Source organism: Notolepis coatsorum (assembly GCF_963971535.1).
Source record: "Notolepis coatsorum genome assembly, contig: SCAFFOLD_224, whole genome shotgun sequence".
NCBI classification, from domain to species: domain Eukaryota; kingdom Metazoa; phylum Chordata; class Actinopteri; order Aulopiformes; family Paralepididae; genus Notolepis; species Notolepis coatsorum.
Window position 1 is genome coordinate 37057 of NW_028174698.1, and position 144179 is coordinate 181235.

The 144179-nt window shown below is 44.1% G+C and overlaps 2 protein-coding genes and 1 long non-coding RNA gene across 5 annotated transcripts; 1 reads left to right on the forward strand and 2 right to left on the reverse strand.

Moving 5' to 3' along the window:
- Window positions 1–40150: 40150 nt before the first annotated feature.
- On the reverse strand, window positions 40151–42744 carry LOC311247488. Its single transcript, XR_014620845.1, has 4 exons — window positions 42700–42744; window positions 42282–42364; window positions 40800–40893; window positions 40151–40282 (listed from the first exon to the last, which is right to left on the reverse strand). It is a non-coding gene; the product is annotated as an uncharacterized lncRNA (long non-coding RNA).
- A 7991-nt stretch (window positions 42745–50735) lies between these two features.
- LOC311247489 (GPI mannosyltransferase 1-like) lies at window positions 50736–73014 on the reverse strand. The gene is made up of 8 exons (XM_084338530.1): window positions 72657–73014; window positions 66891–67064; window positions 65575–65695; window positions 64796–65045; window positions 57726–57829; window positions 56105–56259; window positions 54273–54374; window positions 50736–51711 (listed from the first exon to the last, which is right to left on the reverse strand). Exons 1-8 carry the CDS (start codon window positions 72828–72830, stop codon window positions 51541–51543), a joined length of 1251 nt encoding a protein of 416 aa, XP_084194656.1. The 5' UTR covers window positions 72831–73014; the 3' UTR covers window positions 50736–51540.
- Window positions 73015–73612: 598 nt separating this feature from the next.
- On the forward strand, window positions 73613–113362 carry LOC311247494 (leukocyte elastase inhibitor-like). 3 transcript variants are annotated; one of them, XM_084338535.1, is made up of 10 exons: window positions 73613–73744; window positions 80977–81158; window positions 97856–97960; window positions 98895–99035; window positions 102736–102853; window positions 104756–104898; window positions 107510–107590; window positions 107927–108016; window positions 108307–108487; window positions 111717–113362. In XM_084338535.1, exons 1-10 carry the CDS (start codon window positions 73633–73635, stop codon window positions 111965–111967), a joined length of 1404 nt encoding a protein of 467 aa, XP_084194661.1. In that variant the 5' UTR covers window positions 73613–73632; the 3' UTR covers window positions 111968–113362. The 3 variants fall into 3 exon arrangements, with proteins under 3 accessions (XP_084194661.1, XP_084194662.1, XP_084194663.1); XM_084338537.1 differs by lacking the exon at window positions 73613–73744 and adding an exon at window positions 80796–80868; XM_084338536.1 differs by lacking the exon at window positions 97856–97960.
- Window positions 113363–144179: the final 30817 nt, after the last annotated feature.

Below are 144179 nucleotides of genomic sequence, written 5' to 3' on the forward strand. Positions count from 1 at the left end.
GCGTTCAACACCATAGTCCCCACCAGACTGGTGGACAAGCTGATCGAGCTAGGTCTGAGCTCCGCCCTGAGCGCCTGGGTACTGGACTTTCTGAGCGAAAGACCCCAGGCGGTCAGGGTGGGGGGTCAGACCTCCAACACCATCACCCTGAGCATCGGGTCCCCCCAGGGCTGTGTTCTGAGCCCCCTGCTGTACTCACTCTACACACACGACTGTGTGGCCAAGTTCAGCTCCAACTCCATAGTGAAGTTCGCAGATGACACGTGGTGGTGGGGCTGATCTCGGACAACGACGAGAAGGCCTACCGGGAGGAGGTGGAGGTACTGGAACGCTGGTGCCAGGACAACAGCCTGCTCCTGAACATTGGCAAAACCAAGGAACTGATCGTGGATTATAGGAGAGGACAGCAGGGGACACACACACCACTGATGATAAACGGGGCTACCGTGGACAGGGTGAGCAGCTTCAAGTACCTGGGGGTCCACATCTCAGAGGACCTGACATGGTCAACACACATAGGCACAGTAGTAAAGAAGGCGAAACAGCGTCTCTACCACCTGAGACAGTTAAGGAAGTTCAGAGTATCGGGGAAGATACTCCAGTCCTTCTACTCAGGAGCTGTAGAGAGCACCCTGACCGGAAACATCACTGCCTGGTATGGAAACAGCACGGCACAGGACAAGAAGGCCCTACAGAAAGTGGTGCGCTCAGCCGAGCGTACCACGGGTATTGCACTACCCCCCCTGCAGGTTCTATACAACAAGAGGTGCAAATCCAGAGCCTGCAGGATAATGAAAGACCCTCACCACCCCAATAACAGCCTGTTTAAGCTGCTGAGGTCAGGCAGACGCCTGCAAATCCCAGCTACTAGGACAGAGCGGCTTAGGCTCAGCTTCTTCCCCCAGGCCATCAGAGCCATGAACAATGTACATTGAGTGCTCAGAACATTGAACTGTCCACACACAAGCACACATGAACACACACACGACACGCACACTGTGCACGCTCACACACGAGCAGCCACTTAACACTTTAACATGAGCGGGCACACACTCATGTCGCACACACGCACACTTATGGCCAAAGGAAAGGACACTTTAAATTAGAATAACAGGAACAGTGTATTGCACTACCAAAGCTAACTAGCATGTCACACATGCGCTGTAAATAACTATGTACAGATACCGAGATGTCACTCCATGTTACCTGCTATCTGTTACTGCACAATGTTGTTTCTTCTTTTGATTCTATTATATGTACCACTGTATTGCACATCGTTGCGGGCAAGACCACCCGCATTTCATTGTATACCTGTATGCCGTGACAATTAAAACTCTTGACTTGACTTGACTTGAAAAGGAAAAAGAGGGTTATGGCTAAAGTGCAAGCAAAGCTAAACCTGACCCAGCCTGTTATCTCACATTTTATGTATATTCGGTCGAGAGCCAACGTGAACCTTGGCCCTAACATGACAACTATAATGGAAAAATTAGCCATTATTATATAATTACTCAACATCAACCCTGTAACCATCTACCTCGTAGTCTGCATATTAATGTCGCAACGTTATAGTATAAATGGATAAAGGAAAATTCAAAACAAAATCAAAGCATATCAGCAGTTAGTCTAAGGTAGGATCGAATCACAGTTAAATTGCTCATTCAAATGCCATTAAAACAGCGACAATAATAGGAAAAGGAAAAAGAGGGTTATGGCTAAAGTGCAAGCAAAGCTAAACCTGACCCAGCCTGTTATCACATATTTTATGTATATTCGGTCGAGAGCCAACGTGAGCCTTGGCCCTAACATGACAGCTATAATGGAAAAATTAGCCATTATTATATAATTACTCAACATCAACCCTGTAACCATCTACCTTGGAGTCTGCATATTAATGTCGCAACGTTATAGCATAAAAGGATCAAGGAAAATTCAAAACAAAATTAAGGCATATCAGCAGTTAGTCCAAGGTAGAATCGGATCACATTTAAATCGCGCATACAGATGACATAAAAACAGCGACAATAAGAAAAAAAGGAAAAGAGGGTTATGGCTAAAGTGCAAGCCATATAACCATATAGCCATAAAGTGCAAGCTATACCCGACCCAACCTGTTATCATATATTGTATATGCATATTCAACCGACCTTGGCTTCTACTATTGGATCCCAAAGCTCAAAACATCCTGGATATAAAAATAAAAGCATACAAGAAGTTAGTTAAGGACCCGATCACCCTTGAATTGTGCAAACCAATGTCACTTTGAACAGCAACAGCAACCAAAATACGTAACCATTAACGGGTCTCGAATGTCACGGCGCAGACGATAGACGCAGCCCGCTAGCCAGCCCGAGGCCAGCACGTAAGCTAGTGACGAATCCGGCTAGCACGCTAGAATCTGTCATGTACAATGTTCAGTTAGCTCGTTAGCCTCCATAGAGCTCGGATGGGCAGCTGGTAGTTAGCCTGTCTGGGCCTGATAACAAGCAATTGTGTGTAGTCCGCCCTAACAATGTATTTAGGTCCACAACGCTAAATTACTCACCCGACAAAGCTATCAGGCCACCGTCTCGGCCAACCCCCCGAGATATTCCTCCGCTTTGGCCAACGACCAAAATGAGCGACGGTCATCGCCCTTACAAAGCACAGACAATCTTGCGGGGGCGAATAGCGTAGGCCTCAAGCCCAGTTTCCAAAGCTTGGTCATGACCAGTTTGTATTCGCCCCTCTGTGCCTGAACCTCCGGCGTGAAGTCCTCGAAAATGGCCACTTTGTGATTGTCGAGACCCAGATCCCCCCTTCTGGCCCGGGCCGACCGCATGATGAGTTCTCTCTGTTGTAGCCTGTTTAGCTTGACAATGATGGGCCTCGGCTCCTTGCCCACACCAGGACTGGTCTTGCCCGCTCTGTAGGCCGACTCACACAAGGGCGGATCGGGAAAAACATCCTTCCCCAGTATCCTCTGCAGCAGCTCCGGCATGTTCTCCGAGAGACGTCCTCCCTCACCGCCCTCCGGTACACCGACAATCCTGATGTTGTATCGTCTCTCCCTGGACTGCAACTCCACAATTACCGACTGCAGTTTGGCGACGTCAGCTTGCGCAGCCAGCAGGGAGCTCTCCATACCCGCTACCCTCTCGCCCTGTTGAGAGGCCTCGGCCGTAAGCGAGGCTACCTCGATAGCGTTAGCCGTGGCGGCAGCGTGCAGTGACTCCATCTTTTCTTTCAACGGGCCCACCGCCAGCCCGATCTCCTCCGACATTGCCCGACGAAAGGCATCAAAAAGCTCCACCTGCGCTTTCAACTGCGCCTCGGCGAAGCGTATCTCAAAGTCCGCATGGAGTTTGGTCACGACCGAGAGAATTTCGCTTGTCTCAGGCGAAAGCGAGGACGGGCCCGGTGCCATTTTGTCGGCTGAAGCGTTGTTGGCTCTGGTTCCCGGCTTCGACATCGCAAAAAGTCGAAAAAGGTCGATGAAAGTGGTAGATGCTCCACCACTCAACAAAAGAGATCAATAAGAAATAAAAATAAAATAAAGACTAGTGGGGTGACAGTGTTTTCCGCACAATAATAGGGAGCTCCCGTGAAACACGTCTCACCCCATGAACGCCTGGCTCCGCCCGACACATTTTCTTTCTATAAGTTTGCTTACTTGCTCTGACCAAGCTTAACATGTCCACCCTGTCAGCATAAAATATGCTGGAAGTGATTAGAATACAATATTTTCAAAATATGTAAGTTTAACTATACCAAATTCTCTTCAACAACCAGACTAGCTAGTTAGCTAGTCACAGTTTGTTGTAAGCTAATATGCTAACTGAAGCTCAAAATGTCCACCCTATCGTTGTCCCAAAATGTCCACCCTGTCGACCACTTAGACCCGACAGGGTGGACATACACATGACAGGGTGGACATATAGTTAATTTGTAATTTGTAGATGGATGTTAATTTATCATCCCTTTGATAATGGACTCAACCACACACACACACACTAGGTCATATTAGTCTATATTATTGCTTATTCCTTGTTGGGTCAAGTTGTATATTAAGTGTAGCATCATTATGCATTAATAAAGCCTTAATAAACATGAAATAACTTTCTCTCTAACGCTCTAACTCTAATGTTATTAAGCATACTGTCATATATGGAAGTATATAAGATATACGTGGGTAGTTCTAAGGCCTGCGCATTGATCTGGAGTTATATTGTTACACTGAACGTGAATGAGTCAGTGGGTTACTGCATACGGAAGTTGTCAATAAATTAGCAGAGCTCGCACCAAGTCAAAGCCTCCAGACGATTAATCGACAATAAATGGTGTCAGAAGTAAAGTAGACAGAAATGGCAAAATTTCACCCACCGGCGAGTTTTCCTTTCGACAAACCAGGAGAATGGCCCGATTGGAAGCAATGTTTTGTGAGATTCAGAACGGCTACCAAGTTGGATAAGAAAGATGGTGCCGTGCAGGTTAGCAGTCTGATATATGCTATGGGAAGCGAGTCGGAGAATAAGTCTCCTGTAAGTTGCAGCTGACAAGGGACTTGACACTCGCGCTGACCATAGAGACGGTCAGGCAGTGTGAAGAGGTTGCTTCGCAGATCAGCATGCAAGGAGAGACAGCTGGAGGCCGGTCGATACACAAGGTCACTCACAACAAGCGCTACAAAGGCAATGGCAGCCAGGGTAAGCCACAAGGGGGCGACAGAGGACAATGTAGACAATGTGGGAAAGCGTGGCACAGTAGAGATGAGAACTGTCCAGCTAAAAAGTCCACATGTAATACCTGCGACAAAGTAGGGCACTGGAGCAAAGTGTGTAGGAATAGGAAAGCAGTACGTGAGGTCAGAGAACAAAAAGAAGTGCAGCAACAACAGCAGGACTCCGGGTCAGAAGATGGGTACTAAATGCGGGAAGTGAGTAAAGCAGGTGGGTCACCAAAGAAGTGGGCCGTCAAGGTGTTGATGGGTTCCACACCGGTCACTGGGGCGGATGTGAGCATCATTCGTGAGGAGACCTACCACTCACTCATGCCAAACAGACCGCTGGAGCCTGCGGAAATACCACTGGACAGCCCAGGTGGCGAGCTGCAGTGCATAGGACAGATCCAGAGCACTGTGACCTACAAGGGTAAGACACACCCACTTACAGCTTATGTCATCCGGGGGCCTACAGTAAACAACCTACTCAGCAGGCCAATATCAGTGAAAATGAATCTAGTGAGAAGAGTGGAGGAAATGGTGAGCAGCAGCGGGAAAAATTAACATTTGCAGGCAGGCATGGGACATTACAAACTGAACCAGTAAGAATACTGCTGAAAGGTGGCGCCCAGCCGTACGCTGTATACACAGCGCAACGTGTACCTCTCCCTATGCTGCAGAAGGTCATGGAGGAGCTCCAGAGGATGGAGGGGAACGACATCATCGAGAGGGTGACACAGCCTACCGATTGGTGTGCACCCATGGTGCCGGTCCTGAAGAGCACAGGCAAAGCCCGCATCTGTGTGGATCTCAAGAGGCTGAACGAGGCTGTTAAAAGAGAACAGTACACCCTGCCCACTACCGACAAGATCACAGCAAAGCTAAGCGGGGCCACAGTCTTCACGTCACTCGATGCCGCCAGTGGATTCTTCCAAATCCCGTTGCACCCAGACAGCTGTAAACTCACCACCTTCATCACGCCGTTTGGCAGGTTCAACTTCAAGCGACTGCCATTCGGGATCACAAGCGCGCCTGAAATCTTCCAGAGGAAGATGATGGAGACCCTGGACGGGTTAGAGGGCGTCGAGATCTTTATGGAAGACATTCTCATCTATGGGGCTACAGAAAAGGAGCATGACAGTCGCCTGGAGGTGATGCAGCGCATAGAGACGGCTGAAGCTGAATCGAGAAAAGTGCTCCATCAAGCAAAGTCAGCTACGGTTTCTCTGGCACATCATCGACCAGTCCGGGATCCGGCCTGACCCAGCGAAAGTGGAGGCTATCCGGCAGCTGGCGCAGCCAACAGATATGCAGGAGCTGAGGAGGGTGCTGGGAATGGTGAATTATCTCGGCAGGTACGTCCCAGACCTCTCAACAGTAGGACAGCCGCTGTATGAGCTCCTGAAGCACAAGAATGCATGGGCATGGAATTATGCCCAGCAAACAGCTTTTCAGAGGATTAAAGAGATGTTGACCACAGCACCAGTACTCGCCTTCTACGACGTGAGCAAGCCCACCGTCGTGTCTGCAGACGCAAGCAGTTACAGGTTAGGGGGCGTGCTACTTCAACTTCATGGCGAGCAGTGGAAACCTGTGGCGTACTGCTCAAGATGCCTCACTGAAGCAGAAACGCGCTACGCCCAGATTGAAAAAGAAGGTCTGGCGGGCGTGTGGGCGTGCAAGAGGTTCGACCGGTACCTCAGTAGCCTGGACCAGTTCAAGCTAATAACTGACCACAAGCCCCTTGTACCTCTCATTAACACTCGCAGCATGGACAATGTGCCTCTCCGATGCCAGCGACTCCTCATGAGGCTCATGAGGTTCAATGCGGTGGCAGAGTATGCTCCTGGAAAGACTCTGGTCGTCGCAGATACTCTGTCATGCAGCCCAATGGCCAACATAGGTGCAGACTTGGACACACAGCGTGAGGTGGCATGCTATGTGGTTAGTGTAATGGAGGGGATCCCAGCGTCCGCAAGCAAGATGGACGAGATCAGAGCGGCCACAGCAGCTGAGGCCGAACTGCTGTCAGTCGCCAGACTCATCAAAAAGGGATGGCCTGAACACCTAGCCGAGGTGCCTATCGAGGCGAGATCCTATGTCCCAGTGAAATCAGAGCTGTCAGAGCGAAATGGACTTGTCCTAAGAGGGAACAGGTTGTCATGCCGAGACCGATGAGAGGAGAGATCCTTCAGAGAGTGGTATATTCTATGGTATATTCTATGGTATGTTCTATGGTATGTGGTATGTTCTATGGTATGTGTGTGGTATATTCTATGGCATGTGGTATGTTCTATGGTATGTGGTATATTCTATGGTATGTGGTATGTTCTATGGTATGTGGTATATTCTATGGTATGTGGTATGTTCTATGGTATGTGGTATATTCTATGGTATGTGGTATGTTCTATGGTATGTGGTATGTTCTATGGTATGTGGTATATTCTATGGTATGTGGTATGTTCTATGGTATGTGGTATATTCTATGGTATGTGGTATGTTCTATGGTATGTGGTATGTTCTATGGTATGTGTGTGGTATATTCTATGGCATGTGGTATGTTCTATGGTATGTGGTATATTCTATGGTATGTGGTATGTTCTATGGTATGTGGTATATTCTATGGTATGTGGTATGTTCTATGGTATGTGGTATATTCTATGGTATGTGGTATGTTCTATGGTATGTGGTATGTTCTATGGTATGTGGTATATTCTATGGTATGTGGTATGTTCTATGGCAGGGGTGGCCAACCCGCGGCTCGCGAGCCGCATGCGGCTCTTTGCCCGTCAATGTGCGGCTCTTCCATCCATAAAAAAAAATAAATATAAAATATATTATGTCACTCATTCCACAAGGACGTAGAATAAACATTTAATTTCTTTTTTAAATGGTCCATTTGCATGTTCTTGGTATCTGAATCTAGGGAATTTCTCCACCATTTTTCATCATATTGCAACACCGTTTTTTGCAAGACGTTCACAGAAAGGTAGAGAAACTAACTGCGTTCTGTTTTATGGCAATAACGTTCAGGTTTGTGGGAGATAATCCCAAAAAATAAGAGAAATAAAAAAGTTAATCCAGAAGTCAGATGATTGATAGGGGCTGGTGTGAGCTGGGTAGGGTCGTTTTTCAAAATTTGAAAGCCCTGCGTCTCTTCCTTCAAAAGACTACACTCACTTTTGGATGTGCCACTTCCTCCTGTCAATATGCGCCGGTTTCCGACTCAATGCCCTGAGATTTCTATAATCTTATATTTCACTAATAACAGTTAAAATAATTGGTAAACAAACGTAATGCTGAAAATATACACTTTTACTGTATATCTCGGGCTTAAGAGGTTAACCCTGTGAGGCCCAAATTAAAAAGACATTAGCAACTTCAGAGGCCAGAAGGTGGGACATATAAACACATTTACTATCAAATAGCATTGTGAGGCCCAACAGGACCAGTTGACTATACATGTGCTTAAATGGGAACTATCTTATAAATGGCCTTTTCAGCGTTTAGCATTGTTTCCTAGCTATGTGGACTTATATTAATATGATCTATGTCTCTAATTCTCATATTGGCGCATTCTTCCAATTCTCCTCTCACAATATTCACCCTCACTGAACTGAGTCATCTGAAAATGTGCATATCTGTGATGTCAGAGATTTCTCAGCTGCATAATAATGTGGCAGTTGATGTGGCAGTTGGCACCAGGCCACACAGTGGTTGGAGCCCAGCCTGAGTCAAAACGGCTTAAGATCTTGAGATAGAAAAATGCGGTTTTTGAGTACTTAGAAATACAAACCGTACGTTAAATCTAGAGGAAGGAAGGACGTGGTACTTACCTCACCATTTGAAAAAAACCTAGGTGTTCCATAGACTCACAGGAATTGTGTAAAAGTGCCCAAATAGTGAAAGAAATAGTCAAATAGTTCCCCTTTAACATTTTTTTAATAAACATTCTTTTTTTAAATGGCTAAAAGTGATTTTGTAATTTTGCAACCGTGGGTCTCACAGGGTACTTTTAACCCCGTGAGGCCCAAATAAAAAAGACATTAGCAACTTCAGAGGCCAGAGGTGGCCATCGGCGTATTTAGACCACTATCAGTAGGGCACGTGCCCTACTGATGATCATCTGTGCCCCACTGATTAAAAAAAAAACATTTTTTTTTTTTTTTTTTTTTACAAATGTTTTTTATTTCCCCTTTTTTAACATGATCAAATGATCATTTAACATGATCAAATAATTATTATAATACTTTTTACTTCACTTTGAAATATTATAGTGAAATATTTTGCAATGTAGTCGCATTTATCTTGTTGAAATCCTCCAACAGGCTCTTTTTTGTAAGTTGACTGGTTAGCACACCAATAATACAGTGCAATAATAGAATAGTAGAATAGATAGTAAAATTATGCAATAGAATGGCCAGAGTAAAATAGTGCTACAGTACAATCAACAGCGGGGTGTATTAGAAGGCTATGGTGAAGAGGTACGTTTTTAGCTTATTTCTGAAAATATTAAGAGATCTAGCTTCCCTAATGTCCATAGGTAGTGTGTTCCATAACTTTGGTGCATAGTTAGCAAAGGCTGCATCCCCGATTTTCTTTAGACTGTGGCTTGGAACCTTCAATAGTAGATGATCGCAATGTTTATACTTTGTATATAAGGAGGAGGACCTTGAAATCAATTCTAAATGTTACCGGAAGCCAGTGTAGGTTATTTACTTGTAACTTTGGGTTTGATCCAAGGAGTAAGTTGCCCCATATTGCTCTGTAACATTTCTCTTTTTGTTATAGGACCGACTAGTAGGATTTCAGTTTTGCCCTCATTTAATTTTAGGAAGTTGTTCGTCATCCATTTGTTTATTGCTAAGAGACAGGCGGAAATGGAGTTTATAGCTGTGTGATAATTTGGTTCAGCGGAGATGTACAATTGTGTGTAATCTGCGTAACTATGGAAACATACATTGTGCTTTCTAATGATGTCTCCTCAATGTTCAATGTTCAATGCAATGTTCAATGCAAGTAAAGCACTTTAAAGTATGACTAAATGCTTTCTTGACTATATATATAGTAACTGTTCCAAAATGCATAGATTTCTATGTATTTTAGGGGTTTGGGGGGCTAGCTCTTTTTAATATAAATGTCAGATTGTTTTATTTATTTCATAGATTTCTATGCATTTCAGGAGTTTGGAGGGCTGTCTCCCCCAAATAATTAAATAACATAACCCTAACCTAACCCTAAAACCGAAATAAAGTTTAAAAAGAATAGTTACAAAATCCACCCATTTTCGCCCACAAACCGGCCAAAACCGGCCAAATTTTTCTCGCGGTCTCGCTACACGCGCCCACTTCATAGTTTTTGGTGCCCTTCTGTGCCCTACTGAAGTGCTGGGTCGCGATACGCCCCTCACCTATAAACACATGAAGGGTGCCGTGACTGAAAAAAAAGGTTGAGAAACGCTGGTATATGGTGTGGCTCTTTGTGGTACCACAGTAATTTTTGTGGCTCTTAGTCTCTGACTGGTTGGCCACCCCTGTTCTATGGTATGTGGTCTATGATGTGTGGTATATTCTATGGGATTTGGTATGTTCTATGGTATGTTCTATGGTGTGTGGTATATTCTATGGTGTGTGGTATGTTCTATGGTATGTGGTATGTTCTATGGTATGTGCTATGTTCTATGGTATGTGGTATGTTCTATGGTGTGTGGTATGTTCTATGGTATGTGATATGTTCTATGGTATGTTCTATGGTGTGTGGTATGTTCTATGGTAAATTATACAACGGCATGCAAATTTCTCGATTCTGATTGGCTGAAACAGTCATTTTACACGTCTTTATTGGCAACAATCCACGCTGCTGGCCCAGGACCCGCCCACAACCGACCCACATCACATCACTCCGCCGGATCACAAGAAGGTGGCCAATAATCTTTACAAATGGATATGTTAATGGCGACTAAACGACTAAATATCAAGCGATTCTGTCACAGCGAATGTCTTAGTCGTTTAAACAATGTTGGATGATGTAATTGATGGGTCTTGAATCATTCTGTAACAAAAGCACGGTGAACAAATAGTGCCACTCTCATTTCGGTAGCCGTATTCCTGCGCAGAGCCGGGGCTAGTAGGGACATGTCTCGTCTGTACCATTGAACTTGGCTCCAAGGGGCTGGTCCCCTGGCGCCAGGTCCTTGTCCAATAAGAGAATGAACTATTATGGGCTATAGTAGGCTAAAGGGATATTCCGTGTATATGTACAAGGAATATACAAGGGATATCAAACGATATACAAATACTATTCAATATATATCCATAAATAAATATATATATTCGGTTTAATCTGATCCTTCGTAACAGCCGCCCCCTAATTAGTCCCACCTAATTAGCTAAGCAGAGACAGATTAACCGCACTGTCCACTACTCAATGTCCGCTGTAAGGGTCAGTCAATTCACAAAGTCATGGGGTCATGGTCTTCATCGATAGTATCAGGGAGCCTTGGCAGTTCTATTAGCCTCGCCACGGGTCGGGTGTAGGTCCGCCCTTGGACGAGCACTTCAGCTGCTCGGACCTTTCCGTCGGCACCGGTGATCACTTTGCTTACGCGGCCAGCCGGCCACATAGCTCAGGGTAGTGACTGGTCGATAATCATGACGACTGTTCCTTCTGTCAAATTGTCTCTCTCTTTCACCCATTTCTGGCGGGTCTGTAGAGACGGTAGGTAGTGGAGTAGGAAGCTGTTCCAAAACTTGTCAGCCAGTACTTGACTGTACCTCCACATTCGTCGGCCGTTCGCTTATTCAGGCCTGTACATTGTCTGGGGTAGCCGCCCCATCAAGAGTGTGTTGGGGGTGACTGGGTCGACATCTGCTACATCACTTGAGACGTAACCGAGGGGCTTTGAGTTCAATACTCCCTCGATCTCCGTGAGGACTGTCATTAAGACTTCTTCCGCCACGGTCTGGGCCCCAAGCACGGCGTACAGGGCTGTCTTTATGGAACGTACTTCTCGTTCCCAGGTTCCACCGAAGTGAGGTGCGTTCGGGGGATTAAACTGGAAGTCAATCTGGGATGGAGCGAGGTGGGTCTTAAGGTCTGGGCCCATAGCTTGGAAGCTCTCTCTCAGCTCCCTTTCTCCGCCTTTGAAGTTTGTCCCGTGATCAGACAATAATGTAGACGGTTTTCCTTTCCGCGATGTGAATCTTCGGAAGGCCATAAGGAATGAGTCTGTGCTCATGGTTGGAAGGAGTTCGATATGTATCGCTCTGGTGGTCATGCATTTGAATACAATACCCCACCGCTTCTCGGTTCCTCTTCCTTTCTTTATATACAGCGGGCCGAAACAGTCCATACCGGTGGAGTGAAAAGGCTTGTCGCCGAGTCGGAGGCGACAGGGAGGTAGGTCAGCCATCCGGGGTATACTGGGCTGTGCGCGCCACTTACGACAGTCTAGACAGGTTCGCTGGAAGCGCCGCACTGCTTCTCTCCCTTGCAGTATCCAATAACGACGTCTGATCTCCGCGAAGACTCTCTCTGCTCCTGCGTGGTGCACATCCTCGTCGTATTTCTTTATGATCAGCTCTGTGACCTTGTGTCGGCTGTTCAAGACTATCGGGTACTTAACGTCATCCGGTAAGTCTGGAGCTCTCCGCAGACGACCACCCACTCTGATGAGACTATGGGCGTCGCTCTCGGGGGCTAGGTGGAGCAGTCTGCTGTCTGATGGGACGGGCTTTGCTCCCTGTAGACAGTCTAGCTCGTCGGGGAACGAGTCTCTCTGGGCTCGTTGTAGTAGAAGAAGTTCTGCTTCTTTGTAGTCAGCTGCTGAAATGTCAGTAGTGGGCTGAATCTCTGGGTGGTGCCACAGAAATGTCTTTAGCTGCGCACTCTGTAGGGTGAGGCAATCGTCTATGTCGGGGTCTGTGGAGGCGATTGTGTTCAATCCACAGAACATAGATTTCTTGTTTTCGGCCTCCTCTTTACTCGCCTCCCGTGGGGTGGGTGTAGGCCACTCTTCTTCCGGGAGCTTGAGAAACTCTGGTCCGTCACTGTAGAGGTTGTGACGGGTGAGGTCATCCAGGGACATTCCCCGGGTGATGACGTCAGCTGGGTTGTGTTTGGTGTCCACATACCTCCAGCTTGCTACTTCTGTTAACTCTTGAATCTCTGTGACTCTGACTCCCACGAAGACCTTGTATCTGCATGAATCAGACCGGATCCATGTGAGTACTGTCATGGAGTCTGACCACAAGATTGTTCTTTGCACCGGAATGGTGAGTTCACGTTGGATCAACGTGGCGAGCTGCGCTCCTGCTAGGGCCGCGCAGAGCTCTAGACGCGGGATAGATTGTTGCTTTCGTGGGGCTATTCTTGAGCGAGCCAGGATGAAAGCAGTATGTATCTCTCCTCCCTCCTCTTGGGCACGCAAGTAGGCCACCGAACCGTAGGCTACTTCGGAGGCGTCGCTGAATACGTGCAGGTCCATCTTGCATGTCTCTGGCCTCACTGTGGGTGGGAAGTAGCTGCGGCGTATATTAACACCTGGGAGTGAGCGGAGTTCCGTCTCCCACTCTCTCCATGTGGATGCAAGGTGTGCGGGTATGGGATCGTCCCAGCCCTGGTCCTTGTCCCATAGCGCTCTTACAATCATCTTTGCCCTGGTGGTGTAAGGTAGAATACATCCCAATGGGTCATATTGTCTGGCGAGTGTTCTGTATACACTCCGTCTGGTGGTCGGTATTGCCATCGACCTTCCCTGCTCCGTGGTCAGGGGTTTGTGTCTATAATGGAGCGAGTCTGTTTTGAAGCGCCAGACTAGTCCTAGTGTCATTTCTTGGGCTTCTCCTGGGATGGTCGCCATCCAGGTCTCGCTGCTCGCTGCCTTGTCCTCGGGGGAGAGGCTGCGCAATACTTGCGGGTCGCTGCTGGCCCACTGCCTGAGATCAAAGCCGCCTTTGATCAGGGAGGCGCGGAGCTTGAGTAGAAGAGCCTCGGCTTCTTCTGGTGTCGAGACGCTTTGTAAACAGTTGTCCACGTAGAAACTATTTGTCACACATTGTCGGACCTCTTCATCTGCTGCTGGGTCCTCTGCGACGTGTTTTTGTAGTGCAAACGTAGCACAGCATGGGCTGCATGTGGTTCCGAAAGGGAGGACTTCCCATTGATAGATGGCTGGTTGCTCATCTCCGATCCTCTCTCTCCATAGGAACCGCAGCAGGGGCTTGTCCTCCTCCACTAGTCTCACCTGCAGGAACATCCCTTTGATGTCGCCGCTGATAGCCACCTTGTCCTGGCGGAAGCGTAGTAGCACGCCTAGTAGAGAGGGGCCGAGTGTTGGTCCGGGCAAGAGCTCTTTATTCAGATTTTGTGATCCGATCTGGTAGCTGCAGTTAAACACAATGCGATCCTTGCCGTTGTGGTGGACCTTGTGGTGCGGCACGTACCATGATTCGGTCGTCTGATCGGCCTCTTTAATGTCAATTTTCTTTATGTGTCCCGCTGTGATTAGCTTGTTAATCTCAGCGCGGTACACAGTCTCTTGAGCGGGGTCTTTGGCTAGGCGCCGCTCTGTGTTCAATAGATACCGCTCCGTAGCTTCTTTTGTGGCGTGAAAGGTGGGCATTCCCTCTCGCCTCAGGAGTGGAGTTGCGTATCTCATCACTCCGTTGACTGTGACTCTCTTTGTCCCTTGCTCGAGGAGGGTTATAGCGTAAATGTCTTCTTTAGAACGAATGTCTTTCTTTTCGTTCTTAAAGGGCATTGTCTCTAGTGTCCATAGCCTCTCGACATGCTGTAGGAGGGTGGTGTCTTCCTCTGTCACTCTGGAGTGGAGGCAGCTAGTGGCTGCTGTTCGGTTAAGAGACTTAGCGAGGGGGCCTTGTAATGTCCATCCTAGGCGGGTCTCGACTGCTGCAGGACAACCTCTGGGTCCTGTATGGACCCGGTCTATCGGGACTATGAGGTCTGCATGGTCGGAGCCTATCAGCAGGGTCGGGGTGGCACCGTCTATGAGCGGGATAGGTAGTTGACGCAGGTGCACATATTTATCCATCAGCTTGGCGATGGGGTAGGTGTACTGCGATAGTCCTATTTCTTGGCTGGTGAAAGCATTAGTAATCCTATACCGTCTCTCTGGCTGCCCGCTTGCTGCGATAGTGAAGGAGACATTCTTGCCCTTTATCGTCTTTAGATCTCTTCTCATTGTCCGAATCGTCATCTGGTTTTCGCTCCCCCGCAGCCCCAGCTGGGCCGCAGCGGACGCGAGGAGAAGGGTCTTCTCTGACCCGTCGTCAAGGACAGCGTAAGTATCCATGACCTTATCTTGGTAACTCAGTGTTACGCGGACCACCTTTAAGAGCACCTGGGCGCCCCCGCTGCTAGCGGGGTCAATGTACATGACACTTGCCTTTGTGCTGCTCGATGGTGCAGGCTTTCTTCTGTTACTGTCGTGTAGGACATCTAGGTGGGCTCCGTCACACGGACTACACCTCTTCTTTAGGCGGCACTCGGCTGCCATGTGACTGCGCGCACATCGGTAACAGCGCCTGTTGGACTTTATCCAGTGACTCACTTCTTCAGCGGTCATCTTCTTGAACAGGTCACATTGTGACAACCAGTGTTCCTTTTCGCAGTACAGGCACACCATCTTCCACTTCTCTTTCATCGAGGGGGTACTGTGGTTCTTACTGCTCGGTACTGATTCTGATTGGTGCATGACAGTCACCAACCTTCGGCCATCGTTTGCTCTCCTAGGTCCCTCTCTGGAGCTTGGTGTGCTCCGCACGAACGTATCCAATCGTAGGCTGCTGACTTCTCTCGCCAGGAAGTCGGCTAGGTCTAGGAGGGATGGCTCGGGACCGTTAGGATCACGGTGGTCTCTTTGCCGCCTGAAGCGCTCCTGTCGGGCGGGCGGCAGCTTCTCTAAAATCCTCTCGACATTCGAGTTTGCGTATAGTTCGTGCATACCCTTTTCTCGTTGCGCCCCCAGCATCCCTACCAGGGATTGTACTTTGATAGACAGGTCGTCTAGTGAGCGATTGTCTGTTGCTGGGGGTAGGCGGTCAATATGCCTTATCTCTTGTATTACGTAATCCCATATACGTCCATATCTTTGGTCTAGTGCTGCTAGAGCCGCGGTGTATGGGGTCGTAGAGGTGGCATAGGCTAGCGCTATATTGTGCGCTCGGGGCACTTTGAGGTGCTTCAATAGGATAGCATACTTGTGGCGTTCATCAGCTACATCCACCATCATTGTCTCTAAGCACATCCGTAGCTCCGTGTACTGTGCTCGGTTCTCATGGGTGAAGTCTGGAAACGTCGGTGTGCCAATGTATGACGCCGTGGATGGCTGGCACATCGGTGAGCGTTGGAAGAGAGGCCTCCTAGGCGAGTCTCCTCTTACGCCTCTCGGTGGGCTGGTACCGGCAGGGTACCATGGCCCGCGTATCCAGGTGCTATTCCTCGGTGCTGGTCGTGCGTCATGCTCACCCGTGAATAGAGTCGGGGGTCTGTAGCGCAGCGCCGCGGGCTTGACTCTCCTCCTCTCCCTCTTCTTCTTCTGTCAGGTCCTCTAGATCCTGTAATCGTCTATTTAGCCTCTCCGCGGTGTACGCCGTTCCTTCCTTGTAGCTGGGTCTCACTGGGACCGGTCGGGGAAGGGGGTCGGAGGGGGGTATAGGCTCTCTCTGGTGGTCGAGTTCAGGGTCGCCTGATCGGTCAGGGGAGGGTGCCCTTGACACGTGTCTTGATGAGGCCCTGGAACCCCGTGCGGAGGGAGGGGGTGTTGCCTTGGCGATCAGCTGCTCCATTAGTTGCGCTTGTAATCTGTCGCGCTCGACTTCGCGCTTGGTGAGATCTGCTTCTCTTTGGGCACCGGCAGTGGCACGCTGGGTGTCGGCCCGGTCTCTTGCCATATTCTCTTCCGTCTGAAGGCGTCTCATCTCCAGACGTATGCGCTCTTCGTCGCTCCGTTGCTGCGCTTGAATGCGTTCTCTTTCCATAGTAGAATGTTCACGTTCACTAAGCGTCTGCGCTTGGAGTCGATCGCGCTCTGTTGAGGCTGCTAGGCTGGCGAGGAACGCCTTTGCCAGCATCTTGTCCGCCTCGCTGGGGGACGACGCTGGTTGAGGTGATCCGCTCCTGGCAGTACTCGTTGGAGATGCGTTCTCCTGCGGGGAGTCCTGGAGCTCTATCTCCTCGGCGCTCTCCTCATCTTGTACCGTGCAGAGTTCCATCTCTGGAGGGTTGTCTTCCTCCCGGAGCTCGCCGGGGACTACTTCTTCGGTGTTGGCGGGGGGTAAAGTCATGTCAGTTCCCTCCTGGTCCCCACCGTGAGCTTGGTCAGTTACATTAGAACCCACTAGGGCCTCTGTGGTCGGGGTATCCTGGTCGATAGGGTCGGACATAATTTTACTTTCTACTTTTACCGCGTTTACCGTCTGTAGAAGGCTAGGTAGTTTACTGACAGCGTAATCCTCTAAGTACTGAGGTGGCTGCCGTCTACGCTGCGGGCGTTCTACTTTAGGAGGACCGTTTCGTGGAGTGTTCATCATAGGCCATTTCAATATTAATACCACTATATTAATATTACACTAATTACCCTCCGGCTCGAAGGACCAATTGTAACTGAGGGGTACAATTCCCTGACTGTATTGATAAGTATGGTATCATTAAACCACTACCACTTTATGTACTTTAACTACTGGCCATACAGTACACAATATCTAAATATGATGAACACTTTCCACAATGAAACCGGTTCCAGACAAAGGTAATAATCAAATATTTAATGGAGCAAAAGGTACATAGAATATTTATCTCTTACATTTATCATTTGAATGCACTTGTAAGGCAAATGAGTATTCGTAGGCAAATCAACACTGAATGTCCAATCTCTGGTTACGCAGGAAGCAAGTATACAACCTGGCTCTTAGGGAATTATATCTATGGTACACTTAATGATATAGCGGGATACACTGAAGGGGTCCTCCCGGTTGTAAGCCGGTAGGGGGGGTAGGAGAGCTGTCGGTAGTAGACCGTCTGGCCAACGATGTCTAGGGAGACTTCAAGTACAGAAGACAGTGCGATAGACTCTTGGCTGTAGCTGTAGCTGTAGCTGTAGCTCCACAATGAAGAAGAAGCTAGGCGACCTCAGTCTCTCTGAGCGCCGACTCAACTTGACTCCTCTCGGGGGTAAATCCAACACTCACCGGCGTCGGCGATTATCCGCTCCACAAATCACAGTACCAAAGCAAATATATATTCCAGCCGCATAGGGCTCAGCCGTCGTCGGGTAGGTAATCCAGTGTACATGTCCATTCGGTCCTCGCCTAGATCTCCTCGGATGAAAGCGCCATGCGGTCGGCCCAGCCTGGATAAGACTCTAGATAACACGAGGAAGCGATGGGGATGCTGGTCACTTTAGAACTCTAACCGCACGATGCACCATACATAATAGACTATTATTAACTTAATAGAAATACGTCGCACTCGACGGTACAGTGCCAAACTCTGACAATTCAGTTATTAATTTGCACGAGGTCTCAATGCTATTCTGGGGCCAAATAGGCCATACTTCACCGCACGTCGTATCGTGGGTGAGGCTTCACGTTCTGTTACTAAGTTGGAGGGTAAGGGACTAAGGGACTTCTACATTCACTTGCGCCATATTTATATACACGGTGAACAAATAGTGCCACTCTCATTTCGGTAGCCGTATTCCTGCGCAGAGCCGGGGCTAGTAGGGACATGTCTCGTCGGTACCATTGAACTTGGCTCCAAGGGGCTGGTCCCCTGGCGCCAGGTCCTTGTCCAATAAGAGAATGAACTATTATGGGCTATAGTAGGCTAAAGGGATATTCCGTGTATATGTACAAGGAATATACAAGGGATATCAAACGATATACAAATACTATTCAATATATATCCATAAATAAATATATATATTCGGTTTAATCTGATCCTTCGTAACAGATACAGATATACAAATCGAATCTAATCATCTAATCTAATCATGACATTTATGACATACATGACATACAGATATACAGTACTGTTACATTTGTGGCATACACGATTTGCAAATGTTACACCCGCTAAGTTCCTAGCTTTAAGAAAGACACAAGAGTGTAGGTTAATTTAACCATAATATTTATTACATAAAAAGGGGTGGACAAAGTTACTATAATAAGCCCACTTCAACCTCATGCTCAGGAACCCCAATCAGTCTTGACCGGGCAGGGTTTTATTCACAGCAACCTGGTGATACTAAAAAACAAATTACAAACATCTCAAAACAAGCTAGTCAGACTACTGCTTGACCTGACTCCTAGAACCCACCTCACCCCTGCCCACTTTGACAACCTAGGATGGCTTAGAGTAGACGACAGAGTACAGAAACTTGCAATGGGCCTGGTCTACAAGATACACTACGCGACCAAGGTACCCATGTACATGTCAAAATACTTCCCAAAGGTCAGTGAATACCACGATCACAACACCAGAGGGAGCTCCACAAATCATGTAAAACCCAGATTCGGCTCAAACAAGGGACTAAACACGTTTCGCAATTATGCCACATCAATGTGGAACGCCCTACCTAAAGCTGTAAAGGAATGTGAATCACTACCCACTTTCAAAAACACTCTCAAAAAACACCTACGTGAGACTGCAATTCGAAACTGGCCCCTACAAGTGTCCTAACCTAGTTGTACAGTAAATGACCAAGTAAGGCTTTGTCAGTATTCCAATGTACAGTGTAAAATGTGTGTGTGTGTCCTACCCAACCCCCCCTCCCCCCCACCTCCAATGTACAGCCCTCACCCACCCACCCAACCCCACCCCACCCACCCAACCTCCTCCAATGTACAGTTTCTACGCCAAATGTATATACACTCTTTTTCTGGACACTTTTGTATCACAAACAGTACTGTATTTGCAAATCTGATATGTCATAAATATATAGATGTAGCAGTACTGTCTATCTGTATGTCATGTATGTCATATATGTTATGATGAATTGAAAATGGGGGACCCTGATGTAAACAAGACGAAAGTCTTTCTCTGGTCTGCATCCCCTTAACAATTGTATGTATTGAGCTGTACTGTACTGTACTCATTCTGCAATCTGTTAATAAACATTTCAATCAATCAATCAATCAATCATACTTCACACAATGAAGGAGAGTAATATCAATTGTCAATAAATAGCACTTCATACAATATCAATTGTCAATAAATAGCACTTCATACGATATCGATTGTCAATAAATAGCACTTCACACAATGAAGGAAACTTTATCACACATCAATAAATACCACTGCAAGAACTGTATAAAAAGAGATATCAAACTTCTCACAATGAAGTAAACGGATATCATACCACTCGGTGATTCAACTTGTGCAAACTGTGCATAACCACGGCATCCATATGATAATGGCACACTAAGCCTGCCCGTGTTCACGTCTGAGAGAGGTACCTTGTACATGGGTTGGTGTTATGGTGGAGGGGAAACGGACACACAAATAAACAAACATAGGTAAAGAAAACGAATCCGCCCCAAGGGCAAGACCCAATTCTTTTTTGCCCGTCTACCGGCCCACTGGCCCGGGCGGATTAGACATGATTATATAACTACCAAACGATCACTAAAAGTGTCTCACGACAAGAGCAGCTGGACCACTGGTGCTCTGCCGGGAAACAAACACAACAGTATTAAAACACTTTATTATTAAAACAATAACACACATAATTATTAGACAACATTACATGCTAAAACAAAGTACTACATTTAAAATACCTGGTCCGTCGGTGGTCCTATTATCCTACCGACTACTTTCAATCCCGCTGGGAACCAGGCAAATGATCTGGAACAAACACTCCATGTCACACATATTGCCGAGCACCTTAAAACCCGCTATTCCTATACCATAATGCTACCAATGCCTACCTTAGTGTGTAATGCTTGTTCCTGCATTCCTGAGTGAGGTGTGCACCTACCTCACTGCACCGGCCGCAACAAACAATTCCAACTAACGTTCCTCCCGCAGGTATCCCCCTATAACGGAACCTGGCTCATTGAGGCCCCTCCTCCTTTCTCATTAATGCCACCCGTCACATACACCCCCTCCAAATGTATCGGTGTCCCGACGATATACCAATACAATCTACTACTTGGGGAAAACCTTAAACTGCAGATTTAGGGAGTCTAAACGGATTATCGTGTTTGCCTGCAGTACTCCTATTAGACTTCCTGAGGCCTTCCACCACCACTGGGAAATCTGTCCAAGTCACCATCCCCTCCTTCCAACACATCATCCTCTGGACAAAGCTCGGATTCTGACATTGACCCCTCACTATACAACTCCAACGGCCGTCCTTCTGTCAATGTAACATCCGTGTCCTCCACCCCATTGTCTCCTCCATCCCCCTGCTCCTCCTGCTCTTCCCCCAAATCATGGCCTGTATCAGGCCTCAACCCACCTATGGGCATACCTCTCATCTCAGTCCGGTGGACATGCCGCACCGGACCATCCTGAACTGCAGGGGTGATGGAGTAGACTACACCACGTTCTGCGGGGCACTGTACCACCCGGTAAGGGGTCGGTTCCCAGACATCCTGAATCTTGTTACGACCCTTCACCCCATGGTTACGGACATATACAAGGTCTCCCTCCCCTATAAATGGATCTCTCACTTGCTCTTCCTGTTTCTTATCTCTGTGCTCCCTCCTTGTAGCCAGGCGCTGTCGTACATGGCTATATACGCTCCCTCCAGTGACTCCTGGTGCTCCTTTACCCAGTCCTCTAGACCCTGCTCCGCCTCCTCTAACCCCTCCCCTAGCAAAAAATCCACAGGGAGTCGGGCTCCCGGCCAAACATTAAAATAGGGAGTCATGCCAGTGGACTGATGCATGGTGGTGTTATAGGCATAGGTTAACTGAGGAAGGTGCCGCGGCCAATATCTCTTCTGATCTGGGGGCAGTGTGCGCAACAAATCATGTAATGTGCGATTATATCTCTCACACTGACCATTTCCCTGAGGATGGTAAGGGGTAGTACGAGACTTGCGAATCTTGTAGACCTTGCATAACTGCCTGACCAACCCACTCTCAAAGTTTCTTCCTTGATCTGAATGGATACGTTCAGGAGGACCAAACAAATTAAACCACTGTTTAACCAGAACATCAGCTACGGTACTGGCCCGCTGATCTTTAGTGGGAATGGCCTGGGTGTATTTGGAAAACACATCTGTTAAGACCAGCACATTTTCTCTTCCATTTGAAGCTAGTTCCAACATGGTGAAATCTATAGCCAGGATTTCATGTGGCCTAGAGGCCTGTAGACTGCCCATAACTGGTTTAATTTTTGGCTGTACAGCTTTAGCCAACACACATCTCCCACACTGTAGACACCATTTCTCGACATCCCTGTACATATTTGGCCAGTAACACCGCGAACGCGCAAGTTGCAACGTCCGCTCCACCCCCTGATGCCCATGATTATCATGCAGCTGAGTGAGCACATCTTTATGTAAACACTGTGGTAGTACAAGCTGATAGATCTCCTTACCACCATCAGGAGATTTACACTGTCGATACAGCACTGTCCCTTCCTCTCTCAGGCGCCCCCATTGGCATGCAAGCTCCTTGGTACCCTGGCCAAACCTCTCCCTCTCCTTTGCATCGGGTGGCCTGGCTTTTCTCCAACAGGCCAACAGTGGTCCAATAACTGGATCTTGTTCTTGCAACACGGCTCTCCTTGGAACAACCTGGAAGCACAGAAATGTCAGACTGGATGCCAAAGAGCCCTTCCTCCCAAACATCTTCCTCCTCCGAGGCCTCAGTCGTACTGGGCTCCCTGTACCGGCGAGACAAGGCATCCACATTACCATTCCTAGTCCCAGGACGATATTTTAAAGTAAGGTTAAATGGAGCCAGCTCGCCTGCCCATCGTTGCTCTACTGCACCAAGTTTAGCTGTGTCTAGGTGGGTAAGTGGGTTGTTTGTTACCTGTAGGGCTGTCTTAAATACTTCGAAGCTTCGAAGCTTCGTTCGATGGCACAAGCTTCGAACATTAAAAAAAAATCGAAGTAAAAAAAAAAAAAAAAAAATTAATTAATTAATTAATTAAAAAAGAAAAAAAAATCATTTTTATTTTTTATTTTTTTTATTTTTACTTCGGTCTGTGTGTGTGTGTGTGTGTGTGTGTGTGTGTGTGTGTGTGTGTGTGTGTGTGTGTGTGTGTGTGTGTGTGTGTGTGTGTGTGTGTGTGTGTGTGTGTGTGTGTGTGTGTGCATGGGGCCATTGGGTGGGGCCGGGGGACAAATACACTGGAGGAAAGTAACCCAGATCAGCACTGCCCAAATTATATCATCACTATTGCCTGTTTGAAGGATATCATCCTCAAACACATATACACCACCTACACGCCTATTCTCAGTCCTTGCCCCACAATGGTGGAATGAACTACCCACCCCAGTTAGGACAGCCGAATCCCATCCAATCTTTCGCCGTCGACTAAAGACGCACTTCTTCAACCATTATCTGAAATAAAATTTAAAAAATAAAATAAAAAATATCTAACCCTAACTAACTTGTCCTAATAAACTAACCTACACTGTAACACGCAACACTTTGATGAATATTGTTACTCAGCTGATAGAGTTGTATCCGTCCTGATGACCTGTCGTGCAGAACTTGTAAGTCGCTTTGGATAAAAGCGTCAGCTAAATGACTAAATGTAAATGTGAATGTAAATGCCTTGTAGAATTCCACACATAAGAAAGAAAGATACTGGGATGAATAAACAAAATAGGAAATAAAATGTAGAAATGCATGCAATACATAAATAAATATGAATCTCCATATATGAAATAGAACATTTAGATAAGGTGCTACTGAGATGTTTTGGTGAGTTCTTTGTTTTTTTGTGGAAGTAGCCCTTCTTAAAAATGCATGAACATTCACTGATAATTGGTCTGTAGTGGAGTCTACAAGGTCTACATTGCCGGACCATGTAGAATCCGGACCTTGTAGACTGACATAATTCTGTGCATAGTTTAGTCTACACAGGCCATATTTCAAATAATCAAAATCTTACTTCATTCATCTTAAACATTCTTGATTTGGGGGATTGGTAGTTCCCATGAAATCTGAAGTTGTTCAAACGACAACAGCGATCCACCTTGAATTAAATCACACTGTGTTGGCTGCGTCACAGTCACGAAAGGGGCTACTTAATTCATTAATCCAATCCACTTTATTTATAGAGCACATTTAAAAACAACAAAGTTTACCAAAGTGCTGTAAAAGTCCCACAACATAAGATAAAAAAAATAAAATTAAAAAAATTATATAAAAAAAAAAAAAAAAAAAAAAATTAATTCGAAGCTTCGAATTAAAATCGAAGCTCGGCCCCGAAGCTTCGATTGCCAAAAAAAATTCGAAGGTCAGCCCTACAGCTGCAGTTACAGATCCTATTAATATAAGTCCACATGGCTAGAAAATGCTAAACACTGGAAAAGGCCATTTATAAGATAGTTCCCCTTTAAGAGTCAAACAGTTCTTGAATTCTCCAGCCATTGGTTGGCCAAGTCAGTCCTCCCCCACAGTTGTGTAGCCTAGTTTGTCCAGTTCAACTCCCCCTACAGAGCTAGCCTTCCTGTTCCTCACCAACTTGTTCAGTTTGTTAGTGTCTCTTGAGAAGTGAGTGACTTGGTCATCAACTGCCTCTAGTCTTGTCTCAATAACGCAGTTGGCTTGGGTTAATTTTTTTCATTTAACATGGGAAACCGCCACGTCGTTGGACCCGTCGTTGTGATTCCAGGTACGTTTTGCAGTGTAGTGTGTGTTTATCTTCCAATTATGTATTGTAGCTGTTCACTAACGCTAATCTCCATAACAATGAAGTGATGCACACTTCCACAGAGACACACACGTTTTGCAGTTTAACATGTATTGATGTCGGTAGCCATGCCAATCTACGTCGACTCTAGAACATAACGTTAGGCCTGTGTAGTCTCAATAAGGAAAGTAAACGGGGTGAGAACTCCTAGGAATTAAACTTACCATGGCTACTCCCCTTTAATTTATTTGAAATACTGCATTATTACAAATGTTAGCTACTAATTTAGGCTATGTTAGTTATATTTACAGTAAAGGGACACAACTAGTATTGTGTGTTTTATTATTAATTGCTGCAGCACTGCTAGCTAGCTTTTTGCTTCGAGGGACTGGTTGCTGGCATACTCTATTGATAACCGCCATGCAGGGTTCTGTAGTTAAAGGGGAACTATTTTACAATTTCTTTCACTATTTGGGCAATTTTACACAATTCCTGTGAGTTTATGGAACACATCTGTAAGTTTTTTTTTTTTCAAAGAAATTCATTGTTTTGTATTTTTAATCAAGTACTCAAAAACAGCATTTTTCTACCTCAAAATGTTGAGCCGTTTTGAGGCTGGGCTCCGCCCATGCAATTTGAGAGAGAGAGAGACAAGCGGTCTCTCTTAATGAGTCATACAGGTGGCTGGCACGCGCCGGCCAGCCGTGTATAGGTGTAACAGACTGACAGCCAATGAAATGGGTGCATTTGTCACGCTGTCCAAGGAGCTGAACTGCTCGTGCAGCCGTGTTCGAATCCCGGTCGGGGCAAAAGCCTGTCATACATTATCAAAGATAAACAGCTATGTTGAATCAATAAACATGAATTTAGATTATAATAGTAAAGCTATTATAATAGTTCAATGGTTGTGATGGCAAAGTTTGTGTCAGGTTCCTTACTGTATATTTGCATATCGTATGTCACAAATGTAACAGTACTATATACCTGTATGTCATGTATGTCCCTGTCATAAATGTCATAAATGTCACTATGAATTGAAAATGGGGGACCCTGATGTAAACAAGACAAACGTCTTTCTCTGCATCCCCTTAAACATTTTGTGTGTATTGAGCCGTACTGTATTGTACCCATTCTGCAATCAGTTAAATAAAGTTTTCATTCATTCATTCTGTCCATCTGTCTCTCTCACTTGTTTAATCTTTGACTCCAACACTGGTTCTCTCGCAAAACCCCAAACATTACAATGCCCGCTACGATTGTGCAATAAAACAATAGTTTCGTTTGAGTTTACTCAGTTTATTTGATCAGGGACAGTGCATATCAATCAACAGTTTATACATTTATAAATTAATACAAATTACAGAAGAAAAAACATTATTATCAAACCAGATTGGAGGAGTGTAAAGGGGATAGTAAGAGACTATGGAAAACATTGAATGAAGCTATGGGTAGAAATGAAATGGGCAAAACGATATCATTTATTGAGTCAGATGGTATATTCATCACTAAACCATTTGACATTGCAACCCATTTCAACTACTACTTTGTTTCCAAGTTAAACACAATTATAAATCAAATGTTGCCAATGAGTGGTTAGCTGTCAGACTCTGTAATTAAAAAAACATATAATGTATGACAAGAAATGCAGATTTAAATTCAGGAGCACAAGTCCAAATGATATTGAAAAGCTCCTCCTAGTACTTAAACCAGATAAACCTTGCAGTGTTGATAATCTGAATGGAATACTGCTACAAATCTCTGCAAAATGTGTGGCTAAGCCACTATCACATATATTTAATTTTCTTTCCTCAGCCTTGGAAAATAGCCAAAGTAACTCCACTACCAAAGAACTGTAAAGAGACATTTACAGGTTCAAACAGTAGGCCCATTAGTATTTTACCAGTAATAGGTAAGTTATTGGAAGGAATTGTGTTCAAGCAGATTCAAAAGTATTTCAACGAAAACAACATTAATTCTGATTTCCAGCATGCATACAAAGTAGGATACTCTACAGGAACTGCTTTAACATCTCTTACAGATAGCTGGCCACAACTGATCGATAGGAAGTTAGTTGTGGGTACAGTGCTCTTGAATTTCAGTGCGGCTTTCGACATCATAGATCATGACCTATTATTATTGAAATTACACACATATGGGCTTGAAGACACTGCCATGGAATGGATGAGAAGCTACTTGTCTAATAGACAACAATGTGTTATATTTAATGGTTCCATGTCAAATATGGTAACACTCCAGTGTGGTATTCCCCAAGGAAGTTGTCTTGGACTTGGACCCCTCCTTTACTCTATATTTGTAAATAATAATAATAATAATAATCTTCATTTATATAGCACCTTTCATACACAGAGTGCAGCTCAAAGTGCTTAACAGAGACACGTCTTCTTTAAACAAGTCAAGAAGAAAAAAAATACATAGTAACACAGTAAGTCAAGAAAAAACAAGAATATCATAAGGTCCATAAGCTCAAAATAAATGCATGCATGCATGCAACACTCCCAGACGTACCCCACGCGAAGGTAAGGAAAAACTCACTAAAACCTAACAATAGGAAAAAATGCTCCACAGGCGATGTGGAGGAGAGAAACCTTAGAAGGGCCAATTCAAGGGGGGATCTCTCCCTTCTTAGATGTCGGTGATATTAGTGTTGCAAGTTGGAAAATGATATGCCTTATGTATTGGAAAGTGCAGGTACAGCGATTAATGCTGATGATACAACTATATATGCATCCGCTGAGAGCACAGAACAAGTGAATAAGATACTTCAGAGTGAATTATTTATGATTTCGAATTGGATAACTGAAAACAGACTAAAATGAAATGTAGCAAAAACAAGCACTACTTTGGTCTACCCAGATTAATAACATGGTTACCAGGATGAGTAGAAACATCTCCATAATAAGAATAAATGCCTACCTCCTAACGATTACAACAATTAAAATGGTAGTACAATCTTTAGTCTTGTCCCAACTCAATCTGCCCAGCAATTTGGTCTAGCGCGTCAAAGCAAGAGCTTAGTAAACTCCAGCTCACTCAAAATAGAGCTGCCCGACTCACTCTTCACTGCTCTATAAGGAATAGTGTGGAGGGAATGCATGCTAGACTGTCGTGGATGAGGGTGAAGGAGAGACTAGAATGCAGTTTGATTAGGTTTTTAAAGAACATTTGTACCTTGGGTAAACCCACACTATTCTATGCTTTTATCGACCAATGATAGACATGACCATAATACCAGACATGCTTCAAGTAGTCGCTTCACCCTACCTCTGCCTAGAACCAACGCTCTAAAGAAAACAGCAATGTATAGAGCCATAACATACCGGAATAGGATCCCATTACATATTATACGGACGGAAAACAAGGACAATCACAACAAGTTATTTTCTTAAAGTGCGTTTGTGTATGTGCGAGTGCAGAATGTTATCGCCCTATTTCCAGATTGTCTGTAATGGCCAAAGTCTTTGAATCTCTTGTAAACAAACTGAAAAAGTTTCTAGCTGACCATAATATTCTTAACGAGTCTCAGTCAGGCTTCAGATCCATAGTACTTCAGCGACTATGCTAGTCTCAAATGACATAATTGAAGCACTAGACAAGAAAAAACACTGTGCAGCATTGTTTGTTGATCTGTCTAAAGCGTTTGAATCTGTGGATCACGCATTATTGCTGATGTGATTATGCTTCTTGCCACTGCACAAATGGCCTTCTGTATTTGATTTGTATGTTTTTTGTTTAATGCCCTTGTTTTTATGTTGAAGCTTGTTGTGTGCCGTGTTTGTAAGGACTCCCTGGAAGAAGAGATCTTGTATCTCAATGGGACATTCCTGGATAAATAAAGGATAGATTTTTTTTTTTTTTAAATAGCTGACACTTTTATCCAAAGCGACATACAAGTTCTGTTGGACAAGTCATCAGGAAGGGCTCAACTCTATCAGCTGAGTAACAATGTTGACCAAAGTGTTGAGTGCTACAGTGTAGGTTAGTTTATTAGGAAAAGTGCATGACAGTAAGGTTAGTTAGTTATTTTTTTGTATTTCTTTTTTTAAATGAAAAACGAACTATACTATGCAACAATCACAACAAAGTTATTTTCTTAAAGTGTGTATGTGCGAGTGCAAAATGTTGTGTCGTGTGTGTGTATGTGTTATAATACACAATAATAATTGCTTCTTATAAGCCTGAGCCCGTCCCTTTTTCAGTAGACCACCTCTGTTTTTCTGCCTCATAAAAGGCAGACAACATGAACTCCTCCCAGCTCATTTCTCTCTCCATCCCCTGTGCCTGGTACAGACAGAGCACCTTGGCAGGACAGTAAACATATTTCCCTATCACCCCAGGGAAGCCAGTGTGGATGTGGGGGCTGTTGGGTCCCTGCTTCATGGGTTTGTGGCAGAACCTGCAGAGGGGACCTGAAGGCAGTTGCACCACAGGCGCTCTCTTCCTTCCCTCTGAAGGCAGTTGCACCACAGGCTCTCTCTTCCTTCCCTCTGAAGGCAGTTGCACCACATGCTCTCTCTTCCTTCCCTCCTCCAGCACTTTATTCACCACCCTCCGCCGCCGCTTCAAGGCCTCCAGGGCCCCGTTCCATGTACCGGGATAACCGAGTTAGCCGGATAACTTTAGCTGGATAACTGTGTTAGCCTGACTTTCCGATTTCATGTACGTGGATTTCCCAAATCACCATGACAACATATCCAAAAGTTTGAGCCTGCTCGAAAGCAGAGTTCAAGTTCAAGTTAGCCTGAACTATCGCCACGCCCCCGCAAAGAAGTGACAGCCCGTTTCCTGAAACTATTCCCACAGTCTACGATCTGCATTATACCATTCTGAATTACGTTTTTGTGCTCCATTCTTCCAGAGGGGGCTTTTGAAATGTAAAATAGACCCAAAATGCTGATATTAAATTCACTTTGTCCTAAATAATGCACGTTATATATACCGTGGCGACGGTGGCGCTCGCTCGTGCGATGTACACATGATGTGGTTATTTTAATTGTAACTGGGATTAAGATGTCTGATGAGATGCGCTGTTTGACGGATTTGAGAAATTGAATGAGCCGTTGACGTCACATTAATGAATGAGGATAAAGAGATAAACTTCATTCAAAACAACGGATATTCTAAACACGGGTCTCTCGTTCATTAATGTATAAACAATGAATTTATCCCATCTGGCCCAGTGGCCCAGCGGTAGTGCTCATGCCTGCCAATTCAGCGACCGGGGTTCAAATCCCCGTGTTTCCAATATGATTTTTTTGAATATAATATTAATGATTATACGCCAAAGTAGCCTGGTTTTAAGTTAAAATATTATAAATCTACATGCATTGAGGATGTCATTCTTTATATAGCTCTCAACGTGCACCAAATTGAATTATTCCTATATTGCAAAAAGAAGGAAAAGACTAGGGCCTTGAACCCCGGTCGTCCGTGTGAAAGTCAAAAGAAGAACCCGTTACACCACAGAGAAGATAAGTAAAAGATTGACTATACATCAATCAATGGGTAAGAGAGCCGTATCGTAATTCTGTATAACAGTTAACTAATAATTTTCGCTAGCAAGATCTCATTTGATTATTCAATCCAGCAGGCAAGTTTAAAGAAATATAATCTGATTGATTGAGGTAATGAGGGACTTAGAATTAGCCTATAGATAACGCATTTAACTTGTCGGCGAGGCGATTGAGCCTATTGCAATCTGTCAATAAAGTCTTAAATCAATTAATCAATCAATGCCGTTGAGAATCAGGGTCTCTGCCATCGATACGTGCTGGCTTTCCACCTAAAACGGGAGCGCGCATCTAGCCTGACTTGAGCCTGACTCTCAAGTCTGGCTTGAGTTAACGAGACTGAATCCTCCTTTGTGAAACAGGAAAATCCCGGCTTTGAACATCGGGTTAACTGAAGCTGGATAATGGACATGTTGATCGACTTAGTTGAACCACGTACATGGAACAGGGCCCAGCTCCCTCTGAAAAAACTCTGTTTCAACAAAGTCCTGAAATGGCATCCTGGGATTGGTGAGTCCTTCTGCTGCATAGGTCTGGAAGACCTTAGTGGAGCAGTAGAAGTAGCGCACCGCTCCCATCTGATAAAAAAAGTGGATGGTGGAGCCATCTCCGAGGAACCGGGACTTTGGCTGACCACAGGCGACGCAGTTGCGTGTTTTCTTGGGGAGCTGCTGCTGTTGTTGTTGTTGCTGCTGCTGCATGGCTCCCTGCTGCTTCTCCAGCATCTCACTGAATGAATGAATGAATGGAAACTTTATTTAACAGATAATGGGTACAATACAGTACGGCTCAATACACACAATTGTTAAGGGGATGCAGACCAGAGAAAGACGTTTGTCTTGTTTACATCAGGGTCCCCCATTTTCAATTCATAGTGACATTTATGACATACACAACATACATGACATAGGGACATACAGGTATATAGTACTGTTACATTTGTGACATATACGATATGCAAATATACAGTACTGTTACCCATAGATCCTAACAGGGATTATATACATATGATGGTGAGGAGACTGTACATTAGGAGGGGGTGGGTGGGCCGGAGAAAAAATATATACCTCACGATCTTCTCCACTGCAGCCTGGAACACAGGGGGCTCCTGGAGGCAGCCCTCAACCAATGGTGTGGCTGGAGCTGGTGGATTCACCAGAGCTGGCGGCAAAGTGGTGACAGGGACACTGACCGTTTGACTGCCTGCACAAACATAAACAAATTAAATAAAAATATTTTAAAAACCAATTGTTAGAGAGAAAGTAAACTGGTGAAAAATAGACAACAAGTGATGTCAAGAGTCACTTTATTGTCCCATCAGGTGGGAAATCTGTCTTGGGCTTACACCCACTACAGCCACAGACACATACAGACATGACACAACACAACTGACTCCAAACAATACACAATATAAAATATTCAGTAAAGTACCTGCACAGCTTTTACAGCAACAGGAAGAGGATTGATCCTCCTTGCCTCCTCAGAAGGGATCCTGCTGTAGATGGCCCGGTGGACCCTTCCTGAAAGAGACATCCATCGTTCCAGGGAAGAAGTTGAACTTCTTCATTATTTCCTGTACAAAGCAAAACACTATATGACATATCTTTATATTACACAGACAAGCTGCAGCGTTCTGGAACACCATCCCATCACACATCCGCGGTACTAATACACTCAGGTCCTTCACACACACTCTAAGCATGGCCATTAGCAAGTCACGTCTCAGTCCAGCTGCCCAACCCCTGTACACTAGCCTGACTGTCCTGATTATGTATATGTGTGCCTGCCTGCATATACAGTGCTTATACTGTACATGTATGGGCTTTGATTTGTCCCTGTACACCGTTTTTTTTTAATAGATGCATGAATGCCTAGTAGTGACTAGTGAGTACAGAATATGTTTTAAATTGTTTTTATATTAGCTTTAATGGCCTTCTATTTTTCTGTTTGTTGCTGGCTTAAACATCTAGCCCAGGGACTACAACTGAAAACTAGCAACCCTGCTAATGTTGGCATATTTACAGTTTTTAATTTGTATTAATTTATAAATGTATAACTGTTGATTGATATGCACTGTCCCTGATCAAATAAACGGAGTAAAAAAATAAAAGCATAGCAGATAGATAGTGAGATAGATAGATAGGACACAATGTATTATCGTTATTATAGATCTGCTGTGCAGAAACAAAACACGACTCAGTCAGCTTCACGGAGTACATCCAACTGTTGAAACTGCCAACACAAACCCAAAAACAGTTTAACCTATTGGTAAACAAACGTATTGTTGAAAATATACAGTATGACTGCTGTTGTGACATTGTTGGGATCTTATACTGTAGTTTACATTTGAAAAAAAGACGAACTCAGTCACTCGGTAAATCAATTCAATTGGAGTCTCTTTAAACAGCGGCAACACAAACCCAATAACCTATTGGTAAACAAATGTATTGTTGAAAATATACATATATGACTGCTGTTGTGACAGTGTTTAGGAATCGGATCTTATTTAGTAGTTTAAACTCACCTTCAAACGTTAACAGGTTGAAAAAACGCGACTTTCTCCAGCTCTGCAAAACGGATCTCTTCTTCTGTTCTTCTTCTTCTCTTAATGTGGATACAGCGGCGCAGCATCCACAAACTCGCAACAGCGCCACATATGGCCAAAATAATACATGGTTTTGTAAACAGGGAGTGGATGGTGGTTAAGGGAATGGATCGTTGTTAAGAGGCGAGTGGATGGACGTTAAGGGAAACTACTCCAGGGTCCCGCGCGCCTACAAGCATGAGCAACACCGGCGCCCCCCAAGGAACTGTGCTGTCACCCTTCCTCTTCACCCTCTATACTTCAGACTTCTGCAGCAACTCAAGCGGGTGCCACCTGCAGAAGTTCTCAGACGACTCCTCCATCGTAAGCTACATCACAGACGATGATGATGAGGAGTATAGAGCCCTGGTGGAGAGCTTTGTGGGGTGGAGCGACAGCAACCACCTCCAACTCAACACCAGTAAGACCAAGAAGCTGGTGGTGGACTTCCGGAGGGGCAAGAATAGGCCCCCCCCGATTCCCATCACCATCCGAGGGGTGGAGGTGGAGGTGGTGGACTCATATAAGTTCCTTGGGGTACACCTGAACAATAAACTGGACTGGTCGGACAACACAGAGGCCCTCTACAGGAAGGGACAAAGCAGGCTGTTCTTCCTGAGGAGACTCGGGTCCTTCAACGTGTGCAATAGACTGCTGCAGTCATTTTACCTGTCTGTAGTGGCCAGCGTCCTCTTCTATGCTGTGGCATGCTGGGGAGGCTACATCAACTCAAGGGACACCAGCAAGCTCAACAAGCTGGTGAGGAAGGCTAGCTCTGTGGTGGGAGTCGAGCTACCTAGACTAGAGGTGATGGCAGAGAGGGGGATGAGAAGGAAGCTGGCTGCCATTATGGAGAACCCCTACCACCCCCTCTACGACGAGCTAGTCAAGATGAGAAGCTCGTTCAGCCACAGACTCATACCCCCCCGCAGGGAACAAAATTTACTTTTTGACTTACCAGCCATTTGGCTGGTAGATTTTAAAAACGACCAGCCAGGCAGATTTTTTACCAGCCAAAAATTTAAAATAGCTTTTTAGTATATCGCCATGTGTTATTATTACTATATAATACTCTCATATGCTATTTTCAATTAATATCATAAACAACATAAGGAATATTAGCATAATTTTGAGTGGACTGAAGGAATGAGTCAGCGTTAATAGTTTTAAATGCAAATAATTTATTGAAACATAGAAGTGGGGTCGGGGGGACACACACTGTTTCAACTCACCACCCCCGCATCATATTGTAGTCTAGTCTGTCTTCAAACTTCCACACCTCTCGAAACCTTTTTATATTTGAATATCAACATTATCTGTGCATCCTCAGTAATCCTCAGTTTACTACAATATACTCCTCTCCTGAGTCCTGACTAGTGACTTCATCGTCTTTCCAAACGCACGCACACACACAGAAAGGGAGAGTGCCCCCCCCCCCATTTCCCTTTCCCCAGTCCACACTGTCTGCTGTTCTCTATGGCTCTGCCGCTGATCAGGATTAGCTTGTTAGCTTACGCTAACATAACGTTCATTTCGGGCGATGTGGGCATAAAGGAATGGCGACGATGCAATGCATGTTAGATGCATTTGACCCGTTGTGAGAAGAAGAAAAAACCACAGACTTATTTCGGCTCGCAAAATAGGCGCACTGCTGTGTAGCTCTGCTCTCAGGGAACAAACTTAACTTTTTGACTTACCAGCCATTTGGCTGGTAGATTTAAAAAACTAGCAGCCAGGCAGATTTTTTACCAGCCATTGGCGGTTGGCTGGTACTTATTTTGTTCCCTGCCCCCCCCCGACACTCAACTAACCGCCTCGGACAGTCCTTCATACCAGCGGCCATCAGGCTCCACAACAGTGGGCAGCGACTAGCGGCCTCCAGGCTCCACAACAGGGGGGAAGCGACTGCTGCCAGACATTGACCTGGGACTAATTGGAACCCAAGGAGGACAATAACACTATCGGCATACTGCACCTATGTGGATACTGTGAATAATGTATATTTCAGTGGATACTGTGATACTGTGAATAATGTATATTTCAGTAGATAGTAAATTATAACACTACCTTATGCATACTGCACCTTATGTGACACTGTGAATACTGTGAATATATTTTTCAGTTAGTTAGATAGTAAATTATATTGACATTTGTTTACACTGCTGGTGTTGTTTTTACTACCTGTACCCCCCCCCCCTCCCCCATGCTGCTATGATGCCTGAATTTCCCCCAAGGGGATCAATAAAGGAATATCTTATCTTATCTTTATAAGATAGTTCCCCTTTAAGAGTCAAACAGTTCTTGAATTCTCCAGCCATTGGTTGGCCAGGTCAGTCCTGAGAGGCAGTTAAATCATTTTGTGTCCTGTACTGTGCAGGACAGTGATGCAACAGTAGCAGGACAGTGGATCACAGTGATGTAGCAGGACAGTGATGTAGCAGGACAGTGATGTAGCATCACAGTGATGTAGCAGGACAGTGCATCACAGTGATGTAGCATCACAGTGATGTAGCAGGACAGTGATGTAGCAGGACAGTGATGTAGCAGGACAGTACATCACAGTGATGTAGCAGGACAGTGATGTAGCAGGACAGTACATCACAGTGATGTAGCAGGACAGTGATGTAGCATCACAGTGATGTAGCAGGACAGTGATGTAGCAGGACAGTGATGTAGCAGGACAGTACATCACAGTGATGTAGCAGGACAGTGATGTAGCATCACAGTGATGTAGCAGGACAGTGATGTAGCAGGACAGTGATGTAGCAGGACAGTACATCACAGTGATGTAGCAGGACAGTGATGTAGCAGGACAGTACATTACAGTGATGTAGCAGGACAGTGATGTAGCATCACAGTGATGTAGCAGGACAGTGATGTAGCAGGACAGTACATCACAGTGATGTAGCAGGACAGTGATGTAGCAGGACAGTGATGTAGCATCACAGTGATGTAGCAGGACAGTGATGTAGCAGGACAGTACATCACAGTGATGTAGCAGGACAGTGATGTAGCAGGACAGTACATTACAGTGATGTAGCAGGACAGTACATCACAGTGATGTAGCAGGACAGTTAAAGGTGTATTCCACCCAAATGGTTAGCAGGACAGTGATGTAGCAGGACTGTACAGTACAGTGGACAGTGGTAAAATGGCTGCAGGACAGTTAAAGGTGTATTCCACCCAAATAGTGTTAAAGGTTATAACCCAAATCGAATGATTTTAAAGGTGTATTCCACCCAAATTGTTTTAAAGGTTATAATACAGTAGCAGTACAGTGGATCACAGTGATGCAACAGTAGCAGGACAGTTAAAGGTGTATTCCACCCAAATGGTTAGCAGGACAGTGATGTAGCAGGACTGTACAGTACAGTGGTAAAATGGCTGCAGGACAGTTAAAGGTGTATTCCACCCAAATAGTGTTAAAGGTTATAACCCAAATCGAATGATTTTAAATGTGTATTTCACCCAAATTGTTTTAAAGGTTATAATACAGTAGCAGTACAGTGGATCACAGTGATGCAACAGTAGCAGGACAGTTAAAGGTGTATTCCACCCAAATGGTTAGCAGGACAGTGATGTAGCAGGACTGTACAGTACAGTGGACAGTGGTAAAATGGCAGCAGGACAGTTAAAGGTGTATTCCACCCAAATAGTGTTAAAGGTTATAACCCAAATCAAATGATTTTAAAGGTGTATTCCACCCAAATTGTTTTAAAGGTTATAATACAGTAGCAGTACAGTGGATCACAGTGATGCAACAGTAGCAGGACAGTTAAAGGTGTATTCCACCCAAATGGTTAGCAGGACAGTGATGTAGCAGGACTGTACAGTACAGTGGTAAAATGGCTGCAGGACAGTTAAAGGTGTATTCCACCCAAATAGTGTTAAAGGTTATAACCCAAATCGAATGATTTTAAAGGTGTATTCCACCCAAATTGTTTTAAATGTTATAATACAGTAGCAGTACAGTGGATCACAGTGATGCAACAGTAGCAGGACAGTTAAAGGTGTATTCCACCCAAATGGTTAGCAGGACAGTGATGTAGCAGGACTGTACAGTACAGTGGACTAAGGCTGAGCCCGAACGTTCGAACGTTCGAACGTTCGTTCGTTACGTTGACATTCGGACTTTAATTAATAGGTTTGAACGTTCGGTGAAAAAAAAAAAAGCAGGCGCGCGACGTTAAGGCGATGTGAAGCGGCGCGTCCCCCGAGTGCGCTCGGCTCAACCAGTGTGGTCTCTGCCGGGCTGTAGCTGGATACTATTGTCTCAACCAATGCAATAGAACCATTTTGATTGACAGGCGATTCTGCCAATTACGTCACACCGCTTGCACCCGCCTCTGCTGTTACCACCAATCGGCAAGCGTTTATATATTTTTTTTACTTCCGGCAATACATTTATCTGCTTGCGAGACCGAGAAGCACAACAGAGTGTGAACAGACTCCGTAGCTCCCCGCTGAGGAAGGATCATTAATAAATGAATGAATGAATGAAGCGCGAGCTTCATGGCGGGAGGTGGTTGCGTTGTAAACAACTCTGGCCGAGGGCGGACGGGCGGCAGGCGTGTTGGGAGCCCGTCGTCCCCCGTTCCTAGGTAGACGGTGGAAGGAGCTGAGGCGCGCGCCTCTCTCCTTCCCGTCGACCAATACCTGTTATTGAACGTGTAACACTAACTATATAACGCTAATGCCACAAAACGAATGCATTTGTTTATCTAGCCTCTTACGTGACTGCGGTGTGCAAGGGCTATTGTTTATCATAAGTAGGAACTTTATGCAGTACTCAGTAGCTTGTTTATTTTCTTCTGAGTGCTTTGTTTAATTACATGTTTACATGAACAGCCACCACTGTAAACAACATGTTTTTTCACCAATAGATTATGCAATGCATAATAATAATAATAATAAAAAAAAAAAAATTATATAAATTTTTTTTTTTATAAAACATTTTTTTTATTAAAAAAATTTACAAAAAAACGAACGTTCGAACGTTCGTTCGGTAACCCTGGCGAACGTTCGAACCCTAAAAACAGGGTTCGGGCTCAGCCTTACAGTGGACAGTGGTAAAATGGCTGCAGGACAGTTAAAGGTGTATTCCACCCAAATAGTGTTAAAGGTTATAACCCAAATCGAATGATTTTAAAGGTGTATTCCACCCAAATTGTTTTAAAGGTTATAATACAGTAGCAGTACAGTGGATCACAGTGATGCAACAGTAGCAGGACAGTTAAAGGTGTATTCCACCCAAATGGTTAGCAGGACAGCCCCATCACAATGTGCAGGAGGTGTGTACATTAGCAGTACAGTAGCAGTACAGTAGGTGTACAATAGCAGTACAGTAGGTGTACAGTCGCAGGACAGTTAAAGGTGTATTCCACCCAAATGGTTAGCAGGACAGTACATCACAGTGATGCAACAGTAGCAGGACAGTTAAAGGTGTATTCCACCCAAATGGTTTTAAAGGTTCTAATACCCAAATGTGTCTTCCCCGAATCATTTTAAAGGTGTATTCCACCCAAATGGTCTTAAAGGTTCTAATACCGAAATGTGTCTCCCCCGAATCATTTTAAAGGTGTATTCCACCCAAATGGTTTTAAAGGTTCTAATACCAAAATGTGTCTCCCCCGAATCATTTTAAAGGTGTATTCCACCCAAATGGTTTTAAAGGTTCTAATACCCAAATGTGTCTTCTCCGAATCATTTTAAAGGTGTATTCCACCCAAATGGTCTTAAAGGTTCTAATACCCAAATGTGTCTTCCCCGAATCATTTTAAAGGTGTATTCCACCCAAATGGTTTTAAAGGTTCTAATACACAAATGTGTCTTCCACAAATCATTTTAAAGGTGTATTCCACCCAAATGGTTTTAAAGGTTCGAATACCCAATTGTGTTATGGTGTCTTCCCCAAATCCTTTTAAAGCTTATAACCCCAAATAGTTTGAATGAATAAATGAATGAAATGGGACTATGAAGTCTTTATTTGTAACACATGTGAGATGGGCAGCACACACGCATTCCTTTGGGGGGGTTGCCATTGAAATGTCATCTGCGCTTGACCCATCCTGTCATCCTTCATCCTGTCGTGGGTCCGCACCAATACAATACCTTGCCAATCCAAGTGCTCCTGTTCATCTTCATCAGGGACGTGACAGCATTAGCGATCAGTTCTGCATGTTTTTCCATTCTTTCATTTTTATTTTTGTATGTGTATTCCCACAAATAGCTTTAAAGGTGTATTCATCCCAAATGTTTCTAAAACTTTATTCCACCCAAAGTTAAAATACTACTTCATGTTCAACTCCTAAAGGTATATATGCTTGAATTACATTCAAGTAATCTCATGACTTCCAGCTTGCTAGCCCATACAATTCCTTCAGGAAAATGTTTGCTGTTTTAAGGAATGCCAGGTAACAACTTAATAGTAAAAAACTTGTATTTAAGGAATGACAGGTGACAACTTAATAGTAAAAAACTTTAATTTAACATGAAACATCATAAACACCTCCCAAAAAATCCTCGGTCTCCCCCTGCCCACACTGGATGACATATTAAGAACATGCTGCCTCCGCAGAGCTAGCAGCATCCTGAAGGATGAAACGCACGAAATCGTTCTAAATGTGTATGTGTCCGGGACATCTACTACTGTTCGATACAACAGAGAATTACTTCTCCAGATCCGCGACGATGTTCGGGAAGTTTCCCACGTTAATCCCGAGCTCAGATGCAAGGACTTCGCTGCATGTCCCTCGGCAGGTGACGGGAGCCGTCAAAGACGCAGACACCGGGGCAGGCGAGGCGGGGTGCTTGTCAAACTCCGCGAGCGCCCTTTCAAGCCTCCACTGCCTTCCATCTACCTGGCGAACATGCAGTCCTGCCGCCGGGATTCGCTGTGTTTCGCTCAGACCGACTGAAGGAATGTACCGGCAAAACCAAAGGAGGAGGGATCTGTCTTCTTGTGAATGAAAAGTGGTGTACCGATACTACGGTCATGAACAAGACCTGCAATATTAATCTTGAATGCCTAGTCATTAAATGTCGCCCCTTTTATCTCCCTAAAGAATTCCCAGCCATCTTTCTTATTGCTGTTTATATACACCCTCAGTGTATTTTTAGCATTTGTCCTTTTTATACTGTGTGTTTTTACATATTTTTCCTGTACTGTTTACACAGTGTTTGCTCATGTACCCGTATTCCAATGTGGATTCGTCCATACTTTTTTTTACTTTGACTTGACCCCTCTCACCACCTCTTCTCCCTGTTGCCATCTGGGAGGCGATAGGCCTACAGGGCCTTCAATGCCAGCACCTCGAGGATGCAGAACAGCTTCTTCCCAAGAACCATCACTGAACTGAACAATCACCCCCCCCCCCCCCCCCCCCTATTGCGACCACATCTACATCTACCATGTAGCAGCTTTCTACTTCTACCTCCTGAGCCACTGTCGCCCACCATCTATCTATCTATCTATCTATCTATCTATCTATCTATCTATCTATCTATCTATCTATCTATCTATCTATATATTATCTTTTTGTATTTTCTAGCCGCTACTGGTGTTCCGATGAGTTCTTCTCCTTGGTATCGGTTCATGCCTTCATATTTATTCAATATATAAAGACATGCCTAAGGGAAGGAGGGACAGACATTAGTAATACAAAATAATATCATAACAATTCATAAATGATGGGCAAACAAACTATTATTATACAAACAAATTATTTGGGATGGGTATCAAATCTCTGCACATTCCAGTAACAAAATGCTGCTTGCTAAATCACAGCAAAAATGTGGCAACTGATTTTGGTTCCAAGGAGAGCACATAATAAATTCCACAATTCCATGTGTGCCTACAAGTAATTAGTAGGTGTTTTTGTTACCAAATAATAAGGTATATTAACCTATAGCTTTTTAATTATAATTGTTAACATTGATCAGAATTAATGCATATACCGGTAGACAAATTAGATGTATAACAGCTAATTTGTTAACCAGTGTATTTCCTATAATCCATATTTTGTATAAGATTATAAATATTCCATTTGGAACAAATAGCAAAACACAAATTCAATATCTGGAATTCAAACAATACACATACCTTGTTTAACTAGACACAAAAATATAATTTGAAATGTATTCTAACCTTAGTACATTAGTACATTGAACACGTAGTCTATCTCCATATTTTTCCTTATGCTTGGGAGAGCTTTAATGATAGTGTCTGCCAATTCTTCAGTCTAGATAGATTTAAAAAAAAGGGACAAGAGTCAGATGCAAAGCATTTATCATGATACAAGGTGTACTTAAAGGGCAACAACACCCAAATTAAGAATTAAATTATGTTATTTCCATGGCTTAGGGAAGTTCAATACATTTTTCTGCACATGAACTACTAAACTTGTGATGTCATCTGGTATAAAGTCTTAAGTTCCTCCATTAATCCCACAATGAATGGGAGACTTGATTTCATGGACCCACGGAATGTTTGTTGTTTTATACCCAAATTAGCTTTATTCTAAAGTAGTGTTGTCAGTTCTGAAAAAGGTTTTAATGTATAAAGCATAAAATAATTCAGCAGAGCATCCCCGCCTTCCCTTGTTCGAAAAGACGAGTATTTTTCTGGTCTTCATCCTCTTAGCAGTTGTTAGTATTGAGCTGTACTATATTGTACCCATTCTGCAATCTGTTAATACAGTTTTCAATCAATCAATCAATGTTATCGTCAATTAGTTTTTTATCCATAAAGGTATCCTTACAGCATCAGAACCAAAAATGGAGTATTCAGCTTTCTTCTTAAAAAGCAGTACGCGATGCCAACCCTGACTGCTGTAGGAACATTCTTTGAGAAATGAGGGTTCCATTTTTCAGGTCTCTATCAATTCCCTGCATGAGAACATAAAAGACTATTTCAAATAAACATACCTACATTTACAAATGTACAATAGCAGTCCAAAACAGTATTCTAATCATGGCAGACATGAAGAAATATTTAATTGGATCTACAATACCCTTATTTCGTCTGCAGTCAGTAGACTTACCACGCTGTTTTCTCTGACAGCATTTCTCAGTTTGTAAAAAAGTCAAGGATATGTTGAAAAATTATCACTGTTAGTAAGTAGACTCACACAGTCAACAGAAGAGGGTGAAACGATCCCAATCCATTGTGACATCTTTAGACAAGGCCCCCAATATGGTAAATAGTGTGGCCATCTGACTTTGTGCAGCCTTGCGTCTATCTTTTTCAATCTAGAAAGCATCTGTCTTATGCCAGGATCAGACTACACAATATTTTTGTCTTCGCCAGAAACCACATCGCTGTTCTTTGATTATGTCACACTACAAGGGGTAAAGACACCCATTTGTCGTTGTTCAAATTGTGTAAAGGTCTGGATGAATTAATGTAGTCTGATCCTGGCATCAAATGTTGTACAGCACATTTTCCAACTGAACAATGACAAATCAGAGGTAATTTTATTTGGCCATCCCTGCTCCACTAACGCTTATTTCAGAAGAGGGCAGAAACAAAGTATTTGAAGGTTGGGGAGTTATTGAAAAGCGTACTTTCAATAGCACTATAGTAGCATATATAGCATATATAGAGCTAATCGGTCAGACCTAAACTCACCTACGGTATGTACTGGACGAATTCCAGCACATTCTGTATGGTTGTCTTTTTTGCACGTGTGACACTGGATCATGTTTTTTGGCCTATATACACAATAAAAGAAAAAATTAATAATTAGTGATAACATAAATTGTCTTTATCATCCCATCGGAAAAATCTGGTGTATTTTTAAAATGTAAAAAATCGGGTGTATTTTATCTATACCAATACCACTATCTATACTGCTTATCGATACCAATACTTGTCAATACTCTTATTGATACTTCCTAATTTTGTGTCCAAAATAAAAGACATGTTGTGAAAACAATTATCAATAGCTTTTATTATTAGTTTGGGCAAACATTTTTACTTCAGCCAACTTGTATTTGTATTACAGGTACAACTGAAAGTGTCGCTGTGAAACTGATCTGTTTCTTACCCGTTTTGTAGTTGCCCATCTTCCTTTACGTCAGGTTCAACTTCCTAAAACAAACAAGACAAAGAATTTGTTAGGTGTATTATAGTGTAGGTAGGCTCCATAACCTTGCTTTCAAAAGAAATGATTGACAAAATAAAGAGCCTGACTAAATATGCAGAGCTGGCTGTGAGTTCCTTTTACTCTAAATTAAAGCAACCTTTCTGCCAATACCAGAAACCCAGAGTGATACGAACAGAACGCAGACCATGGGACTCTGTAAGTAAGCTCGGCTAATAGCCTTGCATCGACTACTAGACTACTGGCAAGTATTTCATACCGTATTTAAGAACCAAAAGAGAAGTCTGCTCACTCCACCGCTGTCTTGATAACGGAAACGAACAAGACCTGACCCCTTCTACAGATGTTTACCATGGCAACCACTCACTGCAAATATTGTGATTAATTTAAAATATATTTAAAACTAGAAAACTAGCGGGCGGTCAGGTGGCGTAGCGGAGATTGCGTTCGTCACCAACGCCGGAGACGCTGGATTCGCCTGTTCGAATCCAGCTCCCGGCGTTGTCACCAGCTTGGCTGGCCGTTCACACTAATACAATTGGCAGTATTAGAGGGTGGGAAAGCTGGCGGGGTGGGCCCGGGTCGTTGTAAACAGCGACTCCTACAGTTCGGTCGGGGCGCCTGCTCAGCGCGGATAGGATCTAATGGGGGTAGTGTGATCCTTCCACACGTTACACCCTCTCAGTGAGAGTCCGCGCTGCCAGGTGAAAAGAAGCGGTTGATTGGCTAGGCGTGTGTCGGAGGAAGCATGTGATAGCCTCCACTCTCCCAGACCGACTGTGGGGGGTAAGTGCGCAGCGACTAGGAAGGGGAAGTAAGCTTAAAAAAGAACTACAAATCCTGTAGTCTATAGTATCCATGTGTATTTGTGTAAAGTCTTTTTTTTTTTCAACATTATAATAGTTGTATAATGCTGTATTGTATGTATCTGTGTGTATGAGAAAGGGATATGCGCATGTGTGTTTGTGCATAATGTGTAATTTTTTTGTGTGTAGTTATCCTATATAGGTTTAAGAGGGGAGGTCGCTTATAAGCCCTTGGGTTTTTTTTTTTACCTTTCCAGCACATTTTAACTGTTCTTCTTTAGTAGGACCTATTTCCTTGTACAGTATTCATGAATTATTTACTACTTAGCATTAGAATAGAATAGAATAGAAAACTTTATTGCCATTTCAACACATGGTTGGAATGTGTCTAATTTTTCTTTATAAACTATAGTTATATTGCCATATTTGGTGATTGTTTTACAAAAGCAACAGTTAAATTCAGGCCGTGATTTATTGTGATTATACATTTACATTTAGCTGACGCTTTTATGCAAAGCGACTTACAAGTTCTGCACGACAAGTCATCAGGAAGGGTACAACTCCATCAGCTGAGTATCAATGTTCATCAAAGTGTTGTGTGTTACAGTGTAGGTTAGTTTATTAGGACAAGTGCATGACAGTAAGGTTAGTTAGGGTTAGTTTTTTCTCTCTCATTATTTCAGATAATGGTTGAAGAAGTGCGTCTTTAGTCGACGGCGAAAGATTGGACGGGATTCGGCTGTCCTAACTGGGGTGGGTAGTTCATTTCACCATTGTGGGGCAAGGACTGAGAATAGGCGGCTTCTCTTTGATGACCCTCCCGGAGCTTGGATAGGAGTAGGTCTGAGGCGGCCAGAAGATGCAGAGCGTAGGGGTCTTGAGGGTGTGTAGTTAGAGACCATTGACCGGAGGTAGGCGGGAGCGGTTCCCTTTGCCGCACGGTATGCTAGGTCGAGGGCCTTGAAGCGGATACGTGCAGCAATGGGGAGCCAGTGCAGGTCCCTAAGAAGTGGGGTGACATGGGCCGACTTCGGTATAGGTTTGAGAATTGAGATCAGGCGGGCCGCTGCGTTTTGAATGAGTTGAAGAGGCTTGGTGGCGGTGGCCGGGAGGCCAGTGAGCAGTGCGTTGCGGTTGCAGTAGTCGAGGCGGGAGATGACTGTTGGGGCTTCAACAGTCATGGGGCTTCACATCGGACCAAGCAACGCCCCTTGCCCCCTTAGCTGTGATATAATCACGATATACAACCTGTCATGACCTATAGCTTAAATATATATGGTAACTGTGTGACCAAAGCTATTTGGTGTGTCTTTTTTCAGTTTGAGCACATGCTTCTCTCACGCTCCGAGGGGGATATAAGTGGCATCTAAATGCAAAACTCTCATATTGAGATTGAAAGGCTCCCATCAGGATGCTCAATGACTATGTAACATTAACCGATCCTGCTATATTCATTGCACACACTCCCTTTAAACAAACACTCACCCTACACTCACTTTAGACACTACACCATATTGTATCTATTACAAACCTGATTTGCACTACATCCATACCAAATTTGTGCATTTTTACCTCATTGCTTTTTTTTTTTTTTTTTTACTGTATGAAGCACATTCCCAGGGGGCTCATACAGTAACCACTTTATACGTGACAAATACAAAAAACATGACTTGGTTATTCTTCATTATTCAGTTAGCTAGCTAGTATCCCCCCCCCCCACACACACACACCCTTAATGATATAACTCTTATAATATAATGTTGCCTAGATAAGATGGCCAACTCAAAGCCAACTACACACACTGCAAGCTGGATGTATTGATTGATTGATTGAAAAGTTTATTAACAGATTGCAGAATGGGTACAGTACAGTACAGCTCAATACATACAATTGTTAAGAGGATGCAGACCTGAGAAAGACTTTCGTCTTGTTTCCATCAGGGTCCCCCATTTTCAATTCATCATATGACACACACGACATACAGATAGACAGTACTGCTACATCTATACATTTATGACATACCAGATGAGCCAATTACTTAAACATTTTCTTCACAAACATAGCCACAACACTGGTAAACAAACTACCCTCCCACTCAGGGCATTATGGGGTAGAACACATAGTAAATGTCCTAACCCAACCCCCTCAAATGTACAGTACTGTCTATCTGTATCATGTATGTCATAATATGTCATAGTATATTATGTTATGATGAATTGAAAATGGGGGACCCTGATGTAAACAAGACGAAAGTCTTTCTCTGGTCTGCATCCCCTTAACAATTTTATGTATTGAGCTGTACTGTACCCATTCTGCAATCTGTTAATAAGGTTTTCAATCAATCAATCAAACACAACTACTGTACATTATAACGTTAGCCAATAATGCGCGACGTACCCCCCCCCCCCCCCCCCCCCCCCCACATACACAAGTTAAGGAACCAGTATGGAGGTGGCGTCTGTGTGTATATACACAAGGATACCAAATACATCAACCGTACTGACCTTAACCATGATGAAATTGAAACTGTTTGGATTGAAATCTTATTAGACAGGGCGAAACCGGTACTAGTAGGCACAATCTATAGACCACCAGAACAGAGTGGGTTTTATGACACACTTGATGGGTGTTTAGCTGGGGTGGAGGGGGTAGAAAAAATTCTTATTGGGGACTGGAACACGGATATGCTGCGTAAATCAGCACCCGTCTTCAAGGCCTTCAGTAGATTTTCTGACCTGCACGGTTTCAGCCAGCTAATCACACAACCCACAAGGGTATGCGATTCGACACAAACCACCATTGACCTCATTTTGACCTCTGACAAGTCCATGATCTCCAGTAAAGGGGTGATAGCATGCGGGTTAAGTGATCATTATATGATTTTCTGTACCCGCAAAAAGCTAAAACAGAAGGCCGGCTGTCACAAAACAGTCACATCTAGAGACCTCAAAACTTACTCTAGAGAGGCCTTTAACCTAGAACTGGGGAGCTTGGACTGGTCAGATGAGCTCAGTGGTACACAGGTTGAAGAAACATGGCTTGGATTCAAAACCAAATTCACAGCAATACTCAACAACATGGCACCGATAAGAACCACCAGGGTTAAAAATCGCGCTGAGGCATGGATGCACACTGAAATACTGGCCGCTATGAAAACCAGAGACAAAAAATGCTCTGAACTTCATAAAAGTCAGACAAAGCTTTCCAAAAGCTCAAACAGTGAACTCCAAGCCCACGTGGTTGAACTAAAAATCCAAAGAAACAGACTAAGAAATGACGTAAACACCATGATCAGAACCGCAAAAAGAAATTTCATCAACGACAAAACTGAGGAAAACAAAAACAAACCCCGCGAACTTTGGAAATTACTCAATAATCAACTAGGCTGCAGTAAAAAACTTAAAACCAGATTCTCAAACATAAACATAAAGACGGACAACACGCTCATCACAGACAAGCTGGATGTAGCCAATTACTTAAACATCTTCTTCACAAACATAGCCACAACACTGGTAAACAAACTACCCTCCCACTCAGGGCATTATGGGGTAGAACACATAGTAGCATACTACAAAAACCTAGGGGTCCACAAAGACGACTTCAAACTTGAAATGGTAACAACCGATGAGGTACTCAAAAAATTGAGCGCCCTCCAACCTAACAAGGCCACTGGCCATGACAACATCCCCTCCAAATTCCTCAGAGACGCAGCAGCCGCCATCACCCCAGTCATCACACACATAATAAACCTCTCTATAAAACAGGGGCACGTCCCCAAGGACTTCAAAATTGCGAGAGTGACCCCTCTACACAAAAAGGGCAGCAAATTAGACCCAGGCAACTACCGCCCTGTTTCTATTCTTACCTCCATCTCGAAAGTCATGGAGAAAATAGTCTACGAACAGGTCGAAAAGTACCTGGCGGAAAAAAACCTAATCTACGAATTCCAATCTGGCTTCAGAACGTCCCACTCCACTGACACATGCCTCCTCTATTTGAACGACCACATCAAACAAGAGGTGGACGCTGGCAAATACTGCGGCATGGTCATGCTGGACCTACAAAAGGCCTTCGACACTGTCAATCACTCCATTCTAATGGACAAGCTAAAAGCAATTGGTTTTGATAGCCTATCAGTGAGCTGGATGCAATCCTACCTGGAGGGGAGAGAACAGATGGTAGAGGTAAACGGTACTCTATCCCCCCCCCCTCACAGTGAGCTGTGGTGTTCCACAAGGAAGCATACTAGGACCGCTACTCTTCCTAATTTATGCAAATGACATGTCGTCAGCCTGTGACTGCAACTTGTTCCTGTTTGCGGACGACTCAGCCCTGCTGGTCTCTGACAAGAACAAATTGCAGGTTGAAAAAACCCTCAGCACGGAACTAGGCAAAATCTGCATATGGCTCGCTGATAACAAACTATCATTACACATGGGCAAAACAGAGTCCATTCTCTTCGGTTCAAATAACAAACTCAGCAAGACCGACGGCTTCTCAGTTACAGTGGGTGACAATATTGTCACAAGGAAAGACGAAATTACCTACCTGGGTTCCATCCTAGAGGCAAATCTTTCCTGTGACAAAATGGCATCCAATGTAATAAAAAAAGTCAACCAACGAACTAGATTCTTGTACCGGATCTCCTCTCTGGTAAACAAGAATACCCTGAGGACTCTGGCAGGAGCACTCATTCAAGGGTACTATGACTATGCGTGCACCTCATGGTACCAAAGCACCTCAAAGGCGCTTAAAACAAAATTACAAACATCACAAAACAAACTGGTCAGACTACTACTTGACCTGAACCCCAGAACCCACCTCACCCCTGCCCACTTTGCCAACCTAGGATGGCTTAGAGTAGACGACAGAGTACAGCAACTTGCAATGGGCCTGGTCTACAAGATACACTATACGACCGGGGTGCCCATGTACATGTCAAAATACTTCCCAAAGGTCAGTGAATACCACAACCACTACACCAGAGGAAGCTCAACAAATCATGTTAAACCCAGATTCGGCTCAAACAAGGGACTAAACACGTTTCGCAATTATGCCACAACAATGTGGAACGCCCTACCCAAAGCTGTAAAGGAATGTGAATCCCTGCCCACATTCAAAACCGCCCTTAAAGAGCACCTACGGGAGGCTGCAATTCGAAACTGGCCACCGTAAATGCCCAAAACCCCCACCACCTCCTAATAGACAGTCTCCTCCCCACCGCATGTATATATTCCCTCCCCGCCGTATGTATATTCCCCTCCCACCCACCCACCCCCTCCTAATGTACAGTCCCCTCCCCATCATATGTATATACTCTGTCAGGATCTAGGGGTAACAGTACTGTATATTTGAATACCGCCTATGTCACAAATGTATCAGTACTAAATACCTATATGTCCCTATGCCATAAATGTCATGTATGTTATGTATGTCATAAATGTCTATATGAATTGAAAATGGGGGACCCTGATGGAAACAAGACAAACGTCTTTCTCAGGTCTGCATCCCCTTAACAATTGTATGTATTGAGCCGTACTGTATTGTACCCATTCTGCAATCTGTTAAATAAAGTTTTCATTCATTCATTCATTCAACACAACCTATAACTTTTATATCAGTATAATAAAACTCTCAAAGCCAATGTAGAGTTTGTGCACTCTACCCTCGGGTTTAGGAGAGACATTGTGAATATGATTAGATTTATTGTATAGCCTTAATAAGTAACTTACCAGTCTCGGGAGTTGTACAGTGTTCGACAGGTAAGGTAACTCCGGTAGAAAAGATGGCTGCCATTCTGAAAATTGAGGAGAAAAGCCAGCCCCGCCCCCAGCCTAGTGAATGAGAAAAGCCTGCCCCTAGTGGAGCAGGACAGTCCCTACACAGTACACAACATGATCACTGTGATCCACTCTCTTGCTACATCACTGTGATCCACTCTCTTGCTACATCACTGTGATCCACTCTCTTGCTACATCACTGTGATCCACTCTCTTGCTACATCACTGTGATCCACTCTCTTGCTACATCACTGTGATCCACTCTCTTGCTACATCACTGTGATCCACTCTCTTGCTACATCACTGTGATGATTGATTGATTGAATTGATTGATTGATTGATTGAAAACTTTATTAACAGATTTCAGAATGGGTACAATACAGTACGGCTCAATACATACAATAGTTAAGGGGATGCAGACCAGAGAAAGACTTTCGTCTTGTTTACATCAGGGTCCCCCATTTTCAATTCATCAGGACATACACGACATACAGATAGACAGTACTGCTACATCTATACATTTATGACATACCAGATTTGCAAATACAGTACTGTTTGTGATACAAAAAGAGTCCAGAAAAAAGAGTATATACATTTGACGTAGAAACTGTACATTGGATTGGGTAGGTGGGGGGGACTGTACATTGGAGGTGGTTGGGTGGGGGGGTTGGGTAGGAGTGGGGGGGAGGTTGGGTAGGAGGGGTGGGTGGGGGACACTGTACAACTGTACAAACAAAACTGTACATTGGAATATTGACAAGACCATACTTGGTAATTTACTGTACATTGGAGGGGGTTGTGTTAGGACATTTACAGTGGCCAGTTTCGAATTGCAGTCTCCCTTAGGTGTTTTTTGAGAGTGTTTTTGAAAGTGGGTAGTGAAAACTTTATTAACAGATTGCAGAATGGGTACAATACAGTACAGCTCAATACACACAATTGTTAAGGGGATGCAGACCAGAGAAAGACTTTCGTCTTGTTTACATCAGGGTCCCCCATTTTCAATTCATCAGGACATATATGACATACATGACATACAGATAGACAGTACTGCTACATCTATGTACTGTACTGTACCCATTCTGCAATCTGTTAATAAAGTTTTCAATCAATCAAACAACTCTCAAAGCCAACGTGCACTGTGGTAGAAAAGATCGCTCCTGTGAATTAGAAAAGCCAGCCCCGCCCCCAGCCTAGTGAATGAGAAAAGCCTGCCCCTAGTGGAGCAGGACAGTCCCTACACAGTACAGTACATAAAATGATCTAACTCCTACTGACTGTTTTGGTGTGATAGTTTGGTTTTGAAACTCGAATGTTAGGTTTTGTGTATATAGCTTGAAAAAAGTGTTTTGTGTTTAGAGTTTTGTGAAAAGGGAGGGCAGTTTCATGGAATGTGTTTTAGCAATCGTGAAAAACTGTAATAATAATAACATTCCAAGAGCCTCCACACGTGTTCCAAACAAGCCACCTATTTTATTTTAACAAAAAAATATATTTCCTTTTTTATATACAAACAAAAATGTGTGATAATCAGCAGGTAGACAGTCGTGGGTATAGAATATATATTGTACTGTATAAACCTCCTAATCACCATGTCACTTTTTCAACTTGTGCAGCGCTGCAGCCTTCTGCAATTGGATTCTGGACACATCTCCGGTAACCATCAGCGAGAGCAGGGTTGAATGATGACGTGTTCACTGACTGGATTGTAGGAGGTTTCGCATTTAGTCCCAGCTTTCACGGGTCTCTCTGTAAATAAGATTCCTTTTCCCTCAAATTCTCTATTGGGCCTCGTGCCTCTCCTGAAATCAGTTTGGGAGCCACTGGTTGGATGTTTTGAAACGCAACATTTCCTTTCAAAATTCCACAGTGAAGCTTTCGGCAGAGCCAGAGTCTTTCTCACTTCCTGTAATGCGTCATGTGTGCTACACAAGGCGTGGCATTGGCAGGCTTACTACTACCCCCCCCCCGTGGTGTTGGTATGGGCCATGTGATCATGGTGTTTGTATGGTGACCTAAACGCCGCTCTCACCACTGAAATCTAGCGGTGGATCTGGCACGACGTGCGGCCGGCTGTGAGAACCGTCGAGTGGTGTGCAAGAGACTCTAACCTGCGCACCTGGCGTGGTAATGGTTGCAGACCCAGTATCTTTGCCTTAAGCCACTGAGGTCAGGTGATAAATGCAAGTGATAAACCATCACTCAGCCTTTAGTCTCTTCAGTGTGGTCTGCGCTGGTTTGTAATGGGCTACTATCTGGATCAAGATGAAACAGTTGATGACCAGGAACAGGAGTCCGGCCAGCCAGATCAGCAGGAAGGTGTTGTAGCCTTCAAACTCCAGGAAGTAGGCCGGGCCCAACCATACACCCTGGGAGTAGGGAGAGAGAAGAGATACTAGTATTATTATAATTCTTTTTTTTTGTGTGTTTTTGGTCGATTTTTATAGTTTTTTTTTTACTACCGGGCAGTCCGGTAAAGAGAGAGAGAGGAAGAATAGGAGACAGAGCAGGGGAAGACATTCGGCAAAGAACGCCGGGTCCGGGAATCGAACCCGGGTCGGCCGTGCCGTGACGCAGCGCGTTACGCCACTCGGCCGCCCGTATACTAGTATTATTATTATTATTATTATTATTATGACAAACTTCACCCAGTACGTCACCTGCAAAACCAGGGGAAACAAAACACAGAATCTGCTGTATGCTAATGTCAATGTTTTTTTTGGCCACATATGCAGCTTGCCCGCTTAAAGTCGACACAAATGTGTTTTAATATGTCTAGGCCTCTACATTTCTATGTTTCATATGTCATGCAATGTTGCGAGAATGCAATATGTCGCTGCTGCGGAAATAAACCTTTTGATTGAGGAAACAAATACATTTGTTATTGTTTGGTAAATTGGGTATTTTTTGTTACAATTAATCGATTAATTGATCGTTAACGTTATCAATGGGCGAGTAAGGAACGTGCTTACGATTTGCAACCCTACTGCATACAGATAAGATAAGATAAGATATTCCTTTATTGATACCCTTGGGGAAATTCGGTATTATGCATACAGTATCTGCATATGTTCTTTGACTTCTCCAGCGCCTTCAACACCATTCACGGCTAGCGGAGAAGCTCACGGTGAAGCAGCTGGAGCACGGCTTGGTGGCCTGGATCACAGACTATCTCACCAACATACCGCAGTACGTCAGACTGCAGGTCAGTCATTCTGATGTGTTGGTGAGCAACACCGGGTCCCCCCAAGGAACTGTGCCGTCACCCTTCCTGTTCACCCTTCCTGTTCACCCTCTGTCTACACCTCTGACTTCTGCCACAACTTGAATGGGTGCCGCCTACAGAAGTTCTCTGACGACTCCTCCATTGTAGGTTACATCACTAATGACAGTATAGAGCCCTGATGGAGAGCTTTGTGGGGTGGAGCGACAGCAACCATCTCCAACTCAACATCAGCAAGACCAAGGAGCTGATGGTGAACTTCCGGAGAGGCAAGAAGAGACACCCCACGACTCTCATCACCATCCGAGGGGATGAGGTGGAGATGGTGGAGACATAATAAGTTCCTTGGAGTACACCTAAATAATAAATTAGACTGGTCAGACAACACAGAGGCCCTCTCTACAGGAAGGGACAGAGCAGGCTGTTCTTCCTGAGGAGGGCGACAGTGGCTCGGGAGGTAGAGCAGTCGTCTGGCAATCCGGAGGTTCCCGGTTCGATTCCCGCTCCTCCCATGCAGCGTGTCGATGTGTCCTTGAGCAAGACACTTAACGCCTAATTGCTCCCGATGAGCAGGTTGGCACCGCCGTCGGTGTGTGAATGTGTGAGTGAACGGGTAAAATGTGAGTAACAAATTGTAAAGCGCTTTGGATAAAAGCGCTATATAAAAAAGCAGCCATTTACCATTTACCAGGAGACTCAGGTCCTTCAACGTGTGCAATAGACTGGTGCAGTCGTTTTATCAGTCAGTAGTAACCAGTGTCCTCTTCTGTGCTGTGGCATGCTAGGGGGGCTACATCATCTCAAGGGACACCAACTGAACAAACTGTTGAGGAAGGCTAGCTCCGTGGTGGGCGGCGAGCTGGTCAGACTAGAGCCTCAGAGGTGGTGGCAGAGAGGGGGATGAGAAGGAAGCTGGCCGCTATACTGGATAATCCCTCCCACCCTCTCTATGATGAGCTAGTCAAGATGAGAAGCACGTTCAGTCACAGACTCATACCCACCGACACACCACTAACCGCCCCAGCCAGTCCTCCGTATCAGCGTACATCAGGCTCCACAACAGTGGGCGGGGACTGCTGCCAGCAGCCAGAGAACTAATGGCAGCAGAACTCGAGAACTACCAGGAATGCCTGATCACTGAGTGTGTCTGAGTCCCACCTAAACGGCACAGACTACAATGTACTGTATAATGTATGGCGCATATCACGCCATACGCACCTTGGCGTACAAGAGCAACCAGTAGTATACTGTATGCACATCCCAAAAGAAGAAATTGGTGTTTAACCAAGAGACATACATAAAGATAAAATAATATAAAAAAGGTTTCTCTGTATGTTATCTAGGCAACAAGGGAGAGCTGTTGGGCCTAGTACAGAGAAATTGTCTTTTTCCTATACTTTAATGAGATTACATTGCCAAGAAGTAATTGCAGGATGAGACACAAGACCACAACACGCCACCATGGTAAATAAAAAATGGCTTTAGAAAACCTCCATATTCGCCGGAAGGTTATTTGTTTATTTCTCAATATATCTGTCTGAGACTCATAGGAGAGCTAGCATAGGTAGTGTTCCGTAGTGGGTCTGTACATGTCAGGCCAACCAAAAAGGAATCCCCAACGGCCAAGGGAGGTATTAGGCTTACTCACCGTAACCCCCCCTGCTACACATAACTCTGGTTGTAATAAGGCAAGCGAGATGGAATTACCTGTCCAGCAAACCAGAGGGCCAGCAGTCCAATTCCCTGTTTAGTTGATAGACTCAGATGAGGGATGATGAGAGGAAGCAGACACTGGTACCACAGGAAGTACTGGGAGACAAGACGTAGAGCGAAGCACAGACCACTGTGTGTTAAGTGTTAAGCATTTCAATAGATATTCAGAGAAAATAATTAAAAGTCATATTATTTACTGCATCTTGCGGTGAAATGGGAGGTTTAAAGATGCTTTAAATTAATCGTGATTTCGGCTAAAAGGCTGGGAATCGCGCAGTGAGTGGTCGCCATGGTAACTAAGGACTCTGTGGCACAAACCACTGGTCTGAGTGGAAAGAAGACATTTTTCATTCAAACCCCTCAGCAATGCGTGGTGGTTCATGAGAAATCTGAAATCAACTGTACAGTATGTAAATGTTGTTACCAAACATGTTTGCACAAAACACAAACTCTTCTGCTCATTGTCTAGGTCTGAAGTTCAGCTAAATTAGTTTATTTCAGCCTTCATAGAAATACACAGCAGGGTCTGCTAAGAGTGCATGAGTGAATGTAGGGCTGGGAGGTCAACTGAATCAAGTCAAGTCAAGAGTTTTAATTGTCACGGCATACAGGTATACAATGAAATGCGGCTGGTCTTGCCCGCGACGATGTGCAATACAGTGGTACAACATATAATAGAATCCAATAAAATACAGTGGTACAACATATTAATAGAATCCAATAAAACAGTGCAATAAACAGGTACATGGTGTGCCATCTCGGTATCTGTACATTAGTATTTACAGAGCATATAGGACATGCTAGGTAGCTTTAGTAGTGCAATACACTGTTCCTGATGTTATACTACTTTAAGTGGCCTTTCCTCTGGCCATAAGTGTGCGTGTGTGCGGCATGAGTGTTAAAGTGGCTGCTAGTGTGTGAGCGTGCTCAGCGTGCGTGTCGTGTATGTGCTTGTGTGTGGATAGTTCAGTTTCTGTGTCTCTCAATGTTCATTGTTCAAGGCTCTGATGGCCTGGGGGAAGAAGCTTAGCCTAAGCCTCTCCGTCCTAGTCGCTGGAGTTCGCAGGCGTCTGCCTGACCTCAGCAGCTGGAACAGGCTGTTATTGGGGTGGTGGGGGTCTTTCATTATCCTGCAGGCTCTGGATTTGCACCTCTTGTTGTATAGAGCCTGCAGGGGAGGTAGCGCAATACCCGTGGTACGCTCGGCTGAGCGCACCACTCTCTGTAGGGCCTTCTTGTCCTGTGCCGTGCTGTTCCCATACCAGGCAGTGATGTTTCCGGTCAAGATGCTCTCTACAGCTCCTGAGTAGAAGGACTGGAGTATCTTCCCCGATACTCTGAACTTTACTGTACTGTAATTATACCAAGGTATATCACAACCAATCTGTGGACCAGGACACTGCCAGTACAAAACACTCCACCCCCAGCCTCAGCCACAGTCCACAGGTTGTATGAAGTTATACTGTCATGGATCCATACAAATGTATGGATTTTCACTATACAGTCGTCAACAAAATGGTAAACGTATCCTTATCCTTTTTTTTCTTAAGTAAATCATATTCTGGGATAAAATTGGATTAAAATATACCTTTCTGAATGAAAAAGCACAACAATTTTATTACCCCGAAAAAGAAAACCCATCAGAAATATGTCAAATCACACTGTAATTTTCACAGAAAAGAAAAGAAAAATCAATTCCAGACAAATATCCTTATACGCTCAAAAATAAGAAAAATATTGTGATAATCATATTTTGACCATATCGCCGAGCCCTAATTGAGTGAGTCAGTAAGCAAATATTTTAGGTTGTGTGTGTGGGGGTGTACCTGCGAGGTGCAGACTTTGTTGAAGGAGACAAAGATGGCTGTGTGCAGGAAGCAGCAGAGGGCCAGGTCAGCGTGGTAGGCCCACGACACCAGCAGCAGCAGACCCAGCTGGGGGAGGAAGGCTGCCAGGCCCACCCACACACTCCACCCACTGTCTGCACACACAGGGACAAGTACACAGACACCCATCACTTCAGTCAAGAGTATAGGAGAGCAGCTGAAGTACATTGTCTACTAGATGCCGTTTTTCTTTTACTTGATTAAAGCTAATACAAGGAGAACTTTCAACAAAACATATCATTGTCAGATTTATTTATTCATATTTATTTTATTGGGTGCAATTGTGAGTCAGTCAGGAAACACAGTTATATCCAGTTGGCCAATCATATGGTTGACTGCAGCTGGTCAATGAGGGGAATGGTCGGGAGGTGTCTATGAATTCTGCGTTTGAAGGCCTGAATACCATTGTCTGCAATGGAGCCAATAACATGCTTTGGAAGACTATTCCATACACGGACAGCAGTATGGGACATGGTGGGGATGCACAACCTGTGGACTGTGGCTGAGGCTGGGGGTGGAGAGTTTTGTACTGGCAGTGTCCTGGTCCACAGATTGGTTGTGATATACCTTGGTATAATTACAGTAAAGAAATGAGACCATTGCCGAGACAATCGGTAGTCTAATCCTCACGATAAGACCACATTTCCCATGAAGCACATGTCATACTCCATATCCATACTATGAATCGGACACGGTTGCATTCACTATATCAATACAGAACAGAGGACATCCAGGTACTTCTCATTCACTATATCAATACAGAACAGAGGACATCCAGGTACTTATCATTCACTATATCAATACAGAACAGAGGACCTCCAGGTACTTATCATTCACTATAATGCACCGATGTGAAAATTGTGGCCGATACCGATATTTACCGATGTCGATATCTCTGTATAGAAAACACTTTTTTTATGATAATCAAATAAAGAGCTAGTTATTTATTATTTTCAGAAATGACTGATATTTTTAAACGATTTAAGGCCAAAACATGTAAAAAAAAAATAAAAAAATAAAAGACAAAAAATTATATCGGCCCAATCTTGATATCGGACCGATACCGATGTGTAAAAAAACTGCCATATCGGCCGATATTATATCGGCGGCCGATATATCCTGCATCACTATATCAATACAAACAGAGGACCTCCAGGTACTTATCATTCACTATATCAATACAGAACAGAGGACATCCAGGTACTTGTCGCGGCCTCGTCAGTCGTCTTTCATTCTCATGGGTCTCAATGAGTTTCAGACATTGAACTTACAATGATATGTTTGACGTCAAAATCCTCCTTGTAGTGCCTGTAATTACTGGCCGTTTCAAACCGAGTTAATAAAAGTTAGACGGTCTCATTCTCCACTGACTTAAAGTCACACTGCTAATAAAGACCTAATAAAGCCTGGTGCAGGGTTCCTGCTGGTTTCAACAAGGTGGATGGATGGGTGGATGGGTTGGTGGATGGATGGATGGGTTGATGGGTGGGTGGATGGATGGATGGATGGGTGGATGGATGGGTGGGTGGGTGGGTGGGTGGATGGGTGGATGGATACACACCTGCAGTGAGGTAGAGCATATAAAAGTAGGGAGAGAAGTTGTGTCTGGTGTCCCTTCTGGTTAGATGGTACAGATAGGTCTCATGGAGGAACTCCCAACCATACCTGGAGAGGAGAGGAGAGGAGAGGAGGTTGAAACTATTGGTAATATAAAAAAGACTTGCCCAAATCACTGCAGAACGTAAAACAATGATGACCTACAAATAGCAATAAAGTAGTAAAAATAACACATTTCTTAAAGGGGACAAATTGTGAAAATGGGTTTTGCCTAGTCTTTGTGTGGATTTGGCAGTCAGTCTGAAATATTATTTAAGTGCTGGGGGAAAATGTACTCTTTCAGATTGACAAGCCTAAACAAGCTGTTCTGATGTTGGCCTTGATTATGTCACAATGGGACAAATTAGCTTTGATTAATCAATAAGCTGTGCTTTTTGGAGCAAGGAACACTGCCTACCTAATGTACTGTGCAGTTTGTAAAAGTGTTTTACTCTTTGGTGTGGGGTAGGCAGGCAGGAAAGGAAATGATTCATTTAAAATGTGGTTGTGTCCAATACAATGGACGAAAGAAGTGCTGGAAAATAAATAATTAACATTAGATTTAGACTAGTTTCTTTAACAAATATGTTATATAGATTCAAGGAAGTTGTATGAAATTGTTGAAAATATAAAGTAATACAATCCTAACTGTAGTGACATGTCGTAATAGGAACGCTCCAAATCAGAATCCAAACACACTTAGAATTTCCATCATTTGGAATGAAGACCATCAAGACAATAATCATTCAGAATAAATACTTCCTCAGGTGCCTAAGGAAGTTCCAAGTCAGTCAGAAGATCCTTAAGAACTTCTACTCATGTACAATAGAGAGCATCCTGACTGGCAACATCACCTCCTGGTTTGGGAATAGCACTGCACAAGACCGAAGCAGACTACAGAGAGTGACACGTTCAGCCAAACGCACAATTGGAGGGGGGCTTCCCACCCTCCAGAACATTTACAACAAGCGGTGCAGGGGTAAGGCTAAGAGAATCATCAAGGACTCCAGCCACCCAAACAACTGCCTCTTTGAACTGCTGCGGTCAGGCAAGCGATACCGGAGTCTCAAGGCGAGCACAGAAAGACTCAGAAGAAGCTTCTATCCCCAGGCCATCAGGCTGCTCAACGAACAATAAACACTATGCAACAACCTAGGGCTGGGCGATATGACCAAAAACGTTATCGCGATAAAATTATAAAATGTTCATATAATTCGATATCGATAATTATCGTCGATATAATGTCTGTCAAGTTTAATTAACTTCTAATATGCTGCTGCGAATGTCTCAAGTCGAGTTGATGTCGTCATCAGTCCTCGCACGTTAGCAGTTAGCCGACAAGCGGAGTATCTCATGACAATAAATATGACACTAAAATACTCTCTTCCGCCACAATATATTGAAACGACGTCCACTCCCACACTATTATAAACGTGGCCTCAGAATTCAAAACACACACATACTCGGCACGTAAATATATAAAACAGTGCCGTGCAAGCTAGTTAACCTAGCCAGCCTGTTGCTTCTACGCTGTGTATTCCATGACAATGTGCTAAATATCACACTAAAATACTCTCTTCCGCCACAATATATTGAAACGACTACCACTGTATACCCCCACTACTATAAACGTGGCCTCAGAATTCAAAACACACACATACTCGGCACGTAAATATATAAAACAGTGCCGTGCAAGCTAGTTAACCTAGCCAGCCTGTTGCTTCTACGCGGTGTATTCCATGACAATGTGCTAAATATCACACTAAAATACTCTCTTCCGCCACAATATATTGAAACGACTACCACTGTATACCCCCACTACTATAAACGTGGCCTCAGAATTCACCACACACACATACTCGGCACGTAAATATATAAAACAACGCCGTGCAAGCTAATTAGCCTAGCAAGCCTTGTTGTTGAGTGAGTCCTACCGCTCTGGGTCTCCTTCCGGGTCACTCTCCGTCGATCTCGGCCATCTCCTTCACTGATTGGTTGTTAGCTGTTGTGCGTAGCACGTCGGGTCCAGCTGCAGACTCGGAGCCTCGAGGTCCAGAATGGTACTTCCGCCCTGCCACAGGACTATTAGTCCTGTGACAGGGCTATGCGCTGATTGGCGGAAAGTACGGAAGTATCTCGAAGTACGTCTGACGTATCTCGAATTACGTCTGACGTGTACGGAAGTATCTCGAAGTACGTCTGACGTATCTCGAATTACGTCTGACGTTTCTCTACGTTAGCGAACATTAAATGTTGTATTCATAAAATAATATAAAATCAGCAGCATGGGGAGGGCCGGGGGGAGGGGAGGTACAGGTAGTAGAAGACATAGAGGTACAGGTCACATAATTATAGTACAGTGGAGAAGTAAAAATAGAATAAAAAGGCAGTGTAAACAATATACAATATTATTAACTCTAATAATAACACGCCTCGCGGGTCATTATAATACGAGAGCCGTGGGTCTGCATTGTATAGAGCGGATCCCCCGGCCGTATTCAAGCGCTGGAGCGCTTTGCGATGGATCAAACTGTATTAGTAGTAATAATAGTAGTTGGCTAGTTGCGCGCTTCTGGCCACCTCCCGCAGTGCGCGCATACACACATACTGTCTGTAGCTATACAGTACGTGCAAAATTAATTGTCAAGAGCCAATCGCACAGGTTGCCTCATCTCATCTGGCTCTGCAAATAGATCTAGAGTCTGAATATCATATATAGCTGCTGATGATCTCTCTCGAGTCAAATCCATTCTGAGAACGGAATGCAGTGCCCGCGACGAGGGTCTTGATTGATTGATTGATTGATTGATTGATTGATTGATTGATTGATTGAAAATTGTATTAACAGATCATGCTGGACCTACAAAAGGCCTTTGACACTGTCAATCACTCCATTCTTGATTGAACATTTTATTAACAGATTGCAGAATGGGTACAGTACAGTACAGCTCAATACACACAATTGTTAAGGGGATGCAGACCAGAGAAAGACTTTCGCCTTGGGGGGGGGGGGGGGGGGGTCGGGTAGGAGGGGTGGGGGACACTGTACAACTGTACAAGCAAAACTGTACATTGGAATATTGACAAAACCATACTTGGTCATTTACTGTACATTGGAGGGGGTTGGGTTACAACACAGGAGCAGAGTATAAACAACAGTACAGGAATGAGAAACAGTACTGTACTGTTGTTTATACTCTGCTCCTGTGTTGTAACCCAACCCCCTCCAATGTACAGTAAATGACCAAGTATGGTTGTCAATATTCCAATGTACAGTTTTGCTTGTACAGTTGTACAGTGTCCCCCCCCCCCACCCACCCCTCCTACCCGACCCCCCCCCCCAACCACCTCCAATGTACAGTCCCCCCCCCCCCCCCCCACCTACCCAACCTCCTCCAATGTACAGTTTCTACGTCAAATGTATATACTCTCTTTTCTGGACTCTTTTTGTATCACAAACAATACTGTATTTGCAAATCTGGTATGTCATAAATGTATAGATGTAGCAGTACTGTCTATCTGTATGTCGTGTATGTCATATGTTATGATGAATTGAAAATGGGGGACCCTGATGTAAACAAGACAAAAGTATTTCTCTGGTCTGCATCCCCTTAACAATTGTGTGTATTGAGCTGTACTGTACTGTACCCATTCTGCAATCTGTTAATAAAATGTTCAATCAAGAATGGAGTGATTGACAGTGTCAAAGGCCTTTTGTAGGTCCAGCATGATCTGTTAATACAATTTTCAATCAATCAATCAATCAATCAATCAATCAATCAAGACCCTCGTCGCGGGCACTGCATTCCGTTCTCAGAATGGATTTGACTCGAGAGAGATCATCAGCAGCTATATATGATATTCAGACTCTAGATCTATTTGCAGAGCCAGATGAGATGAGGCAACCTGTGCGATTGGCTCTTGACAATAAATTTTGCACGTACTGTATAGCTACAGACAGTATGTGTGTATGCGCGCACTGCGGGAGGTGGCCAGAAGCGCGCAACTAGCCAACTACTATTATTACTACTAATACAGTTTGATCCATCGCAAAGCGCTCCAGCGCTTGAATACGGCCGGGGGATCCGCTCTATACAATGCAGACCCACGGCTCTCGTATTATAATGACCCGCGAGGCGTGTTATTATTAGTTAATAATATTGTATATTGTTTACACTGCCTTTTTATTCTATTTTTACTTCTCCACTGTACTATAATTATGTGACCTGTACCTCTATGTCTTCTACTACCTGTACCTCCCCTCCCCCCGGCCCTCCCCATGCTGCTGATTTTATATTATTTTATGAATACAACATTTAATGTTCGCTAACGTAGAGAAACGTCAGACGTAATTCGAGATACGTCAGACGTACTTCGAGATACTTCCGTACACGTCAGACGTAATTCGAGATACGTCAGACGTACTTCGAGATACTTCCGTACTTTCCGCCAATCAGCGCATAGCCCTGTCACAGGACTAATAGTCCTGTGGCAGGGCGGAAGTACCAATCTGGACCTTGAGGCTCCGAGGTTGCAGCTCGACCCTACTCTCGATCTCGGCCATCTCCTTCACTGATTGGTTGTTAGCTGTTGTGCGTAGCACGTCATCACGTAAGGTTGGTTGTTGTTAGTGAGTGAGCTGAGCCGAGGCTGAACGGAGCCAAGCTTGGAAAATCGATATATCGAAACTTTGCGACCACGTTTCATGTTTATTTCGAGGAAATAATTTATCGCGATAGTTATCGTTATCGTTTTATCGCCCAGCCCTACAACAACCATCAAATGCACACAGCAGAGCACACACATCCACACGCGCACACACTCACTTTAAACAAACAACACACTGCAGCACCCACTCTCCACACTTTAGATCACCTAAACACACTTTATATTTATTGGTAAAGGATTTGCACTACAACTCGTACACCTTACTGTAAATTGTACCTAAATTGTACCTCATCCCATTTCTGCTTTGCACTATATAGTAGGGCTGGGCGATATAACGATAACGATAAATATCGCGATATATTTTAATAATCGATATCGAATATCGAAATAAAAAAAAAATCGAAAAATCGTTTTTTTTTTTTTTATACCTGCAACAGGGCAGTTTTAAAACCAGAGACAGTGGACAGACTTGTCTTTCTTGCCTGCAACTTAAAGTAATGGCTTTGCTTGTCCAAATGCCAATACTGACCTAATTCAGATTTCTTTTTCTCTTGTCCATTTATTTTGTTTGCTTTCTAATTTAAAATACATTTTGAAACCGTCTGTACACAGTAGGCTATGTGTGCTAGCAGAACTAGACTCCAGTCACGAGTCACGGTGCACATGTGCGGTGGTTTGTCCACCAAAAAAGCGCCAAAAGATCGAAAATAAACTAGCAGAGCCAGAACTGTTCAACTCCTCTGGAGCCACAGCCAGCAGAGAAGCCGGTTTACTTTAGCTTTTAAACCAGCTGCAGCCTGAGAACTGGAGTGTGAGGGGATGTAACACTAAAGATGGCGGCAATGACAAAGAATTGCTGCAAAATAAACATACATATGTTGTTAAAAAAATAAATAAAAAAAACGAAACTTATAACAATTCGATAATTATCGATATCGAGAAATAAAATAAAATTATCATATCGTTATCGCGATATGATTTTTTTCCATATCGCCCAGCCCTACTATATAGTATTGTATATTAGTACATTGCATAGTATATTGTATGGTAACTCAGTTACTTCTATTCTGCATCGAACATTGTACATATGTCTATACTGAACACTGTGACCTCTATTTTTACTTCTATTTTACATGCTATACTATTTTATTTCATACTTATTTTGTCTAGCACAGTCTCTGGAGCGTAACAGTAAGAAGCATTTTGTATAAAAGTATTCTGTACTTCTGTATGACAACTATTAAAGAAACTTGAAACTTGAAACTAGTGGCTGAGTCTTCAAGGTCTCCATCGCTGGATCATGTCGAATGAGAACCGGTTGGACTCAACCTCTTAATTACGTGCTTATTCTAGGGACGCACCGATACCGACACAATACTGGTATCAGATATCGGTCTTATACCAGGCTAAAATAGAATATTGATATCGGCGAATTTCCCAGATACTAAAATCTGATACCATACATGATACATGGTAAATGTATCATGGTAAACAGGCCCCTAGGCAAAATAGGCCCTCCTGGTAATGTGCCTTGTTTGCATTTTTAGTTTTTGGTCTAATGTGTGGGTTGGATTTGAGTGGGGATAGGGGGGGGGGGGTTGCTACTGCTGACCACACCTCAGGCTCTGCCAAGAGAGGTCTGGAGGAATTCAATACAAAGTAGGGCTCTTTTGCCTAGAGGTCACTGTTTGACAAAATTACAGATTCTATCTTTAATCAAAATGAGACATAATGTAAATGAGACTTTGATGTCTGCAAGTGTACACCCAGTGTGCAGCTGTGTAAGCCCACGTATGTGTGCAATATGCAATTATTTTGTCACACTCACATCATGTGATATATTCTTTTGGCACTCTCACATGTGATGAATAATTTTGGCACTCTCACATGTGATGAATTATTTTGGCACTCTCACATGTGATGAATTATTTTGGCACGCTCACATGTGATATATACTTTTGACACACGCACGTGTGATAAGATCCTTTTGGCACTCTCACATGCGATAGATTATTTTGGCACTCTCACATGCGATAGATTATTTTGGCACTCTCACATGTGATGAATTATTTTGGCACACTCACATGTGATATATACTTTTGACACACGCACGTGTGATAAGATCCTTTTGGCACTCTCACATGCGATAGATTATTTTGGCACTCTCACATGTGATCAAATAATTTTGGCACGCTCACATGTGATATATTATTTTGGCACGCTCACATGTGATGAATTATTTTGGCACTCTCACATGTGATATATTATTTTGGCACTCTCACATGTGATATATTCTTTTGGCACACTCACATGTGATGAATTATTTTGGCACGCTCACAATGCGATAGATTATTTTGGCACGCTCACATGTGATAGAAGAGGGCGGTGAGTCCACAGAACACTCCTCCCGCCACGCTGCCAAAGAGGAAGAGCTCCGTGTTGAGGAAGCTTCGGACGAACCCCAGCGCTCTCTGCCACCTGCAGCCCTCCTTCCTCCCCTCCCCCCTCTTCTCTGGCGTGCGCAGGGCCAGAGCGATGGGCAGAGCGTACGTGACGGGGTAGATCTTCATGTGGACAGACAGGCCGTAGAGTGCAGCTGCCCAAGTGAGGCGCCGGCCTAGAATATAAATAGTCAGTAAATAAATAGCAATCAAACTAATCTTTTTGATTATTGTTATCTTTTCAACCATTTTGTAGTTCCCTGGAGACTATAGAACCGGTATGCCTCTATGTTTCTTTTCTCCAAAGAAACTAAATCAATTTAAATCATTTAACATTTTCTATAGCTGTCGCCTCTTAGTCGATTAATCAGTCGACCAAGACTTTGTTAGTCAATTAAGTTGTTTTTTATGCGTTACTCCATGCTGAATTCGACTTATTTCTTGAAAGATGATGAGCATATCTTTGCTAAGATTTAAAGAGGTCATTCTGCATGATTGCATGTGAGAAATGAGGTTTTGCAGCATCGTCGATTCAATCAACTACAAATCGATTAGGCAGAAAACTCCAAGACCATTTGTTTTTTAAGGACAGCCACGGAACAGACATGCGTCATAAAAAGAGTGTCAACGCAGAAGGCTTGTGTTTGCATGGGGTGATACAGAGTGGAAACAGACAAGACATACATACATACATACACTCCTTACCTTCCAAACACAGTAGTGTCCCCAGCACCAGAGCTGCCAGGATGGACTCTGCGTTCCCCCGGCTGGACACGCCCATGGGCAGAGGGTTGAGCAGCCACAGAGAGCTCACACAGCACGCCGCCTGAGGCCAAGTCAAAGTCAGCTTTATTGTTGCTTCTCATAATGTGCAAGACATACAGAGAAGTGAAATTTCGTTTATAATATAAACATAAAGTAACATATGACACTATAAACATAAGTCAATAAAAAAATAAAAATAAAAAAATAATAATAATCTAACCCTAACTAACCTTACTGTCATGCACTTGTCCTAATAAACTAACCTACACTGTAACACGCAACACTTTGATAAACATTGTTACTCAGCTGATAGAGTTGTACCCTTCTTGCTGTCTTGTCGTACAGAACTTGTAAGTCGCTTTGGATAAAAGCGTCAGCTAAATGACTAAATGTAAATGTAAGTAACATATAGGACATGATGTACATACACTATACAGGACTATATACACAGTATAAAAACAGTGGCTAAAAAATGAATGTATGATTGAAATAAATATAGGAGGTAAAAGAGAACTTAGTGCAAATCTTTTTTTTGCAGCAGCAGTGGTACATAGTAAGCATAACTGATAAATAATGGCAGTAAAATACAATAGTGGCAGTAAAGTGGCAGTGAGATGATAGATATGGCAGTAAACTAAAATAAATAATGGCAGTAAAGTAAAGTGGCAGTGAGGGGGGGGGGTTAGTCCAGGTTCTGTGTGGTGGCAGAGTGAGAGCACAAATGTCAACACAAATGAATGGAAGCGGATATGGACCACTAGCTAGCCTAGCTTAAAACTCTGGGATGGTTATTTATGGTGTATGACATTTAGACTTGGTCCTCAAAATGAATGGAAATGAACGAGGAGCCTGACACCTGACACTCTACTAAAGTGTACTATCCCTTTGAGACCTTTGGTTGGGGAAATATAATGCACTTGTCTCCATTCAGAGAAATCTAACATACTTTTATGTGTGAAACAGGCAGCATATAAAGTATATTTGCTTTAGGTTTCACCTGGTTACAGGCATCAGCATTTACTAATGTGGAAATTATCTGATTTATAATGAAAATATCTATCACCTATTTCTATTTTAGCCTGGTATATCAACCACCATATCCCACAATCATCCCCGACTGGGTTTGTATCTATACGATACGCTCTACTACTTGACAAGTTCTCATAGGTGTAAATGAATACGGTATATTATGCTCTCCTTCACATCCACAAGCTCCTCTTGATGAGCGGAGCTGCTATGTCCATGAACAACTCTACCTGGGAGGCCAGCCCGCGCAGGCGGAGCACGTGGTAGATGAGGAATCCCGAGAGCACGTCGCAGACTATGAAGAGCACCTTCCCAAACAGCGGGCTGAGGTAGATGTTGGGGGTCAGCAGCCAGGCCAGGAGCGGCGTGTAGCGGTATGTTGATCTGGTGTAGGGCGACTTGCCCTGTAGGGAGGCCAAGCGTGATGGGAGAATGCATACAAAGGAATTAATTCGAGATGAACAAATCTCTATAATGGAGCTCCCCATTATTATTAGAGCCTCTTCAACTCTAGAGCTTCTCGTTATTATAGCCTCTTCAACTCTAGAGCTTCTCGTCATTAGAGCCTCTTCAACTCTAGAGCTTCTCGTTATTAGAGCCTCTTCAACTCTAGAGCTTCACGTTATTAGAGCCTCTTCAACTCTAGAGCTTCTCGTTATTATAATAACCTCTTCAACTCTAGAGCTTCTCGTTATTATAATAACCTCTTCAACTCTAGAGCTTCACGTTATTAGAGCCTCTTCAACTCTAGAGCTTCATGTTATTAGAGCCTCTTCAACTCTAGAGCTTCTCGTTATTAGAGCCTCTTCAACTCTAGAGCTTCACGTTATTATAATAACCTCTTCAACTCTAGAGCTTCACGTTATTATAATAACCTCTTCAACTCTAGAGCTTCATGTGATTAGAGCCTCTTCAACTCTAGAGCTTCATGTTATTAGAGCCTCTTCAACTCTAGAGCTTCTCGTTATTATAATAACATCTTCAACTCTAGAGCTTCATGTTATTAGAGCCTCTTCAACTCTAGAGCTTCACGTTATTATAATAACCTCTTCAACTCTAGAGCTTCACGTTATTATAGCCTCTTCAACTCTAGAGCTTCTCGTTATTATAACCTCTTCAACTCTAGAGCTTCATGTGATTAGAGCCTCTTCAACTCTAGAGCTTCATGTGATTAGAGCCTCTTCAACTCTAGAGCTTCATGTTATTAGAGCCTCTTCAACTCTATGAGCTTCTCGTTATTATAATAACCTCTTCAACTCTAGAGCTTCTCGTTATTAGAGCCTCTTCAACTCTAGAGCTTCTCGTTATTAGAGCCTCTTCAACTCTAGAGCTTCTCATTATTAGAGCCTCTTCAACTCTAGAGCTTCATGTTATTAGAGCCTCTTCAACTCTAGAGCTTCATGTTATTAGAGCCTCTTCAACTCTATGAGCTTCACGTTATTATAATAACCTCTTCAACTCTAGAGCTTCTCGTTATTAGAGCCTCTTCAACTCTAGAGCTTCTCGTTATTAGAGCCTCTTCAACTCTAGAGCTTCTCGTTATTAGAGCCTCTTCAACTCTAGAGCTTCTCGTTATTAGAGCCTCTTCAACTCTAGAGCTTCATGTGATTAGAGCCTCTTCAACTCTAGAGCTTCTCGTTATTAGAGCCTCTTCAACTCTAGAGCTTCACGTTATTAGAGCCTCTTCAACTCTAGAGCTTCTCGTTATTATAATAACCTCTTCAACTCTAGAGCTTCTCGTTATTATAATAACCTCTTCAACTCTAGAGCTTCTCGTTATTATAATAACCTCTTCAACTCTAGCGCTTCACGTTATTATAGTATTTTCAAAGTGAGGTCACCTTCCAAAAAGAGAAGGGAACACTGGGACTAATTTGCATTTAAAGTTATAATATGTAAAGCTATCAAACACTGACCTCTAGGCAAAAGAGCCCCATTGGTTGTGCACTTTATTTTTTGGTTTTGGTTTGATGTGTGGGTTGGAGACTTGGAGTTGAGAGGGGTGGGGTTGCTGTTGACTCTACCAAGTTACTATACCTGAAGCACCCAAGTTCAACACTGTTTGACGAACATTGTTACTTAGCTGAAAGAGTTGTAACCTTCCTGCTGTACAGAACTTTTAAGTCGCTTTGGATAAAAGCGTCAGCTAAAACTACTAAATATATCCCCTGGCTCCAACCTCCAACCCACACATCAGACCCAAACTAAACAAAATGGAAACATGGGCAATGCCAAGAGGGGATGTTCTGAACTTCTGAACTTCTGGACCTACAAAAGGCCTTTGACACGGTCAATCACTCCATTCTGATTGACAAGCTAAAAGCAATTGGTTTTGATAGTCTATCAGTGAGCTGGATGCTGGCCTGCCGCGATAAGCAATAAATCGATTAATTGCCGCGATAATTAAAATTAATGCAATGATTTTGACGGGCGCGATTAATTGCTATTTGCGCGTTTGTTTTAATGAGGCGGAACCAGTGCCCCTTGTCAGTCACTGTCCGTGTTGGGAGGCGGGCCGCTGGCTTTACTACAGAGCAGAGAGCACAGCACAGGAGCTCCGTGGGGCAACACCACATAGCTTAACTACATTTCTCAATAGTGTTGCTCCTTTTAACCAAGTAGCGTTATTTGTAGTGTAACGTTAGCGTTTTAACGTTAGTAGCTAACGTTAAAACTAACTTAAAGTTAGTTGTTCACCAACAATCTCAACATTTGTTTTATCATTAGCTCATGTCGATCTACTAGTAGCATCAGCAAGCTAACTTTAGCTGGCCCCAGTCCACTAGCAGCATGTCGATCTACCAGCAGCATCAGCAAGCTAACGTTAGCTGGCCCCAGCCCATTAGCAGCATGTCGAAGTAGTAGTAGCATCAGCAAGCTAACGTTAGCTGGCCCCAGTCCACCAGCAGCATCAGCAAGCTAGGATAATAACAACAATACTTCCGGTCCGGTCGGTGGGCTTCAAAATAAAAGTCTAAAACACCGGAAAAGACGGAGCGGTGGGCTTCAAAATAAAAGTTTTGGGAAATAAATTTCTAAAAAAAAAAATCTCTAACCGGTCGCAATAATATCGCTTATCGCGATATTTTCGGGGGCAATTAATCGCCCAGCAAAATTTGTTATCGTGGCAGGCCTAGCTGGATGCAATCCTACCTTGAGGGGAGGGAACAGATGGTGGAGGTAAACGGTACCCTATCCCCCCCCCTCACAGTGAGCTGTGGTGTTCCACAAGGAAGCATACTAGGACCGCTACTGTTCCTAATTTATGCAAATGACATGTCGTCAGCTTGTGACTGCAACTTGTTCCTGTTTGCGGACGACTCAGCCCTGCTGGTCTCTGACAAGAACAAGTTACAGGTTGAAAAAACCCTCAGCTCGGAACTAGGCAGAATCTGCATATGGCTCGCTGATAACAAACTATCATTACACATGGGCAAAACAGAGTCCATTCTCTTCGGTTCAAATAACAAACTCAGCAAGACCGACGGCTTCTCAGTTACAGTGGGTGACAATATTGTCACAAGGAAAGATGAAATTACCTACCTGGGTTCCATCCTAGAGGCTAATCTCTCCTGTGACAAAATGGCATCCAATGTAATAAAAAAAGTCAACCAACGAACTCGATTATTGTACCGGATCTCCTCTCTGGTAAACAAGAATACCCTGAAGACTCTGGCAGGAGCACTCATTCAGGGGTACTACGACTATGCTTGCACCTCATGGTACCAAAGCACCTCAAAGGCGCTAAAAACAAAATTACAAACATTTCAAAACAAACTGGTCAGACTACTGCTTGACCTTACTCCTAGAACCCACCTCACCCCTGCCCACTTTGACAACCTAGGATGGCTTAGAGTAGACGACAGAGTACAGCAACTTGCAATGGGCCTGGTCTACAAGATACACTACACGACCAAGGTACCCATGTACATGTCAAAATACTTCCCAAAGGTCAGTGAATACCACGATCACAACACCAGAGGGAGCTCCACAAATCATGTTAAACCCAGATTCGGCTCAAATAAGGGACTAAACACGTTTCGCAATTATGCCACATCAATGTGGAACGCCCTACCCAAAGCTGTAAAGGAATGTGGATCACTACCCACTTTCAAAACCTCTCTCAAGGGACACCTACGGGAGACTGCAATTCAACACTGGCCCCTGTAAATATCCTAACCCAACCCCCTCCAATGTACAGTCATTTACCTAGTATGGTTGTCAATAGTCCAATGTACAATTTTGTTTGTTTGTACAGTGTCTCCCCCCCCCCTCAATGTACAGTTTTGCTTGTATATACAGTGTGCCCCCCCCCCCCAACCACCTCCAATGTAGATTACCCAGAATGTTTGTCAATATCCCAGGGCCAACCCCCCCCCCACCCAACCTCCTCCAATGTACAGTTTCTACGTCAAATGTATATACTCCCTTTTCCTGACTCCTTCTGTATCACAAACAGTACTGTATTTGCAAATCTGGTATGTCATAAATGTATAGATGTAGCAGTACTGACTATCTGTATGTCATGTATGTCATATATGTCCAGATGAATTGAAAATGGGGGACCCTGATGTAAACAAGACGAAAGTCTTTCTCTGGTCTGCATCCCCTTAACAATTGTGTGTATTGAGCTGTACTGTATTGTACCCATTCTGCAATCTGTTAATAAAGTTTTCAATCAATCAATTCAATCAAAACGCATAACGTTAGCCCGTGTCATCATGACTAGGCTGGATAACAGGAAATGCACAAACATTTTATGTTCCTTTAAATTAAGTGATGATGAGTGATATTATATCTGTAATAACAACAACACAATAAGCTACCCAGTCTATCTACCCCCCTCCCTCCCCCATCACTACTTCACAGACGCAGGCCGGTAAAGAGGATGATTATTTGCTGTGACACCCTGTCATTTAGTTTCAGGGTCCAAGATGACACCAACACCCCTGCACGTCCTCCTTGTGTCCAGTGTTTTGTTGCTGGTTGCTGGAGGCCCAGCCCATCGACTCAGCAATGACTCCTTACCGCTGGTGATGTGGCATGGGATGGGTAAGCACTAATCAGTACACTAACATTATGACACACTCAAAGGCGCTTAAAACAAAATTACAAACATCACAAAACAAACTGGTCAGACTACTACTTGACCTGAACCCCAGAACCCACCTCACCCCTGCCCACTTTGACAACCTAGGATGGCTTAGAGTAGACGACAGAGTACAGCAACTTGCAATGGGCCTGGTCTTCAAGATACACTATACGACCGGGGTGCCCATGTACATGTCAAAATACTTCCCAAAGGTCAGTGAATACCACAACCACTACACCAGAGGAAGCTCAACAAATCATGTTAAACCCAGATTCGGCTCATACAAGGGACTAAACACGTTTCGCAATTATGCCACAACAATGTGGAACGCCCTACCCAAAGCTGTAAAGGAATGTGAATCCCTGCCCACATTCAAAACCGCTCTTAAAGAGCACCTACGGGAGGCTGCAATTCGAAACTGGCCACCGTAAATGCCCAAAACCCCCACCACCTCCTAATAGACAGTCTCCTCCCCACCGCATGTATATATTCCCTCCCCGCCGTATGTATATTTCCCTCCCACCCACCCACCCCCTCCTAATGTACAGTCCCCTCCCCATCATATGTATATACTCTGTCAGGATCTAGGGGTAACAGTACTGTATATTTGAATACCGCTTATGTCACAAATGTATCAGTACTAAATACCTATATGTCCCTATGCCATAAATGTCATGTATGTTGTGTATGTCATAAATGTCTATATGAAATGAAAATGGGGGACCCTGATGGAAACAAGACAAACGTCTTTCTCAGGTCTGCATCCCCTTAACAATTGTATGTATTGAGCCGTACTGTATTGTACCCATTCTGCAATCTGTTAAATAAAGTTTTCATTCATTCATTCATTCTGCCCAGAAGAGGTCGCTGTTTTCATGTTCTTAAAATTAACCTCTGAACTGACCTGAGTGATGAACCAAGCCGCGTCTGTGAACACGTGATAGTCAACATCAGTGTACTTGACCGCCATGGTCTTGTCCTGGTAGTCGCCATAAACAACCAGAGCAAGTCGTATGGCAAACGAAGCAGTGAAAAGCGCACGTTTTTCCATAAGTGTGGAAATCACCCTCTCCATCATTATTATTAACAACACAGCTAGGCTAACGTTAACGTTAGCTGTAATGCTTACAGATTATGTTGTTGACAACAACGGAGCTTTTTCTTATGTGCATCGTATTACTTGTGTCCAGTAAAAAAAACATATCCAAGCCAAATTGTGAACACTACTTTTTTCCGGCGTTGTCGTTCATTATTTTGGCATATTTCATCGGACTTTCTTTTCCCTCGACCAGATTTAATTAATTAAAAAAAAGTAGCTGTCAAACGAAGACCCAGGAAGAAAACAGGAAGTAGCGTCATTCCTCTTCTTCTGCTGCTAATAGATTTCCGGCGTATTGCTGCCTCCCGCGGTTCGTTTAGGAATTACTCAAATTTGAGAATATAAAATATAAATGGAAAAAATAAACACCTAAAGCAAAACCTAATACCTTGTATCGATGGTTGGAGAACAAAACCTCCTACCTACTAATTTATAAAAACAAGTTTAGCCTATTTTTAAACTGAATCCAATCGCACATTGTTTTTACTCTGTCTATTCTATTTGTATTATTTGTATTACTATTACTGAATGCAACTGTAAACAGAAAGGCCTATTGGATGTTAAATCCTAATGTGAAACACTGTGATTTACCTTACCTTGCTACCTCTCTGTCTTTTTTATGCTCGCTTATGCCTGTATTTTTTACTGCTGTGAAACTGTGAACTGCAACTTCTGTATGAAAAGTGCTATACAAATAATTATAAAGTTATTATTATTATTACATTCAGATTATTTTTCTTCCTCATTTGCTTTACGGCAGGTTAGTCATCCGTAGGCGTTTATGACCCTTTTGTATTGCTGCCTGACTGCAATCGGCTGCTCTATTCAGTATGCTCTTGTTTCATTAGATACGGAATTAACCAACGGCCGGGCCAATGTGGACCACAGTGGAAGTAAGTGTTTTTACTCATTTAAATGTCAGGTCTCCACACTTCGCACCAATGTGCGTCCACGCGCTACGCAGTGACGTCGAGACCCTTCCTTGTTTTATATGGTCGCTTTCACACAGGGGCTGTTTGGTCCGGACTTTCGGACCAGAATTCGATAGTCCGGTTTTTCGGGTCTGTGTGAATGCGCGTCGAACTCGGTCCGCGGACCAAGCAGGCGAACTCTAGTCCGCCTGAAAACGTAGGTCTCGGTTCGGCTTCAGCGGACCAAATATAGGAAGTGAATGTGATTATTATTACCACTGCTTGCAGCACTCACTGCAAAACAAGCACACTGCATCTAATCTCTCTCTCTCTCTCTATCTATCTCTCTCTCTCTATCTATCTATCTATCTATCTATCTATCTATCTATCTATCTATCTATCTATCTATCTATCTATCTATCTATCTATCTATCTATCTATGTCTGTGCATCTTGGGAAGAAGGAAGACAAAACGCGGCTTATTATTATTACCGAGGCGCGCGGCTTATTATATTATTAAAACAGCTACTTGTGGCACTCATAAAAACACCGTGGTCTACAAGTTGTTTAGCGAGAGGATGGTGGTAATGTGCTTCAATAGAACAATGGATCAATGCCATGTCAAAACTCGGCTCCGCTGATCTGGGCTCCGCAGTACACACACAGACACACACACACGCGCGCGCACACACAGGATCGCAGCCACACACACATTTCCACTGTCCAATAGACAAGCGCCCTTTTCGACCGCGTGACATTGTTCAGAAGGTCTCGTCCGCCTCACAGAAACCTGTGTGAAAGCAGGCGAACCAAATGAAGAATGCAACAATGTTGCAACTTCACCCCCAGAACCGCACCGAGTCCTCCAAAACTCTATGTGAAAGCGACATAGAATGCGGAAGCGGACTTTAGGGCTGGGCGTGTCCTCGTGCAAACACTGGGCGTAAATACAGCAGAGATGACACAGTATTGAACATATGGGAAGTGTGGAGAGGGAGTGAAGCTATGGTGTTGTAGTTGTGGAGGGGAGCATAGTGTAGCGTTTAGGGGGTGTGAGGTGATGAAGAGGGAGGTAGTGGTTCAGAGCAGGGGCGTATTTGGCACGGGGGACATTGGAATGGGTCCCCCCCCATTTTTTCAGAATGCAGTTATGTCCCCCCCCCTTCTGACTACCTGTCCTACTATTATGCAAAGAGGAGTAGATGGGGGTCGCATTCTTGCCCTTATCTAGAGCTAAACCAGCAGCAGTGACGACACCAGCAGTGTGTGTGTGTGGTGCGTTCCTGAAATCAACAGAGTGCACTCGCTATTTGCATATCAATAGCGCCGGTTGTCAGATGTGTTAAATACGACCGGCGCTATTGATATGCAAATAGCGAATTATCTGGGCTTGCAGTTAGGAGCACTTGGGAGTTCAAAAGTGCGTTCATTCTCAGCACTCTGTTATAACGGCGTTCAAAGATGTGCCAGATTTCATATGTATTTCAGCCGAAAACCCAGTTAAAATACACCGTAAACTAAACAGGCTTTAAAATTATGTGGAAAACCAACCGATCTGGCAACGCGCCTGTACACCCCCTGCTACGTCATCAGACTCATCACAACAACAGCTGAATCTGCGTCTGCGAGAAGAAGAACTAACAAAATGGGCCGTTCAGACAATATCTCCTTTAAATATGTTCGAAATGTCAAACAGACCTGGGTACCTACAGGCTACAGTCTATCACTACTTTTGGGAATCTAAGTGTTTATCCAGGTTCTGGGGCCAAGTGATTGATTGATTGAACACTTTATTAACATATTGCAGAATGGGTACAGTATAGTACAGCTCAATCATGAATTGAAAATGGGGGACCCTGATGTAAACAAGACGAAAGTCTTTCTCTGGTCTGCATCCCCTTAACAATTGTATGTATTGAGCTGTACTGTATCAGGGTCCCCCATTTTCAATTAATCAGGACATACATGACATACAGATAGACAGTACTGCTACATCTATACATTTATGACATACCAGATTTGCAAATACAGTACTGTTTGTGATACAAAAAAGATACAAAAAATGCGGTATTGCACCCCTGGTATTTAAAAAAAAATCTAGGTAGAGAGGGGGGGCTGCCATTAAATTTTGAACCTGAGAGTGCTGGTCTGGCTTCATATGACACACGACATACAGATAGACAGTACTGCTACATCTATACATTTATGACATACCATAGCTTTTGTTGTTGTTGTTGTTGTCATATTCAATGGAAGTATTGTAACATCCTTGTATTGTAAATACATTTCACAATGGGAGCCATCAGAGATGAAAGGCGTTCCTACTGGTTTAGAGGAAGATAATTGTTTTTTGGTTGTTTGAACCCTGGAGATCTCTGAATGCAATGTAATTCTGTATGTATGAGCTCAGTGTGTCGTTTACATGGAGAAATGGCGCCACCGCCTGGGAAAATGCGGTGACGACCGGCGCTATTGATATGCAAATAGCGAGTGCACTCTGTTGATTTCAGGAACGCACCACACACACACACACACACTGCTGGTGTCGTCACTGCTGCTGGTTTAGCTCTAGATAAGGGCAAGAATGCGACCCCCATCTACTCCTCTTTGCATAATAGTAGGACAGGTAGTCAGAAGGGGGGGGGACATAACTGCATTCTGAAAAAATGGGGGGGACCCATTCCAATGTCCCCCGTGCCAAATACGCCCCTGCTCTGAACCACTACCTCCCTCTTCATCACCTCACACCCCCTAAACGCTACACTATGCTCCCCTCCACAACTACAACACCATAGCTTCACTCCCTCTCCACACTTCCCATATGTTCAATACTGTGTCATCTCAAATCAAATATGCCGTGTTGTCTATAGCTATGATAGTATCTAAAGCGAATTGCTTTTTTTTGGCAACTTCAAACTATTTGTTTCACTTTTGTTTATTTTCGAGATGAATTAAGAGAACATAATAATAATAGGGCAACAACGTACAGCCTACATTATATCAGCCTACGTTCAATGAGCGAAAGAGAGAGACACGTTCGTTCATAATAGTAATTGGCTACTGTACTTACGAAAGATATTGATTGTCCTCCTTGCCGTTCAATGTTCAATACTTCTTCTTCTTCTTCTTATTGAGGTTTAACGGCGGCCGACCACTTGTTAGGGTATGTGCCGCCATCTACTGGTATCCTTTACCTCCTACAAAACCCAATTCCCCTCACCTTCTTGGAGTGCAACTAATGCTGCTACTTCCCAATTGAGCCCCCCTCTGCGAGACACTCCTTGCCCCCTGCTGCCTGACTCTGTACACCTTGGTCACCCGCTGCCCCCTTATTCAATTCCCTAACCACCTCCTCCAATGTCAGACCTTCCATACCCAGATGTTGAACCGCTATCCTAACAATCATCTTTGTTCTATCTGTTCTACCCTCAATCTTTGCCGCAGTATTAATTACCCCTGCCACGAAGCCCACAATACTCAATTTCTCCTCCCACACCCTCTCTCTATCCTCCTGCCCTACCCTTTCTGCCAACTGCCCTTCTACAAACCCCTGCACCCTAACTTGACTTCCTTGTCCTACCCTCCTAGCCGCCTCTGCATACGATAACTTACCCTCCCTTCTAACACTCTGAACCACTGGCGTAACTCTCTCTCCAGGTGTGCCGGGGACAGATTTGTGGGCGTGTTGAGTGACGTCGCTGGGGGGGGTTAGGAGGCCCCCCCCCCCCCCCCTGTCTACCTCGATTTTTTTTTAGGACATTTTTTAGGACATTTGGAGGGGTCTACCTCGATTTTTTATTAGGACATTTGTAGGGGCCAGTTTTGAATTGCAGTCTCCCGTAGGTGTTCTTTGAGAGTGTTTTTGAAGGTGGGTAGTGATTTACATTCCTTTACAGCTTTGGGTAGGGCGTTCCACATTGTTGTGGCATAATTGCGAAACGTGTTTAGTCCCTTGTTTGAGCCGAATCTGGGTTTTACATGATTTGTGGAGCTCCCTCTGGTGTTGTGATCGTGGTATTCACTGACCTTTGGGAAGTATTTTGACATGTACATGGGTACCTTGGTCGTGTAGTGTATCTTGTAGACCAGGCCCATTGCAAGTTGCTGTACTCTGTTGTCTACTCTAAGCCATCCTAGGTTGGCAAAGTGTGCAGGGGTGAGGTGGGTTCTAGGAGTCAGGTCAAGCAGTAGTCTGACTAGTTTGTTTTGAGATGTTTGTAATTTGGTTTTTAGTGCCTTTGAGGTGCTTTGGTACCATGAGGTGCAAGCATAGTCGTAGTACCCTTGAATGAGTGCTCCTGCCAGAGTCTTCAGGGTATTCTTGTTTACCAGGGAGGAGATCCGGTTAGTGTTGTCACGATACTGGAATTTCGACTTCGATACGATACCTTGAAAAGTATCGATACTTTCGATACTTTCAATACCAAAAAAATAATAATAATTATAATAATTCTTTTTTTATTATAATTTTTTTTTTTTTTTTAACAAATTTTGCTTTTGTTGCTGGTTGATTCTCCTCAGCTTCTCTCTGGTACTATACGAGAAGATAAATACACTTAAAACCCTTTGTTTATCTTTAGATCAGAGAGAGAGAGAAAGAGAGAGTGGCTGCTGGAGATTTTAGGTCTACTGAGCGCACCTTCCTAGTTATGACGAGAGAGAGAGAGAGAGAGAGAGAGAGAGAGAGAGAGAGAGAGATTTCTCCGGAGCTATGCTCGGAGCATTTATTAACGTTACATAGCATAGCTCCGGAGAAATCTCTCTCTCTCTTCCTCCTCCCCCTCACAGCCGGGCAGCGCAGCCCTGTCTTCAGTTTGTAAACAACGCTATTATTAGCTAACGTTAGCTGTCGTTCCTCCGTTAGCTTAATGCTAGCTAGCTGGCCACCTATTACTTCATGGAAACGGAGTAACGTCAAGCCGAGCCCACTACACCAAGGGCCAGGAAGGGCCAGGCTCTGGCAGCGCGTCTGTCTGTCAACAACTTGCGGGAGCAAGCCAGCTGGTACCGATACTGCAGAAAGTATCGGTACTTCGGGAAATGAGTATTGAAGCCGTTTTAAATATTCAGTATCGATATGTATCGATACTTCGATATTTTTGACAACACTAGATCCGGTACAAGAATCGAGTTCGTTGATTGACTTTTTTTATTACATTGGATGCCATTTTGTCACAGGAAAGATTAGCCTCTAGGATGGAACCCAGGTAGGTAATTTCATCTTTCCTTGTGACAATATTGTCACCCACTGTAACTGAGAAGCCGTCTGTTTTGCTGAGTTTGTTATTTGAACCGAAGAGAATGGACTCTGTTTTGCCCATGTGTAATGATAGTTTGTTGTCGGCGAGCCATATGCAGATTTTGCCTAGTTCCGAGCTGAGGGTTTTTTCAACCTGTAACTTGTTCTTGTCAGAGACCAGCAGGGCTGAGTCGTCCGCAAACAGGAACAAGTTGCAGTCACAAGCTGACGACATGTCATTTGCATAAATTAGGAACAGTAGTGGTCCTAGTATGCTTCCTTGTGGAACACCACAGTTCACTGTGAGGGGGGGGGATAGGGTACCGTTTACCTCCACCATCTGTTCTCTCCCCTCCAGGTAGGATTGTATCCAGCTCACTGATAAACTATCAAAACCAATTGCTTTTAGCTTGTCAATCAGAATGGTGTGATTGACAGTGTCGAAGGCCTTTTGTAGGTCTAGCATGACCATGCCGCAGTATTTGCCCGCGTCCACCTCTTGCTTGATGTGGTCGTTCAAATAGAGAAGGCATGTGTCAGTGGAGTGGGATGTTCTGAAGCCAGATTGGAATTCGTTAACAGATTACAGAATGGGTACAATACAGTACGACTCAATGCAGACCAGAGACAGACGTTTGTCTTGTTTACATCAGCGTCCTCATTTTCAATTCATAATTACATTTCTCTGACATACACAACATACAGATATACAGATATAAAAGTCAAATCTAATCATCTAATCTAATCATGACATTGATTGATTGATTGATTGAAAAGTTTATTAACAGATTGCAGAATGGGTACAGTACAGTACAGCTCAATACATACAATTGTTAAGGGGATGCAGACCAGAGAAAGACTTTCGTCTTGTTTACATCAGGGTCCCCCATTTTCAATTCATCATAACATATGACATACATGACATACAGATAGACAGTACTGCTACATCTATACATTTATGACATATCAGATTTGCAAATACAGTACTGTTTGTGATACAAAAGTGTCCAGAAAAGGAGTGTATATACATTTGGCGTAGAAACTGTACATTGGAGGAGGTTGGATGGGTGGGGTGGGGTTGGGTGGGTTGGGTGAGGGCTGTACATTGGAGGTGGGGGGGGGGGGGGGGGGTTGGGTAGGGGACACACACACATTTTACACTGTACATTGGAATACTGACAAAGCCTTACTTGGTCATTTACTTGGTCATTTACATTTATGACATACAGACAGAACTGTTACATTTGTGCCATACAAGATTAGCAAATATACAGTACTGTTAAACATAGATCCTAATAGTAAATATATACATACGAGGGGGAGGGAAATGTACATTAGGAGGGGGTGGGCGGGTGTTCGGACATTTACGGGGCCAGTTTCGAATTGCAGCCTCCCTCCCGTAGGTGCTCTTTGAGAGTGGTTTTGAAGGTGGGTAGGGATTCACCTTTTTTCAATACACGAGTTATGCGCTGTGTGAGCCAGTCGAAGGCTTTGTTATTCTTTGGATGATTTTGGATTGTGGTTGAACAGAAGAAATGGAACATATTTTGGAACAAAAGGTGCGCTGACAGTCTGACACTGATGATATTAACTACTTATGTGTCCAAATTTGGTATTGAATGGCACAGTGTTTTGCGATACTCTATACTATAGTATTGAAGCAATTCGATCGATACCAATAAAATATAGAATTCCGATACTCAGCCCTACATACATGGGGCGGCAGTGGCTCAGGAGGTAGAGGAGTATGTGTCCTTGAGCAAGACACTGAACCCCTCTGCTCCCAATGTGCAGGTTGGCACCTGCATCTTACATGGTTGCCTCCGCCGTCGGTGTGTGAATGTGTGAGTGAATAGGTGAATATGAGGCAAGTTGTAAAGCAGTTTGGATAGAAGCACTATATAAATGCAGTCCATTTACCATCATGGGACAAAGTAGATGCAATTTCAACTGACGTCTTTTTTACATTTTTCAGGCACAATGGCGTCATCAAGCCCACTGTCGGAGGCCAACGCCTGCTTCTCTCTGGCTTTGTTCAAAGAGCTGAATGCAAAGGACAAGACGGGCAATGTCTTCTATTCTCCACTTAGCATCTCCTCAGCCCTGGCCATGGTGCTGCTGGGAGCCAGGGGCAACACAGCTACACAGATGGAAGAGGTGACTATACTACAAGGCCATAACACATGCTAGGCTAGGGGTTTAAAACACATATAGTAGGGCTAGGTGTTTACACACATATAGTAGGGCTAGGTGTTTACATGCATATAGTAGGGCTAGGTGTTTACACACACATAGTAGGGCTAGGTGTTTACACACATATAGTAGGGCTAGGTGTTTACACACATATAGTAGGGCTAGGTGTTTACACACATATAGTAGGGCTAGGTGTTTACACACATATAGTAGGGCTAGGTGTTTACACACATATAGTAGGGCTAGGTGTTTACACACATATAGTAGGGCTAGGTGTTTACACACATATAGTAGGGCTAGGTGTTTAAACACATATAGCAGGGCTAGGTGTTTACACACATATAGTAGGGCTAGGTGTTTACACACATATAGTAGGGCTAGGTGTTTACACACATATAGTAGGGCTAGGTGTTTACACACATATAGTAGGGCTAGGTGTTTACACACATATAGTAGGGCTAGGTGTTTACACACATATAGTAGGGCTAGGTGTTTACACACATATAGTAGGGCTAGGTGTTTACACACATATAGTAGGGCTAGGTGTTTACACACATATAGTAGGGCTAGGTGTTTACACACATATAGTAGGGCTAGGTGTTTACACACATATAGCAGGGCTAGGTGTTTACACACACATAGTAGGGCTAGGTGTTTAAACACATAGTAGGGCTAGGTGTACTGTTTACACACATATAGTAGGGCTAGGTGTTTACACACATATAGTAGGGCTAGGTGTTTACACACATAGTAGGGCTAGGTGTACTGTTTACACACATAGCAGGGCTAGGTGTTTAAACACATAGTAGGGCTAGGTGTACTGTTTACACACATAGTAGGGCTAGGTGTTTAACACATATAGTAGGGCTGCCTAAATATTAAAGGCAACCAACTTGTGTCTAACCACGCCCAACTTGCGTCTAGCCACGCCCCCGCGGCGACGCGGCAGCAGCAGAGCGGAGCTCATTATATGCCAGTAACCGCACCTTATTCAGTATCCAGAAATAGCTCAATTGGCAAAGCTGCATGGCTGTGGATCCTACGGCTCGTTGCTCGCTAGTTCAATTCCCTTAAATTTTTTATTTTTATTTTTTAACGTGCATTCGCATTCTTTCGCCGTTAAGTTTAGGCATAACTTTAAGCATTGTTTCGGAGTTGGTTTTTTTTTTTGATCAAATTTTTTATTATTATTCACATGAAACAAGACAACACATTAACCACAATCACAGTACATAGAACTTCACAAGAAAATAACAAAAACAATAATAATAATACAGACTAACAATTATACAGACAAGAGAAAAGAAAACAGAGTTCAACCTTCTAAATTTTAATTCCAAGGGGTACTATCTAATAAATGGTCTTTCCCAGTGTTCAGCCCCGATTCCCGGCCGTGTGACCCTATATTAATAAAACGTACATCTCCAATCCACCACAAGGACCATTTTTTGAGAACACGACCCGAAAACAGAGCAATGAACCTTCATGAAAAAACAAAAACCTGTAGAGGTGTTCCATAGACTCACAGAGACCGTGTAAAAGTGGCCAAACAGTGAAGAAATAGTTAAATAGCTGCCCCCCCATAATATCCCCAGCTAAACTCAAGATGACAAGACAAAAGACAAGACAGACAAAACATTTCCTCCTCCCCCTCCCAAGAGACCGCCGGACTCACCCGAACACGCACCTCAACCCCGCTCAGCCGCACACTGCGGTCTTTACCTTCTCAGCTGCTGCGAACCATAGGTCAATTCCAGCCTGCCCCACCCCAATCACCCGGGCTGTGGATATCTCGAGATAAATCACATCCAATAGAGTTAGGGACCAGTTAATCATTGTAAGCTTCTCAGGCTCCTTCCATCTCATTGCTATTAGCTTCTTCGCTGCTGTGACGCCCGCCAGGACAACCCTTTTCAGTTGTACTGACGCGGGTAGTGTCGTTATATCGTTCAGGAGCAGCGTAACAGCTGTGAATGGGATAGTTAAGCCACACAGATCTGAAAGTTTGTCTGTTATTGACCTCCAGAAGCGGGCCACTGGTGGGCAATCCCAATACATATGCATATAAGTGCCAGTGGCCTTTTGAGAGCACAAAGTGCACCGAGAGTCGGTTATCAGTCCCATAGCAAATAGCTTCCTAGGTGTAAGATAGGTCTTATGAATATAATTAAAATTAATTTGCTGGTGATTGGGGTTGCGGGAAGATAATGCCACATTTGCCCAAACATCATCCCAGTCAAACTCGGGGTCCAACTCCGGGATATCCACACGCCAGATTGTATCCAATGATACATTTTTATACGTGGATTGAATTAAGAGCGTATAAAAGTCGGACACAAACCCTCTGGCTGTCGTCCTGTCCACTATGAGCCTGAGGAAGGGGTGTGGGTGCAAGGCCTGAGCCCACGGTACGCCATGCGCCCTCAGTGCTGACCTTAGTTGAAGGTAAAGAAAGAAGGACTCGCCGGGAAGATCATAAAATTCTCTTAAGTCCTGAAACGCACGGAGGCCGTTCTTATCATAAATATCCTCCAGAGTATGCACTCCCCTCCTTTGCCATTGAGGAATATTAACCGGCTTGTGTCCAACAAGTAATTGCTGGTTATTAAAAATTGGAGAGTCCAGGTGCCAAGGGCATTTAACCCCACACGACCTCTGTACATTACGCCACGTTTGGATCACGTGAGTTATGATCGGCCCATACCTCAGCCGGCATTTCGAAATAGAGACAGTGGAGTACACTACATCCTGCAATCTTAGCGGAGATACCGCCGCCGCTTCTAAGGAGCGCCACGATACAGCCTCTACAGGGTCTAGCCAGCACATCAGAGGTCTCAGTGAAAAGGACCAGAAATAAAGTTTAAAATCAGGGATTGCGAGGCCCCCATCTTGTTTTCTACGTTGAGTAGTAGCCCTTTTGATTCTCGGGCGTTTGTTATTCCAGATAAACTTAGATACCATCGATTGTACCTTGCGCCAGTGGTCTATTGGAGGGGGCAGGGGGAGCATTGAGCTAATAAAATTTATCCTAGGCAGGATGTTCATTTTGATTATGGAAGCCCGGGCTTGTAAGGAGTTAGGAAGGGACGACCACCTGTCTAGATCCTGGCGTATTTTATCATAAGTACCCGTGAAGTTGTACTTAGTAGTTTGGTTCAGCGTGGGGAATATCTCTATGCCCAAGTATTTAAAATGTTCTACTATGGGGACATCAGCTGGTAGTCGTACCGCCTTGGCCAGTTCATTAAGAGGTAGGCAGGCTGATTTGTTCCAGTTAATCTTAAAACCTGACAATTTACCAAAGTCGTCGATTATCCTCAATAATTTTGTGGCCGACCGGGAGGGGTCGTCCATGAAAATCAGCAGGTCATCCGCATAGAGAGCAATTTTGTGTGGAGTATTGTTGACCATTATGTGGACGATGTCCTCCGATTGCCTAATAAATTGGGCCAAAGGTTCGAGGGAAAGCGCGAACAGTCCCGGGCTCAGAGGGCAACCCTGTCTAGAAGATCTGGAGACTGGAAAGAGTGTGGAACAGTTTTTGCCTGTCAGTATCATCGCAGACGGCGAGGCATACAGGACTTTAATCATATGAATAAAACTCTTTCCAAGACCCATGACCTCAAGTACCTTCCACAGGTATGACCACTCAAGTCTGTCAAACGCCTTCATGGCATCCAAAGACAGAACTGTGGATGGAGTTGTATTGTCTTTACTGTTATCGATTACATGCAACAGCCTCCTAAGATTATCTGCAGCCAGACGCCCCGGGATAAAACCAGTTTGATCGCAGTGTACCAATACAGACATAAATCTCTGCAGGCGACGGGCCAGCACCTTGGCAAACACCTTTAAATCGGCCCCGAGAAGACTCAAGGGTCTATAGCTACCACAATCATTGGGATCTTTGTCCTTCTTGAGAAGTAAAGAAATCAACGCCATATTGACATCTCTTGAGAACTCCGCTTGTTCGATAGCGTAATTGATCATATCGAGCATCAATGGACCCAGTTGGTCCCAGAAAGCTAAATACACTTCGGGTGGAATACCATCCCAGCCTGGTGCCTTACCCCTCTGCATTTCAACAATCGTCTCCCTCAATTCTACGAGAGTAATCGGTCTCCCCAGTTCCTTGGCCTCTTCCTCAGAAATGTGGGGTATCTCAAGCCCGCCAATGAACGATTCAAATTTAGAGTCATCAAGATTACCCTCTGAGCTATATAACTGTGAGTAAAACTCTTTAAAAGTGTCATTGATCTTTTTCGAATCAGTAGTGACTGCACCCTGGCTCGTCCTAATCGAGGGGATATCCGAGAAATGATCATTTGAGCGTATTTTCATTGCCAATAGATGGCTAGGTCTGGAGCCGTGAAAATAGTAATTTTGTCTTGTCCTATGTATCAAGAACTCAGACTGTTGTTTAAGTATGGAGTTTATTTCTTTTTTGACTATCTTACGTTGTGTGTTTAGTCGTTCATTATAGTTAGTTTGCAAGGATGCGTATAGGTCCGCATATAATGATTCCAGTCCTTCTAGCTTTTTTGACCGGGATTTTCGCAAATTGGAGGCAAATAGTGTGACATGACCCCTGATAAATCCTTTCAATGCGTTCCACAGGACCCTAGGGTCTTCTACTGTGCCAACGTTGATCTGCAAAAATGCAGCTAGTTTACTCCTGAACTCAGAACAGAAGTCATCGTTCTTTAGCAAGGTCGAATTAAAACGCCATCTGGGAGCTCTTGCGGAGAGCCTGCCAAAGGTTGCCGTAAGGAAAATCCCCTTGTGGTCTGAGAGAGCCAAGGGAACCAATGAGACATCGAGACTATCAAACATATTAGGGGACGCGAATGCATAGTCAATTCGAGAGAAGCTTTTGTGTCTGGCTGACAGGTGAGAGTAATCTTTGAGGGTGGGGTTGCATAAGCGCCAAAGGTCTGTGAGCCCCGTGTCTTTGGCCCACATCCTAAGGGCCTTAGAGGCCCGTTTTTGGTCGCTTGTTTCAGAGGGCCCGGACCTATCCATCTCCGCATCCCAGCACGCATTAAAATCGCCACCCACAATGAGAGCGTATCCATTAAGTTCCAACATATTCTTCGTGATTGTATTATAGAACGCTGAATCAAATGTGTTAGGAGCATACAATGCTATTATAGCCATCTTCCTATGCAAGAATTCAACTTTTGCTATAGTAATCCTTCCCTCCGTGTCCGACCATACATCCAAGATTTTGATATCAAGGTTACGTCTTGTAACTATGACTACTCCTTTCGTCTTATCATCGGCTGAGGATGAGGAGATAGCGTGATATTGCCGATTTGCCAGTCTTGACACGTCACCTACCAATAAATGTGTCTCACTAAGGAGAGCAAGGTCAATATTTCTCCTCTTCAATAGCCAAAGGACACTGGCACGTTTGTGTGGGGCGTTAAGCCCTCCTGCGTTCCAAATTAAAATATTCAATTTAGCCATGGTCGAGCTTGTATAAATGCGTAGAGAACATACCAGTGCAGCCAGGCTGAGTACAGAGGTGCTGATCCCGGCGGGCCCGGACGGTCAATCCCAGGAGTTCAGAGGAGGAACAATTACACACATATAAGACAACAGTACATAAAACACATAAAAATACCACCCCAGCTACAACCCCCCCTCCTTCTACTCTAAACCCTAACCCCCCCGTCCTATTATAAGGCCCCCTATACCCACTCTCCAATCCCCACCCTATGCCCCATCCCCTGAGGATGGTCATCTTCCTATCACTTCCCACTAGAGACATGGATCAATAATAACTTTACAACGTGACTAACGTTACAAGCTACCAGTCTGTTGTCCCTTGCTGTTCTTTGTTAAAGTGGATGACAATGTAATTACATGTTTCTTATTTATGCCTGGTTCGGTAACAGTTAGAAAACAGAACAACCGTGTCTTTAAAAGTATAAAATCATAGGATGGTTTGTACCCAGGACACAGCCATGAGCGGTCGCAAATTCCTGAGCTCCCGGAGCCCTCGTCAATACAGCAAACAAAAGAGATTTTGCGCACATTTTCTCCTCGTTATGTTTTGGATAACGGATTCGTACCTCTACTCAACGATGAAGCATAACCAGACAGAAGAGGAGAGAAGAGCAAAAATAGAAAAGGAGGTACACAGCGACTTTTATTTCCAAAACGGCACGGAACATAAGCACCTGGCCGTGGGGACAGCGACCGTTCACGCAACATTAACGGCCAATCCTGAAAGAAAGAACAGACCCCCGAATGGCAGAATGGACCGAAAGACCTTTTTGTCCCTTATCCTGCTACTCTCGGGAGACATTCAACTAAACCCAGGCCCGGTCTTGACCAGAACACAGGCGAGAAGACTTGGTCTGGCAGCGCAAGAAGCGAGGGAGGTTACCATCGCGACCAATATCAACAACTCAACCTGTGGCTATATCCACTGCGCGGACGGCAACTCTTCCCAAATGACGCCGCAGCAGACGAGCACACGTGAGGCAGAGACGAGAGGAGGTGAACCGAGGGTCGAAACCATGACGACCATCCCGACGCGGGATTTAAACATCACGACGCCCGATAGCCGGCTAGCCAGCGGAGCTAACGGCGAAAACATCCAGGAACAAAGGACTCTGGACCGAGTCCTTTGTTGTACCAGCACGGCGCGGGTCCCGACCCCCCCCTCCCCCCTTCCCACCCACGTCAGCAAAGCCCCCCCAACCGGCAACCCCACGGACAAATCGCCTGATAAACTAGCCAACCTAGCCAGGCTGGCTATGTTTACCAGCCCAGGAGAACAAAAGGTTGCCGCCAGAAAAGAAAGGACAAAGGACTCCCCCTCCCCACACACCAACACACAGTCCTCACGGAGACAACAACAAAGCCCCCCCCCTCCCTCCCCCACAGCAGCACCAGAAGACCATTACCTGGAACTCGAAGACATCAATAACACAGCTAATAAAAACGGACTACACATCTTTCACCTTAATGTAAACAGCATTAAGCATAAGCTGGACGAATTAAGAAACCTGTTTATGAGCGGTAAGGTAGACATAATTTGCTTTACTGAAACTAAACTTGATCCATCTGTAACAGACCCTGAAATAGAAATAGAGAACTATACTATAGTCCGTAATGACAGAAACCAGTATGGAGGTGGTGTTTGTATGTACATACATAAGGACACCAAATTCATTACCCGTACTGACCTTCATCATGAGGCAATTGAAACCGTATGGGTGGAAATTTTATTTGAAAGGGCAAAATCTGTTCTAGTCGGCACAATATACAGACCGCCAGATCAAACTGGCTTTTATGATACTTTGGATGTGTGCTTAGCTGGAGCTGAGGATGCGGAAAAAATTCTTATTGGGGATTGGAACACGGATATGCAACAAAAAAATGCACCCGTCTTCAAATCCTTCAATAGGTTTTGTGATCTGCACGGCCTCAGCCAACTAATCACCCAACCCACAAGGATATGTGAATCAACTCAGACTACCATTGACCTCATACTGACCTCTGACAAGTCCAAGATCTCCAGTAAAGGGGTTATAGCATGCGGGTTAAGTGATCATTACATGATATTCTGTACCCGCAAAAAGCTAAAACTAAAGGCTGGCTGTCACAAAACAGTCACATCTAGAGACCTCAAAACCTACTCTAGCGAGGCCTTTAACCTTGAACTGGAGAGTCTGGACTGGTCAGATGAACTCAATGGTACACTGGTTGAAGAAACTTGGCTTGGCTTCAAAACCAAATTTTCATCAATACTAAACAAAATGGCCCCCCTAAGAACCACCAGGGTAAAAAATCGCGCTGAGCCATGGATGCACACTGAAATACTGACCGCTATGAAAGCCAGAGACAAAAAATGCTCTGAGTTTCGTAAAAGTCAGTCAAAGCTTACCAAAAGCACGAGCAGTGAACTCCAAGACCACGTGACTGAACTCAAACTAGAAAGAAACAGACTAAGAAATGACGTAAACTCCATGATCAAAACTGCTAAAAAAAATTTCATCAATGACAAAACCGAGGAAAACAAAAATAAACCACGTGAACTTTGGAAATTACTCAACAATCAACTAGGCTGCAGTAAAAAACTCAAAACCAGGTTCTCAAACATAAACATAAAGACGGACAACACGCTCATCACAGACAAGCTGGATGTAGCCAATTACTTAAACACTTTCTTCACAAACATAGCCACAACACTGGTAAACAAACTACCCTCCCACTCAGGGCAGTATGGGGTAGAACACATAGTAGCATACTACATGAACCTAGGCGTCCACAAAGACGACTTCAAACTGGAAATAGTAACTACAGATGAGGTACTCAAAAAACTGAGCGCCCTCCAACCAAACAAGGCCACTGGCCATGACAACATCCCCTCCAAATTCCTCAGAGACTCAGCAGCAGCCATCACCCCAGTCATCACACACATAATAAACCTCTCCATAAAACAGGGACACGTCCCCAAGGACTTCAAAATTGCGAGAGTAACACCCCTGCACAAAAAGGGCAGCAAATTAGACCCGGGTAACTACCGCCCTGTTTCTATCCTTACATCCATCTCGAAAGTCATGGAAAAAATAGTATACGAACAGATCGAAAAGTACCTCGCGGAAAAAAATCTAATCTACGAATTCCAATCTGGCTTCAGAACATCCCACTCCACTGACACATGCCTTCTCTACTTGAACGACCACATCAAACAAGAGGTGGACGCGGGCAAATACTGCGGCATGGTCATGCTGGACCTACAAAAGGCCTTCGACACTGTCAATCACACCATTCTGATTGACAAGCTAAAAGCAATTGGTTTTGATAGTTTATCAGTGAGCTGGATACAATCCTACCTGGAGGGGAGGGAACAGATGGTGGAAGTAAACGGTACCCTATCCCCCCCCCCCCACAGTGAGCTGTGGTGTTCCACAAGGAAGCATACTAGGACCGCTACTATTCCTAATTTATGCAAATGACATGTCGTCAGCTTGTGACTGCAACTTGTTCCTGTTTGCGGACGACTCAGCCCTGCTGGTCTCTGACAAGAACAAGTTACAGGTTGAAAAAGCCCTCAGCTCGGAACTAGGCAAAATCTGCATATGGCTCGCCGACAACAAACTATCATTACACATGGGCAAAACAGAGTCCATTCTCTTCGGTTCAAATAACAAACTCAGCAAGACCGACGGCTTCTCGGTTACAGTGGGTGACAATATTATCACAAGGAAAGATGAAATTACCTACCTGGGTTCCATCCTAGAGGCTAATCTTTCCTGTGACAAAATGGCATCCAATGTAATAAAAAAAGTCAACCAACGAACGCGATTCTTGTACCGGATCTCCTCTCTGGTAAACAAGAATACCCTGAAGACTCTAGCAGGAGCACTCATTCAAGGGTACTACGACTATGCTTGCACCTCATGGTACCAAAGCACCTCAAAGGCACTAAAAAACAAATTACAAACATCTCAAAACAAGCTAGTCAGACTACTACTTGACCTGACTCCTAGAACCCACCTCACCCCTGCCCACTTTGACAACCTAGGATGGCTTAGAGTAGACGACAGAGTACAGCAACTTGCAATGGGCCTGGTCTACAAGATACACTACGCGACCAAGGTACCCATGTACATGTCAAAATACTTCCCAAAGGTCAGTGAATACCACGATCACAACACCAGAGGGAGCTCCACAAATCATGTAAAACCCAGATTCGGCTCAAACAAGGGACTAAACACGTTTCGCAATTATGCCACATCAATGTGGAACGCCCTGCCTAAAGCTGTAAAGGAATGTGAATCACTACCCACCTTCAAAAACACTCTCAAAAAACACCTACGTGAGACTGCAATTCGAAACTGGCCCCTACAAATGTCCTAACCTAGTTGTACAGTAAATGACCAAGTAAGGCTTTGTCAATATTCCAATGTACAGTGTAAAATGTGTGTGTGTCCCCTACCCAACCCCCCCCCCCCCCCCCCACCTCCAATGTACAGCCCTCACCCAACCCACCCAACCCCACCCCACCAACCTCCTCCAATGTACAGTTTCTACGCCAAATGTATATACACTCCTTTTCTGGACACTTTTGTATCACAAACAGTACTGTATTTGCAAATCTGATATGTCATAAATGTATAGATGTAGCAGTACTGTCTATCTGTATGTCATGTATGTCATATATGTTATGATGAATTGAAAATGGGGGACCCTGGTGGAAACAAGACGAAAGTCTTTCTCTGGTCTGCATCCCCTTAACAATTGTATATATTGAGATGTACTGTACTGTACCCATTCTGCAATCTGTTAATAAACTTTTCAATCAATCAATCAATAAGACGCTCCCCACTCCAACCCCCCTCTAGATAAACCCCTGAGTAAACCCCCACTAGTCCAATAAACACAAATAATAATAAAAATAAAATTCAATAAAGATATCGGTCGAAACCCACCTGAGCCCTGGCCCCAACATGAGACAACCATAATGGTAAAAATAGCCATTATTAAATAATAACTCCACATCAACCTGTAGCCAACTATTTCCGAATCTGCGCTTCAACGTTGCATTGTTATAGCCTAAAAGGGTATAGGAAAATTCAAAACAAAATTAAATTAAAGCATCCCAGCCGATAGTCTAAGGCAGGATCGGGTCACAGGTTAATTGTGCAAAATTGTGTGAACAATGTCAATTAAACAATGACAAAAAAAGGAAGGGAAAAAAAAGGGTTATGGTCAAAGTGCACCCCTTTAGCTGTCCCTCTGATCAGGCACAACGGCTGAAATGACATAACCTATGTAAGAATAGAATTAAACACATTCATTAATTAATCCGGGGATGGTAATAAGCAACACCTGACACCACCTGTTATCATACATTGTTTCAATAAAGATATCGGTCGGAGCAGTTAGTCCAAGGTAGGATCGAATCACAGTTAAATTGCTCATTCAAATGCCATTAAAACAGCGACAATAATTATTATATAATTACTCAGCATCAACCCTGTAACCATCTACCTTGGAGTCTGCATATCAATGTCGCAACGTTATAGCATAAATGGACCACGGAAAATTCAAAACAAAATTAAGGCAAATCAGCAGTTAGTCCAAGGTAGAATCGGATCACATTTAAATCGCGCATACAGATGACATAAAAACAGCGACAATAAGAAAGAAAAAAGAAAGGAAAAGAGGGTCATGGCTAAAGTGCAGGCCATATAACCATATAGCCATGAAGTGCAAGCCATACTCGACCCAACCTGTTATCATATATTGTATATGCATATTCAACCGACCTTGGCTTCTACTATGGATCCCAAAGCTCAAAACAACCTGGATATAAAAATAAAAGCATACCAGAAGTTAGTTAGGGATTCGATCACTCTTGAATTGTGCAAACCAATGTCCCTTTGAACAGCAACAGCAACCAAAAGTAAACATTAACGGGTCTCGAATGTCTCAGCGCAGACTATAGACGAAGCCCGCTGGCCAGCCCGAGGCTAGCGCGTAAGCTAGTGATGAATCCGGATAGCACGTTAGCCTATTATGTACATTGTTCAGCTAGCTCGTTAGCTTCCAAAGAGGCGATACACAAGTATGACCATGAGGTCAGCTTTAGCAAGTAACAGAAGTCATTGGGAAGCCCCGCTAGTTGGATGGGCATTGGGCAGTTAGCATGTCTGGGCATGACAGCAAGTATTTGTGAATAGTCGGCCTAATCAATGTATATAGGCCCAAACCGCCAAGTCACTCACCCGCCATAGATATCAAGCAACAGACTCGGGTATCTCCGCGAGATATTCCTTCGCTTTAGCCAACGACCAAAACAAACGCTGACCACCGACCTTCTCCAACACAGATAATTTCGCGGGAGCGAATAACGTGGGCCTCAGGCCTAGTTTCCATAGCTTAGTCAGGACCACCTTGTATTCGCTTCTCTGTGCTTGGACCTCCGGTGTAAAATCTTCGAAAATGGCCACTTTGTGATCGCCAAGCCTCAGATTACCCCTTCTGGTACGAGCCGACCGCATGATGAGTTCTCTCTGCTGGAGTCTGTTCAGCTTGACTATGATGGGCCTCGGCTCTTTGTTCACGCCGGGAGAAAACCTGCCCGCTCTGTAGGCCGATTCACAGATAGGAGGTGAAGGGAGGACGTCCGTCCCTAGTATTTTCTGCAGCAGTTCGGGCACGGTCTCAGAGAGACGGCCTTCACCGCTGGTCTCCGGTACTCCAACAATCCTGACGTTGTGGCGTCTATCCCGGGACTGCATCTCCTCCATTGCCGACTGTAATTTGTTGACTTCAGCCTGCCTAGCCAGCAGGGCGGATTCGAGACCCGCCATCTTCTCGCACTGTAATGATGCCTCCGTCGTTAGCGTGGCTAGTTCGTTAGCATTAGCCGAGGAGACAGCGTGCATCGTCTCCATCTTGTCTGTCAGCGGTACTACCGCCAGCCGTATTTCTTCTGATATCTCACGACGGAGGCTGACACAAAAATCCGCCAACACTTTCTTCTGTGCTTCAGCGATGCGTGTCTCAGAGTCTGCGTGTAGCTTGGTCATGACCAAGAGCACAGCTTCGCTTAACTCCCCGACAACGGGCGACGGTGCGGCCAGGCCTGGCGGTGAAGGTTTGCTGGTTGGGGCAGTCATTGCTCTGGTTTCCACCCCCGTCATCGTAGAAAGTCGAAAAAAGTCGATGAATGTATACTAAACACGACGACCTAGTAAACAGATAAAAAACAAATAAAAATAAAATAAAGACTAATGGGGAGAAACGTATATTCAGCACGGTAGAAGGGAGCTCATGTGAAACACGTCTACTCCATGATCGCTCAGCTCCGCCCCCCCTGTTTCGGAGTTGGTTAAGGTTAGGCATTGTTTCGGAGTTGCTTAAGGTTAGAAGGGTTAAGTTTAGGCGCTGTTAAGGAGCTGGTTATGGTTAGAGTTTGACTTAGAGAATGGCAATATTTTTTAACGTGCATTCATTTCGCCGGTTAAGTTTAGGCATTGTTTCGGAGTTGGTTAAGGTTAGGCATTGTTTCGGAGTTGCTTAAGGTTAGAAGGGTTAAGTTTAGGCGCTGTTAAGGAGCTGGTTAAGGTTAGAGTTTGACTTAGAGAATGGCAATAGACAGCCTATTTCCGCGCTGCAGCGCGAGGCAATAGACAGCCTATTTCCGCGCTGCCGCTCTCTCGCGCTGCCGTGGTCACATGGGCGTATTGGCCAATCAGAGAAACGCTAAACACAAGTTGGTTGCCTAAAATATTCACGCAGTAGGGCTAGGTGTTTACACACATATAGCAGGGCTAGGTGTTTACACACATATAGTAGGGCTAGGTGTTTAACACATATAGTAGGGCTAGGTGTTTACACACATATAGCAGGGCTAGGTGTTTAAACACATAGTAGGGCTAGGTGTTTAACACATATAGTAGGGCTAGGTGTTTAAACACATATAGTAGGGCTAGGTGTTTACACACATATAGTAGGGCTAGGTGTTTAACACATATAGTAGGGCTAGGTGTTTACACACATATAGTATGGCTAGGTGTTTAAACACATATAGTAGGGCTAGGTGTTTAAACACATATAGTAGGGCTAGGTGTTTAAACACATATAGTAGGGCTAGGTGTTTAAAACACATATAGTAGGGCTAGGTGTTTAAAACACATATAGTAGGGCTAGGTGTTTACACACATATAGTAGGGCTAGGTGTTTACACACATATAGTAGGGCTAGGTGTTTACACACATATAGTAGGGCTAGGTGTTTACACACATATAGTATGGCTAGGTGTTTAAACACATATAGTAGGGCTAGGTGTTTAAACACATATAGTAGGGCTAGGTGTTTAAAACACATATAGTAGGGCTAGGTGTTTAAACACATATAGTAGGGCTAGGTGTTTAAACACATATAGTAGGGCTAGGTGTTTAAACACATAGTAGGGCTAGGTGTTTTAACACATAGTAGGGCTAGGTGTTTAAACACATAGATTCAAGTTTCTTTATTAGTTGTCATACAGAAGTACAGAATACTTTTATATAAAATGCTTCTTTCTGTTTTTCTCCAGAGATTGTGCTAGATAAAAATAGATAAGTATAGTAAGTATAAAATAGAAGTCAAGTACGTAGACAAAAGTGTTCAGTATATACATAATATAATGAACAATGCAGAGTAGAAGTAACTGAGTTACAATACAATATACTATACAGTACAAAGCAGAAATGGGATGAGGTACAATTTACAGTAAGGTGTAATGAGGTATGGGTTGTAGTGCAAATTCTTTACCAATAAATATAAAGTGTGTTTAGGTGTTCTAAAGTGGGTGCTGCAGTGAGTTGTTTGTTTAAAGTGAGTGTGGATGTGTGTGCATTTGATGGTTGTTACATAGTGTTATTGTCATTTAGCATTCTGATGGCCTGAGGATAGAAGCTTCTCTAGTAGGGCTAGGTGTTTAAACACATAGTAGGGCTGGGCAATTAATCAAGTTTCAGTTTAAATAACAATGTTTGTCATCCCACAATCGTGAAAACAAGATAATGGATTATTGTGCCGCATGCCCTGTTGCTCTCATTTTGTCTTGTGTTGTAAATGCAGTGCACCCTTCCTCCACAGTGGTGGGTCTCTAACCTTTTTTCCCGGGTATTGTTTACAATAGGGAGGTGTAGAGGTTATGTCATTGCCGTTTTTCGTGTTCCACCGCAATGTATTTCCCCATTGCCCATTTCTAAATCGTCTCGTTTAAAACAAATAAAGCATTAACATTTGCATGGTGTACCTTTCTGTGCTTATTCATCCACAATCTATAGCTCAACATGAAAAGATTCGCAATTAATCATAAAAAAATAGCCACATTTTATTTCAACCAAAAATGCTTAAACAATAATGTTAGTGATAGAAGGGAACTCATTTTGTGCAAAAATGGAACGCTTTTCAATTTCCATGCGGCAGAATTGATACAATAGCCGATAATCCATTTTCCCAATGATAAATCCCTATACGGGTGGAACAACCAGTGACGTCAGACTACACCTCCCTATAGACACCTACCTGTTCGCTGTTTACAAACATACCGTGTTCGAGCCAATCAGCAATACCAACTGAGTCACGTGACGTGACTAAGTTGCCTCGGACCTGCGCAAGCTCCCCTGACTAAAAGTTGTTTCAAACTAAAACAGCTGGATGTCATTTAGCCAAATCAGCATGGCTGTGAGTGTGTCTTTCACCTTTTACATATCTAGCTTTGGCATGGATTGGTTTTTTAGATCTCTAGCATGGCTAACAAATGCAAATATATTGTAGTCTGCCCTGTTGTTCTGTTCTGACCAGGATTACGTTCCTTTCTGCTCCGGTGATGCGCACGCACAGAGTCTGACGTATACAGCGAACAGGTCTATGGGCTGCAACTATGCTTGTGCAGTGCTATAAGGATCAAAGATACCAGGGACACTGGCATCACTTTCCACATGTCAGTATAGAGTAGATGAGAGATTTATTTGTAGGATGATGTCAAATCAGACCTTCGGATGGTGGATGGGAACGCCCCAAACTGCTTAAAAATCACCAATATTGTTCTCATGTAAAAAACAAAACAATACTGGGTGTGACTGACAAGACAGTAGTGTGTACATGTGTGTGTGTGTTGTGGAAGTGTACACAGACTTGACGTGTGTGCTGGCTAAAACATTGGCTAAGTCACGTCTGACTCAACTTTTCTAGAGGGAACTACAATAAGGTGTGCCTCTATAGCTGTGTGTGTGTGTGTGTGTGTGTGTGTGTGTGCGCATGCACGCACAGTGTGTAGGGCCAATAAACCTCTTGGCTATTAAGCTCACCTATCCAGGCTGACAACCTGTCTTTCAATTTGTCTGTCTTGTAAAGTAATCTATAATTGTAAAGCTCATTGCTTTCACTCTTAACAATACCTGTCAACCAGTAGCACTTAAACTAAAACCTCAGCCAAAGTTGGGTAGGCAGCGGCGCAGCGGCAGTGTGTGTGTGTGTGTGTGTGTGTGTGTGTGTGTGTGTGTGTGTGTGTGTGTGTGTGTGTGTGTGTGTGTGTGTGTGTGTGTGTGTGTGTGTGTGTGTGTGTGTGTGTGTGTGTGTGTGTGTGTGTGTGTGTGTGTGTGTGTGTGTGTGTGTGTGTGTGTGTGTGTGTGTGTGTGTGTGTGTGTGTGTGTGTGTGTGTGTGTGTGTGTGGATGATGAAAGGTGGGAGAGTCCAAGGCAGGGTGGGGCTGAGAAGATTCCTTTCACTCTGTGTGAGTCTGAGAGCATAGGAGCACTGCTGCTGACTCTAGCCCGAGTCCTTTCACTGGACACAGTCTGTGAATAAATTCAATATGAATTGAAAATGGGGGACCCTGATGTAAACAAGACAAAACGTCTTTCTCTGGTCTGCATCCCCTTAACAATTGTGTGTATTGAGCCGTACTGTATTGTACCCATTCTACAATCTGTTAATAAAGTTTTCATTCATTCATTCATTCATTCAGTACAAGAGCATTGCTGCTGACTCTAGACCTAGTCCTTTCGCTGGACACAGTCTGCGAGTACAGGAGCAGTTGTCAAACTGGTTTAACCAGGCATTCATGGTTACACATACCACAGTCTATAGCCTTTTTCTGCCGTTAACCCCCCCCGCGCTGCCATTTCCGCCACCAGGTGCTCTGTTTTACAGGAGGAGGAGGGCCGTGTGGGAGCGGAGCGGCGCAGCAGATGCAGATGCAGCAACAGACGGACATGCGCCTCCCGCCACACCTGTTGAAGGTGGTAACTGAGTACTGCAGTAAAGACTAACTAACTAACTAACAACCAGGAGGTCAAAGGGCGTTTCACTGATGACGCCTGGGGGCGCGTGGTGGTTGAAAGGAGCTTTTAGTCGAGAAGGTGACAACGACGAGGGGTTAAAGGTGGTCCCGGGTGGAATCTCGCATGTTCTCTCGCTCCCTCGCTTGTCTTCACGCCTCCTTGATTAGTGTCAAACGAGGAGGCAAGGGAGGACTAACACGCATCTCTCCTTTTCTGTGCTCCGGAGTGGGACTTTCCAAGGTTTTTAATGTAACACGATCTAGTGGAATGATGTTCTCTCTTGTTCCGTTTCCATGGTTATATAATGTAACATGATCCAGATGTCCTCTCCTGTTCCGTTTCCAGGGTTATAATGTAACGTGCTACAGTCTTGTTATGTTCTTGTTGCACGTTTACTACTTCCTATCCATTTTTTATGAGCATCTGTCTTCAAAACGGAAGCAACAGGAGTGGGTGGTTGCACACAGGACGGGGCATTATTTTCACATTTGACCTCGCCAACAAAACAGTCAAATCAGACCAGTCTATATCATGAAAATAAATGATGACTTGAATATTATTATTCTATTTAATAAAGAAGCATGTCTGATACATAAGCGTGTCTGATGCAAACACACTCTCCTGAATTCTGGCGTTGAAACCGACAGCAGTGTGGCGTTAAGTATCTAGGCTCCACTGTGCTCTGTGCACAAATGTATTCCCCCTTCATATTCCTGTCTTGGGTTACACTTGCAGGGCTGGTGTTCTCTGGTGTGCTGATGAACCACATGGGCTATAGTTCAGAGTTGCTCCTATAGGACATCCTAACCCAAGACTACACGTCGGAATCGGTTCAATACATTTCTGCAACGTTGTGGTGTTTGTAACTTCTGTCTCCTCTGATGGTCCACAGTCGCTGCACCTCCACAAGTCCAAGGAAGACATCCATGCGAGCTTCGGCAGTTTGATGGGTGACCTGAACAAGCCTGGTGCTCCGTACTCCCTCAGCCTGGCCAACAGACTGTATGGACAGCAGTCCTTTGACTTTGTTCAGGTGTGTGTGTGTGTGTGAGAGTGTATCGGGGGTCCCCCTCATTCTGGAAATTCAGAGACTAGATTTCCAGTCATGGAAAACCTGGAAAATGGACTGAAATTACCAAATATCCTGGGGGGGGGGGGGGGAATATCTGTTATCCTGGAAATATTTTATTGTATTTTCTCCTGACTCAGATCGCCTATATAAACGTAGGTGTGTATTTTGTTTGAAACTGGACTGTCTGTAGGATTATAGCAGTGCCACCCAATTTGGGGCCCATGCTCCCTTTGTTTTGGCCCATCATGGCATTTGACAAGCTCATGCTTATTGTCCTCTTTTATTTTTTAAAGTGCTGTAAAATCCTACACACGTCATTTACGCTGAATTACTGTGTTCTCTATGAGCTGAGTGATTGACTTGTCGTCTGTGGCACGTGGTTTGTGACGCGTTCTGTCAGAAAGGTGTCTTTCCATTTAGTTCATATGAGGGATCTGGATTATGCATTATGAGTTTGGAGTATTGTAATTGCCGCAATTCAAGCAAGTGTAACACAGAACATGTCTGTGTATTATTTGTTTAGGAGAGCTTGTAAGTAAAGAAACAAACAAACCGCGAACAACAAGAGGAGGCAAGATTACCTTATTGTACAGTTAGCAGTGAAGGGTGTAGCAGTCGCCTGGAATGAACGGGAGATACTTCATCATGAACCCTGCGTCATTAAAAAAGGAGAAATAAAACTGGAGTTAAATGTGTCAATACTACCAGTAAATGATATGTTTTATGTTTTATTGTGGATCCCCATTAGTCTACACACCAAAGTGAGACTACTCTTCCTGGGGTCCAAACATTAAAAATACAAACACAAAAAAAAGTTAAATAAAAATATAAAACCGCAAACATTGAAAGTACTCACAAGAAAACATCACAACAAACAAAACAGTGAATCAAAGCTCACTCAATATTCATGAGTCAGATATCACAATTCTCCAACCATAAAATACAAGTGACATAGTCAGTCCATAAGAACAAAACGGATCAAAATCATTTATATGATTTTAACTCATAATATAGCATAACTTTTCTCAAGTCACAGATCACCTTTATATTTCCATACTAATTTCCATAATAAGTCAATGACCAAAATGTAACTCATTATTCATGAGCGCAATTTTTAACAATTTTTTTTAAACATACATTTGTTCCTTACCATAGTTATATTTCTCGGAATATTATTCCAATAAGCAACATGCAATATGACCATTTGTGAGCAAGTGCTGTCCTGGATGCGTGTATATTTTCCCCAACGGAGTTTCACTTCCGCGTTCGGTTTGCGCAATCTGATTGGCCACTGACGTTTCTCTCAGCGCCAATCGCGTTACTCCTAACAAGCTCGCTCTCTTTCGAAGTTGGTTAGGGTTAGTTGGTTAGGGTTAGTTGGTTAAGGTTAGTTGGTTAGGGTTAGGGTAACAGGCTGCTGGCGCAATTGTTAGGAGTAACACGTTTGGCGCTTAAAAAAAACGTCAGTGGCCAATCAGATTGCGCAAACCGAACACTGAAGTGAAACTCCGTTGGGGAAAATATACACGCGTCTCCTGGAAATGTCCTGGAAAATGATTTCTCAAAAAGAGTGGGAACCCTGGTTTATGTGTTGCGCAGCTCCATGTTTATGTAAGTATGTTAACTCACTACGTTTGGAAACATGGTTGCAGTAAAGGTTTCAGCCTAGGAGAGACACAATTCCTTGGTAGCATGAATGATACCGGTAGCAATGAAAGCTATGCGTGAAGGAATGGAAAACACATGGGATCATCTTTCACTTTACTCTGTAAGAATGAGTGGATGGATGGATCAACCAATGACTGAATGGATGTTACAGGGTTCCCGTGGGGTCTTAAAAAGTCTTACATTTAATCATAAAAAGGTCTTAAAGGAACACATCAACATTTTGGGAAATTATTTTACCATCTTCACCGAAGACAGACAAGAAGATAGATACCAGTTTCCCCTCTGTGCGTTCAGCAGAAAGCTGTCTGGCTGCACGTTAGCCTAGCTTAGCACAATGAATGGAAGCAGACAGTGCCGGTTAGCCTAGGCATTGTCCAACTAACGCCTCTCCCGAAGGCACTGTCTGCTTCCATTCATTGTGCTAAGCTAGGCTAACATGCAGCCAGATAGCTTTCTACTGAACGCACAGAGAGGAAACTGGTATCTATTTGCTTGTCTCTTTCTGGAGAAGACTATAAGCGAAGTTCCCAAAATGTTGGCGTGTTCCTTTAAATCAGTGCCGGGCCGTGTTTTCCTTTTTACCCCGTTGAATGCCACCATCCACGTCCAATGTTAACGTTAATATCGCCTAATCTATGTTTTAAATTATGCTATGTGTCTAATCTGCCTGTCGCTTATCAAAGACTCATTTTCCAGTCAACATTGGCAAGGCAGATTGTATTTTTATCGCTTCATTTCCGTTTGATAGCATTTTGAAAATCACCCGTTTTCCGGGGAAAAACAACCCATGCCTATGATAATCGCCTTTTACTGGAATATTCCAGAACGTTGTCATTTGTCGGCCTATTTATGAATAGTTTTCAAATAAACGCTAGATGATCGATAGTAGGGCTGACCCCTATTAATCGATTAGTCGACTAATCAGTCGAAAGGAGCCGTAGTCGACTGGCCAATCTCTTAGTCGAATATAATAATAAAAAAAAAAAAAAATGTAGGCCTAAAAAAAATAGGCATAGAAGCGTGGCTAACGCTAATGGCACGCATACCAGAGGCTAACTGCCTACGAAAACAGGCACAGAGGCACTGAAAGAGGATTTCACCCATCTAATGAACACACTAGACTAGACAAATATCAAGATGTATCCATCAGTGGACCAATTGCATGCTTTTGCAAAGGACAAGAAGCCTTCAGTCGACTCCTTCAGACAATTTTTTTTTTTTTTTTTTAAATATTATTATTATTATTTTTAAGTCGACCAATAGTCGACTAACGGCAAATTTTGGCCAATCCTAGTTGACCATCCAAATCCTTAGTCTGGGACAGCCCTAATCGATAGTATATGTGCGCACGCACGCTCGTGCTGTGCGCTGATAATCGCTGCACTTATTTCCTCATGGCTTTTACAGTCAAAACAGCCATATCACATAAACGCTTATATATCAGTGAAAACTAGTCTGATTATCCTAACACTGATAACATAGATTCCTTACCTGAGGTCAGATGGTATCCAAATGGTTTATTCCAATTTCCGATCGCCATTAGAAAAAAACGATAAATGTATTGATCCATCGTGTATACAGTATAACACATGATCCGCGCGGCTCAGAGGCTCCAGAATGAACTCTGGTAGACCCCGGCTGCATCAGTGAGAAGTAAAATGTGGAGTCAGAAATCCGTTCTCCCATTCACTTTCATTGAGTCCATTCCAAAAGGGTGATTTACCATCTGGGAGACGATAAGGGGGCGCTTTTTTCACATCTGAGCGCCGGCGGTCCCTGGATCTCCAACGGTAGGCTCGCATGATGCAATATGATTTCAGATCGCTTAAAAAAAAAAAACAGAGAATACTCGTGACGTGGCATTCAACGGCCGGGGCGTAAACCAGAGAAAAGCCGTGAGTGGCACTCAAAGTGTTAAGGCGTGAGCGAGCAAGCATACAGATTGATCTCCTTCTGTGTCAGTGGCGGCATCTGTAACGATTGATGTTTGCAGGAGTTCCTGAATGACACCAGGAAGCATTACAACGCTGAGCTGGAGTCTGTGGACTTCGCCAGTAACCATGAAGCTGCCAGGCTCAACATCAACAGCTGGGTGAAGAAACAGACACAAGGTAGATCACACTCTCTCACACACACACACACACACACACACGCACGCACACACACACACACGCACACACGCACACAAGCACACACACACACCAGAACGTTAAGATGCACTAATTAAGACTGCTATTTGAAATGAGGACCATTGTAGACTGAACCAGGTACAGCTACACTGAATAAGCATGTTATCTATTGATCTACAAGGTTCAGATTTTTTCAAAGGTCCAAAGCTTATTATTGCTCTAGTCTGTTCAGCTTGAAACTAAGGGTTGACTGATATATTGGTTTGTAGATGTTGCAGTTTTTTCCCCTCGAAAATCTGTATCTGCCGATATCAAATATCATCCTGACACATTACCGTCTTTCATGGGCTCTAGTGGGTCAGATCTAGTGAAGGAGTGAACATAATGGTACCATATGAAGTGAGAGTTCACTAGAGCAGTGCTTCTAAACTGGTTGAGTTTCAGGGCCCACCTTTTCCTTAGACATTAAAGGGGACATGTACTATAAATGTCATTTTTCAGTCTCTAGCATTGTATTATAGTAATAGGAGTTAGTATCAATGTGTTTGTGTCTAAATACCATATTGGCGGATTGCTCTGATTCAGCTCAGATAATTTCCTGCTCCAGTAAATTAGTCCATCCTGATTTGAAGGCCTGAGTCACGTCATTCAGGCTCTGGGTAGAAGACAGTGATGTGATTGGCTCTGTGGTTGTAGCTAATGCCCGCCCACTTCCTCATACTGCGAGGCAGATTGAAACCCGACACCTCTGCATACTCTGGAGGGAGAGAGAGATAGAGAGGGAGACAGAGAGAGAGAGGGAGGGAGCACTTGGGGGGGGGGTGGGGGGGGACCTGCCGCGCCACACGTGAGGTGGGACCCTCTCGAAAACGAGGGGGGGGGGCCTCCCTTCCTCCCCTCTCCCGTGTGGCGCGGCAGGTCCCTCCCCCCCCCCCCCCCCCCCAAGTGCTCCCTCCCTCTCTCTCTCTGTCTCCCTCTCTATCTCTCTATCTCTCTCTCTCTCTCCAGAGTATGCAGAGGTGTCGGGTTTCAATCTGCCCCGCAGGTAGAGAAAAAACGAAAGGAAGAGACGGCCTGTCTTTTTTTTTTCTCTCTCTCTCTCTCTCTCTCTCTCGCACCCCCCCCCCTCTCTCTCTCTCTCTCTCTCTCTATCTCTCTCTGTCTACCAGTCGCAGACTGACTGTCACTCAAAGTGCTTATGGGCGGAGCCAGGCCATAACAGCCTGAAATCTTGGAGCTGAAAAATGATGGTTTTGAGTACTTGATTAGAAATATAAAACAATGCATTTTTTTGAAAAAAAACTTACAGATGTCTTCAATAGACTAACAGGAATTGTGTAAAGTTGCCCAAATAGTGCTAGGAATAGCAGTACATGTCCCCTTTAAGTTACGTCACAGGAAACATGTCTTTCAAAATAAAAGCGCAGCATCATAAATTCTGTAGACCTTTTTTCCCCCTAAACTCTTTAAAAAAAATTTTTACTCAAAACAGGGGTTGCGACCCACCAGTTGAGAACCATGGTATTGGAGCACTTCAGTGCTAGCTTATAAGGGGCTATATATTGTTCCAAAGTTTAGCAATATGCTTATGAGAAAAGATATTTCAATATAATATTTAATGTCAAAAGCTTAGCAATATTGTTGCAGGCCAAAGCTGAAGATTAGAGCACTGGTATCATGAACCTAGAGATCGCAAGGAATCTGTAGATACCAACCATGTCATGCTAACTTACCGAAAAAGATTCCAAATCCAAAATATCCCTTGAGGTCTTTTAATATCAGACTTTCATATCTGCTAAATGTATTCAACAATGATCTGTATCGACCACTACTTCAAACGACATCGCTGATCCCCTGTGTGGTCGTCTCTATCCTGTATTCCAGATAAGATCAAGGATCTGCTGAATGAAGGTGTGGTGGATCCCTTGACCATACTGGTGCTGGTCAATGCCATCTACTTCAAAGGCAAATGGGAGAGAACATTTGACGAGAAAAACACCAAAGACGCTCAGTTCAAGATCAACAAGGTAACGGGTCTCTAAAATCAGCAGTTACAATATGGTTAATTTGAAATTAACATATTGACCATTGGTTCTTAGGATTTCAACCTCATCTGTCATCAACCCGAAAATAAATACACGCAAGTGCTTTACTCTGAGTCCCGTGGGAAGCGCTCCATGTTGCGTAGTATAATTATTGTGGGTTGTTCTACTCTTGTTTTCACCAGATTCCGAATTCCTCTGGAACAGCTCAATAAGAACATGTACAACATTTATAAGTTCAGCACTTATTTATACGTCTATTGATCAATCAATTATTTCAAATGAACTTGAATCACTCCTCTTAACCTCATGGAGGGCAGCTGGGGTCATCTTAGCCTCATGGAGGGCAGGTGGGGTCATCTTAGCCTCATGGAGGGCAGCTGCGGGCAGGTTTCTTGTGATATACTTCAGTCAAGACGACGCAGGCTCTGGGACACTGAGGCGTTTCACAATGGGCTCGACAAACCGCCAAGTCCTGTCAACCTGAACATAATAAAAATGTCTTTTCTTTTCTGGCATGTTTGCACTTTGCACAACCCTCGCTAAATGTACGGTATGGTACCTGCTATCTGTTGAGGGTGGGTTGCCATGGCACCGTAAACCAAACACGTAGGTAGTGTGAATGGTATGACAAGCTTGGCACGCCTGTTTGCACAACATGATTCTTCCACATCTGTTTACTGTTGGAAAGATTAACCAGTGAGGGATACATTTTTAGAAGGTGAGTCGAGTTGGCTGGAGCTTAGGTTAGAAAATTTAGTTTGGATCCCTGGACTGACATTGAAATTGTGGCGGGCCCAAGGGACCACTCACGCGTTTTTAGTAATTTTGCCAATGGCGAAAATTAACGGTGTTTTCCTTTCCTGGTTACGATTAATCTTGTCTTTGATGCTGCATGTGGGGTTAATGGGGAAATTGCGTTTCATCAAAGGATTTTATGTTTTGTTAACGTTCCAATTTTTTAAAGCCAAATTGCTGACCTAAATGACCGGATGTTGCAGAGAATGCGCTGCCGCTGGTGACGTCGGGTGACCTGATCTGCAATGCTGAGCTGGTTTTGGCCATTTTAGGCAGCTCCGAATGTCTAAATCCCCTGCCTTATCAGAGAGAGAACTGTATATTAGAAGGCCTTGTTCACGGGAACCACAGCTGCATGAACCACAGAGGAAGCTACAGTAGTACAGTAGACGGGAGCAGCCGGAAATACGTCACCCGTGAGAGGTCTATAGGAGAAACAACTGTGGATATTCTCTACCGTTTTCTCAAAGAAGGAAACGTCTTCCACAGAAAGGGAAGAGGGAGGGAGGACAGGATGGCATAGTTTATGGAGGTTCTTTGCAGATTCCTCAATCTTATTGTGAAAGGAGGATTTGACTAGCAATGTTTTTGGAGAATGGTGACAAGAGATTACGGTAAGTAGTGATGTCACCAGGGAGGTCCTCTTACACTTCCTCTCTGCACCATGTGTAGGCTCCTCAGGAAATGGGTTGTCAACTGATTGGACCGAAAGAGGACTATTGGTTACGCGTGTATGCCAAACGTCTGTCCTCGGACGGAGATGGAAGGTGGGGAATTTCACTAGATTGTAAGAGGCAGTTCCGTGGAATATTGCGGACTTTGCGGGTGCCAAGCCCTGATAAGTCTACTAGGCATAACTTAACAGGGCTTTATCTCCTGCAAGAGGTTACATGCATTAGATACCTGTGATGTCTTCCATTGGTACAGTGCTGGTCTGTGGGGGGTGTCAGATGTGATGTGAATCTGTCCTCCAAATGATCTCAAAGCAGCTTGTCCTTTCATGCAACCTCGTCTGAGGTCATGAGGCGTGTAAAGCCAGCGTTTCTTCAGAGCAAGTTACCTTGTTGTTTCATCAGAGGCCCTCTTGAATGCCATTCCGATGCCGGAATCTCAGAATCGGTGACGTGAACTTAAAGGAACACGCCGACATTATGGGAAATGTGCTTACTGTCCTGTAGAAAAACGATTGATTGATTGATTGAAAACTTTATTAACAAATTGCAGAATGGGTACAATACAGTACGGCTCAATACAAAACAACTGCTAAGAGGATGCAGACCAGAAAAATACTTTAGTCTTGTTTACATCGGGGTCCCCCATTTTCAATTAATCCGGACATTTATGACATACAAGACATACAGATATACAGAACTGTGTTGTAAAAAGATATCGTAAAAAATATATACATCCGAAGGGGAAGAAACTGTACATTGGGGGGGGTAGAGGATATCTTACTGCAAGCACAAATAAATGGAAGCGGATATGGATCAGCAAAAACGCATCCCTGGAGTTTGGAGGCCAGTTGATCCGTATCCGCTTCCACTAATTAGCTTGCAGCCGGATAGTTTTCTACTGAATGCACAGAGAGGACATTGGTATCTATCTTCTTGTCTGACTCTGGAGAAGATAAGCGGAAAGCTTATTTTCCATAACGTCGGCGTGTTCCTTTTAAGATCCATGTGGGTCGATTGGAAATTAGGAATAGAAAAATGGAAAGAAAGAGACGGAGTGTGAACTACCTCTTTAACGACAAAACGGTGATCAACACTACAAGGCTGTGGTTTGTCTCTGTCTCCAGAACGAGGGTAAACCAGTGAAGATGATGAACCTGAAGGCCATGGAGTTCCATTTCGCCTTCATCCCTGACCTCAACTGCCAGGTAATATTTCAAACAGCCAATCGATCAACGGTATATATTAGCATCCAGCTGCTATGTATAATAGATTATTTGGAGTCAATGTGGCAGCTAGTCTCAATCAACCCTCTCTCTCTACTAATCAATCGTTCTCCCTCTATCAGACAAGCAACTAATCAATCAGTGAATGTAAGCAGTGCCTTTTTTTTTATAGCTATATTCATGTGAGACTATTCAATTCTTACTATCTCACTCTACTGTGTTACCTGTAAGCAGTTCAGTCAACTGTGTGTGACAGATCCTGGAGCTGCCTTATGTACTGTATTACCTGTAAGCAGTTCAGTCAACTGTGTTTGACAGATCCTGGAGCTGCCTTATGTAGGGAAGGAACTCAGTATGCTGATCTTTCTACCCAACGAGATGGAGGACAACACCACAGGACTGGAGAAGGTAGGTCACACACACACACACACACACACACTCATACTCTCTCTCTCAACACACACACACTCTCTCAACACACTCACACTCACACTCTCTCTCAAACACACACACACACACACACACACACACACACACACACACACACACACACACACACACACACACACACACACACACACACACACACACACACACACACACACACACACACACACACACACACACACACACACACACACACACACACACACACACACACACACACACAGTAAATGCTGATGTTATTCCCATCCCAGATGGAGAGGGAGTTGACTTATGAGAACTTTAAGGAGTGGACCCGCCGAGACATGATGGATTTCGTAGAAGTTGAGGTGGGCCTGCCTCGTTTCAAGATGGAGAAGACGTGTGACCTGAAGGAGGTCCTGAGCAGCATGGGCATGGTGGACGCCTTCTCACGAGATCTCTGTGACTTCTCTGGTAGGAGGGAATATGGAATATGGCTGTTAGCTTTGCCCTTTTTAAAGGACCACTCCACACATTTTGGGGGGAAATACACTTATTAGCTGCTCCCTACTGCTTCCAGTCCTTGTGTTAAGCTAGGCAAGCTGCTCCTTTGCAGACACACAGAGATGAAACTGATATCAATCTTCTCGTCTGAATCTGGGGAAGATGGCAAATACATGTATTTCCCTAAATGTCCTTTAAAGCCATTTTTAATAAGTAAGCAATCACATGACTAACCTTTCCAGAACTCATGTCCTAATGGCAGTGGCGGCCGCACCCCCTGGTGGAAAGTGGTTTTGGATTTTTCTATAATAGTAGATTTCGACCGCTAAAATATAATAATTATTTTTTATATATAAATGACTCGTTTTAAGTGTGTTTGTGTTTAAAATAAACAATAACGTGTAATATATAAAATAGAAATCATTGTTTGTGCGTCCTGTTCATCCCCGCTCTCTTCTGGGGCGCTAGAAATATTGCCCCACTGACTGGGCGTCATTGCGCAACGCAGCCAATTGAAAAATGCACAGAGCAACATAAATGCACCTAGCAACTAAATTTTGCCAATCAGTGTCTTCAAATACGATGCCTGAGGCGCCGTGTCCACAAAGCGTTTTTTTCAAGGCGGAGCGCTTTGGATATCAAATGAATATGAATGCCCAGAGCGATTCCAAAGCGCAGGGAGCGCTTATTGTTGCGTCATCTGCATTATAGATTGTATATACCTTAGGTCGTATATTACTGGGTTGTCAGACACGGCAAGAATCGGCCTCTCCTCTGCCATGTTTGTTGATGAAAAAGTGACATTGATGAGCGGTGCTCCTCTGCAAATGTGGAACAATTTTCTACTCGAGGCACCTAGAGCGCTCCGCCAAACAATGCTAGCCGCAGAGAGCGCTAAAACGTGAGGTGCGGCGCGGCGCAGGTTAGAGGAGCGCTCCTAGCGTGTCTTTACCATAGAAATGAATGGCAGAAAGGTGCTGGCAGCTCAAAAAATGCTTTCTGTGGACACAGCCCCGGAAGGGTGCTTTTTCTAGCGCCCCAAACAGAGTCATTGTCGAATTGTCTATTCACTCTATTGGCTGAGCATCGCGTTCGTGTGACATCACGTTAGGGCTGGGCGATATGACGATATTATATAAATATCGGGTACAGTTCATTAACGATACACTTTTTCAACGTATCGTGGATATCGTGATGTTTTGCCCAAGAGGATTGTGTCACGTCAATCTGTCCACACGTTACTCGTTCATATCTCAGCCCGTGCTGAGATATGCCCATTCCGCGGTCTGTTAATAAAGTTTTCAATCAGACAGATGTATGGAAAGGCTTTTATTATAACATTCGTTGTAGTAAAATCATTATGCCTCATTTAGTCATCCTGTTTAGCACTGGTCTCCTACTCGACGGCCGCGGGGAGCTAACGTTAGTAGCCTTGTTGACGTTGTTCAGCCACAGGACATTCAGGAAGTAAAAAGCTAGGAGCTTGCCGATTGGTGCTAAGAACAGCAGGGCGGGTGCAAGCGCTGTGACGTAATTGGCAGACTCGACTGTCAATCAAAATTATATGTTTCCGTCAGAATGAATGAGTGAAGACTTTGTTAAAGGGTTGCAGAATGGGTACAATACAGTACAGGAGGATGAAGACCAGAAAAAGACTTTCGACTTTTTTACATAAGGGTCCTCCATTTTCAATTCATCAAAACATTTAGAGACATACATATATACAGTAGTTTCATTAAAATGCTATTGATTGATTGATTTAAAACTTTATTAACATATTGCAGAATGGGTACAGTACAGCTCAATACATACAATTGTTAAGGGGATGCAGACCAGAGAAAGACTTTAGTCTTGTTTACATCAGGGTCCCCCATTTTCAATTCATCATATTTCATATCTAAATCATATAATATCTCATTGCTAAATATATGCAATATATAATCTAATAATCTAAATCTAATATATAATATAAAAATGCTAAATGCATGGGTATTTTATTTTGTCTTTAATGTTAGCTTGCAAAATCAAATACTGTCTTGGTAAGCCTCATAATGAATTGTTTGGGGTAAAAAAGAAAAACATCGTGATGTGTATCGTGTATCGCCGAAAGGTCAGAAAATATCGTGATATCATATTTAGGCCATATCGCCCAGCCCTACATCACGTCCACCAGGAAATACCAAATGCTAATAGTTGTCGTCGTCAGAAATTGATAATAATCACAAGATACATTCACAGTGTTGGATCTAACTAAATGGATTTATATATGGACACGTTTATGGAAAGTTCAAGCCCAGACCACAAAGCTTCTCGAAGGGTTACGCCGGACAGACCAGAGGCGCGCGCAGACACTCGCGGTTTAGCATGATAAAATCAGTGTGACTGTACTCCTGACAAAGTATAGTATGGTTTATTTGTATTGGAAAAGATAGACACATTATGTGTGGTAATAATGCAGATATTGAGTGTATTTCTGTGAAAATGCACGTGGTGCACGCCTCGAATTCCAACCGAAGCGAAAAAAATTCGCTTCCTGCCCGCGGCCGGTGTGAACAGCGACGCCCGTTAACATGGGAGCGAAAGTGAAGCGCTGATGGCTCGCCCGCCTCACGCCCGCGTTTGATGTGTTCGTGCCGTTAAGCGCGACGGCTCTTCCAATTCGTACGTGATGTTCTACCGGCAAAAAAAAGTTAGTCTCAGCCTCAATGTATACTGTTCTGTAGTTACTGAAACTGATTGAATATGGCACCGCCCCACCTAGAATAATTTTCACCAGCCGCCACACTGCCTACTGGGCAATACGCTCTACAACCCCAACTACTGCTGCTACTGTCTCAACTTTTTACTGGGTATAGATTTAATTTAGAGTAAAAGAACATATCTTTGAAGAGTGGAACTCACAAATGGACCCCCCCCCCCCACGCCAAAATCTCTGCTCAGTTTCTTTGGCCGACCCCATGCGGTAACAATTGCTGGAGCCCACCTACCCCCATTTAAAAGGGGCAACTACCCCAAAATAAGTAATTACCCCTCATTTAAAGGGGGCAACTACCCCCATTCAAAAGAAGTACCGGTAACTACCCCTCATTCAAAAGAAGCATTCCCGCATTGTGTGATTAGATGTGAATGAGCCCGGAGTCCTCTCCTCGTGTCTCTTGTTCTCTTCCCACGTTTGAAGCTCTTCCTCTGCTCCTGACAGGCATGTCTGCAGCCTGTGACAAAGCCGGTGACCTGGTGCTGTCCGAGGTGGTCCACAAGGCGTTTGTGGAGGTGAACGAGGAGGGCACGGAGGCCGCCGCAGCCACCGCCCCCGTCATATTGCAGGGCTGCACATACAGCATGCACATGAGAGTCGAGAGATTCTACGCCGACCACCCCTTCCTCTTCTTCATCCAGCACAACCCCAGCAAAAGCATCCTTTTCGCCGGCCGATACTCCTCCCCCGAGTAAACGCTGCACCTTTTACGTGCAACGCTCACGTTTCCTCCGTAGACGTGCTCTGCTTGCCATCCTGCATTGCTTGAGCCGCAAAGGACAAGACAAGAAACGCTGCATCTGAAAACACCACCACTCTATTTTTAATTGATTAGAGTAGGCTAAATGATCATTTAATATATAGACTATCATGAATTTATCAAGCAGGCTAATTTGTCTCCATTTTGGAAAATTACCAGTGACTTATCTACTTTAAAGCCTTTTGAAAGGTCAAAAGTGGGATACCCATTACTTTATGTTTGGATCACTGATTGGAGCCTTTAATCTCTTGCACTGTACTGTATATCCTGTACCCCCCACTCGGAAGCCTTACACTATTATGTCTTGTACTGTTGTTACCCAGCAACACAAAATCATCCACTTGCTACAATTTATTCTATTGGCCAGGATGGGCAGTGGTTGTACCCTTTGACCCGGTCTCTGTAACATCCACTATGTGCGTAATGAATATGCTCCTTTATACTGTATGTATATTGTTTACCAAAGATTATCCAGTGATGACATAACATTGAATGTTTCCTTACCAATTTGATATACGTTTTGCAACACTTTACATTTTAACCATGCACCATTTAATGTGTGCTGTTACATTTTCTGCCAGGACAATAAGCATAAGCCTGTATGTGTTGTTCTTGAAGCACTGTACTGTATCTGTCGCACGCACGCACACACACACACACACACACACACACACACACCCCAAGGGGTGCTTGAGCACCTGCCTTTTTGAGCCTCATAAAAAAGTGGTATTTTAATTTTTTTTAACAAATGTCCTTTTTGAAGAAAAAATAATATTTTTTTTTTGTTACGCATATAGACTGCCCTTCCAACTGAAAAATGTCAGGATAGAATCAAAATATTAGGTAAAGAGAGAGATGCCCCATATTCCATTGCAGTTTGCACTGCCTTCTCAGCGTGCCTCTCCACGGACCTATATATTTTATGCATAGCGTGGGTGGTGATGATGATGATAGAAACCGCTGTAGCGCATACAGAAGGCTCATCTCCCTGCACTCACGGACTGAGCGGCACAGGAGGTCCTTTGTCCCCACAGCCATCGGACTGTACAACAGCGTATTATAGTGCGGGGGACCTGACCTCTGACCCACACACCTGTTTTTACACCTGTTTTTACACCTGTTTTTTACACCTGTTTTTATACACCTGCTTTTATCTAATCACGCTATTATTAATATTGATGGGTATGACTTAATTGAATTTTATCATGTACTTATTTTTAATTCATGATGCAGACATAACGTGTAATAACTGTATGGGAACGGTCAATGTCTGTATACTGTTCTGAACTGCGAGATACCCTGCATTTCCCCAAGGGGATTAATAAAGTATCTATCTATCTATCTATCTAGTTGAATGCTGGTATTATACTTACTGAGGGACACGAAGAAGTCAAGTCCGATGGGATTTGGGAATCTCAAATACAAATCGGGATTGGAATAAAAAATGCATTTATATTAAACAATACAGAATATACAGTTCTTGGGGTCTGTAGGGTAAGCACTTATTCCCTCCCCCCTGAACATTTATGGAGATGTATGGGCCTTTTAAGTCAGTGATAAAAGTGTATTTCAAAGATAAGTGAGCTCCTGCACTGATTATTATAGTTCAATATTCAATATTTGATCACCAAAACCCCCCAAAAAGCATAAAAAGGGGGGGGGGGCCCCCGCCCGAAAAGGGCCCTAAAAAGAATTGGGCTTGTGCGCTACGCGCGCTCGGTTAAAACACACACAGGTATAGTGCCCTTTTCAGCCTTTGAGCACCTGCGCCTCTAAAGTCCTGTGCACGTCCCTGCACACACACACACACATCCCTGCACACACACACAAAACATTTGCTTACTGACTCACTCACTTAGGGCTCGGCAATATGGTCAAAATATGATTATCACAATATTTCTTATTTTTGAGCGTATGCAGATATTTGACTGGAATACTTTATAATACTTAACAATTTTAGATTTACTTAAAAAAATGGATAAGGATACGTTTACTGTACTGTATTATACCCATTCTGCAATCTGTTAATAAAGTTTTCAATCAATCAAAGCAGGGATACACTATGATATGCCCCCCCCCCCCCCCCATGCTCACACAGACCATCATGTATCCCTAATGTTGACTCCTAACCCTTGGAATGGCCAAAATGTCCTCATTGTGCCTAAAAGTCCACAACTCAAACTGGCCCTCTGGAGTGTCGTATTCGAAGTATAGAAAGTATATAGTATAAATAGAGAAGTAGCTATTCTAAAGATATAGAAGTATAATTTAACTCCCTGCTTCCTCTGAGCCTTGAAGAAAATGTTGTCAAGCTAAAATTCCACTTTCAGTTCTATTCTTTGTCCTGGAAGATATCTTTGTCCTGACCTGAAGGAACATCATCTCTGACCTGAAGGAACATCATCTCTGACCTGAAGGAACCTCATCTCTGACCTGAAGGAACATCACCTCTGACCTGAAGGAACATCATCTCTGAGCTGAAGGAGGAACATCATCTCTGACCTGAAGGAACCTCATCTCTGACCTGAAGGAACATCATCTCTGACCTGAAGGAACCTCATCTCTGACCTGAAGGAACATCATCTCTGACCTGAAGGAACATCATCTCTGACCTGAAGGAACATCATCTCTGACCTGAAGGAGGAACATCATCTCTGACCTGAAGGAGGAACATCATCTCTGACCTGAAGGAACCTCATCTCTGAGCTGAAGGAGGAACATCATCTCTGACCTGAAGGAGGAACATCATCTCTGACCTGAAGGAACATCATCTCTGACCTGAAGGAGGAACATCATCTCTGACCTGAAGGAACATCATCTCTGACCTGAAGGAGGAACATCATCTCTGACCTGAAGGAACCTCATCTCTGAGCTGAAGGAGGAACATCATCTCTGACCTGAAGGAGGAACATCATCTCTGACCTGAAGGAACATCATCTCTGACCTGAAGGAACATCATCTCTGACCTGAAGGAACATCATCTTTGGAACATTGTCCTATTGAGCCAAGCTTTTACCAGGACCTCACATGTACACAGCTTCCAGTGTTTTTCCTTATTTTCCTTTAATTGTATCTACTTATCTATGTATTTATTTATTTCTACCTTACTTAACCAGACAAGTTGACTAGTAAAAACACATTCTTATTTACAGCAACAGCCTGGGAGAGTGATTCCGGGGGTGGGGGGACTAACCAGTACAACCACAGTCTGTTACTGTTGGCCACTGAGCAGCCTCCACACTTGCGCAGTTGTGGGTTAACTGCCTTGCTCAAGGGCACCTCAATGATAGTTGTGGAGGGAGGAGTGAAATTCTTCCACTTCCTCCATGCACCCAGAGACCTTTTGGTCACCAGCCAGCTTCTCCAACATCAAGGCTGCTGTTGCCTCCACTTATCATGTGGCCAAAAGACAGACACGCCCGAGACCAGTGATGGAGACAAGGAACCTTGTTTCCCCAGAAATATAAAGCAATAATATGTCTTTCATAAGTAATACTCATTCATCAGTCAGTCATGAATTAATAAGGCTGCATTATTGAGATTTATTACATGGCGTTTTCACATTCGCCGAAATGCTTGCTTGTGATTGGTCAATAGCGCTCGTCAGAGGTCCGATATTACTCGATAACGGACCTCTGTGGAACAATAATGACCGCTGTACACAGCTGTTCGCAATCAAGGCCACTGACACACTGCATCAGTGCAGCCAATCAGACACACCTGCCGGCTGCACTGACAGCGGAGTGTGTGTGACGATGACAGCGGAGCCAGAACAGAACTGCGTCTGCATTTGATCTCGTTTTGTCGATGTAAAATGAATTAGGTATATTGTTAGTAAGTTAGCCATGTAATAAGCGGGATAATGTATAGCTATACTCGATCATTGTCGCAAAATAATTGACCTTCACTGACGTTTAAAACACCTCGGCGCTGCGCCTCGGTATTTTAAACTCGGCCCTCATAGTACTGTATCTACAAAACCTTCTGTTTAATCATCTTCCATCTATTAATTTGCTTAGATTTTTCAGGTCTGGTCAATTTGAGCATGGTGTTATTCACAGTCAAAGATAAAAAAAATTATTGATATTCTCATTTGGTTCATTACAATTTACTCAAGCCTAGTAACAGACACAGTATTTCTGACACTGGGAATACATTCCCTGAGATCCATAGATGTCCCTAGAATCAGATACCAAGAACATGCAAATGGACCATATTAAAAAAAAAAGTCTGTAAATGTGTATTCTACGTTCTTATGGAATGAATGAGATAAAAAGAAATATATATATATATATATATATATATATATATATATATATATATATATATATATATATATATATATATATATATACTTTTTTGTAATTAATTTTGAGTTAATTTTCATAACGCGATAATTTGCTGTGTAATTAATTAATCTAATTAACGCGATAAACTGACAGCTCTTCAGCTTTCAGAACGTGAGCCAAAGATAACCATTTTGCCCGTCTGTGTACTACTGTGTCACCCAGTTGACAAAATCATCTCATCCGACGAGACTCTAAATGTATTTAAATTGAGTTGTGTCATAGGGGACTGAGTAAACCTGTACTCTAGTGGGAAATGTTATCAGGGGAACACGACATTCTCAAAAGCCATACTGTTATCGTCCCAAACAGACCTTTTTTGTCACGTAGCTTTCATACAAACTGTGTGTTTCTTTTTTTTTTTTTTCACAGTTGGGATTCTAAGTTAAGATAATAGCTGTATGCTATTGAGTTGTTTCAGGCTTTATGGAGATGTTATGATGATGCACTTTATGGGGGAATGGGAATACAGTAGTGTTGGTGTGTATGGGATTCTTCAGCAGAGCCCTGACGGGAAGCGAGGGTGCCTTTCTCTAGCTAGCGTAGTATAGTAATACCTTGCTCCCCGTGTCCGGCTGCTTGTTCTACGTACCCGTCTTTTGATGTCACTTTCTGTGAAGTCCATCCACACATGATTAGAAGTGCCTTGAATTTCTTTCCCTTTTCCTTTGCTTTCCATACGTCTTCTCGTTCCGTTTCACGTGTTTTTGTGTATGGCGTTTTCAAAACAAAATGTCTCTCTGTTACTCTTCAATGACACTTGTACTGTACTGTGTGTGTGTATATATATATATATAGTGGCTTGGATTCATGAACCCAACACATTTTTTTGTAGAGTACATAATAGCATATAAACCATGGATGTCATGCTCTACACAAGCGATAACCGATTATTTAACTATTACAATTTAACACTTGTTATTGTTGTGCAGAGTTTAAAAGTACCCCCACACAAACGCACACAAACCTGTGATTATGACATAAGAAGCAGATACTGAAATCACACACATAGCAATCGCAATGGTGTTATTAATTGTAAATTCAATTCACGCTATCTACAATTAAATGTTTGTTGAAACGGGATTCCCTCACTCTCTTGCCTCTTGAGTTCAGGTTTTATACGGCTGTTTGAGGTGTTGGGGTTGTGTTTGAACAGCTGTAGCTGAATCACCTTGAGCTGTAGCTGTTGTCACACATTCATGACTGTTAGTGTTTTTAAGGGTGATCTTTTCACAAATATAATAAAATATTTTCCACCAGAGAAACATCTTGCATTACTGTCCTGTAAATGTCTCGTTATGTCACATACATCTACTGGTTATTATTACCATACATCTACTGGTTATTATTACCATACGTCTACTGGTTATGACTCATGTCACATAAAGTCAAAATACAAAACCTGAAGTTGTGGTAATGGCGTTCACTATTTTAGCAATACATACACTTTTTGAAAGCTGAATATATTATTTAAAGAAACAATGAAAAATAGGGGCATTTAGTTGGTCAAAAAGATAATAACATGAAAAGGAGACATTGAAAAAAGTAGTATTGATATGATTGTCTCAAGATAAATGCCAAAAGGGTCTTGGCTGCTGATTTACCAGCTAAACAGGCTGTAAATAACACATTTCTGATTGACCAACAGAAGGGAAAAGGCTGATGCAAAATAGGGTTCCCCGGAGTTGTGTGAAGAAGGAACATGACAACGGGATTGGGAGATCCAGTTTTCCGATGAAGACAACTGAAAAACGATTAAGGCCGTGTCGTTGATAATTCAGACGAAAATTGCACAAATGCTCTCAAGTGATTTTAGTATAGGAGAAGCCCTACATTCCATGCTTAAAGATAAATGATGGATGGTGAACGGGAAATGCCACTGATAATTAAGTGTATGCTTTTTCTTCTCTCTTCACAGCTGCTCCAGGGCGGACGGCCAGTGCTGACAATTTCGAACTCCAGACAGGGAAATCAAATGGACTGTTGAAAGTCGGGGGTATAGTATCACACAGCGAGTTATCAATTCCTGTTTGCACCAATATACCAGTGTGAGTGAAATTAACTCAAGTTTGGTAAAAATAGGTTGAATACAGAGAAACTTGCTTTCTAAACGGTGGAATTTGAGTGTATGAGAGGTACGTGTGAATGAGGAATATAGAGCGGATTCACTAGCTTTGATAGGAGCAATTAGAAGAAAAAATAAGGTAACCAAAACTGGACAAATAGTCTAGGTCAGTTAAACCATAGTGTAATAAATAGAAGCAATATAAAAATGGCCAACAGTCCGGCCAGTGGTGGGGGAATGCCGATAAACTTCTGCAGACATTTCATTGACCGAATTGAACAGTGACGTTAACCTGATTGACTTGAATGTGACCAATTCCTCTCCTGAGTCCAGTGTGACGGAGGGACTGGAAATAATGTCTTTAACTCCGCCACAGGGAGTCGTTGTTGCGAGCGACCCAGAGACAACTGTATTACCCGAGCCGATCCACGCTGAAGTGTCCGTTGCGGGAGGCTGCCAGTTAACCAAGGGACAATGAAAGCAACTGAGGAGAGCGATGTTGCTACAGCAGTCCCAGGGAGTTGACGCGGGCCGTACGGTGGGAATAGAGACTGACAACAGGTATGGGATAATACATGAACAGTTTCTACAGTCCACCTGTGTTCCGTGCCTAGGGATCCCCCACCCCCACTATCGGTACCAGACTGAGAGAAGTGGCCCGCCGACTAGGAACCAGGCAGCAAGGGCCAAGGTGGAGGAAGAGCGGGGGACGAGCCTCCCTCAAGAACAACAACAAAGGCCAATGGGAAAACCTGGGCAGTCACGGGGACAAGGTGGAAACGAAAGAGGGGGTGCGTGTGGATCCAGAGCACCGTCAAGGGTGTGTTGGCCGTGCGGGAATCTCGGACATATGTCGTGGGAATGTAAGAATGGCAATAGAGCCAGAAGGGGAGGTACTCGAGGGGGGAACAAAGGAAGGGGGCGTGGGCAAAACCAGGGTCAGTATCAAGAACAATGCCCACAGTCAGCAAGCTCCCCCTGTCCAGGACCCCCTCAGCACCAAAGCCAAGATGAGAGGCGGGGCCCAGCGATGGGAAGTCAAACCGCCAGCGCTGAGATGGGGGAAGAGGCGTTGTCCTATAGACATAAGAGAGCATTTGTAACAGCGTTCGAACAACACGAGGCTGTTCATCGAGATCTGATGAAGATACAGCTGGAGATCGGTCAAGCCGCACACGAGACTCAGAGATTGGAACAAGAACTGGCAAGAAAGACTGCACTACTAGAAGCGACAGCTATTGAGATCATGTTTCGGGCGTCGGTGTTAGGCAACCGTGACCGAGCAATGCCGTGTGCTTCGTCGTCTGGACAGGTAGCGGGCCCCTCTCAACAACAGGCTCAAGGAACTGTGACTGAACCAAATAGGTACGTGGCTTTACATGCTCTGGGCCCGATGACCCCAGGGCCATCCGATCACAGGCGGGCGGCCCACCGGGTCCCACAACCCAGGGGACACGGACAGGTTTGCTGGATCTGTGGACTGAAAGGTCATTTTCAAAGGTCATGTCTGCAGAGGCCACCGGCAGAATAAAAAGATATGCAACTGATTAGGGTAAAGATGGAATAGATTGAACAATAATATATGCTCCTGATTAGATTAGAATAAAAATAGAATAAACAATAAATAGAGGGGTTAGGTGATTAGGCTATGAATGGAAGTTACTAAAATGGTTGTGTGATTAACTGACAAATGCATGAACTAATCAGACTAACAAGTAAATAAAATTATGTTAAACAGTTAATATTAGGTATTCAATATTAGACAGTGTGATGATGTGACACTGCGGAAGCTAGTGGTCAGTAAATTATCCATGCTTGGTCAACATTCAGATTGGTCAAAGGGTGGACTGCATGATTAAGAAATTAAAAAGACCCATAGTTGTTTCTAGTTTTTTATGGTATTGATAGACGGATATTAACAGTTAGGAATAATAGGTATAGGTGTTTATTTAGTTTAGTTTATTATTTCATTTATTGTTTTGAGCGTGCTTTTTCTTTGTTTGTTTTTTGTTTGTTTTCTATATATTTTTTCTTAGGGTACCTGGCAAGCTGGGAGTGATCTCGACACATCAGGACGGGGTAGTATATGTCTATACAATGGACTGGGAACAAAGTGAATGGACATGAGCTGGTTCATGGATTTTTGTTCTCCGCCCATTAAATACCCGGTTCTAGGAGCTGGGGGTGTGTCGTGATTGGTGAAAGTGTTGGGAAGCATGATTCTCTGTATATTGATAAGCTCAATAGGTTTGGTCGCTATTGGCCAAATTAGTCTTTGTGTAGGGTGTGAACATGTGCAATTGATGATTGGCTTGTGGGGGACTCCGTTGGCTTGGTGAAGGCTGGCGGAGCGTGTGGAAGATGTGTGTTTAAGGCGGACTGTGATTTGTTGCCATACACCTAGGACTACTGGGAGAGTGGATGTGTCAGTGCTGACTGTCCGGGCCGGGAAGCAGCTGTCCAGGGACGAAGGTAACGATGTTTGAATGTCATTCCACATCGAAGGGTGGTGGGTTATACTGTTGTGACAGCATAATATAAGGAGAGCCATGTGAATTTTTCTGAATTTTGAATATTAACGTTCAAGAAGCCATAGAATATATAGAAAAATAATTTGGAAATGAAAGTTGTCAAAACTCAGACCAGTAAAGAGTGTCTGAGGGAGGAAAAATATGGATTCTCAATCAATTGTTGTGGTAGAAGTGACCTGCACTGTCCCGAAGCGATATATATTCACTGCAGGATACGAACAGGAGATTGGGGAACCGACATGCATCCGAGTGTGGTACGAAGCAGATCCAAGGATTTCGTCAGTACTGGGGAACCAGACACTGGCTAGTGTCTACCCAGAGGTCCATGGGGAATCACAACACTGCAGGGCACCTAGAGAAGAACCAGGAGAAGCCTACCTCTCAGGCCAACGCAGAGAGTTCCGGCCAACGCAGTGACCGGGTCTTGAGGCTTCAGAGGGGAACGAGAGGAGCCAAACGACAGGCAACCAACGAGGAGACAGGCGGCTAGGCCTCAGCAACAACTCCGGCTGTCAACAGACGGGCTGCAAGGCCTTAACCATTGACCAGGGGGTCAACAAGCGAAAGGGTGGAGCTGCTATCGCCCCTATCAACGACCAGGCGGAGGGGGAGAGAAGCAAACCTCTTCCACTAATCCGAGGGTCAACGGGGGTTGAGCAGCCAGCGACGACCTCCTCACAGCTGTGACAGCAACAGAGCAATACAGCAGGGGGTCCTACCCCTATAGAGTTCAACATGAGACATGCGGTCTCGACAGAAGACGGGGTGTGATAGAAAGGCAATTTGCTTTCTAATTCCACCTCCCAGAGTTGGTGGTAGCATTCAGCAGTCGTGAACTGCACCAGCTCTGAGAAATAAGGAGGAGGCCAGGTCGATCTAGAAAACATTGACCCCCCTCCTCACTGCTCCAAGTCAGAATTTGACAAATCACATTGGAAACCAATGGAAATTGATCTTGGTACGAAACAGCGTGTCAAAGACTGTACACGGGGCACAAGTAACCGAAATGGACTGCTAATAAAGGTGTTTGAATTTATAATTATTGTTACGTATTACTTTCACATGGTGGAGGGATACTTACTGTCTGTGGTGCATATTCACATTGTGGTTAAGTGTGCTGTCACTAATTGGTGGTTTAATTGACACACTGTTTCTTCCTGTTTTGCTTGTGTTTAAAATGGCCGCTTTTTAATTGATCACAGGTGTGGTGATGAGGCACCACGCCCTACAAATGCAGAGTGCAGGCAGCAGTCAAGTCTCCCCCACTTCACAGGAGATGTCTCAGCTCTCCAGCGTCTCACCTGCTCTCATTGTTTTGTTGTACATTCGGCTTGTTCTTTCCTTTTGCCTATAGTTTTGTTATTTAACTTTGGAGTCTGGAACACCCAGCTCCCACTATTTCTGTCCATTTAGTTAGTTGTAAATAAATAGTTATTTTTGATACACTTTTGTCCAGTGTCCTGTGTCCACCACGTCGCATTCAAGGCCTTGACGAGCCATATGGTAGGCTTGAATGTAACAATTATACATAAGAAGTAGATTTAGAAAAAGAATGTACGGTTGAATTTTAGGATCTGAGTGTGGCAAACCATATGTATTTTATCCAAGTATGATTTAAAATGTCTTAAGTATTATCCAGATAGTAGTAAGTAGTAGAAGTTAAGATCTATGTTCGACATAATTAAGGATAGATGAACTATCCGAGTGTGGAAACTGTGGTAGTTTTTTAACATGGATCATAACGGGAATTCAAATCAAACTAATGTGTAATAGTCTTGTAGAAACAGGCCAATCAAAAAAGGTTCTAAGCCAACATAAGATGTAGTCAAAACAGCTGTGTTATTCAGTCAGTCCCTGGGCCAAGTTAGCGCAGGAGGAAGTAATCAACAGCTTGGAAGGTGCGACAGGTTTCCTTCAAGACAATAGAGCAACTGTTTACAAGGGGGGTGGGTAAACAGCTAACAATGAGATGATCAGATCACATGCAGTTGGTATCGGCTGGCCCACGGCCTAGGGACAACACAGGTGTAGCCATCCGGTCTGAGTAGTATGAAAAGTCTCAAATAGGAATTATAGTTAAATAACTTAAATGTGTGTTTAAAGAGATAGGAGGTTTACTATGACATACCTGCATAGATGACTGTTAGGCTGGACTGATGAGGCTGAATAGAGTAGTGTGATAATATGATGTGATTATACTAGCTCAGAGACATCACTCAACACAATGTGAAATGACTTCAAATGTCTGGTAAAGCACTTAGATTAGTTTGATATGAAGTACAATTAGGCCTGTTTACATTGTGGTAATAATTCTGAATTCATATTAAACTGTATAAAAGCATATTATTAATGAACGCTAGAGTATAAACTTAAATCCTCTACAGAATAAGATTAGTTTTCACTTAAGGTGAAAATAGGCTTAATGATAAGAAATGTGTTTTAAGTATGATATCTCTGGGTTCATGTAATTAATGGTAATTCAAATATAGATAGTATGAAATGAATAAATGCAAGTATTAGGTTGTTAGATGATGGTTATTCTTTGACTGGGAAACAAAGGAAAGTATATAGTTGGCTGTGTAAGGACAGCCCCTGTTTGCATTCAAATGTAGAGAGGCTGTGATTGGAGAACCACAGCTGCTGATGTCATCACACAGAGACGCTGGGCCTTGGGATATAATGGGAGGTTGTGATGGTGAGGGGGACTCTGAAACCAACTCACCGACCAGGAGGAACCACACCCAGATCTACACAACGACGCGGGCAGAGGAGCAGGAGAACAAAGGACATCACTTTTGGAGGGAAAAACAGAACTATACTTTGTTCACTAGCCAAGAGAACAAAGCCATCAACGACTTATCAACTCTACTGTAATATTAGTCTGGTTGAGATCACATTCGGCATAGTGTCTTGATCACAACTATAGCATTCTTTATTGTAATTTGTATACAACTCTTAACTTTGATTAAACAGCTGTTGTTAACTACCCTCTTCTCCTAATTCCTCCTGCTGCACCGCTGAGCGTCATAACAAAGACCCTCCAGTCTTTGTTTAAAGTATTTCTCAGGCTTTAAATGTCAGGAATCACAATGCAGAGCAGAGGAGATTAGGTTCTGATACAGAACCTAACCATTTAGCTTGGGAATATACTACAAAGACACCATATGAGATGCTCACAGGCAAGAAACCAAACATGTCCAAACTTCAGAAATTCGGATCTGTATGTTTTGCCTACACACAAGAGAAAGGGAAGTTAGATCCCAGATGTGAACAGGGTCTTTTTATTGGCTATGACAAAAACAGCCCAGCTTATCTTGTGTACTATCCAGACACAGAGAAGGTCAGAAAACACAGGTTAGTGAAGTTCACAAATGAGACAGCCAAAGAAAAAGAAACACAGACACATGGATCACACATTGAATATCAGGACAGAGATGCACAGTTACACCCCAGGATCCTTGAAAATGAGGGAAATGGAGAAGAAATGGAAAATGCATCAGGTCAAAGTGTTCAAAGTGATGTTTCTGAGGCTAAATGTGAACAGCCTAGCACTGAGTGTCAGGGTAGAAGGTACCCACCTAGAGTTAGGAGAAAGCCAGTGTACCTTCAGGATTATGTGACTGAGGATACAGCAGACAGACTGGTAACATGTGTAGACTGTAGAATTGTAGAATTACCAGGATGCCATAAGCTCAACCAAGTCACATCTGTGGGTAGACGCAATGGATGATGAAATACAGTCACTGAAAGAGAATGACACATTCAAGATCACCCAGTTGCCACCAGGCAAAAAGGCAGTGGGGGCGAGGTGGGTCTATGCTCTCAAGAGTGATACTGATGGATCAGACAAATGTAAAGCAATATTTGTGGCAAAAGGTTACAGCCAAAAGCAAGGTATTGACTACGAGGAAACATTCTCACCTACAGTTGACATGACAACGGTTAGAGTGGTCATGCAAAAGGCAGTGCAGGAAGATTTATTTTTACATCAATTGATGTCAAAACTGCATACCTGCATGCACCAATTGATCGTGAGGTCTATGTGGAACAACCTGAAGGTTATGAGATAGAGTCAGAAACAGGAGAAAAGCTAGTATGCAAATTACAGAAATCCCTATACGGTCGAAAGCAGTCAGGCAGAAACTGGAATGCTCTGTTACATGCATATCTCACTGAGAATGGTTTTGAACAAAATCCTGCTGATAACTGCCAATACACAAGGGAAAAACAAAATGAAAAAATTATTCTAATTGTATTTGTTGATGATTTAATCATTGCTGGTAACAATGAGGAGGTTGTGAAAGGTGTCAAAATGATGCTTGCTGAGAGGTTTAAAATGAAGGATCTGGGAAAATTAAAACATTTTCTAGGGATAGATTTTAACCAGTCAGAGGGTCAAGTCACAATGTCACAACAGAGGTATGTGAACAAAATCCTCTCCAGATTTGGAATGCAAGAGTGTAGGTCCAGAGAGACCCCATGTGAATCAAAACTTGAATACACAGAAAATGCAGACCCGAGGATGTATAGAGAGGCAGTGGGAAGTTTGATCTATTTGGCTACATGCACTAGACCAGATTTAAGTTTTGTAGTCAGTAAACTTTCCCAGCATCTTTCTGAACCAAGTGAAGAGCATTGGAACACTGTAAAACATGTGTTCAGGTATCTTAAGGGTACAACAGACCGTGGCTTATGTTTTAAAAAGAATGATACAGGTGAACTAGGCCTAATAGTCCACAGTGATGCTGACTGGGCATCAGACGTTGTAGACAGACGTAGTACCACAGCCTAGGGTACTGTGCCAGTCTAAGTGAGAGAAGCTCTCTCATTTCATGGAAGAGTAGAAGACAACCAACAGTTGCACTTTCTACCTGCGAGGCAGAATACATGGCCTTAGCATCAGCCATACAGGAGTGTATGTATCTGCAACAGCTACTCAAGGGTATTGATGGATGTCAGTATGCACAAACCAAGGTTTATGATGATAACCAAGGAGCTATTGCACTAGCCAGGAATCCTGTAAACAGGCAAAGATGTAAACATATTGATATAAAATATCACTTCATAAGAGAAACTGTGAATAGTGGGAGGATATGTTTGGAATATTGTCCTACTGACAACATGATTGCTGATGTGATGACAAAACCAGCCACTAAGCTACAACTGAAGAAGTTTGCTCAGTATTTGTTTGGCACTTAGTTAGAGTGAAAGAAAAGCATGGATGTGCCAATATGTTTTTTTGTTGTTGTTGTTGTTTATTTTGTATTGAAGGCCAAAGAGGGAGAATATATATATATATTTTTGTTTTGTACCACAATAAGCTAAGTTCGAGTGGGGGTGTTAAATATATTATTATTATGTGCGCCCTTGCTCATTTGTGTTCTACAGAGGGCGATGTAGTAAATCCAGTATGTGACGTCACTGACGTTTCCTTTCCATTCCTGTTCCGGTCTATTATTTGTCAATGATTGGTGTTGATATATATAGCGGCACTACGACCGCATCTCGCCCCGCCTGAGAAATAAATATGCCAGAGGCTAAAGATGATCAATGAGTCCATTGAGTTCTATTCAATCGCCACCGCAACGCACTCCGTTTAACAATAATATCACTTTTTATGCATCAAAAATCACTTGTGTGGTAATAATACTTATCCCGACCCTGGTCTGTATAGCAATGGAGAACAGGTGGACCGCATATTTGTACATACATAACTTATTACTGTATAAGCATGTAAATATTTGCATGTAATTGGCTTTGCAGCAGAATGTATAAAGCATGTATAAAGTAGATGATAAAATGTCGTACACCAAAATGTGACGATGACGACACCCAGCTGACGACACCCAGCTGTAAAAAGATATAGGCCTGAGTTTAGCGTTATCTTGTTTTAAAATCACTTTTGTATGCATCAAAAATCACTTGTGTGTTAATAATATCACTTTTTATGCATCAAAAATCACTTGTGTGTTAATAATACTTATCCCGACCCTGGTCTGTATAGCAATGGAGAATCGGTGGACCGAGGTGGTCAATTTTATTTCATTGGGAATATACCCTGACGGGTTTGATAAATCCCAGAAACTGAACCTAAGAAGGTATTCCTCCAAATTCACAGTAAAAGGTGAGTATCTACAATGCATATAAAATGTAACAAGTGTCTTGGTAAGATAACTCTTTAATGATTATAGTTGTTCACTGCAGAAGGAGAGCTCTTCTTTGAAAAGAGAAGAGCAGTCAAATCCAAAGAGGATGGACGAAGACTCTTCAAAGAGTACCACTCCTCTCCAATCGGTGGGCATACAGGACAGCTGAAAACCCGCACTGCAATGTGCTCGAGATTTTACTGGCTTGGCATGACCATTGATATTGTAATAAATACGTGAGTTATACCAGTAGCAGGAGAAACTGCTACTTAGCAGGGAAACTGCTATTTATCCAGATGCCTGAAATAACCAACATCACAACCGGGTTTACAAGGAATACCAACTTTATTTTATTTAAGTCCTATGCTAAACAATGATCTGAGCTATTAATTAAAACCTATGAGCCATGAAGCCGATACATCTTTCCCTTCTGTGACATGCAGGGTTTAACAGGACCAGAGAATGCAGCAGGTATAGACAGACGTCCCCTAGGTAAATTTATATCACCTCTAAGTTAATCACTCTATACATTACAGCACTACAGCACTATCACATCTATAGGTAAACCCTTCACCTCTAGGTGGAGCACATCTCACAGCACACTTTATATATGGGCAACAACCCTTAGTTTGAACGAGGTACGGTACATACACAATGCACAACAATAGTCACACACACACTTTATCCGACCAGCTCTGGTCCATGTGAATATCTAGGGCATCGCCTACCGCTATCAGCCCACCCTCTCGTTGTTAATCCTCCGCCACCTCTCGCGCTTGGTACGGCCTCACGTCTAATAAGACACTTTATTACAACACCTAATTCATACAGGTACTAGGGGTCTCTAATTGGGGGGACTAATCGGACCCCGTAAAGGTCGTCTGCAACCGTAACTCAGTCACCCTCTTATATGAGGCACGCAATTATGAACATGCATAGATACGTCCTATTACAGTAACCCACGTCAAAACACCCTCTTTAAGAGGCATGGCACGTTATACAAAGGGGATGCCTAATCACACACACGGCCCGCTAATCACACTCCCAAATAGGCACTGGTAGATAATGGATCAATTGAACACACTAATTATAGCAGACTCCCCCAGGTCCGAATTACCCCTCCCTCTTGGTTCCCCTGTTCCCCTTCAATGGGTCACACAATATCTATACAATATATACCAGCCTGGGCTATATAATAAATAGGGCATATAAAAGGACTAGTCGAATATGCAGGTTAATTAAGGGCACGATATCATACAGATAAGGTAACTAGAAATTACACAATATCCCATATACAATATATATATAATATACAGTAGGCCTACACAGTTATAAAAATAGACTGTAATACAAAATCTTATATTAAGTGCAAATGTGGGTAACAGTGGACTTAACTCGCCGCACGGCGCGACCCCCCCCGAGGGTCGATGCTTTGGACCCCGTCCACTCTCCGGACGAATGTTCCGGCACACGGTGGTCCTCCAGGATACAGTTGGGTTTGTCACCTGGTAACGTACTCGGTGTCCGCGAGGACGAGCCAAGTATAAAGTCTTTTGGGAGCGATGTAACTCAGACCCTCTATGTCCCGTCCCTACCTATCTCCAGGAGGGTAAGCCTCCCCTCCTCTCGCTACCGGGAACTATGGACGGCTATCTAGCTTCTCTTCATCGCCGGCGGATAACTCTCCACGATCGACCCCACCCCCCGGGCCCTAACAGAGTCTGGTTACTGCGTGCGTGCTCCAACCTCGATCTCTGAGTCCCACTGGCTTATCACACAGTCTCAGCGTCTCATCCCGCACACAATCCGCAACACCTGTGTTCAATAATGAGCCACTTGAGTCCCTGCTCGTGACGTCATCACTTCGGCCCATTCACATCACACTTCCCCCCCCCTTAAAGAAAGGACTCGTCCTCGAGTCCTATGCCGACATGTCGTAGTCTAAAGACCAACGGGGTACCCTCCGCTGGCGTACTGGACGTCCCTCCTCGACAGACCCTGCAGGCCGACCTTCCTGCAGCCCCGGACTGGACACCACCACCTCCGACTGGGGCGCAGCTTCAGTCGCCGCAGGAGCCCCCTGTGTCCCCTCTGCTTCCTCCGGCCCCCGATCACTGGCGGTCTGGTCTCCTGGGGCCTCCTGTGCTCCTTCTGCGTCCTCCGGTCCACCCTCGCCGCCGATCCGGTCCACTGGCTCCTCCTGTGCTCCGTCTGCGTCCTCCGGCCCCCGATCAACGCCTGTCTGGTCCTCCGGTGGTGGCCTCCCCCCCGCAGAGCTATCCCGGCTGGACGATCGATGGCCGACCCAACTGGCACCAAACGGGAACCCCGAGGACTGACGCCGGCTGGCCAGGTTTGGCCCACTCCTCGGATTAGATCTCCTGGATGCTGGTACTGGATTTAACGGGGCTGTCAAAGAAGAGGTGAAAGGTTTGAGTCGGTTGAAGTGAACCACACTCTCTGGCCCTCCCTCCACTAGCACTAGCCTATAAAGCACATCGGTCACCCTCTCCACCACTCTAAAGGGACCTTTGTACCGCCTCTGGAGCTTGGGACACACCCCACGCTTCCTGGCCTTATTCTGAACCCAAACCAATTCCCCCTCGGAATAATATTGAAAATTGGCCCTAAAGTCATAGGACTTTTTCTGCTGTTCCGAGGCCCTGGCCTGGTGCCTTTTAACTGCTTCCACCACCGTGGACAATGTATCCCGCAACCTAGACACATAATTGTCCACCGAGTCACAGGACTCCTGATTGCCCACCTTCAGCATAATATCTACTGGCAGAACAATTTCCTGTCCAAACAGTACTTTATATGGGGTGAAGGAGGTGCTAGCATGCACACTACTACGATAGGCCAACATAACATAAGGCAACAGTGTGTCCCAGTTTAACTGATTGTCCTCCACAAAGAGAGCCAACATGGACAAAAGGGTTCGATTAAAGCGCTCCACCAGGCCATCTGACTGGGGGTGGTAGGGGGATGTCCTTGTTTTCTGCATGTGCAGAAGCCTACATAACTCCCTGAATAGGTTTGACTCGAAGTTACGACCTTGGTCGGAGTGGATACTCCTTGGCGCCCCAAAACGACACACCCACTCCTCGGTCAAGACTTTGGCAATTGTCCGTGCTTCCTGATTAGGCAATGGAAAAGACTCTGTCCATTTGGAAAAATAGTCCCCCACAACCAAAATATACTTATTTTTCCCAGGGGTCTCGGGGAGGGGGCCAAGAATGTCGAGTGCCACCCGTTCAAAAGGCCTAGATACCCTGGAGGTCTGTAAGGGTGCACATGGCCGCTTCCCCTGACTCTTCCTTGAACCACAATCGACACATTCTCTAACCCATCTCTTGACATCGCCAAACCAGCCTGGCCAATAGAACCGGTCTTTAACTTTCCCTTGCAGCTTCTGCACCCCCAAGTGCCCCCCGGTGGAGACATTGTGCAGCTGCTCTAAAACTCCAGGCACCATTGACTGCGGGAGCACCACCTGTACCCGAGAGGCTGCATCGGAATTTGCAGGAGGAATCCGCACCAGCCTATCCCCCTGCACCTGGAGCTGACTCCACACAGTAGCATAATTCTGCAGGCCAGCGTCTACCGGTATTGCACCAGAACCAACCTGATTTTTAAAGTGAATTATTTGTCTTAACTCACTATCGGCCATCTGTGCATCGGTTAACTCATCAGTCTCTTTTTCCCCACTGGACACTACAGAAGGCAGAGCTTCCTGTACTGCGCACATCCTTACAGCAGCCCTGTCTGTTATTGCCTGAGAGGCCTTCTGGTCAGATTTTTCTTTTTCCAAAAAAGCCGGCAGCCTAGAAAGGGCATCAGCATTGCTGTGTAGCTTGCCTGGACGATGCACAATTTTATACTGGAAATTGGCCAATTGTTCCAGCCAACGAGCCAACTGCCCCTCCAAGTCCTGAAAGTTATGAAGCCAACGGAGAGAATTGTGGTCAGTTCGCAACACAAACTCCCTACCCAACAAATAGTGCTTGAAGTATTTGGTAAACGCTACCATACTCAGAAGTTCTTTCTTAGTGGTGGCATATTTACGTTCCTGTTTTGTAAGAGCCCTGCTAGCATATGCTATTACTCTCTCGAGTCCTCCCTCCTCTTGAGACAATACTGCCCCAATCCCCACGTCACTTGCATCCGTATCCAGGATAAATGGTTTACTGGGGTCGGGATAAGCCAAAACAGGGGTGGTAATCAAACTACACTTGAGCTGCTCAAAGGCTCCCTGACAGTCCTCACTCCAGCGAAAGTGCCTCCCCTTTTCTGTCAACTGGTGCAGAGGCCGGGCAATGTCAGCAAACCCTTTCACAAAGCGCCTATAATAGGAGGCTAATCCCAAAAAACTCTTAACCTCAGTCTGGCTGGTAGGAACAGGCCACTCTCTGACTGCCTCCACTTTAGCAGCATCTGGCTCCACTCCCTCACTAGAGATTACATGTCCGAGGTACTGGACTCTCGTTGAAAACAAGTCACACTTGGATGGTTTAACCTTAAGGTTGGCCTGCTGAAGTTTTTCCAGCACACCACTCAGGCGTGTTAGATGTTCATGGAAAGTGCGCCCAAACACAATTATATCATCCAAATACACTAAGCAGGTAGTCCACTGCAGATCAGCCAGAATTAGGTCCATCAACCTCTGAAAAGTGCTGGGTGCATTGCAAAGGCCAAAACTCATCACATTGAACTCAAATAGCCCCTGACGGGTGGTGAATGCAGTTTTATGGCGGTCTTTCGGGTCTACTTCCACCTGCCAATAGCCGCTCGCTAAATCCAGGGTGGAAAACCAACAAGCATGACAAAGGCTGTCCAGGGCATCATCAATCCTAGGGAGGGGGTATGCGTCCTTTCTAGTAACCTCATTGAGTTTCCTATAATCAACACAGAACCGGAGCCCACCCCCTTTCTTTTTTACCAGTACAATGGGAGACGCCCAGGGGCTACAAGATGGCCGAACTATCCCACTATCGAGCATTTGCTTCAAGTGGCTCGTCACCTCTTGCTGTAAATGGAGGGGAACCCTTCTGGGGTGCATTTTTATTGGCTTTGCATCCCCTGTATCAATCTCATGCGGGGTCAGAGGAGTCCTGCCTAAGTCAGTCTCCCCCTGACTAAACACAGTGAGGTTCTTGTGCAGTATCTCCCTGACTGCCTTTAACTCGTCAGGGGCAAGACCCCTCTCCTCCACGCCAAACTGACGCATGAGTGCATCAACTGTCCAAGGCTGCAAGGTTTTTTCCCCCTCCCTCTCGTCATGCAGCTCCGCCCCCCCTTCCTCTATTTCAATATCAGTGAATAGGGTGCCTACTTTCATGCCACGTTTTAGCATAATCTCCTCATTAGTGACATTAATAACCCTCACTGGTAATGTGCCCTGCTGGACTCTGCATACCACCCGAGCTACCAAAACATCACACTGTTTGGAAATGGAAGTGGAGGGTTCCAGCATTGCTGCTGCATAATCTCCCCATCTGCTCTGGACTTGACCCAAAATAATTATTTCACTGCGTGGGGGCACCAGGGTGTCAGACAACACTGTCACAGCCTGAGGCTCTAATGAGGGGTTAGGGTCAACCAGGGGAAATTTCCTGCCCATTATCTGACATTGTTTCTTTCCCAAATCAACCACCGCACCATATGTTGAAAGAAAATCAAATCCAAGCAAAATCTCATCAGAGGGAATATCAGCAACCAAAAATGTTGCTACCAGCGCGAGTGACTCCAGTTGACATACTGTCTGCCAGCATCCCAGAATGCTCACCCCCCCCCCATTAGCTGCTGTAGCCTGGCCAACATAATCTAACAGATCACATCCCCCTTTTGTAGCAGAGAGCCACAGTTGTTTAGGAATGACAGAGCTAGAAGCTCCAGTATCTACAAGTACATGACAGTCTAACCCACCTATCTTAGCTTGGAGATATCCCGAACCACCCTTCAAGCTGTCAGGGGCCACAGTAGACTCAGAAATGGGGGCGGGCATTGGACCCTCTGTGCACACCCCCTCTAGTTTCCCTTTAAATAAGGACAGTCGCATCTGAAGTGACGATTACACCCACATTCCCAGCAACCCCTCTCTCTTTCTCCCTCACATCTAGTCTGGGGAGTGGGGGCACTAACAGAGTATGGACAGACACGGGAGGTGTAGGTTTAGGAACAGATTGGCTTGAATTGGCTATAGTCTGTACAGTGGTTTTCAGAGACTTAACTTCCTGCCGCAGGCCCTCTACGACCCCCAGCAGCGTATCCATTTGTTTGTCACGCCCAGATTGCTCAGTGACTCCACGCACCTGTGCATCAGAGGCCAATTTACTGCCCTCCAACTCCCTAATCAGCTCCAATTCTGCAGCAAGATTAATGGCATCCTCTAAGGTTGTAGGTTTGGCACTGCGAAGGCTAACTCGCAATTCCCCATTCCCAACATTAGCCAATAAATCTTGGGTGTGGGCGTCCGCTGAGGGGTACGCTTTAACAACCAGCCTCCGAAGCGCAATACCAAATTCTCGGATATTCTCCTTATGTAACCTTTTACGAGAAGAGAAGGTGGCCCTGCTCCAATCATCACTATCACATGGTTCTAAGCATCTACCCATGGCTTCTTTGAGTAAGGCATAATTAGCTTTAGCGGCGGCCGATAACCCACCATATACCTCTCGGGCTCGACCTGACAAGAGAAGACTCATACATTTTTGTCTCAATGTTTCGCTCCAATTATTAACCCCCGCGGCCATTTCAAACTGTTCAGCCCAATCAGACCATTCCCGGCCGGCACCAGTGAAAGTCTCAGGCATAAAAATGGGTCGGGACATAGCCAGATTACTACTAGGGGAAGGAGACGCGTCTGATCGACTTGAGCCGGCCTCAGCCGGCGGTTGGTTATCTCCAGGCATATTTTTTCTATATCCCACCGCTGTCACCAATGTAATAAATACGTGAGTTATACCAGTAGCAGGAGAAACTGCTACTTAGCAGGGAAACTGCTATTTATCCAGATGCCTGAAATAACCAACATCACAACCGGGTTTACAAGGAATACCAACTTTATTTTATTTAAGTCCTATGCTAAACAATGATCTGAGCTATTAATTAAAACCTATGAGCCATGAAGCCGATACATCTTTCCCTTCTGTGACATGCAGGGTTTAACAGGACCAGAGAATGCAGCAGGTATAGACAGACGTCCCCTAGGTAAATTTATATCACCTCTAAGTTAATCACTCTATACATTACAGCACTACAGCACTATCACATCTATAGGTAAACCCTTCACCTCTAGGTGGAGCACATCTCACAGCACACTTTATATATGGGCAACAACCCTTAGTTTGAACGAGGTACGGTACATACACAATGCACAACAATAGTCACACACACACTTTATCCGACCAGCTCTGGTCCATGTGAATATCTAGGGCATCGCCTACCGCTATCAGCCCACCCTCTCGTTGTTAATCCTCCGCCACCTCTCGCGCTTGGTACGGCCTCACGTCTAATAAGACACTTTATTACAACACCTAATTCATACAGGTACTAGGGGTCTCTAATTGGGGGGACTAATCGGACCCCGTAAAGGTCGTCTGCAACCGTAACTCAGTCACCCTCTTATATGAGGCACGCAATTATGAACATGCATAGATACGTCCTATTACAGTAACCCACGTCAAAACACCCTCTTTAAGAGGCACGGCACGTTATACAAAGGGGATGCCTAATCACACACACGGCCCGCTAATCACACTCCCAAATAGGCACTGGTAGATAATGGATCAATTGAACACACTAATTATAGCAGACTCCCCCAGGTCCGAATTACCCCTCCCTCTTGGTTCCCCTGTTCCCCTTCAATGGGTCACACAATATCTATACAATATATACCAGCCTGGGCTATATAATAAATAGGGCATATAAAAGGACTAGTCGAATATGCAGGTTAATTAAGGGCACGATATCATACAGATAAGGTAACTAGAAATTACACAATATCCCATATACAATATATATATATATATACAGTAGGCCTACACAGTTATAAAAATAGACTGTAATACAAAATCCTATATTAAGTGCAAATGTGGGTAACAGTGGACTTAACTCGCCGCACGGCGCGACCCCCCCCGAGGGTCGATGCTTTGGACCCCGTCCACTCTCCGGACGAATGTTCCGGCACACGGTGGTCCTCCAGGATACAGTTGGGTTTGTCACCTGGTAACGTACTCGGTGTCCGCGAGGACGAGCCAAGTATAAAGTCTTTTGGGAGCGATGTAACTCAGACCCTCTATGTCCCGTCCCTACCTATCTCCAGGAGGGTAAGCCTCCCCTCCTCTCGCTACCGGGAACTATGGACGGCTATCTAGCTTCTCTTCATCGCCGGCGGATAACTCTCCACGATCGACCCCACCCCCCGGGCCCTAACAGAGTCTGGTTACTGCGTGCGTGCTCCAACCTCGATCTCTGAGTCCCACTGGCTTATCACACAGTCTCAGCGTCTCATCCCGCACACAATCCGCAACACCTGTTATGGTTTGTAACCGACCCCAATCGCACAACACAAGACAGGTATGATGGTTTGCCAAGAAACAGATATTTATTGAACAAAAGGGAAATACAGGGAAAAGGGCACTGTCCCTTTAAGGGAGAATCACAAATACAGGAATATAATATGAGGGGAAGGAAAGGTGCCTTTAAGAGGCGGGCAGGAAAGGGGAACGCCAAGGGAAGGTTAAGGGAACGCCTTGGGACAGAGGAACTAGAGACTAGGTAAACCAGGGACAAGGAGAACTAGGGAGAGAGGACTAGGGACTAGGAGAGCTAGGGAACAGGAGAAACGGGGACTAGGGGAACTAGGGACAAGGAACTAGGTGGAACTAGAAGGGGAGAACTTGGGACAGGAACTAGGTGGAACTAGAAAGGGGAGAACTTGGGACAGGAACTAGGTGGAACTAGAAAGGGGAGAACTAGGGAACTGAGGGGACTGAGGCCCGCGGAGGCGGGCTGGGAAACAGGGAGGAACTGGGAGGACTGGTGGAAATCATCTGGGCCGCTCTGCAGGACAGAGGAGATAGTTAATGCACAAAAGGGGAAAAAACAGAGCAGGTGCAGAACAGTCCAAATAACAAAGTGAACAAAGTAATAATATCTTCGTGTGACAAACACACAGGGGGAGATGTAAAGTCCAAAAATACTATTCTAAGTGAGAACCAAAAACAGAGGCATTACGCTGGGAGATGAAATGTCCAAACTAACTAACAGAGGCAATACGCTGGGAGATGAAATGTCCAAACAAACTAACAGAGGCAATACGCTGGGAGAGTGACATCACAATCAAAACTCACCCAGGCGTATGCGTAAAGGTACAGGAACAGCAGCGGGAACGGGGGCAAGAGGCATTACGCTGAGTGAGTGACATCACAATCAAAACTCACCCAGGCGTATGCGTAAAGGTAAAGGGGCAGCAGCGGGAACGGGGGGCAAGGGCACTACGCTGAGTGAGTGACATCACAATCAAAACTCACCCAGGACGTATGCGTAAAGGTACGGGGACAGCAGCGGGAACGGGGGCAAGGGCACTACGCTGAGTGAGTGACATCACAATCAAAACTCACCCAGGACGTATGCGTAAAGGTACGGGGACAGCAGCGGGAACGGGGGCAAGGGCACTACGCTGGGTGAGTGACATCACAATCAAAACTCACCCAGGCGCATGCGTAATGGTACAGGGACAGCAACGGGAACGAAGGCATCGCCACCGGGGCGGCTGGCTGTCCGAGCCGAGGGAGAGAGTGCTGGAACAGTGGCGGTGACGAGGGCATCGTCACCCGGGTAGCCGCTGTCGGAGCCGAGGAACAGAGTGCGCGCCACACCTTGGTGTGCGCGTCGGAACAGGGAGCTGGAACAGTGGCGGTGACGAGGGCATCGTCACCCGGGTAGCCGCTGTCGGAGCCGAGGAACAGAGTGCGCGCCACACCTTGGTGTGCGCGTCGGAACAGGGAGCTGGAACAGTGGCGGTGGCGAGGATGTCGTCCACCGGGTAGCCACTGTCGGAGCCGAGGAACAGAGTGCGCGCCACACCTTGGTGTGCGCGTCGGAACAGGGAGCTGGAACAGTGGCGGTGGCGAGGATGTCGTCCACCGGGTAGCCACTGTCGGAGCCGAGGAACAGAGTGCGCGCCACACCTTGGTGTGCGCGTCGGAACAGTGGCGGTGGCGAGGATGTCGTCCACCGGGTAGCCGCTGTCGGAGCCGAGGAACAGAGTGCGCGCCACACCTTGGTGTGCGCGTCGGAACAGAGAGACGCCTCGGGGTGCGTCTGCGAGGAGGAGTGCGCCAAGCACGAAGGTCTGGAAGATGCGCTCCAGCGCGCTGGTCTGGGGAGCGTGCCAAGCTCGAAGGTCTAGGAGATGCGCGTTGCGCGCCGGTCTGGAGAGCGTGCCAAGCTCGAGGGTTCTTGGAAGATGCGCGTTGCGCGCTGGTCTGGAGAGCGTGCCAAGCTCGAGCGTCCTTGGAAGATGCGCGTTGCGCGCTGAGGACTGGAGAGCGTCCAAGCTCGAGGGTTCTTGGAAGATGCGCGTTGCGCGCTGGTCTGGAGAGCGTGCCAAGCTCGAGCGTCCTTGGAAGATGCGCGTAGCGCGCTGAGGACTGGAGAGCGTCTGCGCTGGTCTGGATGTGCGTCAGGACGACAGCTGCGCGGGGGGTCTGAAGTGGATGACTGGGATGCCTCCCGTGGAAGTCTAGGGAGCGCAGACCAGTCCCACTCTCAGGCAACGGCGACAGCAGGCGAAGGCTGGAGCAAAACATCTCGACGCAGGAGAATGGAACAGCATAGGCAGACGGAGGATCTCCCGAAAGAGTCTAGATGTTTAGAGAATATGACTCGGCAAGTATACAACACGACCCCACGCCAAAACGAGGGGAAGCGCCCTGGTATTTAAAGCCCACAGGGGGACTAATTAGCCTGCCACCACAGGTGCGAGAGATAATAGAATATCAAACAGGTGTGGCCACTAAGGGTAAAGAACGAGAGGGTGGGGGCTAGAGAGAGTGAGTAGGGAATTCCTAACAGTAGGCTTAAAGAAGACAGAGAATAGGGAATTCCTAACAGTAGGCTTAAAGAAGACAGAGAAAAGGTAGTGAGCAGCGGGCAAAACCTCACAACACCTGTGTTCCATAATGAGCCACTTGAGTCCCTGCTCGTGATGTCATCACTTCGGCCCATTCACATCACAATATTGACAACTGGGTATGTGTTTGAGGTGTTTTGTGTTAGATTCAGATTCAGATTTGCATTCAGCCAGCCAACTAGGCTTGCACCTGAGGAGTGCATGACTATTAACAGATAGTTTCTTAAAGGTCTCGGAATGTGATAGCTGCCAGAAAAGTGGGAAATCTTTGACAGCTGCACAGCCGTTACAGTGTATAAAGGTAATTGTGTATAGTGGTATTGATATTATATCTGTTAATAAACTTTTCAATCAATCAATCAATCAATGAATTCTGCTGACAGCGCTCCTGTGCTTGCGCACGCATGCGCATGACCCACAATCGTTCACTCTACAATATTCTGCCACCTTGATTGATTGATTGATTGAAAAGTTTATTAACAGATTGCAGAATGGGTACAGTACAGTACAGCTCAATACATACAATTGTTAAGGGGATGCAGACCAGAGAAAGACTTTCGTCTTGTTTACATCAGGGTCCCCCATTTTCAATTCATCATAACATATATGACATACATGACATACAGATAGACAGTACTGCTACATCTATACATTTATGACATATCAGATTTGCAAATACAGTACTGTTTGTGATACAAAAGTGTCCAGAAAAGGAGTGTATATACATTTGGCGTAGAAACTGTACATTGGAGGAGGTTGGGTGGGTGGGGTGGGGTTGGGTGGGTTGGGTGAGGGCTGTACATTGGAGGTGGGGGGGGGGGGGGGGGGTTGGGTAGGGGACACACACACATTTTACACTGTACATTGGAATACTGACAAAGCCTTACTTGGTAATTTACTGTACAACTAGGTTAGGACATTTGTAGGGGCCAGTTTCGAATTGCAGTCTCACGTAGGTGTTTTTTGAGAGTGTTTTTGAAAGTGGGTAGTGATTCACATTCCTTTACAGCTTTAGGTAGGGCGTTCCACATTGATGTGGCATAATTGCGAAACGTGTTTAGTCCCTTGTTTGAGCCGAATCTGGGTTTTACATGATTTGTGGAGCTCCCTCTGGTGTTGTGATCGTGGTATTCACTGACCTTTGGGAAGTATTTTGACATGTACATGGGTACCTTGGTCGCGTAGTGTATCTTGTAGACCAGGCCCATTGCAAGTTGCTGTACTCTGTCGTCTACTCTAAGCCATCCTAGGTTGTCAAAGTGGGCAGGGGTGAGGTGGGTTCTAGGAGTCAGGTCAAGTAGTAGTCTGACTAGCTTGTTTTGAGATGTTTGTAATTTGTTTTTTAGTGCCTTTGAGGTGCTTTGGTACCATGAGGTGCAAGCATAGTCGTAGTACCCTTGAATGAGTGCTCCTGCTAGAGTCTTCAGGGTATTCTTGTTTACCAGAGAGGAGATCCGGTACAAGAATCGCGTTCGTTGGTTGACTTTTTTTTATTACATTGGATGCCATTTTGTCACAGGAAAGAGTAGCCTCTAGGATGGAACCCAGGTAGGTAATTTCATCTTTCCTTGTGATAATATTGTCACCCACTGTAACCGAGAAGCCGTCGGTCTTGCTGAGTTTGTTATTTGAACCGAAGAGAATGGACTCTGTTTTGCCCATGTGTAATGATAGTTTGTTGTCGGCGAGCCATATGCAGATTTTGCCTAGTTCCGAGCTGAGGGCTTTTTCAACCTGTAACTTGTTCTTGTCAGAGACCAGCAGGGCTGAGTCGTCCGCAAACAGGAACAAGTTGCAGTCACAAGCTGACGACATGTCATTTGCATAAATTAGGAATAGTAGCGGTCCTAGTATGCTTCCTTGTGGAACACCACAGCTCACTGTGAGGGGGGGGGGGGGGTAGGGTACCGTTTACTTCCACCATCTGTTCCCTCCCCTCCAGGTAGGATTGTATCCAGCTCACTGATAAACTATCAAAACCAATTGCTTTTAGCTTGTCAATCAGAATGGTGTGATTGATAGTGTCGAAGGCCTTTTGTAGGTCCAGCATGACCATGCCGCAGTATTTGCCCGCGTCCACGTCCACGTCCTTGCTGACGAACGTCTTGTTGAGTCTTGTTGATATATCTTAAACAATATCATCCGAATGTATTTGTAGATGATAAAATGTCGGTACACCTGTTGGAATTCGGAGTGAACAATAGGGTGACGTCACCCAGCTGTCCAAAGATATAGGCGATTCGCGCTACGGCAGCAGTTCTCAGCAGAGTAGTGGAATTTTCGCAGACGCGTCTAGCGAGTCGCGCTACGGCAGCAGTTTTCGAGGAGGGAGTAGAATTCCGCAGAACAATATTGTTAGTAAGTTAGCCATGTAATAAGCGGGATAATTTATAGCTATACTCGATCATTGTCGCAAAATAATTGACCTTCACTGACGTTTAAAACACCTCTGTGTCGGTCAATTATTTTGCGACAATGACCTCGTAGCTATACATTATCCCTTACATAATGCAGCCTTATTAATTCATGGCTGACTGATGAATGAGTATTACTTATGAAAGGCATATTATTGCTTTATATTTATGGGGAAACAAGGTTCCTTGTCTCTTATCACAGTATCACTGGTCTCGGGCGTGTCTGTCTTTTGGCCACATGATACGTGGAGGCAACTCTCCAATTGCACAATCTGAAAGTAGCCACTTCCGGCTGACTTCCGGTTGCTAATGGCACTTCCTGTCCCATCCAAATACATTGGTTTTAGCTACTTTTCTCCCCTTATTTAAACAACTTTGTCGTCACAGAGAGGCAATGAAACGTTTGTATTATTATAGTATAGAATGTATTTAATAAGCAAACGTTTGTCAGCAGGGTTTTTGGGCTGTATTTCATGTAAAAACGTTTACTGTTAGTTTCCTTGCTCAGCCAGCATTAGCTAACAGAAGCTAGTGGTTAAACAGGCCGGATTAGCTTTGAGCTAACTATCTTTCCCGACCCATGTATTCATTCCATTCTAAACATAACGTTAGTTTACAAAACATGACCCGTCTATATAACGTTGAGGAACAAATTATATAGACGGGTAATGTTTTGAACAACTAACGTTACGTTTAGAATGGAATGCATCGGCAAAGATCCGTTAGCTCAAAGCTATTCCGGCCAGTTTATCAACTTCCTGTCATTTAGAAATATGATTTTATAGTGAAAATCATTACCAAAACGTCCGGAAAAACCTAACGGGAGCATTATAGACTGTCATACAAATGTACAAATGCTATAAGGTGGCAAGAAATGCACTATAAACAATACTTTGCGGCGTCGTTTCTTGCGCTAGCCTCTGTTAGCCAGCATTAGCCTTAATAGCTTTGAGCTAACTATCTTTGCCGATGCATAAAGTATTGTTTATAGTGCATTTCTTGCCACCTTATAGCATTTGTACATTTGTATGACAGTCTATAATGCTCCCGTTAGGTTTTTCCGGGCGTTTTGGTAATGATTTTCACTATAAAATCATATTTCTAAATGACAGGAAGTTGATAAACTGGCCGGAATAGCTTTGAGCTAACGGATCTTTGCCGATGCATTCCATTCTAAACGTAACGTTAGTTGTTCAAAACATTACCCGTCTATATAATTTGTTCCTCAACGTTATATAGACGGGTCATGTTTTGTAAACTAACGTTATGTTTAGAATGGAATGAATACATGGGTCGGGAAAGATAGTTAGCTCAAAGCTAATCCGGCCTGTTTAACCACTAGCTTCTGTTAGCTAATGCTGGCTGAGCAAGGAAACTAACAGTAAACGTTTTTACATGAAATACAGCCCAAAAACCCTGCTGACAAACGTTTGCTTATTAAATACATTCTATACTATAATAATACAAACGTTTCATTGCCTCTCTGTGACGACAAAGTTGTTTAAATAAGGGGAGAAAAGTAGCTAAAACCAATGTATTTGGATGGGACAGGAAGTGCCATTGGCAACCGGAAGTCAGCCGGAAGTGGCTACTTTCAGATTGTGCAAGTGGAGAATAGCAGCCTTGATGTTGGAGAAGCTGGCTGGTGACCAAAAGGTCTCTGGGTGCATGGAGGAAGTGGAAGAATTTCACTCCTCCCTCCACAACTATCATTGAGGTGCCCTTGAGCAAGGTAGTTAACCCACAACTGCGCAAGTGTGGAGGCTGCTCAGTGGCCAACAGTAACAGACTGTGGTTGTACTGGTTAGTCCCCCCACCCCCGGAATCACTCTCCCAGGCTGTTGCTGTAAATGAGAATGTGTTTTTACTAGTCAACTTGTCTGGTTAAGTAAGGTAGAAATAAATAAATACATAAATACATAGATAAGTAGATACAATTAAAGGAAAATAAGGAAAAACACTGGAAGCTGTGTACATGTGAGGTCCTGGTAAAAGCTTGGCTCAATAGGACAATGTTCCAAAGATCAGGTCAGAGATGATGTTCCTTCAGGTCAGAGATGATGTTCCTTCAGGTCAGAGATGATGTTCCTTCAGGTCAGAGATGATGTTCCTCCTTCAGGTCAGAGATGAGGTTCCTTCAGGTCAGAGATGATGTTCCTCCTTCAGCTCAGAGATGATGTTCCTTCAGGTCAGAGGTGATGTTCCTTCAGGTCAGAGATGAGGTTCCTTCAGGTCAGGACAAAGATATCTTCCAGGACAAAGAATAGAACTGAAAGTGGAATTTTAGCTTGACAACATTTTCTTCAAGGCTCAGAGGAAGCAGGGAGTTAAATTATACTTCTATATCTTTAGAATAGCTACTTCTCTATTTATACTATATACTTTCTATACTTCGAATACGACACTCCAGAGGGCCAGTTTGAGTTGTGGACATGTTTACTTTTAGGCACAATGAGGACATTTTGGCCATTCCAAGGGTTAGGAGTCAACATTAGGGATACATGATGGTCTGTGTGAGCATGGGGGGGGGGGGGGCATATCATAGTGTATCCCTGCCTTGATTGATTGATTGAAAACTGTATTAACAGATTGCAGAATGGGTATAATACAGTACAGTAAACGTATCCATATCCATTTTTTTAAGTAAATCTAAACTTGTTAAGTATTATAAAGTATTCCAGTCAAATATCCGCATACGCTCAAAAATAAGAAAAATATTGTGATAATCATATTTTGACCATATTGCCGAGCCCTAAGTGAGTGAGTCAGTAAGCAAATGTTGTGTGTTTTGTGTGTGCAGGGATGTGTGTGTGTGTGTGCAGGGACGTGCACAGGAGTTTAGAGGGGCAGGTGCTCAAAGGCTGAAAAGGGCACTATACCTGTGTGTGTTTTAACCGAGCGCGCGTAGCGCACAAGCCCAATTTTTTTTAGGGCCCTTTTCGGGCGGGGGGCCCCCCTTTTTATGCTTTTTGGGGGGTTTTGGTGATCAAATATTTAACTATAATAATCAGTGCAGGAGCTCACTTATCTTTGAAATACACTTTTATCACTGACTTAAAAGGCCCATACATCTCCATAAATGTTCAGGTGGGAGGGAATAAGTGCTTACCCTACAGTTTCAAGTTTCTTTAATAGTTGTCATACAGAAGTACAGAATACTTTTATACAAAATGCTTCTTACTGTTACGCTCCAGAGACTGTGCAAGACAAGATAAGTATGAAATAGAATAACATAGTATAGCATGTAAATTAGAAGTAAAAAAAATGAGGTCACAGTGTTCAGTATAGGCATATGTACAATGTTCGATGCAGAATAGACGTAACTGAGTTACCATATAATATACAATACTATGCGGTGTACTAATATACAATACTATATAGTGCAAGGCAGAAATGAGCAAAGCACAGACCCCAAGAGCTGTATATTCTGTATTGTTTAATATAAATGCATTTTTTATTCCAATCCCGATTTGTATTTGAGATTCCCAAATCCCATCGGACTTGAATT

What these genes read in the sequence shown, in the direction of transcription:
- LOC311247489 (XM_084338530.1), bottom strand. Translation starts at nt 72,830, where the DNA reads ATGATGGAGAGGGTGATTTCCACACTTATGGAAAAACGTGCGCTTTTC. An exon ending in GACACTACTGTGTTTGGAAG is followed by an intron (nt 65,046 to 65,574) that starts GTAAGGAGTGTA and finishes TTTATATTCTAG; the next exon opens with GCCGGCGCCTCACTTGGGCA. An exon ending in ACCGCCCTCTTCTATCACAT is followed by an intron (nt 57,830 to 64,795) that starts GTGAGCGTGCCA and finishes TCTCCTCTCCAG; the next exon opens with GTATGGTTGGGAGTTCCTCC.
- LOC311247494 (XM_084338535.1), top strand. Translation starts at nt 73,633, where the DNA reads ATGACCCTTTTGTATTGCTGCCTGACTGCAATCGGCTGCTCTATTCAG. An exon ending in GGTGAAGAAACAGACACAAG is followed by an intron (nt 102,854 to 104,755) that starts GTAGATCACACT and finishes CCTGTATTCCAG; the next exon opens with ATAAGATCAAGGATCTGCTG. An exon ending in AGATCTCTGTGACTTCTCTG is followed by an intron (nt 108,488 to 111,716) that starts GTAGGAGGGAAT and finishes TGCTCCTGACAG; the next exon opens with GCATGTCTGCAGCCTGTGAC.